Raw genomic sequence first — 133,836 nt, 5'->3', positions numbered from 1 at the left:
TGTAACACTAGTAACGCTAGTGAGATTTGTAACACTAGTGAGATGTGTAACACTAGTGAGATGTATAACGATATTGAGATGTGTAACACTAGTGAGATGTGTAACGCTAGTGAGATGTGTAACGCTAGTGAGATGTGTAACACTAGTAACGCTAGTGAGATTTGTAACACTAGTGAGATGTGTAACACTAGTGAGATGTGTAACGCTAGTGAGATGTGTAACGATATTGAGATGTGTAACGCTAGTGAGATGTGTAACACTAGTGAGATGTGTAACGCTAATGAGATGTGTAACCCTAGAGAGATGGGTAACGATAGGGAGATGGGTAACGCTAGGGAGATGTGTAACGCTAGTGAGATGTGTAACGCTAGTGAGATGTGTAACACTAGTGAGATGTGTAACTCTAATGAGATGTGTAACCCTAGAGAGATGGGTAACGATAGGGAGATGGGTAACGCTAGTGAGATGTGTAACGCTAGTGAGATGTGTAACTCTAATGAGATGTGTAACCCTAGAGAGATGGGTAACGATAGGGAGATGGGTAACGCTAGGGAGATGTGTAACGCTAGTGAGATGTGTAACGCTAGTGAGATGTGTAACGCTAGTGAGATGTGTAACACTAGTGAGATGTGTAACACTAGTAACGCTAGTGAGATTTGTAACACTAGTGAGATGTGTAACGCTAGTGAGATGTGTAACGATATTGAGATGTGTAACGCTAGTGAGATGTGTAACACTAGTGAGATGTGTAACACTAGTGAGATGTGTAACGAGACGTGTAACACTAGTGAGATGTGTAAGTGTAACCCTAGAGAGATGGGTAACGCTAGGGAGATGTGTAACGCTAGGGAGATGTGTAACGCTAGTGAGATGTGTAACGCTAGTTGAACGCTAGAAAGATGTGTAACACTAGTGAGATGTGTAACAGTAGTGAGATGTGTAACACTAGTGAGATGTGTAACGCTAATGAGATGTGTAACGCTAGTGAGATATGTAAGTGTAACCCTAGAGAGATGGGTAACGCTAGGGAGATGTGTAACGCTAGTGAGATGTGTAACGCTAGGGAGATGTGTAACACTAATGAGATGTGTAACACTAGTGAGATGTGTAACACTAGTGAATTGTGTAACGAGATGTGTAACACTAGTGAGATGTGTAACGCTAGTGAGATGTGTAAGTGTAACCATAGAGAGATGGGTAACGCTAGTGAGGTGTGTAACGCTAGTGAGATGTGTAACACTAGTGAGATGTGTAACACTAGTGAGATGTGTAAAACTAATGAGATGTGTAACGCTAGTGAGATGTGTAAGTGTAACCCTAGAGAGATGGGTAACGCTAGGGAGATGTGTAACGCTAGTGAGATGTGTAACGCTAGTGAGATGTGTAACGCTAGTTGAACGCTAGAAAGATGTGTAACACTAGTGAGATGTGTAACACTAGTGAGGTGTGTAACACTAGTGAGGTGTGTAACGCTAGTGAGATGTGTAACACTAGTGAGATGTGTAACGCTAGTGAGATGTGTAACGCTAGTGAGATGTGTAAGTGTAACCCTAGAGAGATGGGTAACGCTAGGGAGATGTGTAACGCTAGTGAGATGTGTAACGCTAGTTGAACGCTAGAAAGATGTGTAACACTAGTGAGATGTGTAACACTAGGGAGATGGGTAACGCCATACCTGCCAACCTTGAAATATTTTTTTGCGTACCGACGGGGGGGGGGGGGGGGTGTTCTGGTCGACGACGACACACATGCATTATATTGCATTGCATAAAATGTGTGCTGGTCAACTAGTCTAAAATTAAGAAACCCATATAAAACTGTAAAAAAAAAAAACATTGTACAATTAAGATAGGCTACTTAATGTATTATTCGAATATCAGAATATGACAATGATTAGACAGGAGTCCAATAATAGCAAAACGAATCACTTATTCTAAAAAGAATATCAAGTATACCGTTAAGTTAGATGAATCCGACATATAATCGAGGGCTGTGTTAACAGTAAAACGTTCGTCATTTAACGAATTTTAAAAACAAGGATGGATAATACAAAATGCTTTCTGGCATTTTCACAGAAAAAACAAAAAACAAAAACAAGCAAGAACAAAATTTAAACTTAGCCCGTCAAATTTAATTTTACAATTATCTTCTCTCTCTTTGTGCGCGCGTCCGTGTTTGTGAGAGAGAGCTCGCGCAGCACTGATACAACGGTACTTTTTAACCATTAACTAACGCGCTAGTTTTCATACAAAATAAATATGTAACATAATTAGGTACTTTAGCTATTATTAACACAATAATGTAACACATGAAGGCTACGTTTCTTAGCACTGAGAATTAATTAATAAACGCCTGTTTCTCCAGACTCGCGCTTATCCGTAATCCACAAATCACATCACTTTCATAATCACTAAACCATAGCGATTTCAAGTTTATTAAGATTTATTGTTCAGCATTTCATTATTTGCATGGCTGAATGATGTCTTCCTCTTTTCTGAGTGACCATGAAGAACGGAGTATTTTAAAATAATCCATGCAATCCGTGTGATCATCGAATCCATAGGATTAGGTTAACTCAGTACAATATTTCAACTTTCCACATCGAGCCCAGGCCGTTTACCTTCAGGAGTCAGATGTACCGTGACTACTGTACTGTCCTCGCTTATGAAATCAGACGGCGGCCGCGGGAGTGGAAGGCGGATCGAGCAGGATTCTTTATTGGTGTCGATTTTCAGTCTCTTTTTGATAGGCCTTACGCATCTGTCAATCATCCCCGCTTGCTATTTGGGGAATGAATCCAGCGCTATGATTGGTCGAACTCTTCTTCTTTTGCTGTCGCTTGATTTGAGGACTGCGCGTGCAGAGGCGTCACCAGGTTTTTGCGTAGTTTAGACTAACAAATCGTACCAGCGTACTTTGAAGTCAAAATGCGTATCCGCTACGCAAAATGCGTACAGGTTGGCAGGTCTGTAACGCTAGTGAGATGTGTAACGCTAGTTGAACGCTAGAAAGATGTGTAACACTAGTGAGATGTGTAACGCTAGTTGAACGCTAGAAAGATGTGTAACACTAGTGAGATGTGTAACACTAGGGAGATGGGTAACGCTAGTGAGATGTGTAACGCTAGTTGAACGCTAGAAAGATGTGTAACACTAGTGAGATGTGTAACACTAGGGAGATGGGTAGCGCTAGTGAGATGTGTAACGCTAGCGAACGCACCTGCAGGGACTCTCTGCTCCCCGTGAGTCGAGTGATGGGCCTCATGCTGCTCACCTTCGGGATGAACCGGATTCGGGATGTTACCGTGGTCTTCGGGAACTTCAAGGCCTGAGACGGAGACAGGGCCCTCCACTGGCCCTTAGACAGATGAACTCTGACAACAAACAATCAGATCAGGACCAGAACCAAACACTAGCACACTGATAAACATTGGAACCGAAACATATACTTTTTTTAATGTGTGCGTGAAAATGAATATATCTAAATATCAATTTTACATATACCTTTATATTAAATTTACATAATTTTCGATTAAAAGCATCTACAAAATAAATACATAAAAGTTTAAAAGAACTTATCTATATGCTGTCATACATTAATAGTATAAATGGTAAAGTAAAAACATTTTATTTACAATAATGAGAAGTGAGCAAAAATGTGCTTATTTATTTTACATAAAAATATAGCTCATTAAAAAGTTTTCAGAGGACAATAATATTAAACAAAACAGGTCATATTTCTCATTTAATAATTAGCATAAATTAGATTCAGTACAAACAATACTACCAGTAGTACAATAAGGTTTATTTTTCAATACAAATATATCCAGTAGTCAACATTCATGTATAACTTTGATGAAAGGTTTTGATCCACTTCAAATGTTGACTACTGTATATTTATAAAACTTTTCTAGTTGAATATATTCAAACTTAATATAAATATGCAAACATTTATATAAATATATATATATAAAAAAATTGTGTGAAAATGTATATATTTAAATATACATTTTACTTATAACTTTATTTAAAATTTACATAATTTAACTAAAAGCATCTACAAAATAAATAAAAAAAACGAAGTTTAAAAGAACTTATCTATATTACTGTAATAAATAAATAGTATAAATGGTAGTAAAAACTAATTTTATTTACAATAATGAGAAGTGAGCAAAAATGTGCTTATTTGTAATGAGAAAAAAACATAATCCTAAAAACGGACTTCATTTCGGGTTTCTACTCAAATATGATTTCCTATGTCTTTTGACGCGTGTCGTGAGTCACATGACTGTTGTTTCGCGCACCTGAAGGCCATGTCCTGTAGTTTGCTCCAGACTTCAGCCCTGTAGAAGCGCAGCGCATGTTTCTGCCCCATGCTCTCGGTGACGTAGAAGAGCGCCCGCACCAGACCCACCACGAACCCACTGAGCATCCAGGCCAGGAACTGAGCGCAGATCCACTCTCTGTAGCGATGCTCACTGGCGCAGTGACCTACAGCAACACATCAGCTCAGCCACTCAAGCTCTTCACTGCTCATTTACTGCCAGTGTGTCTCACAGTGGCCAACATTTGAAGTGGATCAAAAGACAAGAACGGGTATTGTTCAAAATTCATGTATAACTTGACGAAAGGCTTTGATTAAATTCAAATGTTGACTACTGTACTGTCTAAAGGTTGGGAATCGAATACTTGAGGTCAGGAATCGGATACTTGTTATAAAATAAATTTTTTGATTCTTCTTATCGATTCTTTTGTGAGCATTTCAATATGACTTTAAATCATTCAAGCGAGCGACTCACACTGTTTTCAGGTGTGTGTGTATCAGTATATTGGATCAGTGCAGCACTTAAAGTGACAGCAGCCTAATATTCCTGCTCTATAATAACACTAATATTCCTGCATTCTCTATAATAACACTAATATTCCTGCTGTGTCTCTATAATAACACTAATATTCCTGCATTCTCTATAATAACACTAATATTCCTGCATTCTCTATAATAACACTAATATTCCTGCATTCTCTATAATAACACTAATATTCCTGCTGTGTCTCTATAATAACACTAATATTCCTGCATTCTCTATAATAACACTAATATTCCTGCCGTCTCTATAATAACACTAATATTCCTGCATTCTCTATAATAACACTAATATTCCTGCATTCTCTATAATAACACTAATATTCCTGCATTCTCTATAATAACACTAATTAAAAGATAAAATTCACTTATTCTTGGCTGAATAACTTTTGTTACTATATTTGTAATATATTTAATTAATAAAGTGCAGTTTTATTTTACATTTGATCAGTTTCTGAACCTGAAAATCTTAAAACACTGTTTATGTCAGTCGTATCTCTGTTCAGTTGTGTCTATTTGTTGCGATTGCTAATTTTTTATTTGTTCTTTTTTAATTCCTGAGTGTTTACTTGTCTTTAATAATGCTTGAAATGTATAATTAGTTCGGCTAGTTGTTCTTCTATGGTGTTTATAAACCACAGGCAAACGCTGCTTGTGTAAGAGTTCTTCAGCCTGTTGATTTCTGCTCATGATATTCAACAATTAAATGTTTTGCAATAAGACTAAATGTGAATATCTAAGTTTTTTTTTTACCTTATTGGAATCGAAACCAGAATCGTTAAAAATCAAACGATACCCAACCCTAGATATACTATCATAGGTTTAATTAATATTATATTAATATTTTAATAATTAATAAAAAAAAAATAATTTGTAATTAGTTTGTTGAGTATTTTTGTAATCTTTAGTTTTTTTTAATATGCTCATATATTTTTATTTTAGTTAGTTTTAGTTATTTTAGTACTTCAAATAAATGAATGATGACCTTTGTCTCGGCAACTAGCTGAAATATAGTTTTTTTATTTTATTATTTCAAGTAATGAAAATGTTTTGTTTTAGTTTTAGTTAACGATAACTGTTTTTTTGGCGTCAAACAACCAAAGTTGTAATAAATAAGAGTTATGAATAAAGGTGTTAAAGACGCACGTTTCTTGTGTCCCAGCCAATGGCAGGCCTTAACCTTCATCTTCCACATCAGCTGGTCCAATGGGAGGCGCTCAAATTTCCCAAGACGCAGGAAGTTCTTCACATTGGACAGGAAGTGAAGTCGATTTTCCTGGGATCCCCAAAGTTCCTCAGGAACAACGTAAAGCAAACATTCCCTCACAAACAGATACACCCTGTACGCGGAGAAGTGTAATTTGAGCAACGACTCCATATCTTGCGCGTCTTGAGTCCCAGAGCACTTCCTGTGCAGGAACAAGGCGTACGGGCACTTCCTGTGCTGGCGTAAGAGTCGACTGAACAGGGGAACCATCGCGAAGAAACGCTTTGGAAGTTTCTTCGGTCTCGTCTGCGTGTTTAACTCTGATTGGAGGAATATCATCCGCACGAGATCCGCCCCCTGCAGACGTCTAGCCCCGCCCACATCTTTCAGTTTCCTGTTGAGCAGGAAGCTCTTCATGCCCCGCCCATTATACAGCATGCTAAGAACGCGTATCGAACAGTGTGACGGTCGGGGAGGGCGTTGCTCCGCGGGTTTCCAGCTCCGAGATCCGTGATTTGCGGTCGACGGCCCGTCGGATTCATCCGTAATCAGTTTTCGCTTCTTCATAACGGGATGTTTATCGTGCTTCTCGTCATCTCTCGCTCTCTTTCTTGAGACTGTTAACGTCTTAGCATCTGTTGAGAACGTCTTAGCGTCTCTTGCAAACTTCTTAGCGTCTCTTGCGATCTTCTTAACGTCTCTTGGGATCGTCTTAACATCTCTTGCGTTTGTCTTCCACGGGACACCAGGATTTTTCCACGTTTGACTCGAGACGTGGCTGAGGGAAAACCCGGACCATGCGCGCGGGATTAGCCGGTCGTACACGGGCTCTCCGCACACCTGTAGCAAACACGAGGGTGGGACGGTAGCGAACACGGTGCAGTCCTGTAGCAGGTGCCGCGTGACCTCGGTGCCCAGACGCTGGTTGATCCGCTTCCACAGCTCGCTCGTGCTGATGTACGCCGCCGTCTGGGAAACGTCTCCGTGGAACCGGAACGGATCCGAACAGGCCGTCACGTCATTGCACTGATAGCCGAATCCAAGGACGTTCCTCAGCTTCTTCCGTTTAATGTGGTTTAGGGTGAACGCCAGAACCTCCGGAAGCGTGCTGAGCTGAAGTAAGACACATAATACATCATTTAACAATGATTATAGTTTATAAAGTTACAGTCAAACCAAATTTTATTTTACTAATGTGATCAGGACACTATAGTTCATTTCTGTAAGTGAGGAGAGCAAAATAAAGTAAACTGTGACATATTATACCAAATATTCTTCATACAGCGACTACCAGTAACATTTATAAAAATTTGAGACCATAAATGATTCGGACACTTTGAGCTGATCATGTTCTGCTGAAGTGTGTTTTCTTTAATTGCTAATGCTCTTTTTACACACAGACTGAACAAAATGAAGCATTGCTTGGTGATTGGTTGAGCTAAACTGGTATTATCTAATTGTGTAGTTAAATTTAACAGCTGACAGATATTCAACATAATTCATGTGTGAGACAGTCTAACAGAAGGACGGACAAAACCAGTCAAATATCAGTTCTTGTCATGTTTCTGACATAGGTTTCTATATCAAAGTACATTTCTGAATATGCTGAGTCTGGGATTTAGTGAGTTTGAAGTGAAAGTATTATTATTACTCAATATTATTATCTAATTTTTGACATAGGTGGCTTTGTTAGAGGCTTTTGCTTCTTCATACAAACTAATCAATCCTCCAAAAAACATAATTACTTACAAACGTTACACTTTTACTATAATAAAACCATGGTTCATTTTCGTAAGGGACTGAAATGTAATCAACCCAATAAAGCCTACTGAATCATATTTAATACATGACATTCTAAGGCCTCTAAATGATCAAAACTTTGCTGAAAGCCCAGTTTGTTTTGATGTGTAAACAAACGAACTGTCAGAAAGCGCTGAGGTACCTGAGCGGGCACGCGCTGCTGCTGTGGCGGCGTGAACGAGCATATCATCAGTCCTCTGACAAGATTTTTAAAACGCGCTCCGTCTCTCTCCTCCAGCAGAGCCGGCTTCCGTCCATCAGAGAACACAAGCCCATCTGTGAACTCCTCCAGAGTCTGCACGACGGGATATAACGATCGCAAAATGCCAAATACATATTTGAACCCGCCATCTGTCGCGTCGCGTCGAGACATGAGTGTGTGTGTGATGGGTTTCCCGCCTCCGGCGTTTCGGGCGTCGCGCGCCGCCTCTCCACCAATCAATCATCTGTCACATGACCCTGATGTTAGACGAATTAAAACGTAAATTAAAGCTACGTATCTTTTTTTTTTCTTCGAAATTACCAGAATTTAAATAATTAGCGAGTACATAAACAAAAAAAATCAAACGTTTTTTTGACTTACCCTAAAATTACGTTTGATTTTAGAGCTGTCGGGGCGGATTTCCCGGGAAACTGCTTATTTCCATCTTTCTTCCGTGCTAAAAGTCATATCCGTGCAATCTTATGTGTTAATTAATTGTAATAAATTAATTTATAAGCATGTTAAAACACTAAATTGCAAGCAGATTATCAAAACAATATTATAACTAAATTATGACTTTACAACCACATAAACAAAATAAATGAGAACAATGATAAATAAAAACGGTATTTAACAAATATTTGTAACATTTTATAATTGCATTTCATAATTTCTGAATACACTGTGTATATAGTAAATACATTTAAGTTTATTTTTAATTACATTTTTTGTTTATTATTTTATGCTCATTTTGAGCACAAAGCACTTGCTTTTTGCAAATGTACTAGAACATAATGGTTTTTGGACATGGTATTCACATAATATCTTGCAAATGCACCATAGTATCCTTTAAAGTGTTATGTAAATACTTTTGTATATAAATAAGAGAATCATTCAGTACCATGGTTTTGATACCATCACTGTACTACGGCACAGCAATAAGGGATTGTATGCAGCAAATGCTATTCATATGCACTTTTTCATAGTTTGATAGATACAATTGTATTTGTTAAAGGGTTAGTTCACCCAAAAATGAAAATTCTGTCAGTAATTACTCACCCTCATGTTGTTCCAACCCCGTCAGACCTTCGTTCATCTTCGGAACACAAATGAAGATTTTTTGATTAAATCTGAGAGCTGATCACTCAATAGAGTCGTTATTTTTTTGCGCACAAAAAGTATTCTCGTCGCTTGATAAACTTAAGATTGAGCCACTGGAGTCACTTGGACTATATTAAACGATCTCTTTAATAACTTTTCTGGGCCAGCAAGTTTCAATCCCTTAGAAGCCTATGGAGGAGTGATCCAGCTCTCAGATTTAATCAAAAATATCTTAATTTGTGTTCTGAAGAGGAACGAAGGTTTTACGGGGTTGGAACAACATGAGGGTGAGTAATTACTGACAGAATTTTCATTTTTGGGTGAACTATCCCTTTAATATTACTTCATATGCAATATCATTGACCATGATTTACCATAATACCAGGTATTTTTAAAGGATTACCCACAATGCAATTTCAGTAAAGTTTAACTAAAACACAAAAACTCACTGTCTTAGTCCACAAACATGTTTATTAATATTGCATTAAAAAGATGAGTCCGTTCTCAGCCCCCCAGAGTCAGTGTCAGACCATGAGGAGGTCAGCAGGAGGAGGTTTGAGAGGGATCTGACCCAGAGTAAAGCGCTTGGCGGTGAACTCCTTCAGTTCTTCGGCTGTCAGGTCGCTCTGGGCCGTGAACAGACTGTCTCTTGAACCCCCAGCAGAATCTGCAGCTCCACTGAACACACCGCTGCTCTGACCGAAGCCACTGCTCGCGACCGGTGCCGAGGACCCGAACCCGGAGCCCAATCCTCCCGCAGACGTCTTGAAGCTGAACCCGGCTGCTGAGCTGGGCTTATTTTCTGCAGCTGGCGGGGCAAAAGAAAAGGAGGTCGCGGACGGAGCGGGACTGCCGAAACCTGGTGCCGTCTGAGCAGTGGTGAACACAGCGTCTCCAAACCCAGGTGCATTCTGGGTAGTATGTGAAGCTCCGAAGTCAGTTTTGGACGAGGCAAAGCTGAAGCTGCTGCTGCTGCTCTGAGGGCCGGAACCAAACCCTGAGAAAACAATTTAGCTGTTTACTTATTTTTTTTTTAAAGATTTCCCATTTTAAAAGAGCTTATAGATTTCATTTAAATTTACCGGCATATCAGCTCCAAACAACACAAAACATTTGATTCAGTTTTAACTAGTGCTGGGCAACGATTAATCTCATCCAAAATAAAAGTTTGTGTTTACATAATATATGTGTGTGTGCTGTGTATAATTATTTTGTATATATAAATACACAAACACACACTCATGCATGTATATATTTAAGAATTTTTTTTTATTTATCGCGATTTATCGCAAAACTCTTATTTTGTTTTTTAACCTCTAGAGGGCCAAAGTCAGAGTGTACCTTTAACACTGTTATTTTCCTGTTTATTACTGTGAAGAAATCCAGAACAAACCTCCTGCTCCAAAGCCAGATGTTGTCGTTGATGATGATGATGAAGTGATCCCAAACCCTGATGGTGTCGAACCGAACCCCTGTGATGGCGTCTGGGAACTGGCGTTATTCAGCTCTGAGATCTGAGGACATCAACAACACGATTTATTACACGACTCTGTGGGATAGTCAAGTCACCTTCATTTATACAGCGCTTTTAACAATATGGATTGTTTCAAAGCAGCTTTACAGTGATAATAGGATATTACAGTAACAGAGATTGTTTTGGCTTTACATTTGAATACTTGATTCTGATTGGTCACTCGCTCCATCCAGCGGTATATTATTCCCGGATAACAACAGAATCACAGGCTCATCTGGGTCACTGACCTATACACTCGCTAGGAACGGGTTTTCTTCGTGGAAGTTTTGCATTTGGTGAGCTAATAAAATATTAATACTCAGTCAAATCAATATTTTGTGTAGAGTTGTTTAATTATGCCATTCAATATCATGGACTCGCTCTCTCTCGTTTCATACAAACGCAGCGGCGGCCATTTTGTGACTATTGATTGGCACACTGTTGGATTATAGGATACAAACATGTACGATTTTAAAACAGTTTAATCTGAAATCAGTATCTCTTATTGCCATAATTATTTGTGTGGTGAAATGCTGTGTAAGAAGTGTTTTGACTGTATACCGTATCTCTTAAATGTCCGTCTAGTTTGAACTTGCCGCTGAAACTGCTCTCTCCGCGGAAGCTTTGTGTTTAAAAAGCTAATAAAATATATAAACTCAGATCAATATTTCTTGTATAATTATTTACTTATGTGGCAAGTAGACGTGTAATACGTGTGATAATGCACATTAAGCCGGTTGTTATCTCAGAATAAACCCCTTCAGGCTGATGAAGACCTGATCCTGATCACCCAGTTGGGTTTATTCTGAGATAACAACTGGCTGGATGTACATTATCTCTTACACAAACTCCTTCCGTCCATCAAGTGTGAAACATCATCTTACCACACTGATCTGAGTGGAGCTGCTCATGGTGCGCAGCTCCTGAACTCTGCTACTCCATTGGTTGGCCAGCAGTTGGACTGAGTTCACCTGAAACACCACACAGGATTACATGAAATGCTCAGATGCAGCATCATGGGAAATACAGTCTCTTGAATCTGCTCATTCACTGAAGAAGTGGCTGTCTTACATAAGGCTGTATATCGCCAGACGCTCGGCAGGAGTAATATTCCTGTCTCAGCTCCTCTGGAGACAAGTCAACAAACCCTGAAAAATATCAAGAAAAGATTAACAGATATAAAGATAAAAACCTCCCGCTGTCTAATGCAGCAGCTCAGAGCCAGCAGGTCATGTTTGTCAGACATGCATGTGTTTTTTCACCCGTGCAAAACTTAGCAGCTCGTGTTTGCTTGAAAGGCAAAAGACTGACAGCTAAACTGACCTGACATCGGTGCGGTGAGGACCGAATAGCATGAAAACGGCCACTGGCCAGAAGTCTGCCAGACCTCCATGTCTGTCTGGATTGTATCTCTGAAATACAAATATGCAATAAAACCACAATGTGCATCAATGTATTCACAGTGCTTCACTTTTTCCACATTTTGTTTTGTTCCAGCCTTATTAAAAAATGGATTCAATTAATTAATTATTTCCCTCAAAATTCTACAAACAATACTCCATAATGACAACGTGAAAGAAGTTTGAAATCTTTGCAAATTTATAAAAAAATTTAAAACTAGGGCTGCACGATACTGAAGAAAAATGCGACATTAAATAATGCGCTGTTCGATATGCGATACGATAATGCTTAAAGTGTGTAAAATAAACTTAAATTATCTTTGAAATATATTTAAAATGATATAACCTACATACGTGTTTCACATTCTTTTTGTGACAAGAAAACATCCCTACATCTTCTGAAAGTGAACAGCAGTGTTTTACTGTAGCATAAGAAGTGTTATTTTAACATCAGTGTAAACCACGGGGTTCAGGGTTTCAGGTTATCCTACATTAGGGTTATTTAACAACACAAACTGAATAATCAAATGTACAAATAAAAAACTGCTTAGTTTTCACTGCATGAATTAAATATATACTGATTCTTATTTAAAGGGTTGGTATAATGCCCTTTTCACAAGATGTAAAATAAGTCTCTGATGTCCCCAGAGTGTGTGTGTGAAGTTTTAGCTCAAAATACCCCACAGATATTTTTAAATAGCATGTTAAAGTTGTCACTTTTTGAGGGTGAGCAAAAACGCACCGTTTTTGTGCCTGTCCCTTTAAATGCAAATGAGCTGCTGCTCCCGGCACAGGGGGAGGAGCTTCAACAGCTCGTGTCCTTTTACTTCACACAGACATGCACTGAACATTTCAAAAACGTTTAGCCTTTTATGTTCATACCGAAGTCAGAAAGATGGAGAGACTCAAGAAGAAGTGCCAACATGTAGAAGCAACAGGACATTTCTGAATGGTTAGTTGATGAATTTATGTTGCTTATGTGTAGTTATCTTCTAGTCATTGATTAGCATATTCTGTCTTGATAATCTATAAATCATGTTCAGGGGGCGGGGTTTATGTAAATTTTAGGGTTCATGATGTCAGTAACCAGGGAGGAATGTCGTGTAGTCCCTACCAGCCGTTTGTTGTAGTCCTTAAAAAGCAATTTCTTTAAAAGAAAATATCTCTCTTAGTTTTGAACTTTGAGCGTTGTAACTTTGCAGATGTTGTTTATGCTCAAACAGCAACATTACACACTAACTAAAGTTAAAAAAGTGAAATCATAATCAACCACTCCTTTAAAGCTACTAAAGTTATTCAGCCAAGAGCAGTGCGTGATTTTCTCTTTGTCTTTTGTTCATTACCCCAGTTATTGCAAGCCATTGCGATATGCATATTGCGATATATACATTTCGATATATTGTGCAGCCCTATGAGAAAAAAAAAAAAAGAAGAAAAAAAAAGAAAAATTCACATGTGCATGTGTATTCACAGCCTTTGCTCAATACTTTGTTGAAGCACCTTTGGCACCAATTACAGCCTCATGTCTTTTTGAGTATGATGCTACAAGCTTGGCACAACTATTTTTGGGCAGTTTCTCCCATTCTTCTTTACAGAACCTCTCAAGCTCCATCAGGTTGGTTGGGGAGCGTCGATGCACAGCCATTTTCAGATCTCTCCAGAGATGTTCAACCGGGTTCGAGTCTGGGCTCTGGCTGGGCCACTCAAGGACATTCCCAGAGTTTTCCCATAGCCACTCCTTTGTTATCTTGGCTGTGTGCTCAGGGTCGTTGTCCTGTTGGAAGATGAACCGTCGGCCCAGTCTGAGGTCCAGCAGGTTTTCATCACGGATGTCTCTGTTCATTGCTGCATTCATCTTTCCCTCGATCCTGATTAGTCTCCCAGTTCCTGCCGCTGAAAACATACCCACAGCTGATGCTGCTGCCACCACCAGGCTTCACTGTAGGGATGGTATTGGCCAGGTGATGAGCGGAGCCAGGTTTCAACCAGACATGACGCTTGCCATTCAGGCCAAAGAGTTCAACCTTTGTTTCATCAGACCAGAGAATTTTGTTTCCGTGTGAATGTGCCGTGTTTTCACCGAAATTACCCAGAACAATTTGTCCCAGGATTTTTTTTCCTCCCAGACCTGTTGCTAGCCGTGTTTCCACCGCGGTTTAAAGTACCGTGAATATTAGGCAAATTACTCCGGTGACATAGGACTGCGCTCTACTTTACAGTTCCCGCTGGATTTCTTCCTTTGAATTTAAGATTAATAAAACCTCAACCTCGTCGTTGGTCCATCGGTCGTATTTTTTAGACTCCATTGTTGATTCGAATAGCAAACAACTGTTACTGCACACTCTGAGTCAAGCAATCAAAATGTGGCATGAACTCAACCAATCAGCATGTTCAGCGCCCAAGTCCCAACCATGAAAGTTCTTGAACTTTGAAAAAGTACTACCTCGCAAGCAGGGACTTTCGGAGGGGGAAATATTTGCCCGGAACTTCATTTAGACCCTGGTTCCTGCGATGGAAACACACGAGTACCAGCCCAAAGTCCCAAAGTTCCTGCGGTGGAAACACACGAATACCAGCCCAAAGTCCCAAAGTTCCTTTGGTGGAAACACACGAATACCAGCCCAAAGTCCCAAAGTTCCTTTGGTGGAAACACACGAGTACCAGCCCAAAGTCCCAAAGTTCCTGCGGTGGAAACACACGAGTACCAGCCCAAAGTCCCAAAGTTCCTGCGGTGGAAACACACGAGTACCAGCCCAAAGTTCCTTCGGTGGAAACACAGGAGTACCAGCCCAAAGTCCCAAAGTTCCTGCGGTGGAAACACACGAGTACCAGCCCAAAGTCCCAAAGTTCCTGAGGTGGAAACACACGAGTACCAGCCCAAAGTCCCAAAGTTCCTGCGGCGGAAACACACGAGTACCAGCCCAAAGTCCCAAAGTTCCTTCGGTGGAACCACACGAGTACCAGCCCAAAGTCCCAAAGTTCCTGAGGTGGAAACACACGAGTACCAGCCCAAAGTCCCAAAGTTCCTGCGGTGGAAACACACGAGTACCAGCCCAAAGTCCCAAAGTTCCTTCGGTGGAACCACACGAGTACCAGCCCAAAGTCCCAAAGTTCCTGCGGTGGAACCACACGAGTACCAGCCCAAAGTCCCAAAGTTCCTGCGGTGGAAACACACGAGTACCAGCCCAAAGTCCCAAAGTTCCTGCGGTGGAAACACACGAGTACCAGCCCAAAGTCCCAAAGTTCCTGCGGTGGAAACACACGAGTACCAGCCCAAAGTCCCAAAGTTCCTGCGGTGGAAACACACGAGTACCAGCCCAAAGTCCCAAAGTTCCTGAGGTGGAAACACACGAGTACCAGCCCAAAGTCCCAAAGTTCCTGCGGCGGAAACACACGAGTACCAGCCCAAAGTCCCAAAGTTCCTGAGGTGGAACCACACGAGTACCAGCCCAAAGTCCCAAAGTTCCTGAGGTGGAAACACACGAGTACCAGCCCAAAGTCCCAAAGTTCCTGCGGTGGAAACACACGAGTACCAGCCCAAAGTCCCAAAGTTCCTTCGGTGGAACCACACGAGTACCAGCCCAAAGTCCCAAAGTTCCTGCGGTGGAACCACACGAGTACCAGCCCAAAGTCCCAAAGTTCCTGCGGTGGAAACACACGAGTACCAGCCCAAAGTCCCAAAGTTCCTGCGGTGGAAACACACGAGTACCAGCCCAAAGTCCCAAAGTTCCTGCGGTGGAAACACACGAGTACCAGCCCAAAGTCCCAAAGTTCCTGCGGTGGAAACTAGAGATGCACCGATTGATCGGCTGGTGACCGGAATTGGCCGATTTTCACGTGATCGGCCATGACCGGCGACCGGCCGGTCAGTCTGACATATGCCGATTTTATGCCGGTCAAATGCACTTGAGCGCCGCATGATTAACCTTTTGAGCGGTACGGTCTCATATATGAGATTTGTATGTCTGTGCCCATGAGAGTACGGTGCGGTGCCACATTTAGATGTTCAGTGACGTCGCATAACTGCCAGATTCAAACTGTGCTTTCGCGCGTTGGCTGCCTGGCGCTGAGCCAGAGTCGGACGCGTTCAGCGCTGTTATGGCACAACGAACTAAGCAGTGTTTTCAACCTCATAATGTTTATTTTAGGTTTCAGATATTTAAATACACATAAGCACGATTAAAACAATACATTTGGAGTTTGTAAAACACACACTGATGTCTGTGGAAGCAGCAATAACAATCTATTCAAATATAATTTGCCGACATGTGTATTATTCATATCAGACAAACATAGGGGAAGTAACTATAAAGTTTACTCTATTCTTCTCAGTTCACCGGCCACTTTCTTGCATTTATTTCGGAGAAACTGATGAATTCACGTGCTGTAAATCCGACTGACAGGACAACATTGCGGCGCCCATCTCATTATAGATCAAGATTAAAGGTTTTTAAACGACCACTCACTTACACGTATTTGAGAATCGGAATATCAGATAGGCTAGTTGATGACATGGTAAGCAAGTTTGTGAATATTTTGAATAAAACAGGAAAAGTGAAATAAAAGCGACACATCTGTCATACAGTTTTATTGTGGCTGCGTGACGCGTCGCCATGGAAACATTAAAGGGAACGTTCGCGAAAAAACTCACTCGGGGGGTGGGGGTGTCAGTTAGAATATTTTAAACTTACGCGTGAAAGGGTTAAAGAAAAGATGGAAAATAAATATTTGTGTGTGCTGTAAAGTGGTTAGAAAAAAATTAAATCGGAATCGGCTAAAATCGGTATCGGCAGGTCAAACTCAGTGAAAAATCGGAAATCGGAATCGGCCTAGAAAATTGTAATCGGTGCATCTCTAGTGGAAACACACGAGTACCAGCCCAAAGTTCCTGCGGTGGAAACGCGGCTATGGTCTGAGAGTCCTTCAGGTGCCTTTTGGCAAACTCCAGGCGGGCTGTCATGTACCTTTAACCGAGGCTTCCGTCTGACCACTCTACCATACAGGCCTAAATTTGGTGGAGAGCTGCAGAGATGGTTGTTCTTCTGGAAGGTTCTCCTCTCTCCACAACGAAACGCTGGAACTCTGTCAGAGTGATCATCGGGTTCTTGGTCTCCTCCATGATTAAGGCCCTTCTCCCCCGATGGCTCAGTTTGGCCGGGCAGCCAGGCTAGGGTCTAGGAAGAGTCCTGGTGGTTCCAAACTTCTTCCATTTAAGGACGATGGCCTCCACTGTGCTCACTGGGACCTTCAATGCTGCAGAAATGTTTCTGTAATCTTCCCCAGATCTGTGCATCGGTACAATCCTGTCTCAAAGGTCTACAGACAACTCCTTGGGCTTCATGGCTTGGTTTGTGTTCTGACGTGCACTTTTAACTGTGAGACCTTATATTGACGGGTGTGTGCAAATCATGTCCAATCAACTGAATTTACCACAGGTGGACTTCAATCCAGTTGTAGAAACATCTCAAGGATGATCAGTGGAAACAGGATATCACCTGAGCTCAATTTTGAGTGTCATGGCAAAGGCTGTGAACACTTATGTACATGTGATTTTTTCTATTTTTATTTTTAATAAATTTGCAAAGATTTCAAACAAACTTCGTTCACATTGTCCTTATGGGATATTGTTTGTAGAATTATTAGGAAAATAATGAATTTAATCTATTTTGGAATAAGGCTGTATCATTACAAAATGTGGAAAAGGTGAAGTGCTGTGTATACAAGCAGTCCTCCCCAAAAATGCATAAGCGTAAACTGCACTTACACATGTTTTGCATTGTCATTCGTTGAGTTTTGTCCAGCTTTATCAAAGTTGCTCGGAGAGTCAAGCGCTGAGAATCTGTTCTGGTTGCTGAAGCTGAAGTCAGAGCTCTTGATGTCTCTGGACGTCCCGCCACTTCTGTTCCAATCATTACCGCCACTTCTGTTCCAGTCATTACCACCGCCTCTGTTCCAATCATTACCGCCGCCTCTGTGCGAATCATTACCGCCACCTCTGTTCCAGTCATTACCGCCACCTCTGTTCCAGTCATTACCACCACGGGAGGGCTGGGTGAACTCGCCACCAGTCCGTTGAGATGGGTTTATCCACACGCGGTTCCCATAGCCTGCAACAACACATCACTTTGGTCACTGTCGTTAACATTCAAAAATAGTTTTTTAAAAATGGTATAAGTTATACTGGGTGTTAAAATACACTATATTGCCAAAAGTTTATGGACCTTCTCTGTGCACTGGTGCGCAGTCATGTTGGAACAGGAACATCCCCAAACTGTTCCCACAAAGTTGGGAGCATGAAATCGCCCAAAATGTCTTGGTATGCTGAAGCATTAAGAGTTCCTTTCACTAGAACTAAGGGGCCAACCCCTGAAGAACAACCCCACACCATAACCCCCCTTCCCCCAAACAACCCCACACCATTACCCCCCCTCCACCAAGCAACCCCACACCATTACCCCCCCCACCAAACAACCCCACACCATAACCCACCCCCCCTCCACCAAACAACCCCACACCATAACCCACCCCCCCTCCACCAAACAACCCCACACCATTACTTTTACTTTTGGCAATATAGTGTACTTATGGCATTAATTTACATTTTAATACACTACCAGTGAAAAGTTTGGACACACTTTTAAGATCACCTTCTGATCTCAAGGTATATATAAGATTTTTGTTGACAACCATAATTACTGCTTATGTCATGTAGACATATACATATAAGTTAGGGCTGCAACTAACGATTATTTTGATAATCGATTAATCGGTCGATTATTTTTACGATTAATCGGTGTATGTACTTATATTTTAGTTTTGCCCATTTTTTCCCCAAGTAAATTATTAACAAAGGGTCAAATACATAGACCATAGTATTTACACAGAATATCCCTTGTGAAAACACTCTTTTTTTAAAAGAGTACTTATTATACATGATTTAAATGTTAAAGAATATACGTAAATGTGAACTGAATGTAATGTAAAGTGCATGACATTTGCAAATCTAATGAAAATGTATGTATTATTGAATCCAGTTATTTGAACTTTAAGACTCACTTAAGTACATCGTTATACGCAAATAATAAGTTGATAATAATCGCTTAGTTATATCAAAAAACACTACAGTTCAAATTATAAATAAGTAGCCTGCTTTACATGTTATTTACTATGTTAGTCAACACTTTAAAATGAGTACTTATTTGCACTTTAAAAACACGAAAAAATATTTTTAAAGTAAAACATTTAGTTTTACATTAAGTGTACTTACGTGTGTTAAGAAACAGTTATGAAAGCACAGTTAAGCTGCCTTTCATTTCCTTAATATTAGGCCTATATTATATAAGTACACATTCAAAGTTTTAACAGCATTATAGTGTCCAAAAGCGATATAATCTCGATGGTAATATATAGTTGTTAAGTAAGAGACTATATCTGGATGCTATCTTGCTCATGAAAGCCCCAATCCTGTGAACTGAGAGTGTGTTCATGTCTGACCTCCTCTGCTGGGCTGTTGTTGCTGTTGGTTTCCTCGATTATCTCCTCCTCCTCTTCCTCCTCCTCCTCTCGGATGCTCATTCCAGCATTTTTCTCCATATCTACAGCGACCTTGAAGAAAGAAGCTGCACACTGTCATCTTTAAACTCTATAGACAGAAATCATGTGCTGTTGTGGGACAGAGCTTGAAGCGGCCCCTCAAACGACGCGCACCAGCATGACGCAAGACGCACATTTTGGACGTAAACAAACCGTTTCAAAATAAAAGTCTTGATGCGGCGCTTCAAACAGTAGCATAGACGAAGTCCCCCTGTAGTCAATAACTGTATCCCTTTAAACTCATCTTTGATCACCAAAATGACATATTTTAAAGTTTTTTCCCTGAAAAAAATTCGTCATGCCTTAAAATAGCTTGAATGTAACTCTACTCTACAGTCTACACCCTTGCCTCATTTAGTATACGCCGATTCAAGAATATGCAAATTAGCCCCGCCTCCACTCACTCACGGCAGCTCAAATATCGACTCATTGATTTGGTTATTAGTTTATGACGTGTTTTTGAGACTGTCTTTGGTTCACTGCAGTTTTAAGGAGAAAATACTCAGCAATGGTGTCGACTTATGAATTTACACATGGTTTGTCTTAAAGCATATTAAAAACACCACATAGAACACATAAACAACATTAAAAGCTGGATTTTCACCACAGGGGGACTTTAAAACATTTTTTTCACATGAAATAAGGATCTAAACAAGGCTTTGATCAGTAGTATTTAAGAGGATTCATTTAATTTTAGTGTAATGACAGTTTTCTGTTTTTGAAAACACACTAGTTAGAAACTTTAAAGGTAATAATAATAATAAAAAATACCTTTCTGAGAATAACTCAATTGTTCTCTAAAATGTCTGGCATGATGGCAATGACAGCAGAACTGAGGACAGGTTTTGTTTTTTAGAAAGGGACTAAATGTACAGAAATATAAAATGAACGCAAACGCACTAAATGGATGCAAAGTATTTTTTTCTTTTTATACCTTTATTAAAGAGGTCAAGTTAAAAAGTCATGGTGAGGTGCATGATACATAAAACATTGGATATTATTTAAAAAAAATAAAAGTATTTAAAAAAAACTGTAAACGTGGCACATTATTGATATAGAAGATTTGTTGATTCAATGTTATTTTTTAAAGTTATAGTGTGATTGAGATTATACTACAATTATATAATAAACAAACACTAATACATTTGTTATACAGTATTCGAGTTATACAGAGTTGCATTAATTATAAATTACTCAATTTATGAATTGCACACTTTTTGAAACAAGTCCAAGCTATAAAAATGTTCTCCCTTGCATTTTGGGACTCAATTTAGGGGTATTTCCATTTAACTTCAGCCATAAACACATTTGTAATGCTTGCAAATGTAACATTTTCTCTTAAATGACATTTAAACACATTTGGTCTGCAATCATCTATTCAGATCAGATGTTTTACATGGTATATAAACGCACTTCCCGGTTAATAAAGGTGTGCGTGAGACTCGTGCCGTTAGACGCACAAACTGGACCAACAGCGGCGCTGGTGACATCATATAAGCAGACATCAGTTCAGGAGGCGTCCGCCAATCAGACATCAGTTCAGGCGGCATCCGCCAATCAGCGTGCGAGGCGACGCACGCGGAGCATGGAGTTACTTGATAGACACACCAAATTGACCAATGAGCGGGCTGTCCACATCAGGCGGGGGCGGAACCTTGTGAACGGAGACGGGCAGGTGTCAAAGTTTATCGGGACAGTATCAGTGAGATACCAGTGGAGCTCAGCGGTCTGTCAGCTCTGTACCTTTCGGCAATACCTTTCTCTAGCCTTCATTAAAGCAGTCAGTGAGATGACGATCCTGGAGATGAGCAGTGTGCTGATCGAGAAGACCGTGGAGAAGATGAGTGTGACGTCACTCCTGCTGGCCGCATCGGTGTTCACGCTCACACTGGCGTACCTGAGCAAACTCATGTTCAGAAAGCAGCTCGAGGGACATGAAGTAAGTGCATATTAATATAATAACAAGCAATTCGGGAACTGATTGACTGACAGCATGAAAATATGTCTGTGTGGTGCAGTGCTGTCTCCACAAGAGTGTTGTCTATTGTGTCCTCTATAATGTAGATGTTCCCGAATTTTCATTTTATTGTTGTATTTCATATGGAATTTTGCGCCTCGTGTGAGCTGGTATGTTTTTTTATTTCTGATTTATTTTCCTGTAGGCCTACAGCACTTTGGTCAACTTTGGTTGTTTTAAAGTGCTTAACAAATAAAGTTGGATTGGATTGGATCTATAAAGTGAATACAATTTGTCACGTGTCATCTATCTTTCTAATGTTCTTTTTATACATCCATCATTCACTATTAATTTGTTTATCTATCCATCCTTCTGAATATATATCAATTGATCATTCAATCTATCTGTCTATCTATCCATCCATCGCCCATCTATCCTTCTTCTGTCCATCTATCCATGCATCATCCATTGATTTATATATCTAACCTTCCATCATTCCATCTATCTATCCTTCCACCTGTCTATCCTTCCATCATTCCATCATTCCATCTATCTATCCTTCCACCTGCCTATCCTTCTACCGTTCCATCTATCATTGATCGTTCCATTGTTCTGTTTATCTATCGTTCCACCCTTCCATCATTCTATCTATCGTTCCATCTATCCATTCTTCTATCTATCTGTCTATCCACCCTTCCATCATTCTATCTATCATTCCATCTATCTGTCTATCCACCCTTCCATCATTCTATCTATCATTCCATCTATCTGTCTATCCTTCATTCGTCCATCTATCCTTCTGTCTGTCTATTTTCCATCTATCTATCCTTGCATCATCCATTGATTTATATATCTATCTATCCTTCTGCCGTTCCATCTGTCTATCATTGATAGTTCCATTGTTCCATCTATCTATTTATCCTTCCATCATTCCATGTATCTATCTATCTATCTATCTATCTATCTATCTATCTATCTATCTATCTATCTATCTATCTATCTATCTATCCCACATATAAAGGTTCATGTCAGTTTCTCTCTTCCCTCAGAAACTTCCTCCTCATATCCCGTCCAGTATTCCTTTCCTGGGTCACGCTGTGGCTTTCGGCAAGAGTCCCATAGAGTTCCTGGAGCAGGCGTACGAGAAGGTGAGCGTGACACTCAGACTTGAGTGGAGCCCAGGCTGTTCTCTGATCTGATGATGATGATGATGATGATGATGATGATGGTGGTGTTGTCTCCCAGTACGGGCCCGTGGTCAGCTTCACCATGGTGGGGAAGACCTTCACGTATCTCCTGGGCAGCGACGCGGCCGCGCTCATGTTCAACAGCAAGAACGAGGATCTGAACGCCGAGGACGTTTACGCGCGCCTCACCACACCCGTGTTCGGCAAGGGCGTCGCCTACGACGTGCCCAATGTGGTAAGATCCCTCAGCAAAACCTGGAAATATCACAGAATATTAGATATAATATTAGATATAATAATATATCTGCCAAACCTGGAGAATTTTAATATAGATTGACAAGCTTATTTATATTTGTATATTCATTATAAAAATATATTTGTTTCACCAGCTAGAAATGACTCTTTGTTGGTACAATCTAAATCAAATATTTTTAAATCCTTAAAAATGATCATGATTTTAACAGTAAAAGACTGTAGAAATGCTTTCCGTTTCTGTACTGTATACGGCAGGGTGGGAATTATGTAATTTTAGGGGCAAGGCCATTTGGCCTCCACCTTTTTTTTTTTTTTAGGGGCACCAAGGCCATATGACAGGGCACAAAGGCCATCGTACAATTCGATGGTTTTCCCATTCAGATTGATACCATAACATCCTAATTTGGAATAAGACATGGATTATGACTTTTTTAATTAAAAAAAAACAACATTTTTTAATGAGAGAGAGAGAGAGAATTCCATCCAGAAGTTATACACCCTCACACAACAATAGAAACAACACAAATGCCAATAAAAGCATTCAGAAACAACACAAATGCCAATAAATTAATAATTTCCTGCATTGTCGAACGCTCTTCTTCATGTGTTTCAAATATGGACTATAATGTTCAGTAGAGCGCCCTCAGGCTGCTGGTATGAATTGAAAACACAGCACATCAGTATACAGCGCTCATAATGATTACATCGACGCATTTGGCTATAAATTCAATAAAATATTATTCCTGTCAATAGAAATCTGATGTAAACTGAGAATATATCAACATTTCTCCAAATCTGCACACTTTTGAGCTAAAAGCCGTGAGGGACGTTGTTTTGTGAATCGCTTTCATGACGACAGCACAGGAGTTTTTTATGAATGGGAGCGTCTGACGCTCATAATTCATATTAAAGGTATCGACTCATTTTTGCATTTCATAACTCCTGACACAAATTAAGACATAACTGTCAATATAAATTTCTCAGAATACAATAGTGTTCAAATACTGAAACGTGAGTCTTATATATTTTTAATGATGTAAGTTATAGTTTGTCAAGGTAATAGCATTAAATCTTATAGTAACTTTGAACTATAAAAAAAAAAAAAAAAAAAACGCTTCAGTGCGCCGACGCCGTTACCTCTGGAACCTTGCATAGGGCCCTTTTCTGAAAAGGGCACTTATCTACTAGCAAATAGATTTTGATATTTTTAGGTCAAACTGTTCTTGTCTGTTAGTCATATAATGCAGGTCTATGGTCACGGTCTCAAAGAGCAGCCATCCACAGAGTCCAAATTAAAACAATTCCCCATCGTAAGTACACATTGATGGCCTAAGACACGAAACGAGCGGTTTGTGTGAGAAAACGAACAGTATTTATATCGTTTTTACCTCTTGTTGTAACACAGCGACGTCCAAGTGATCTGAGGGCGCCCGCGCTTCCTGCTGTGTGACGTCTGCGCAGACTGGTGCATAGATAGACATATAGATTTCGCCTTGGCTACGGCAGTTCATGAACGAATGCCGTAGCCAAGGCGAAATCTAGTGTATATATCTATGCCCCAGTTTCGACAACAGAGTGTCGTTCTTCTGTTGGTGCTGACGTTACACGCTTCTTGCACTGCTGCTGTTTTGATGCGTGAGATCATCGATGTGATTATGACACTGCACCTGCGCGAATCCACAAACTAATTTAAGTTCAGAGACTACTTGGGTGGAACTTGGACAGGGCCAGGGCACACAGGCCACTGTGGCCGTACAACGATTTTTTTTTCACGGGGCATGAAGGCCAAAGTGTAGGGCAACGGCGGCCATGGCCGTGTGGCCGCGGTATAATTCCCACCCTGGTATACGGTGAATAACTGTGATCTAATCGTACATTTAATATACTGTATATATGTAATTAAATGTACAGTTTTTGGAAGTGAAAAGTAATAATTTATATTACTTTATAGTGAAAATGTATTGTGTAATTTATAGTGAAAAAACGTCAATTGATATTCCCACAATTCCCTGCGTGACACACTTCACATTTGATGTATTTTTGTTGAATCAACTGTTTTTTCATTTTTTTGTCTACTCAGTTGTGTACATTAGGGTTTTATGTTACATTTAATGTTTATTGCATTTTAACATTTCCTTTGTGTTACCATGATGGTGTTTAGTGTGTGTGTGAATGACACTGTGCAGCTTCTATATATTAGAATTAACTTTCTCAGTTTGTGTTAAAGCTGCTTGTGATGATTCATCATGTGACTCTCATCTCCACTGTGATTGGTGGTTGTCAGTGTATTACAATGATACAAAACATATCAGTACTTCAATAGATCAGTAAATTAACATTATATCAGATAGTGAAATACAGTTTTTGTTATTATAAATTTAAGTTAAGTCTGTGAAACCTAAGATGTTGCCAGAAATTTAGTTTTGAGAAAACATTGGAGTTGTGCAGTTCTGTAGTCGCTTTGAGCTCCAAACGGCTGCTTTTCTCTTTCATTCGTTGTTGATGTGATTTGCGTTTGTTTCTCAGTTATTTCTGGAGCAGAAGAAGATGCTGAAGACGGGACTGAACATCGCACAGTTCAAACAACACATCGAAATAATCGAAGAAGAAACCAAAGAGTATTTCAAACGATGGGGAGACAGTGGAGAGAGAAGTAAGGAGACGGAAACATCATGCACTCATGAATCTTTCACATTAGACCAGGAACATCTATTGAACAGCATCTGTGTTCAGTGTGTAATGTCTGATCATGAAGAAGCTCCAGCTCTTCTCTATATCAGTGTCAGCGTTTCTGAACTCCTGAAACGCCTCCATTGTATCTTTAGTTTCTTCCGGAACGAACACGTCACAATATTCCTCATTATAATAATTAATGCGCAGAATAAAGGGACGGGGCCTGGTTGAGTTAGTTAGTTAGTGTGTTAAACTGGTGGTTATGGGAAGGGGCGGGACATTTCCCAAACACGCTCGAAGCGCTCGACCAATCACAACACACTGATCCAGCCGACCAATCAGAGCACAGTGTGCTTTTCAGGAGGAGGGGCTTCATAGAGACAGGAAGTAAACAGAGCGTTACTGACAGACTGGGAAGAGAGGAGCCGCAACAATGGAGAATATGAGGAGAATAATCAACATTACAGCAGGAAAACCTGTTCTAGTAGAGCCTGAGACATCAGACTTTGTAAAGAGCAGAATAGATCCTCTTTAAGAAAACTAAACAGCTAAACAGGAATAGGAGACAGTATTTATGAAGTGTTAAACGCTGTCTTCAGATCTGTTCGAGGCGCTGTCCGAGCTGATCATCCTGACGGCCAGCCGCTGTCTTCACGGCCGTGAGATCCGGGACATGCTGGACGAGAGAGTCGCTCAACTCTACGCAGATCTGGACGGAGGATTCACACACGAGGCCTGGCTTCTGCCCGGCTGGCTGCCTCTGCCCAGCTTCAGGTGCACACACACACACACACACACACACACACACACACACACACACACACACACACAAGGCCTGGCTTCTGCCCGGCTGGCTGCCTCTGCCCAGCTTCAGGTGCACACACACACACACACACACACACACACACACACACACACACACACACACACACACAAACACAAACACACACACACATACTCACACACGAGGAACAGCTTCAGGCGTTCATGTGACGTTGTGTTCCTGCTCTGCGTTCTCAGACGGAGGGATCGGGCGCACTTAGAGATCAAGAAAATCTTCTACAACGTCATCAAGAAGCGGAGAGAAGCCCAAGAGAAAAACAACGACATCCTGCAGACGCTCATAGACGCCACATACAAGTATGTCACCATCTCTCACACACACACACACACACACACACACACACACACACACACACACACAAACAAACAAACAAACAAACAAACAAACAAACACACACACACACACTGAGAAATTACTGACTGCACACAACTGGATCATTTAAACCCAAATGACACCGTTTACAGCAGAGTTTGGGCCAGTTCATCCATGACTAACCTCGGATTTGCAACCAGTTAAATGTTTATTTTATGAAATAATAATAATTATATATATATATATATATATATATATATATATATAATTTATTACATTTATTCAAATTTAAATGTTAAAATAATTAGAAAAGATTAAATCATTAATAGTAATGTTTTATATATATATATATATATATATATATATATATATATATATATATATAAAATAATAATATAAAGTAATATCAAATGATATATTATAAAATTATATACAATTACTTATAGTTAATTATTTTTCTAAAATAAAAAACAACTAATTTCCATGTTGTGCACACACATACTTGTTTATACTGTAAAGGAACTAATATGATGTTATATACAGTATATAATATTATATATATGTTTTATGTATAAAAAATGTTATACATATTTTTATATAAATTATACAAATATAATTAAACTTAAAAATAATTATAAAAATTATGAAATTATAATAATAATGTATTATATTATGATATTTTATAATATAATTCTAAAGACTATTATAATTATTTTTTTATTATAAAAATAACTACTATTTATCCTACTATTCATAAAGATATAAATATTTAATTTACATAACACTCATTTCCATGTTGCACACTCCATCTTTGAGTTAAGGTGAGCAGTTTTGGGTTCGGGTCTTAAACTCCACCAGCGCTGCTTCCGGTCAGGACTCAAAACTCTTTAGGAGGCGCATGTGTGCTAAACATCATGAAGACACTGCCCCCCTGTGGACAACCTGTCAACACAAGCAAATGATTACAAGACTTCAAGTGTGAATGTAATGTGTCCCTGTAGAGACGGGCGTCCCCTGAACGATGACGAGATAGCCGGGATGCTGATTGGCCTGTTGTTGGCGGGTCAGCACACGTCCTCCACCACCAGTGCATGGATGGGCTTCTTCCTGGCGCGGGACAGAGCACTGCAGGAGCGCTGCTATAATGAACAGAAGACCGTGTGTGGAGAAGACCTTCCTCCTCTACACTACGACCAGGTGATGTTCTGCTTTACTGCTGTCAAACCATCGAGTGCGTTCGTTCACCCAAAAATGAAAATTCTTCTCTGTAATTGAAACTTGATTCAGTGGCTCACTCATAAAGACTTCACTTGTTTCACTTGTTATGAATCTGTGTTTTTGAACAAGTCTATTGAGTGAATGATTCAATGACAAATACACATTATTATAACATTATTACATTATTATGTCACTTGTCGCCACCTACTGGTGTATCAGTGTAATCGATACAATATTTATTTGAGGCATCAAGTTGCTTTCAAAAGGTGATTAACTCTATTCTGATCACTACCATAGACATCAGTGTTTATCAATGTTTTACCATTTATCCGAACTATTAACTTTTACTGATCATGTGTTTCGGAGCGTTTCCGAGAACTTTGGACAACTATTTAGATTTTTAATTCCCGAATTTAAAAACATGCTCATCATCATCATAAAAGAGAAGTATTCAAGCAGCTGTACAGTGTGTGTGAATTTTATTTTGAATGTACTTTTGAATAAAGTGACCCAGATGCTAAAGAACTGTTCTGGTGTCTCGCAGCTGAAAGACTTGAGTTTGCTGGACCGCTGTCTGAAGGAGACGCTGCGCCTGCGACCCCCTATAATGACCATGATGAGGATGGCCAGGACGCCTCAGGTACGAGCATTACTGAGATTCAGCGTCTGAAACTAAGAATCACCAGTGGCGGGTTATGCTGTCAAATCACGAGCCAGTCAGTGAAGTTCGTGTAAGACAAATCTGTGCAAATACTTGTGAGTCATCATGATATATTAAATACAGTGTATTGCACAGAATCTGCTCATATCTGGCTTACATGAACACACACGTCACTACACTACACATACACGCTTGTTCATTTGCATTGAAGCAATAGCGAAGATTAAAAAGCATTTGGTGAACAGAAAAGACATTGTTATTTTCCAACATCCTACAGTTTCTGATGTTCTGTGTACAGTATTGATCTGTCTAAAACACATTTATGGTGATGAGGATGAAAGAGGAAGAGAGGAGATGCTGGAAGACACGATTTTGTTTGAATGCGAAATTAATGTATGAAATCCAAATTTTATAAAAAAAAATGTGATGCAGTAAATGTAGTTTTTTGGCTAGTAGAAGCTCTGATTGGCCGGTAACTTAATTTCACAGCCAAATTGGCCGGTGAGTGAAAAGTTAATTTGAAGGCCTGCTGGCATTAAAGCCATGAGATGCTTTGGACTGACCTGCGTGTTTCTGCTTCCTCAACAGAGAGTCGGTGAATACATCATCCCGCCGGGACACCAGGTGTGTGTGTCTCCGACAGTGAACCACCGTCTTCGGGACACCTGGGAAGAGCGAGAGGAGTTTAACCCGGACCGATACTTACACGACAACCCTGCAGCCGGAGAGAAGTTCGCTTACATCCCGTTTGGAGCAGGTGAGATCACGTGCTTTCCAATGAGCGGCTCGTTTAAAAGTGTTCAGACCTGGAAACACAAGCGCTCGCACAGAAAGCTGCCTGTAATTCAGCCAGATTGAGGTCTTTTCGTGGTTTATTGTGCATATATGGTAAAATGCATACAATATGTCAAAATGCACCTTCAAAAACATCCCATTTGGAGCAGGTGAGAAAAAGTGATTTTATCGCGGGTCAAAATGACCCGAAGCCCTAAAATTATACTTTTATATTATATATTTTATTTCATTTTTATCATATTTTTTCTATTTAATGCAATTTTTATGGAGAATTTTTGTTATTTTTTATTTTATTTACCTTTAAGTTACTAGGTTTGATCAATAAATAATACATAAATAGTAATTTAAGCACATTCTTTAAACTTAAATTCAAAATAACTCACTATTTCATGCAAAACCCTTTTAATTCAGCTCTAAATATCTTACATTGGGAGTCTTTGCTGACCTCCTGTGGAAAAATAATAATATAAGATGAATTTCATGACATGATATTTTATGTATAAATGGTAAAGTGCATACAATATGTCAAAATGCCTATCTTGGTGAGTATTTAGATAACACACAGTCAGTTTTGTCTTAACCTTCTGGTGCTGTTCAGTCATTTTTGCCTGAAAATATTTACGTTTTGTCTTTTTGGATTTTTTACTTTATCAGAATGTTACAAAACTTGGTAAAGGTTTCGGCAATTACTGTGTAAACACACAAAAAAAAATCATGGACATCATTCGAAAAGGTTAAATGGTCCTGAAAAAAAAACAGTCATACTTGTGTAGTTTGCGTTGTATGAGCGCGTTGGAATTAAATGTGATGCGAATTTCCCCTAGTGGAAGCGTTTGGTACTGCGGCCGAACAACATCTCACTGAACGCAAATCTTTTGAGATATCACGATCAAACTTGGAACACAACTTGTTTAGATTTATGGCTTTAATTTTTCTCACAAATTTATAATATTATATATAAAATTTGTATTAGTGGTATATTTGTGCTTTTTTTTTTTTTTTTCAAGTTCATTTTTATCAACTTTTTTTTAACTTCAGCAATAAATCTGCCAAGCGTCGTCTTTAAAAAGAGACCAAACTGAAGTCTGTGCTCCAAAGCATTCGAGATTTATGACAGTTTAAGTTGGAAATTTTAATTTCAGGCTCAAAAAAAGAATAAATGAAGCATAACTACTGAACAAATATAATTTAGTGCTATAAAATCCCTTAAAAATACTATATATTAAATAAAAAACATTATCGAATGAAAATATAATACAGTCATTTAATTGATATAAGGAAAACGTCAATAATTTTTGACCGACACGCGAACAGGGTTTGCGCATCGTGATTTTTGTAACCGCATGCGCACTGAATTTGTTTTGCACTAATTAGATGGCTACTGTACACGTAAAAAACTATATATAGTTTATGCTTTAAGTGAATGTAAACAGAAAAATAAGATATTTCATCTGTACCGTAGGTTTTTAAGGTGACAGCAGTGTTGTTAATGTTCAGGTTAATGTTAATATTAATCAAACAAGAGAATGTTAACACAGTGCTTGTGGCGTTTGCTGGTTGATCTTCCACAGGTCGTCATCGTTGCATTGGAGAAAACTTCGCCTACGTGCAGATTAAAACAATCTGGTCGACGATGCTGAGACTGTACGACTTTGCTCTGGTTGACGGACACTTTCCCGCTGTGAACTACACCACCATGATCCACACACCGTACAACCCCGTCATAAGATACACACGGAGGAACACACAACCACAGCAGTGACGACACACCCTCAGTGCTTCAGTTTCACAAATGTTGAGTTAACATTCATCAGATTCTGCAGGTTGACGGATTTAGTTTCATTTCATCTTAAACATTTTGTGTGTTTTTTTTATTTAATAAAACAAGATTAAAATAAAAACTCTTGATTTTACCCAAACTGAACTGCATTGCCCAGATACTCAATGACGCACTTTCAGAAAGCACCCATAATTTGGTTTTACATTGTGTGTGTAAATGAATAGTCTTGGACTTGGTGCTGAAACCCAAAGCACAGGACAATAGAGACGCCAGAATCATATTCATGATTTTGAAGATGAAAATACTGAATTATTGTAGATGAATATGCTTGAACTCTGACTAGATATATTTAAAATAATGTAAGCCACTTTTTACTGTGGTAACAAGACATTTGGCTTTATCAGGACACACACATATTCCCTCACTGCATTATTATACATTATATTCAACATTATATAGTAGTTTAATGTAGTTCTGACTCTAAAACTCTGAAAACTTGAATTTTTCTCACACAGAAATGTATATTTTGGGTGAATTATGTCACTATCCACGATACGTATTGTTGCATTTTTTGTATTGCGCTACATTGTGACACCGCTAACAATAACCATGCAAAATCTCATGCATCTGTGCATTCATCAATGTTCTTTCCTATTACTCAAAAACACATAAACCAACTCAAGACAGCCTTGTTTCTGTTAATGCATTAATTATTCAGCGCAACAATAGTTTATATACAAAAAAATCATTTGATGACATATTAAAAGACTCAAGGATTACAGTTTTTAATTGTTATATCTTGCTAATATCCTTAGATCTGCTGTGTTTTACCCTTTTGTCAGCAAGAAGTTTTTTGTAAGGAAGTGAAATGAAAATTTTATCCAGGTTGTGAGATCCAGGCAATCACCGGGCGCTCGGCGCTCATGTACCCCGTCTGGATTAGACGCCCCGTTAGACTAGAGCGCTGATTTTGTATGTTTGACTGAATTGTTTGCTTTATTTCTTATTGTATAGCTTCTTGTACTTTTTACTTATACTTTTATAATGGCTATTATTGATAAAACTGAAATTTACCAAAAAGAGACAGGGTTTAGTTTTTGTAATTTTTTTTATTTTATTACAGTGAAGATGATCAGAGTACAAATGCACATATTGCCTGAACCATATTAATAAGTTTAATATTTTGAAAATTTTAAAAGAAAGGAGGCAGGGTTGTGTTAATTAAATATATATTTTTGTTGTTATAAATAGTCTAACGTTACATACGTTGCAGTTAATATAATCAATACGCGTTGCCTGAACCACATTTGTGTGGCTATAATGTTTAAGATTTCTTTAAATGAAAACGTAAAGAGGCAGTGTGGTGTTTTATAACATATTTCCTTTTATTGTTGCCTAAAATGTACATACAGAGATAACCGGAGTAACGTTAGCAGAGTGAGCTAACTGACGCTTTCAAGAACGCGCTGTTCCATCAGCAGAATTACCGGACTCGCATCCTCGGGAGTCATTCTCCTGAGCTGGGCTCGGCTAGTCCGAACTTTGCGTACTTGCTATTGGGAAACGGCTAATGTTGGCGGGGGCGCTTGGCTTCTTGTGACAAACATGCCGAGAAGCAAGAACCAGATCTGCTGCATGTCATCCATTGTTTTTTATGTCGTTTTCTTCTTCGCGCGAAAATGACGTCGATCGCTTCTTTCCGGCATAGGCTACACCATGCCCAAGTAAGGGTACTGTTGGCAGTGGAAACACTAGCCGATTCAGGGTTTACCGACCCGAACCGTACCGTACCGGACCGTACCACTCAGTGGAAACAAGCCAAAAGTGACTGAAGGATTGCCGTAAAGCAGTATCTCTGGTCGTACGATGTGTATGACGTCATTGACACTTTAAAAGACTTTTTAAAGAAAATAAGTGACTCTTAGAAAATCTAACACCCAGCAATGTGTAATTTCTTTGCATCTCCTTTCGAATACAACATTCAAATTACTAGACAAAAAATTATATCCTAAGAAAAGTGGATTTTGAGGGGTATAGCGACATAGACCTCCATTCATTCTGCACTCGTCCTGTGAGCGCCCTCATGTGGAGCCAGAGTGGAACTGCACTCATCCTGTGAGCGCCCCCATGTGGAGCCAGAGTGGAACTGCACTCGTCCTGTGAGCGCCCTCATGTGGAGCCAGAGTGGAACTGCACTCGTCCTGTGAGCGCCCTCATGTGGAGCCAGAGTGGAACTGCACTCGTCCTGTGAGCGCCCTCATGTGGAGCCAGAGTGGAACTGCACTCGTCCTGTGAGCGCCCTCATGTGGAGCCAGAGTGGAACTGCACTCGTCCTGTGAGCGCCCTCATGTGGAGCCAGAGTGGAACTGCAACCAGTTCAGAAGCCGGAAGTTTACTGAGAGGAGAACTTCTCCCCGTATTAGATATTCTCTGGCTTTTCTCATAAATAAAGTAATTCCTCAATATGAAGATGATTCAATTCTATTATAACCTATTAATTTAAAATGAAACAGGTTTCAATTTAGGCTATTATAATGGTGTGTTATATGTAAACAGCATTGTTAGTGTACAGTTTATTTATTTAGTCTTTACCTCAGATTACATGTATAACCAAATTATCATCTGAAAGTGTATGTTCTGCTCTTTCAATGGGTTGTCTCAGTTCATTTTTAGCACTAACGATCGCGGAGATATTCAAGCAGTTTAGCACAACGGAAAGCTGGAGATGTCCATCAATGGCGGGGAAAGAGTTAATAGAGAGTCATGAACAAAATATTACAATAACAGATTACCACATATTAAAGATGTAAAAGTAATGTGAGTTGGTATAAGTAATAGAACAGAGATAATAGATGTGGCGAGCACGACGAGGTCGAGGGCCGTGGGAGGACGGCGCGAGGCCGGTGGCGCGATTGATAATGAGCGACACGTGCGCGACGCACCGGTCTCGCATCTCTCACGGAGGAGCGGAAGCATAAAGGGGGAGCGACGACAGTGAAGAGCGAGAGACCGGTGCGTCGCGCACGTGTCGCTCATTATCAATCGCGCCACCGGCCTCGCGCCGTCCTCCCACGGCCCTCGACCTCGTCGTGCTCGCCACAATAGAATTGAGACAAGCATTAATATAGTTAATTAGACAGATAAACCTCACATAGAAAGATCTAGTTAGTTCTTTCTATCTCTCCATCCAGACATAAATGCTGTACCTCAGATCAGTTGATTTCACTGGTTTGTCCAGAACGGTCACTCTTCATGGACACACAGCTGGACTCTGAGTTTCATCTCTGACGGCTGAATCGACTTATAATAGAATACAGTTAATCATTCATATACAAGATTTGGAGTTGGCAATAGATTAAAGACAGCATATGGAATGTATATTCTGCCATTATAAATGAAAATGAAAACATGATTAAACATTTTATTACTGAAAGGTGTCCATAGATTATAAATTTTCATTTAATATTTAAAAGTGGCGATGCATCATTGCTTTTAAATAAAAAAGAAATAAAAGACAATAGATGATTTAATTGTGAATGTTACTATAATCAAAGGCATTTGAATATGTTTGGTGGGCTGAATTACTCACATTAAATCATTAAATAAATATTATATATGGAGATGTTTGTAGTAGAGCGTTTGCAGTATAAATGTCACTTCTGTAGAAACAAAAGTCAAGTCACCTTTATTTATATAGCGCTTTATGCAATACAGATGTTTTCAAAGCAGCTTTACAGTGAAAACAGGAAAATAATGCAACAAAGTTTGTTCCTGCTGTACAACAGATCTAGAAGAAAATACTGTCATAGTCCAGCTTAAAGGGTTAGTTCACCCAAAAATGAAAATTCTGTCAGTAATTACTCACCCTCATGTTGTTCCAACCCCGTAAGACCTTCGTTCATCTTCGGAACACAAATTAAGATATTTTTGATTAAATCTTAAAGTTGTCTAACTCCTCCATAGGCTTCTAAGGAACCGAAACTTGCTGGCCCAAAAAATGTATTAAAGACATCGTTAATATAGTCCAAGTGACTCCAGTGGCTCAATCTTAAGTTTATAAAGCGACGAGAATACTTTTTGTGTGCAAAAACAAACAAAAATAACGACTTTATTCCACTTTTCATTTCCTTCTCTCTGGGCCTCGGGTCTTTTTGCGTAGTGTTTAAGCGCAGCGCGTCTGTGTTGCACGACACCACGTATCACACATGACCAGCGTCGGCCAATAGTGAGCCTACGTGGTGACGTGCAACACAGACGCGCTACGCTTAAACACTACGCAAAAAGACCCGAGGCCCAGAGAGAAGGAAATGAAAAGTGGAATAAAGTCGTTATTTTTGTTTGTTTTTGCACACAAAAAGTATTCTCGTCGCTTTATAAACTTAAGATTGAGCCACTGGAGTCACTTGGACTATATTAACGATGTCTTTAATACATTTTCTGGGCCAGCAAGTTTCGGTTCCTTATAAGCCTATGGAGGAGTGATCCAGCTCTCAGATTTAATCAAAAATATCTTAATTTGTGTTCCGAAGATGAACGAAGGTCTTACGGGGTTGGAACAACATGAGGGTGAGTAATTACTGACAGAATTTTAATTTTTGGGTGAACTAACCCTTTAAGAAAGTTCAGTGTTGATTAATTTCTGTTGTAAAATAGTTATTACTTTAGTTCATTTATCTATACAGCCGCTCTGGAGAAAACCGTGATGTCATCGTCCAGCTCAGTTCAGTTCTCATATAATGGTGTCAATGCAGATCAATAATTTTGTTGAATATTAAGTGTCCTCAACTAAGCAAGCCAGAGGCGACAGTGCAGGAACTCAAACTCCATCAGTGACAGAATGGAGAAGAAAACCTTGGCAGAAACCAGACTCAGTCGCTCAGTTCTCCTCTGGCCAACGAGCGAACAGTGTATGATTATGATTCAGGCATTACAGGTCAGAGGTCAGATTGGATCTGAACATTCAGAATATTTATCCAGTTCATCTGGTTGAAGGTTTCCTTGTTTGACTTTGGATGAAGGATTGGATCATTCTGTAAGTTACACACACGTGTGTGATGATCACTGTGGGTTTGTGTCTGTTGATTCTGTTGAATGTGATTGTGTCTGTAGAGGCTCTTTATTCTCCATCAGCTGATCCAGAGAAGGTCAGACTAACATCTAAACCTGTAAGTAAAACACAGACAGTCAAATGTGTGCGACATTATTGCATTATCAACTTTAGAACAACTAAAAGAAACTACTTGGATGATTAAGTGAGAGATTATAATATAATACTGCGATACACGATTGTTAAAGCTGTTTTTAAACATTCAGATTTTGATTTTGCTTCTAAGTCACCATGAATGGTGATGACCCTTGACCCTTATCTATAACCCTGTATGACTGTCCTCTTTCTGTGTCACCGGGTCAGGTTTATTTATGATAAAGAAACTAGTGATACATATTTACCATTATTTTTTATTGCAATTGACATTGACAATGATAAAAGCAAAATACTGAATTGTTTGAAATAAAAAGAAACTTGAAAATATTTAATTATTGCTATAAAAACTATTAAAGAGTATTAAGAATTAAACTCTTATTAACCCTCTGGGCTTCTTCGACCGAAAACGGGCGAAAACTTGAACATTTCGAATTGTTTAATTTTTTTGCTTCATCGGATGGGGGTGAAACTTGGCGACTTTTGTTTTATTACCTATATGAACACACAAAAAAATCAAGGAGATGATTCTGATATGTTAAAGGGTCGTAAAAAAAAAAGTCACACTTAGCTTCCTCCCGCCCGAAAACGGGCGACATAGGAAATGAATGGGAAATACGAAAAAATAGGAAAACTCAGAGAAACTTTTGGTGGTACAAGCTACAGATCAGCCACTGTGCTGAAAAAAAGTGTACAGCAATGAAGGGGTGACACTCTAGAACATCAAGAGTGCAAATAAGACACCCTCCCCCCCACACACACACACAAACACACACACACACACACAGAGAAATGAACTGGTAAGACTGAAACAGCAGGGGGGTGTGGGCAATGGATAAGACACATGCCTTTGGTGTGAGAGACCCGGGTTCGAATCCACTGTGAGACACCAATGTGTCCCTGAGCAAGACACTTAACCCCTAGTTGCTCCAGAGGCGTGCGACCTCTGACATATATAGCAATTGTAAGTCGCTTTGGATAAAAGCGTCAGCTAAATGAATAAATGTAAATGTAAATGTAACAGCAAATTTTGCCCCAAACTATATAAAAATTATATAATCATAATAACTCCAAAACTATAGCAAGGAGAGTCAAAAGGTCGGTATCGTTTGAAAGAACTCTTTTTAAATTTTTTGAAAATATAAATTACATTACATTTGGACATTGTCCTGCCATGAAACGGCGGATAAAAGACAATATATATATATAATTTTTATTATGATTTTGCATATCTTTCTTATTTGTCATGGAATAACTCAGGAAGGAAATAAGGTAGGAGGAAAATTCTTTTTTAGTGAAGTCCCCCTACATGTTAGCTGCATCTGGATAAAAAAATAATAATTTTTGGATAAAGGAATCAAAAGTTACAGCATTTGGAAAAGAGACAGCCTTTTTGTACAGTCTTTGACACCCCCTCATGGGCAATTGTTTCTCCATGAAGAATATATTGTCATAAAAGCAATAGATTATGTTAATTTTGGGCTCATTTTAATTGTAATAATATGCTGTAAAAAACGAAGTGCCATTTTCAATTATCTGAGAATGTTTCATGAGCTGTATGATGTTTTTGACACATTGCAGTACATTATTTTATAGATTATGAAAAAAAAAGAAATTCTATTTATCAGCAAATAACTCAGCAATACTTAAGAGTTTTTCAAAGTGGATACATTCACTGTAAAGTTCAGACTCTAAGCTTTCAAATGACATCAACTTTGTGTTAATCAAGGCAAGATTTTTGAAAAATATGGTAAAGAATATTTTCGCAGCTAGGTGGCGCCTGCTGGCGGTACACTCGGTTTTAGAGGGATTACTCGGCACTCGTTAGGAGTTAATAAATGTAATTAGATGCATGAAAAAGCTGAGATCCTAAGCTTTAAAATGATATATAATTTGTGTTGTTCCATTCAGTGGTTGCTTAGTAATAATTTTTTTTCTTTCCGAATGGGAATAAATCAAATAAATAAATAAAAAAGCTATAGGCCGCCTATGGGCGGTTATAGGACATGACACAAATTAATACATTTTGAAGCCACTAGATGGCGCTCTTCTCACTTGAAAATTTTTTTTTTTTAGGCCTGCACTCTATTTTGATGTGAAATGTTGCATTTATTGAAAAATAAAATAAAATAAAAATATATATATTAATTCTAATGGAAAAAATAGCTCAAACAAATTATATAATTAATGCAAAGTATCATAAAAAATTCTAAAAATTCTAAATAATAATCAGAAAACATTATAGAACAAAAATATATTTGATTGGTTATCCTGGGAAAAAGTAAAGTAAAATTTTAAGGCTTCGCTCGTTTTCGGGCGGGAGGAAGCTAAGTGTGACCATTTTACGAAGAAGCCCAGAGGGTTAAACATGTTTATAGTGAGTAATTCACCATCACAATGAAAGAAAACTAAGAAACTAAATTAACTTTCAATTAAAATATGAACAGTTTTAATCATCACTACTCACCAAAGCGTCTCCAGTTTATAATGTGGATCCTCCTTCAGATCAGAGAGCATCTTGACTCCAGAATCTCCTACTTTATTCCTTGACAGATCCAGTTCTCTCAGGTGTGAGGGGTTTGATCTCAGAGCTGAAGTCAGAGCAGCACAACCTTCATCTGTAACACCACAATCCCTCAACCTGTAGAGAACAATGACACTCTTCAGTCTCTCAGTTCAGCAAACACTGATATAAATGATAAGATATATATGAATTTCTCCTTTCTTCTCAACAGATTTGTATATGAAAGCACTTGTCACCTCTTCACATCATCCAATCTTATAACTATCAAAAACATTCAAAAGTAAAATGACTTCAGAAGCTTTGGAAAGAATCCACTGAAGATTAAACATCCTTTTCAGTTACTTGATGGTAAACCTTTTTTGTATACATTATTGTTGTATATCATTCATTATTCACCACAGGAGAGAAACAGATGACATTGAGACTTATTAAATCTTACTTGAGTATCTCCAGTTTACAGTGAGGATCCTGCAGTAGATCAGAAAGCTGCTTGACTCCTGCATCTCCTACTTTATTCCCTGACAGACTCAGTTCTCTCAGGTGTGAGGGGTTTGATCTCAGAGCTGATGTCAGAGCAGCACAACCTTCATCTGTAACACCACATTCCCTCAACCTGTGGAGAACAATGACACTCTTCAGTCTCTCAGTTCAGGATCTACAGCTCAGATATGCAGAACTTCATAATCAGAGACTTAATCCACGGCACCATTAACAGGTCCAGTCTAAGGTCCAGACCCGCTTCTACAAACTGCTTGATTAGTTTGTTTCCATATCATAAAAATTACAAGAATATTCTATAACACTTTATTTAACAGTGTCCTTGTTACATCTGTTACATGAACTTACCAAAGTAATAACAGTAAATTATGCATAATTACATGCAACTAACCCTCAACCAAATCCTAATCCTACCCTAACCCTATAGTGAGTACATGTAGTTGCTTAATATTACTCAGTACTGAAATATATAATTACACTGTAACAATGACACCTTAAAATAAAGTGTAACCAAATAATATTTTTTATGCAAGTACCCAAAAATCATCAACATATCTGTATATGAACACGGTTGTCACATCTTTACATCATCCAGTCATGTTTATACTATCATTAATATTGTAAAATTATGTCAGACACATTGGAAAGAATCTAATGAAAATAAAAATCAACATTTCCATTAGTAATTTCACAGTAGATTATTATAATTTTTTTTTTTTTGTATGGCAATCATTATTTACCATTAAAATAGAGGACTATGTTGTAGGGATGGGCGATATCTTATCGTTTGCGATATACCACTGAAAATTCTCCCTACGATAAAAATTTGTCTCCTTGCGATAATAACGATAAGTCTAGTTGATGACGTAGTTTTGTGCGCGCCCGATTCACTGTTCACGTGCGGAGTGAAAACAAGCATGGCAGAAGGTGGACGTGAGGCTGAGGAGAAGCTTGTTGTTAAGCGAGGAGCTACCTCCACAATTTGGAACTGGTTTGGTTACAGAAAATCAGATGAGCAGCAAACTACCGTAATATGCAAAGTTTGCAGAAACTACAGAACAGCGCGAGCGGGAAGCGGGCACACCTCACGCGAGCAGGGCTTATATGCTCCGAGAACAGACACTGCACTAGTGATATAAAAACACACACACACACACACACAGGTCTGTTAACTTAAGCAATACTTTTAATAAGGTATTCTAATATTTTTCTGACTAACAAATTACTGACACAGTAAAGGGTAGATTTAAATAAATAAAAACGAAATTTAAATAAATAAAAAAACGAAATTTAAATAAATAACAAAAACGAAAAAAAAGAAAAAAAAAAAAAGAAATTTAAATAAAGAAAAATGAAATTTAAATAAAGAAAAACTAAATATAAATAAAGGAAAAAAACGAAATTTAAATAAAGAAAAAACCCTGAAATTTAAATAAAGAAAAACGAAATTTAAATAAAGAAAAAATAAAATTTAAATAAAGAAAAATGGAATTAAACAAAACACAACACAACTTAAACATAACATAATCTGATATTTTACAGAAGAAAATAATTTATCGTCATGTGTATCGTTATCGCAATAAATACCTGAAAATACCGTGATACATTTTTTAGGCCATATCGCCCATCCTACTATGTTGAGACTTTTATAAATCTTACCACAGTATCTCCAGTTTACAGTGAGGCAGTAGATCAGAGAGCATCTTAACTCCTGAATCTCCTACTTTATTCTCAGACAGACTCAGTTCTCTCAGGTGTGAGGGGTTTGATCTCAGAGCTGAAGTCAGAGCAGCACAACCTTCATCTGTAACACCACACTTCCACAACCTGTAGAGAACAATGACACTCTTCAGTCTCTCAGTTCAGCAAACACTGATATAAATGATAAGATATATATGAATTTCTCCTTTCTTCTCAACAGATTTGTATATGAAAGCACTTGTCACCTCTTCACATCATCCAATCATGCTTATAACTATCAAAAACATTCAAAAGTAAAATGAGCTCAGAAGCTTTGGAAAGAATCTACTGAAGATTAAACATCCTTTTCAGTTACTTGATGGTAAACCTTTTTTGTATACATTATTGTTGTATATCATTCATTATTCACCACAGGAAAGAAACAGATGACATTGAGACTTTTATAAAATCTTACTTGAGTATCTCCAGTTTACAGTGAGGATCCTGCAGTAGATCAGAGAGCTTCTTGACTCCAGAATCTCCTACTTTATTCTCAGTCAGATGCAGTTCTCTCAGGTGTGAGGGGTTTGATCTCAGAGCTGAAGTCAGAGCAGCACAACCTTCTTCTGTAACACCACAATCCTTCAACCTGTAGAGAACAATGACACTCTTCAGTCTCTCAGTTCAGGATCTACAGCTCAGATCAGCAGGAACTTCACAATCAGACACTTAATCCACGGCACCATTAACAGGTCCAGTCTAAGGTTCAGACCCGCTTCTACAAACTGCTTGATTAGTTTGTTTCCATATCATAAAAATTACAAGAATATTCTATAACACTTTATTTAACAGTGTCCTTGTTACATCTGTTACATGAACTTACCAAAGTAATAACAGTAAATTATGCATAATTACATGCAACTAACCCTCAACCAAATCCTAATCCTACCCTAACCCTATAGTAAGTACATGTAGTTGCTTAATATTACTCAGTACTGAAATATATAATTACACTGTAACAATGACACCTTAAAATAAAGTGTAACCAAATAATATTTTTTATGCAAGTACCCAAAAATCATCAACATATCTGTATATGAACACGGTTGTCACATCTTTACATCATCCAGTCATGTTTAATCTATCATTAATATTGTAAAATTATGTCAGACACATTGGAAAGAATCTAATGAAAATAAAAATCAACATTTCCATTAGTAATTTCACAGTAGATTATTATTATTATTATTTTTTTGTATGGCAATCATTATTTACCATTAAAATAGAGGACTATGTTGTAAGGATGGGCGATATCTTATCGTTTGCGATATACCACTGAAAATTCTCCCTACGATAAAAATTTGTCTCCTTGCGATAATAACGATAAGTCTAGTTGATGACGTAGTTTTGTGCGCGCCCGATTCACTGTTCACGTGCGGAGTGAAAACAAGCATGGCAGAAGGCGGACGTGAGGCTGAGGAGAAGCTTGTTGTTAAGCGAGGAGCTACCTCCACAATTTGGAACTGGTTTGGTTACAGAAAATCAGATGAGCAGCAAACTACCGTAATATGCAAAGTTTGCAGAAACTACAGAACAGCGCGAGCGGGAAGCGGGCACACCTCACGCGAGCAGGGCTTATATGCTCAGAGAACAGACACTGCACTAGTGATATAAAAACACACACACACACACACACACACACACACACACACACACACACACACACAGGTCTGTTAACTTAAGCAATACTTTTAATAAGGTATTCTAATATTTTTCTGACTAACAAATTACTGACACAGTAAAGGGTAGATTTAAATAAATAAAAACGAAATTTAAATAAATAATAAAAAAAAAAGAAAAAAAAGAAAGAAATTTAAATAAATAAAAAAATTTAATTTAAATAAATAAAAATTTAATTTAAATAAATAAAAACTAAATATAAATAAAGAAAAAAACGAAATTTAAATAAAGAAAAAACCCCGAAATTTAAATAAAGAAAAACGAAATTTAAATAAATAATAAAAAAAAAAATTTAAATAAAGAAAAATGGAATTAAAGGTCCCATTCCATGGATTATTTATATTATTTTATGTTTCCAGGGGTGCCCTTATAATGTTAGTATGTTTTTTAGATCAATTTTTTTTTATAATTTAGAAATAAAAGGCATATTTCCTAGCCTGATTTCATTCCCTGGTTTGAACACTCTGTTTGAAGGGGCGTGTCTGCTGTGAGACTTCAGTGTAAACGCCCTCTACTGTGATTGGCTGACATGCTTGCATATGAAATATCTGGCATTACATGTGGAACTATCTGGAAAACTTTTACTATTACAGCTATTATACGTTTTTACTATTACAGCTATCTGGATTAACGAATCGTGAGAAGTTTTTTAAGTATTTAGATCTATTACCATCACATAAAAGGTTGCAGTGATGAGCACTGAGCAGATGACAGTCTGTTGATCGCGTGAAAGATCTTATCATTGCAACGCAGTTTCTGCACTCACTAATGATTTCACCAATGCAAACATGAGGCATATAAATACAGTAAGAGCTTCGTTGTGCAGTGTAACAGCGTCATTGATTTCATAACGAGTTTTGGCAAGTGTCCAGATAAACTCGCGCTGTGTGATTGATAGCTTGGGCGATTGGAAAGGGATTGTTCTTTGATCGCTTTCTGTATATTAATCACAGTTTAAGTAAGATTATTTTCATCCTACTAAGAGAAACGAACGATGTGAAGTTGATCGCTACTTCCATATTAAATCACTACTTACCGCTTGCTGGAATATAGTTGAAATAGTCCCCTTCGTCAGTATGAGACGCTGAGAGAAGCCTGCTTGATATTATTCCAGGTTAGAAAAACAGTCCGTGGTGAAATGGACAGAGCAAACTAACAACTTCGAATTAAACTTTTGCGGTATCCGATTATAGATAAACATCAACCACGTCTGTTGACATTTCGCCATCAATACGCCTGTGTTCCTGTGGGCGGAGGTTACGGTTCTAGTGACATCATTAAAGCAGGATGTAGAGGGGTGTAGTCCAATCCAGCCGTTTTTTGTAGTCAACTTCTGTTAAATAAAATATCTCGCTTGGCATTGAACTTTGAGCTTTATAATTTTACAGATATTATTTATACTCTAACAACAACATTACACACTAACTAAAGTTTGAAACATGGGATCACATAGAACGGGACCTTTAAACAAAACACAACACAACTTAAACATAACATAATCTGATATTTTACAGAAGAAAATAATTTATCGTCATGTGTATCGTTATCGCAATAAATACCTGAAAATACCGTGATACATTTTTTAGGCCATATCGCCCATCCTACTATGTTGAGACTTTTATAAATCTTACCACAGTATCTCCAGTTTACAGTGAGGCAGTAGATCAGAGAGCATCTTGACTCCTGAATCTCCTACTTTATTCTCAGACAGATTCAGTTCTCTCAGGTGTGAGGGGTTTGATCTCAGAGCTGAAGTCAGAGCAGCACAACCTTCATCTGTAACACCACACTTCCACAACCTGTAGAGAACAATGACACTCTTCAGTCTCTCAGTTCAGCAAACACTGATATAAATGATAAGATATATATGAATTTCTCCTTTCTTCTCAACAGATTTGTATATGAAAGCACTTGTCACCTCTTCACATCATCCAATCATGCTTATAACTATCAAAAACATTCAAAAGTAAAATGAGCTCAGAAGCTTTGGAAAGAATCTAATGAAGATTAAACATCCTTTTCAGTTACTTGATGGTAAACCTTTTTTGTATACATTATTGTTGTATATCATTCATTATTCACCACAGGAGAGAAACAGATGACATTGAGACTTTTATTAAATCTTACTTGAGTATCTCCAGTTTACAGTGAGGATCCTGCAGTAGATCAGAGAGCTTCTTGACTCCAGAACCTCCTACTTTATTCTCAGACAGATCCAGTTCTCTCATGTGTGAGGGGTTTGATCTCAGAGCTGAAGTCAGAGCAGCACAACCTTCATCTGTAACACCACACTTCCACAACCTGTAGAGAACAATGACACTCTTCAGTCTCTCAGTTCAGCAAACACTGATATAAATGATAAGATATATATGAATTTCTCCTTTCTTCTCAACAGATTTGTATATGAAAGCACTTGTCACCTCTTCACATCATCCAATCATGCTTATAACTATCAAAAACATTCAAAAGTAAAATGAGCTCAGAAGCTTTGGAAAGAATCTAATGAAGATTAAACATCCTTTTCAGTTACTTGATGGTAAACCTTTTTTGTATACATTATTGTTGTATATCATTCATTATTCACCACAGGAGAGAAACAGATGACATTGAGACTTTTATAAAATCTTACTTGAGTTTCTCCAGTTTACAGTGAGGATCCTGCAGTAGATCAGAAAGCTGCTTGACTCCTGCATCTCCTACTTTATTCACTGACAGAGTCAGTTCTCTCAGGTGTGAGGGGTTTGATCTCAGAGCTGAAGTCAGAGCAGCACAACCTTCATCTGTAACACCACAATCCCACAACCTGTGGAGAACAATGACACTCTTCAGTCTCTCAGTTCAGGATCTACAGCTCAGATCAGCAGAACTTCATAATCAGAGACTTAATCCACGGCACCATTAACAGGTCCAGTCTAGGGTTCAGACCCGCTTCTACAAACTGCTTGATTAGTTTGTTTCCATATCATAAAAATTACAAGAATATTCTATAACACTTTATTTAACAGTGTCCTTGTTACATCTGTTACATGAACTTACCAAAGTAATAACAGTAAATTATGCATAATTACATGCAACTAACCCTCAACCAAATCCTAATCCTACCCTAACCCTATAGTGAGTACATGTAGTTGCTTAATATTACTCAGTACTGAAATATATAATTACACTGTAACAATGACACCTTAAAATAAAGTGTAACCAAATTTTTTTTATGCAAGTACCCAAAAATCATCAACATATCTGTATATGAACACGGCTGTCACATCTTTACATCATCCAGTCATGTTTAATCTATCATTAATATTGTAAAATTATGTCAGATACATTGGAAAGAATCTAATGAAAATAAAAATCAACATTTCCATTAGTAATTTCACAGTAGATTATTATTATTATTATTTTTTGTATGGCAATCATTATTTACCATTAAAATAGAGGACTATGTTGTACGGATGGGCAATATCTTATCGTTTGCGATATACCACTGAAAATTCTCCCTACGATAAAAATTTGTCTCCTTGCGATAATAACGATAAGTCTAGTTGATGACGTAGTTTTGTGCGCGCCCGATTCACTGTTCACGTGCGGAGTGAAAACAAGCATGGCAGAAGGTGGACGTGAGGCTGAGGAGAAGCTTGTTGTTAAGCGAGGAGCTACCTCCACAATTTGGAACTGGTTTGGTTACAGAAAATCAGATGAGCAGCAAACTACCGTAATATGCAAAGTTTGCAGAAACTACAGAACAGCGCGAGCGGGAAGCGGGCACACCTCACGCGAGCAGGGCTTATATGCTCCGAGAACAGACACTGCACTAGTGATATAAAAACACACACACACACACACACAGGTCTGTTAACTTAAGCAATACTTTTAATAAGGTATTCTAATATTTTTCTGACTAACAAATTACTGACACAGTAAAGGGTAGATTTAAATAAATAAAAACGAAATTTAAATAAATAAAAAAACGAAATTTAAATAAATAACAAAAACGAAATTTAAATAAATTAAAAAATGAAATTTAAATAAAGAAAAATGAAATTTAAATAAAGAAAAACTAAATATAAATAAAGGAAAAAAACGAAATTTAAATAAAGAAAAAACCCTGAAATTTAAATAAAGAAAAACGAAATTTAAATAAAGAAAAAAAAAAATTTAAATAAAGAAAAATGGAATTAAACAAAACACAACACAACTTAAACACAACATAATCTGATATTTTACAGAAGAAAATAATTTATCGTCATGTGTATCGTTATCGCAATAAATACCTGAAAATACCGTGATACATTTTTTAGGCCATATCGCCCATCCTACTATGTTGAGACTTTTATAAATCTTACCACAGTATCTCCAGTTTACAGTGAGGCAGTAGATCAGAGAGCATCTTGACTCCTGAATCTCCTACTTTATTCTCAGACAGACTCAGTTCTCTCAGGTGTGAGGGGTTTGATCTCAGAGCTGAAGTCAGAGCAGCACAACCTTCATCTGTAACACCACACTTCCACAACCTGTAGAGAACAATGACACTCTTCAGTCTCTCAGTTCAGCAAACACTGATATAAATGATAAGATATATATGAATTTCTCCTTTCTTCTCAACAGATTTGTATATGAAAGCACTTGTCACCTATTCACATCATCCAATCATGCTTATAACTATCAAAAACATTCAAAAGTAAAATGAGCTCAGAAGCTTTGGAAAGAATCTAATGAAGATTAAACATCCTTTTCAGTTACTTGATGGTAAACCTTTTTTGTATACATTATTGTTGTATATCATTCATTATTCACCACAGGAGAGAAACAGATGACATTGAGACTTTTATAAAATCTTACTTGAGTATCTCCAGTTTACAGTGAGGATCCTGCAGTAGATCAGAGAGCTTCTTGACTCCAGAATCTCCTACTTTATTCTCAGTCAGATGCAGTTCTCTCAGGTGTGAGGGGTTTGATCTCAGAGCTGAAGTCAGAGCAGCACAACCTTCATCTGTAACATCACAATCCCTCAACCTGTAGAGAACAATGACACTCTTCAGTCTCTCAGTTCAGCAAACACTGATATAAATGATATGATATATATGAATTTCTCCTTTCTTCTCAACAGATTTGTATGAAAGCAGTTGTCACCTCTTCACATCATCCAATCATGCTTATAACTATTGTCGTGGAAAATATGCAATTGTCCTGTTACAAGTATGCCTTTTTGTAATCTAGTTAACCTGTAAATAATAAAACTATATTTAATTGAAACTAAGAAGCTTGCCAGCTAAAAGTCTTTGATTTCTTAAAAACTGAACTGAACAGACCACGAAGAAGTCTTCTGACCTATAGATTGTGAGTATGAACATTCAGATGCTTGTGATTTAGGACAGATTTGACGTACTTTACCTAACCTGAGAATAATCATAAGGATAAAAGTGTCTTGAAATACGCACCATAAAACACTATCAAAAACTATCAAAAGTAAAATGACCTCAGAAGCTTTGGAGAGAATCTGATGAAGATTAAACATCCTTTTCAGTGACTTGATGGTAAACTTTATTTGTATATATCAGTGTTTCCCACAGGTTGAGAATGTGCTTGTGGTGGGCAGGGCGAAGCGGCGCTTATTGAGCGGGTTCAGAATAAACTAGTCAAACAGAGGTTTATGATCTCTATTTATTACAGACAATACTCAATATCCTTGACAAATAATTTAGAAATAATGTACAAATTCATATTATGCATAAATTCATAAAATTTTACTACAAGCATTAACAAATATTTCCATAATGAAAACTATTTACAAAGTTGACAGTTTCTGTCTGAGCAATTCATTTTTCTCTGCTTTGAAAACAACTTTCTAAGGCCTGCCTGTACGGATCGGCTTCAGGGGCAGGTGCGTTTACTAATGCTTAAGCGTGCAGCAAGGTGCTCTCCTTGAAGTTTATTTCACATGTCAGTTTTGATCTGAAATAGAAACAAACTTAACCATTTTGGAAGATAGCACAAGAGAAGATTAACTGACAATTTTCAAATTGTGCTTTCTTGCATTATGGTTTAAAATCACTTGCCCTGTTCATTGCTGAGAAGTCTCGCTCACAATTTAATATTGTTTAAGGCCATTTCGCGATTTCAGTCTATATATTGTTTAGTTTATGTTGTTTAAATGGATATCATATAGACCAGTGGTTCTCAAACTTTTTAGAGTGGCATGCCTAAGGCTTTTAACATCCTTTTGCGTACATCTCTGCAGTCACACCTTTTTCAGAAAGGGACAATATTTTTTAGGGCTGGGAGAAAAAAAATCGATTCACCTAACGATTTCACATTTAAACGATTTTAAAAGCGATTTTTTTTTTACAGAATCAATATTAATTCAAATGAAATTGCTTTATATTTGCCCTTGCTTGTAGATGAGGTTGACTGAAGTTAGCCACTTTCGTTTCGACAGAGGATGAAATGTGTCGTTATCTTTGAGTGTTGAGTGACGTAATATAAGTGGACGCGTGAAAGCGAATTGAGACTGAATGCATTGAAAAGCCCTCGCAAGACGCGCAGCGCTACTCATATGCTGAGAGAGAGATAAGACAGTAGAGCTGCACGATTCATCTTTAAAAGACTGTGATCTCGATTCAAACACCCACGTGATCTTCTTCCATTTTGTCTGTCTATTAAACCTTTGACAAAATCATATCGCAACATTCAGATCTGTGTTGCCGCTGACCCAGAGAGAGTCGTCATGAAACAGCAGTCTTTTCCTCAGAGTAGCCTATCATTATTTCTGTGATACAATAGTTCAAATTATCATAGAAGTACTGGGATAAAAATTTAAAGTTCAAATATAAACACTGATGTCTATGATAGCGATCAAAATAGAGTAAATCAGCTTTTGATTTTGGCGCTTAAAACAACGCATTTATCGATTACATTGTTTCGCCACAAGATGGCGACAAGTGACTGTTAAAAAATGAATTTGTTATTGAATCATTTATTAAAGAGAATGTAGTACTGTATGTTTCTAAAATAAGTCAGAAAAATATGATGAATTGTTTTTGTAAATATGTCTCATACATCATGTTCAGTCTGTATAAGTGTATGATTTAACTTTCCTCCATGGTCTAGTGTTAAAAAAACAAAACAAAAAAAAAACACAATATCAAATCACAATACTTGTAGATTCACAGTTCTTAAAAATATCGCAATACATATCGTATCGGCACCCAAGTATTGTGATAATATCGACTCGGGAGATAGGTGTATCGTCCCAGCCCTAATATTTTTCCAGTGCACTTTCTACTTTTACAGATACCTTTAGAAAATAAATAATGCTTTAATTAAATAAAAATTTCAATAGAGAAGTATGCAATGATGGAAACAACAAAGTGATGCTTTTAAATTTTAAATTAAAACCGCCAGTAGGTGGCAGTAAGTCACTGTCTTTATGAGTGAGTCATTGTCAAGTTCTCAGGGTTTCTGTGCCTCAATGTCTGCCCAAACTTGAAAAGGATTCAATCAACTTTAAGAGGAGGGTGCATGGAATATCTCAAAGCATTGAATTCTTCTTCATCGAATCAATTTATTGAAAATCGTTGTTGAACTGTTGTATAAAATCAATGTCACATTTGCAATCGTTTGGATATTCGTAATGTGATCACAGGAATCTTAAATCGATCTCTATGCACAGTCTGTGTCTATATTTGTTCTTCATGCTAGTAAGTGCTAAATACCCACTTTTACAAAGGTACATGGTCGACAACGGCAGTAAAGCGCGATTTGGCAAGGCAACATAATCTGAACGCTCCTATCATACCAGACACGCTGCTTGTGTGAATGCAAAAAACTTTTGACCACAAAAGATGAGGTAATTTGATCGGATGTCATGTCGGAATACTCAGAATTCCATTTTACTTCCATTTCGTTCTGTGTATTCAATGGCATCGCTCTCGAGGAGTAATTAACTGGTGAAGTGGATTTATTTATTGTAAAGTTAAGAAAAGTTATCATGAACATTATAATGTTTGAATCAGATGTCTTAACAAATGTCAGTAGACCAGGAAGATTTTGAAACGAGCCGTTTATTCATAAATACGTTAGATTGCAGTCAGGGGCGGCTGGCCAATAGAGGGCGCTAGGCCCCCAGGCTGATTGCTGATTTAAGATACAAATGTTTGACATAAACTAGCCAATCTAGTCAGCTATGGGCGATTCTTGTAGCGCCCCGCACCCATCTCTAATATGCAGGATAACAATAAAGGGAATCAGTGCGTGCGAGGCTTCTCTCAGAGCTGGTACTCTAGAAAGGTCTGGCTAGCTGGATGTTCGAGTTCAATTCCAAATGCAAATGGAAAGTTTGTGCAGTATGTTTGTTTTTGTGTAAGAATATGAATACCTCAACCTTTTAATATTGGCATTAAATAATTACTGAGTTTCTCACAGAGCATTGGTATCCTGCAATGTGTGTTAAATTGTGTTTGGGTGGTTATTAATAATAATAATAATAATTTGTATTTGTATAGCGCCTTTCCAACACCCAAGGTCGCTTTACAAAGATAGGTGAGGTGACAGAAGGGAGTACGCGGACAAAATGCTGAATTTTGCCATTGATTTAATTCTACCCCACCTTAAAATAACATTTAAACTGAGTATGTATTTCTGTCAGGTAAAATGCCATAAATGCATGACATCCGATCAAATTACCTCATCTTTTGCTGTCAAAACTGACTGCATTCACACAAGCAGCGTGGATGACCAACTTTGTGAGTTTAGATTATGTTGCCTTGGCAAATCGCGCTTTACTGCCGTTGTCGACCATGTACCTTTGTAAAAGTGGGGATTTAGCACTTTTTTTTAATGTTAATCACATTATACGAATATCCACATGAATGCAAATGTGACATTTATTTTATACAACAGTTCAACAAACGAAAGGTATTAATATTAAGTGGTGGTCATTTTAAACAGTTTTGTCAGTATTTTTTTTTTTCAACAAAATAACAGCTCCAACGAAAGCCACAGCAGAACAGCAGCATTCATTCATAAATACAGCTATTTAATTCGTTACTGTATGAATTAATGACTCGATGACTCACTCATAAAGACAGTGACTTACTGCCACCTACTGGCGGTTTTAATTTAATATTTAAAAGCATCACTTCGTTTTAACCATCATTGCATATTTCTCTATTTATTTTTATTTAAAGCATTATTTAATTTATAAAGGTATTTGTAAAAGTAAAAAATGAAAAAGGTGTGACTGCAGAGAAGGGGATAGCCTACGTAGAAGGATGTTAAAAGCAATACACATACCAAGGGCAGAAAGTAATATACAGAGGTCACTTGCAAAGTTGGTTTAAAGATACAAACAAAGATCTATAGTGACACGACAATTGAACGTTCGCAAAGACCCGCCCCCTTTAGTTACTGTTGCTATGTCCAACAAGCCACGCCTCTCTCACGCAGAGCAGAGAAAACACATGGCGGAGCAGAGAGTCCACCGACAACACACTGACAACACGCTGACAGACAGGAAAGACCAGGCTACTTTTGATATGAAACACAAAGTCTCATCCTTCAAATTTGGTCATTTTTTAAAGAAATTTAAATGATAAATACCGTTTTGTGGCTCTTTAATGTGTCTGACAGATCGCTCTAGCCTCAGTTAAAGCTGCTCGTGAACCGATCATCTCTTCCTTCTAGTTAAAGCTGCTCTAAGCGATGTTGGGTGACGTCACTTCTAATTGACGTTCGAAGTATTGTCAAACAAAACGGAGGCTAGCTCAACCCCCCCTCCTCCTCATCCTGTCCCCTGTCCTTATGACTCTCTATTACTCTCTATAGCTCTACATTGGTTTATGATTAGTTCATATCTTTGCTGATCATGAGTTCATGTAGAAATAACTATTAATTCAGGGATTAGTACATTATTATTCATGTACTGTTATTGTAAAGGGTTACCTAAGATATATATGAATTTCTCATTTTACAGTATTGCTTTGGTACGAAAGCACATGCTAAACTCATAAATATGATCATGTTTTATCAGTGTAATGATTGTTGTCAGAGTGACTTACTGAACTGATCTGGACTCTTTAACCACAGGCATCAGCTTCTGAAGAACTTCATCTGCTGTATTTTGTGATCCAATAAACTGTTTTAGCTCAAAAACATCCATCTTCTGCTCTGATGTCAGCAACACATAAACCAGAGCTGACCACTGTGAAGAGGAGAGTTTGGTTTCTCCTATTTCTCCAGATGTCAGATAATCTTGGATCTCCTGCATCAGAGAATCATCACCCAGTTCATTCAGACAGTGGAACAGATTGATGGATCTCTCTGGAGAGCAATTCTCCCTGATCTTCTGTTTGATGTACTGAACTGTTTCCTCTTTGTTGTAGGAGCAGCTTCCAGTCTGTGTCAGTAGTTCTCGTAAGAGAGTCTGATTGGACTCCAATGAGAGACCCAGAAGGAAACGCAGGAAAAGGTCCAGATGTCCATTCTTACTCTGTAAAGCCTCATCCACAGCTCTCTGATGCAGCTTAGATAATGAAGGATATTTCATCTGGTTTAAGATTTTAGTAAAGAAACTTTGTTTGGTTGTGTCAAACACATTTCTGTTCTCGTTTGTAAAGTGAATGTGTGCATATAGAGTTGCTAGATGTTCCTGGATGCTCAGATGAACAAAGCAGAAGACTTTCCCCTGATACAAGCCCAACTCCTCTCTGAAGATCTGAGTGCACAATCCTGAGTACACTGATGCTTCTGTCACATCAATGCCACACTCTCTCAGGTCTTCCTCATAGAAGATCAGGTTGCCCTTAACAAGCTGCTGGAAAGCCAGTTTCCCCAGTTTGAGAATCATGTCTTCATCTTTCACTCTGTTCTCATAGTCCTTCCCATGTTTGATGTTGGTCTGAATGATCAGGAAGTGTGTGTACATCTGAGTGAGAGTCTTGGGAATCTCTCCTCTCTCTGCTTCACTCAACATCTCCTCTAGAACAGTGGCTGAGATCCAGCAGAACACTGGGATGTGGCACATGATGTGGAGGCTCCTCGAGGACTTCAGGTGTGTGATGATTGTATTGGCCAGACTCTGATCACTGATTCTCTTCCTGAAGTATTCCTCCTTCTGTGGCTCATTGAAGCCTCGTACCTCTGTCACTCGATGGACACACTCAGAGGGGACGAGATCTGCTGCTGCTGGTCTGGAGGTGATCCAGATGAGAGATGAGGGAAGCAGATTCCCCTTAATGAGGTTCATCAGCAGCTCGTCCACTGAGGCTGATTCAGATATATCACACAGTTTCACTTTTCTCTTAAAGTTCAGAGACAGACGACACTCATCCAGACCATCAAAGATGAACAACACTTTATATTCAGCACTGGATATTTCCATTTCTGTTGTTTCAGGGAAAAAGACATGAAGAAGATCTGAAAGAGTGAGTGTTTTGTCCTTCATCAAGTTGATCTCTCTGAAAGGAAGTGGAAATATGAGCTGGACGTCCTGATTCTCTTTCTCTTCAGCCCAGTCCACAATGAGCTTCTGCACAGAGACTGTTTTCCCAATGCCAGCGACTCCCTTTGTCAGCACAGTTCTGATGGGTTTGTCTTGTCCAGGTAAAGGTCTAAAGATGTCATTGCATTTGATCGGTGTGTCCTCTGTTTCTGCTCTCCTGGATTGTGTCTCAATCTGTCTCACCTCATGCTCATTATTGATCTCTCCACTTCCACTCTCTGTGATGTAGAGCTCTGTGTAGATCTCATTCAGGAGTGTTGGGTTTCCCTGCTTTGCTGTTCCTTCATACAGACACTGAAACTTCTTCAGCAGATCTGATTTGAATCTGCTTTGGACCAGTGAAAGAATGACAGATTACAACATAAAGAGAAAAGTTTTAAAGTTTTAGTAAAATAACAACACTCTCTAATTAAATAATTACAAGCAACAGTGCTGTTGGTCTATATATCAGTAAAACTGTTATTTGGCCGTTTGCACAAGCCTCTAGGAATTGGATATTGATATGAATTTCATTATTTGATTCTGTTCTCAATTCAAATAAATCTGGAAATATCTGAGATACATGTACATTTTGTAGGGAAAAAACTCTCATCTAATGCAGTAAACTATACAGTGGACCTGCTTCACTTGATCATTACTATAATATTAAAGGTAAAAATGAGCAAGAATTGAGTCCAAATTATTGAATTCAATAAATCAACATTCAATTTAATCTGAAAATCTGAAGGCCGGTTTAATGAACTTCCATAACCTGCAGCTCCTGAACTTCCTGAAAGAGTTGAGAGGCTCTGAAAGTCTTTGAAATACTGATGGTAACAAAAATCAACTCTTTTTAATAGAAAAAGAAATGTGACCTGACTCAGTTTGAGTTTCTAATTTTTCTAATTATTTGCAATTAGTTAACATATTTTAATTAACAATATAACTGACACAGATTTAGATATACATTAAATAACGAATACATCCCTAACAGGTTAAGATCATAACTCTCTAGTGTTCTTTCTAGCTTACTAATGAACTACTGTACGACCACTGTATAACTTTTCTGAGTTAAATGTAATGTTACTTAATTCACAAGCTGTTTTATCTCTCCAAGGTTGAAACACATGTCAGTAAGTTGTACCGTATACCTCAACATATATTCTTGTGTTCATGGTTCATTCATGTTTATTTCATGCTATAACTAGCAATAAAGATATGATTGGTTCTTGCTGCCGTTTAAAGGAAGAGTTGATAAAGCGTCTGATAAATAATCTGTCATGCCACATTAAAGAGCGACAAACCGTACGTCTGCATCTGTTCTTGTTAGTCCCTGATTAGTTAACCTTCATCCACCTGTGTCTAGTTACAGTAGTTCCCTCGTTTACCCTGTGTATATATTCTCCCGTTCAGTTCTGTCCTCGATTATTGTTCGTGTCTATGTTAAAACATGCTGTTGCTTGTGTACATTATCTTTGTTTACTATCTATTTACTTTATCTATTATTAATAATGGATAGTCTGAGTACAGTGAGTTACTATCAGGATGAGTCTGTCTAGATAGAAATGTTGTACCTCATTTGAGTTGATGTTTGTCTCCTCTTAGATGTCATGTTGTCCATAGACTGGTCGCTCCTCATGGACACACAGCTGGACTCTGGAGCCTGTGATCTCTGCTGGGGGAATCCACTTCAATAGAATACAGACAAGAATATATACAGTTCATTTTACATGGATAGATTGGTTCTCTATATGAGGTTTATCTACATTTATCCATCCATCTGTCTATTCAGGTCTTGCAGTCTCTACTAATGAGCTGATGAGCTGAAACAGGTGTTTCATATGAGGGAGACATAAGTAAATGTGTAGTGGTTGTGTTAGGGGCTCCAGAGAAGATCAGGGAAGAACTGATCTAGTCTCTCTAGACAAAAAATGTTGTACCTCAGATCAGTTGATGTGTGTTTTCCTTTAAATGTTATTGGCTCTCCCATAGACGCTTCACTCCTCATGGACACACAGCTGGACTCCGGTGGGTTTGATTTTTGTCTGCAACTTTGGCTTCAATAGAAAACAGACAAGAGTTCATTTTGGCAAGGTTTTTTTTTTTTTTTACATCCAGATGCAGAAAAGCTTCAGAAAATGTTGAAGAGAGATTACAGTGTACAAGGATCATTTCACCTGTTTATTGACATAGATGTGTGCTCTTTTAATAGGAAAGTGTATAAAGACCCTGTGTGAGACGAGACCCTCAGGGCACCAACTATATCTAGAGGTGGAAAGTAACTAATTACAAATACAGTTACTTAATCAAGCTCAGCGCTTTTCAAAGTTCTCTGTCTGTCCGTCAAACATCAGGACTGAAGCTCTGGATCAGCTGTGAGAGGAGACCTGATCCTGTGCTCGACTCCTGCTATTGCAGCGCTTTATAATAGTGTGAGTTTTGATAATAAGTGGATGTTTGCCAAATTATGCCATACATGCATTATTTGTGTGTGTCTGTGGTCTCTGTCTGTCTAAACAAAAATGTTGTACCTCAGATCAGCTGATGTGTGTTTTCCCTTAAAGTTCATTGGACTGGTCACTCCTCATGGACACACAGCTGGACTCCGGTGAGATTGATCTGTCACCCTTAAAGCAGGGCTCAGTAGCTTCGGGATTTCTTCGCTGTATTCTCGCTTTTTGCTCGCAGGTTTCTCTCTAGAGCTCCCCCACAGCTTCGGAATAGATATTTGACAACACTGTTGTAAAAACTCGTTGGCGATTCTCAGACACCAGAGGCTAGTAGATCAACGACATCAAAGCAGATGGGACATTCTTTAAAACGTCTTCTTCATTCGGGTTCGGACAGCGTGAGGGAGCGCAATAATGACAGCATTTTAGCAGATTTCTTTTGGCCGTAAAGCAAATGTTTACATCGCGAGACCTGATATCACGCGATACTTCCTGACGCGGCGGCCCGCCGGCTCAAAGTTGCATGTGCGTATTTTCCGCTCACGGGCACCAGGGGGGTGCGAAACGACCACCATTCAACCCGAAATAAGTAATATAACCATTCCAATGACTCCGAAGCTGTTCAGTTAAGGTAAAAAAGTTACTTAGTTCACCTTTAAACTGACTTTAATAGAGATAACAGAATAGAGACAAGAATCAACTTGGCTGATTTAACATGAAAATAAATCTCACATGAGAAGGTTGTCTATTAAGACAGTGTGTTGAAGAGTGATGAGACTGTCTAAGGATAATGTCATATATCATCTAGCTGTCTACTGTATCTGTGTGTCTTTGGACAGTGTTTAAAGACCCTGAGTGGCTCCAACTACTGTATATCCCGGCACCAGAATATGATAGAGACAACAGATCACTATTTGAAAATATTTCCATATGTGGATGTGGCTCTTTCCTCCTTTCTTGTCAACAAGTGGATTCAGAGCCACCACATTAGCAGCGCCGCCGGTTGTCATATCTCAGTGTTTTTAGGTGTGTAAGTGAATGAAGTTAATGTCGTGTCTGTGCTCGACTCCTGCTATTGCAGCGCTTTATAATAGTGTGAGTCACTGAGTTATACATGCTTACACACTAGTATCATCACCTATTTCTGTATTTTGATAATAAGTGGATATTTGCCAAATTATGCCATACATGCATTATTTGTGTGTGTCTGTGGTCTCTCTGTCTGTCTAAACAAAGATGTTGTACCTCAGATCAGTTGATGTGTGTTTTCCCTTAAATCTCATTGGCTCTGCCATAGAGGCGTCACTCTTCATGGACACACAGCTGGGCTCCGGAGAGATTGATCTGTCACCCTTAAACTGGCTTTAATAGAACAACAGAATAGAAATAATAGAGTTATTCTCTACCAGAACCAATATGGCTGATTTTACATGAAAATAAATTCCACATGAGAACGTTGTCTTTTAACTCTTTCCCCGCCAGCCTTTTCTGTTTAAAGTTACCAGCCACCGCCAGCGTTTTAGACCATTTTCACAACATTTTCATGGTCCCCAGAATATATTTTTTAATGAATATCTGAACATTCAATATATCAAAAGAAAGAACAGACCCTCTCCCTTAAAAAAAAAAAGTTTTATTTACATACTAGTTTTGATTTATATGCTGTTTAATGTTGATGATCGTGTTATTTTGCATAAGTATATGATTACATATGATGTTTGTACGTTTTTTTCCAGCACCAGAATGAAATTAACACAAACTAATGAAATGAATACTCTTGCTAGTCAACTGGAGATGTTTCGTGTGTATTAGGGACATCCGTGCTGCGAGATGTTTCAAAAAGTGGTGGGGACAATATCGACCCCGGCAAAGAGTGGTGGGCACATGTCCAACTCGCAAATTACGCTTATCTTTGTTGCACTATCTGCCAAACGGTGACAGTTTAAAATTGGGACTCTGAAGCAAAACTGTCATGTGTATTTTTCCAAAGTTTGCATGTCTGTAACTCAAGAAGTTCTAAAGATATCCTTTTAGATTTCAGTTCTTAGCAAAATTGTCTTTTGATATCTTTTTTGATATTTTTCAGGGCCTATGTGGTTCAGTTCAATAAATGTATTTTGTTTTCCTCTATTAAAATAAATGCATAGAACAAACCTGTCTGAGAGCCAAAAAAATGGTCTTTTTCCAGAGTGTGCATGCATGTAACTCGAGAAGATCTATCTATCTATGAAATGTTGTACCTCAGATCAGTTGATGTGTGTTTTCCCTCAAATCTCATTGGCTCCTTCATAGACGCATCACTCTTCATGGACACACAGCTGGGCTCCGGTGAGATTGATTTCTCCCTGTGGTTTTGACTTCAATAGAATAGAAACAAAAGAACAGAGACAAGAATTCTTAATTATATTACAGTACATGTAGAGAAACCGCACATAGAGAATCAATCCATTCATCTTTTACCATTGCTTTTTAATCTGTTGTTGTGTTTGTGTTTCCCAATAAGTGACAGTGTTTTCCCTTGATATTTTTCCAGCAGCGGTGCGGTTACGTTTTGTTACGAGGGCATGCACCTCTGGAAGATATATATTTTTTTAAATAACCCCTTAAACCATGAGTTCTGGGGGGGCATTAATGCTGACACGCATACACGTGGCCAGATGCTGTCATATCTCAGTGTTTTTAGGTGTGTAAGTGAAGTTAATGTCGTGATATTACTGATCATGTGAAGATTTTGCAGCGCCGCTGCTGAATACATTGTAGGGGAAACACTGAGTGATGTAGTTGTGTTTAGTTTGGTTGAGTTTGTCAGTGTTGTTCTGGTCCAGATTATCAGTGTTTTGTGTGTCAGTAGATGTTAGTGAAACATCAGGACTGAAGCTCTGGATCAGCTGTGAGAGGAGACCTGATCCTGTGCTCGACTCCTGCTATTGCAGAGCTTTATAATAGTGTGAGTCTCTGAGTTATACATGCTTACACAATATCATCACCTATTTCTGTATTTTGATAATAAGTGGATATTTGCAGAATTATGCCATACATGCATTATTTGTGTGTGTCTGTGGTCTCTCTGTCGGTCTAAACAAAGATGTTGTACCTCAGATCAGTTGATGTGTGTTTTCCCTTAAATCTCATTGGCTCTGCCATAGAGGCGTCACTCTTCATGGACACACAGCTGGACTCCGGTGAGATTGATCTTTCACCCTCACATTGACTTTAATACAACAACAGAATAGAAATAATAGAGTTATTCTCTACCAGAACCAATATGATTGATTTTACATTAAAATAAATTCCACATGAGAACGTTGTCTTTTAACTCTTTCCCCGCCAGCCTTTTCTGTTTAAAGTTACCAGCCACTGCCAGCGTTTTAGACCATTTTCACAACATTTTCATGGTCCCCAGAATATATTTTTGAATGAATATCTGAACATTCAATATATCAAAAGAAAGAACAGACCCTCTCCCTTAAAAAAAAGAAGTTTTATTTACATACTAGTTTTGATTTATATGCTGTTTAATGTTGATGATCGTGTTATTTTACATAAGCATATGATTATATAAGAGATCGCTTGTTTTTTCACCTTCGTGCCTGTGCTTTGATCAGGAGATAATACTCTTTTAGGAGATGTGTAATAGCGCCCCCTACCGTATAACAGTCAAAACATGGAAAGCCAAAACATTCCCTCAGTGGCGTGTAAAGAGTTAAAGATATAATATAATAATGCTATAATGCAAAACTCACCTTTACATGGTGTTTGAACATAAATGTGTGTCGGCAGTGTGTGTACACACAGAGGAGTCATAATAACGTACATGAAAATGTAGAAAGATTGGACACAGCTGTGCATCAGCAAGCATCATAACAGAGAGAGGAACCTCAAGGATTATCCAGGTAAATGTGTGCAATTGCTGGGTTTCAGTCACGGCGATTCTAGACGGAGGAAGTAAACATGGAGAATACGTCTATGGAGAAAACCATTGCGGGGAGTCCGTATCGTACGGATTTAGATCCAGTTCAAGACATATATACAAGGAGTTAATTAACAGATATGTTGGACGTGACCCGTTCCTCATGAAGATGAGTGAGTTTTCGGTAGAACTTCAGGATTTGCCGACAGTGGAGGCTGTTGACATCACCAACTATCTGGTCCTGCAATGTAGCCTCTGCACATTCAGACCGTCGTTGTTGGTCTTCCTTGAGCTTCATCAGGGTTTTTCCTGGCTCAAAATGAGGCGGAGGTGGTAAAATCCTAATAATGCATTTTAATAATAAGGTAATTAAATTAGTATTTTTCGTTGATCATCATATAGCCTAATGAGTTTCCCACATTATTTTTGTGGGTGGAGCCTGGTACCCCTAGGTACACAACCACCCTATAATGGTACAAATCCATCCACTCTTTTTTGAATCTCCATAAATCATAATCTGTGCCTCAGAAAAGGCCATTTGCAGATGCTACTTTTTGTGACGTTACAAAATGCCTAGGCCCCGCCCACTAATGCTGATAGACCCCGCCCTCAGTGATCCGAACACAGTAATTTTCCACGTGCTGGAGCAGCTGTAGTGATGAGAAAAATGTCCCAGTTCCCTACTAAGAAAGCCAGGTGTGTTGTTGGATGTAAGAGTGAGCATCAGACTCTTCATTTACTCCGGGCAACTGAGCCACTGAAGACACAGTGGATTCATTTTGATTATGATGGGAATCTGCTGCTCAAGTTACCTAAAATCCTTCATGTCTGCGCTAATCATATTACACCAGACTGCTTTGTGAACAAGGGTTAATACAAAGCAGTTTTTTTCTTAATTTTTTAGGGCCAATGTGATTCAGTTCAATAAATGTATCTTGTTTTCCTCTATTGAAATAAATGGATAGAACAAACCTGTCTGAGAGACAAAAAATAGTCTTTTTCCAAAGTCTGCATGCATGTAACTCGAGAAGATCTATCTATCTATGAAATGTTGTACCTCAGATCTGTTGATGTGAGTTTTCCTTTAAATCTCATTGGCTCCTTCATAGACGCATCACTCTTCATGGACACACAGCTGGGCTCCGGTGAGATTGATCTGTCACCCTTAAACTGACTTTAACAGAATAGAGACAATAATCAACTTGGCTGATTTAACATGAAAATAAATCCCACATGAGAAGGTTGTCTATTAAGACAGTGTGTTGAAGAGTGATGAAACTGTCCAAGGATAATGTCATATATCATCTAGCTGTCTACTGTATCTGTGTGTCTTTGGACAGTGTTTAAAGACCCTGAGTGTCTCCAACTACTGTATATCCCGGCACCAGAATATGATAGAGACAACAGATCACTATACCAACCCTGGCAAACACACACAACACCCTGTTATGTGCAGAGTCTTCTATAACATTAAGATCATATGAAGATTGAAGTACCTGAATCCTGGAGAAGAATCTCCATGTCTGAATGTGTGTGTGTCGTCCATGATTCATTCAGTCTTCATGGAGCTGCTCGAGTAAGAGATCAGAAACACTCATTCACACACACTCAAACACAATACATTTCATTTGACATTTTCTTCAGTGTGTTTATGGTGACAAAACTAATCAGATTTCTGATTTCTAATCAAATAATTATCAACATTTAATGTGATTTTATCAATCATGTAAATTAATGTTCAGAACTGGTATCATCAGAATCAGCAGATTCTCTTCTTCAGTCAGATCTGTAGCGTTTGCTCCAGTATTTCATCTGTGTGTTTAAAACAGAAATATCTGTTCAATAGCCTATTTGTTCAAGATCTTTTCCAACTATTTTAAAATAAAATGTTTCCTATTGATTTAGTTTAATTAAATTTTCAATAAAAATTACATCATATATAAAGGGAGATTGTGACAACAGCACTCTTTATAATTGACATTCATTTACACAGAAAGTACAGTTTAAGAAACAGAAAACAACAACAACAACAACAAAGTTTAAAACAAACACTACAGATGTTAAAGAGAAAAGTGTTACAACACTGTGGTTTCAAGAAAGTTTGGCTTTTAGTAATGAAACAAAAAAATTAGACCTACATAAAGTGTATTTTAACATATAGGGTCTCTAGGCTATATGTCTATGTCCGATTATTGATAAGTAAAAAAGAATAGTATAAAAATGAAATGCATATTAAGAATTTCATGTATAATGTACTTTAATATTTCATAGTTACTTACGTTAGTGAGGAAGTAAGTTAATTTCCATGCGCCACACAGAAAACTTGCTCTGAATATAAAGTTATTAAACACCTCGAGGCTCGAGTTTTCCATCAACAACGCGTTAAATCAAACTTAATACAAACATCACTTGATAACGTTAACTTACTTGGATGATTCGTTGTTCTTATTTAAAGATTCTTAAACCCGGGTGTAAAATGGCGCTTGTAAATAAGGCTATGTTTACACGTGGATAGCTATTTTCATAAATGGACATTTCACCCCTCTTCGTTTTCAAAAATAACATTGTGCACACGAACCTGTATGCTGTCAAGAGCATGCCAAACCTGTAGGTGGCAGTGTAACGAGAAGCTCAAGCCCACCTTAGCCAATCAGAATCGCGAAAATAGTCACATTCTGTGACGTCGCTGCCTAAATCTCCGTTTTTCTCAGTTTTACAGGCAATAAATATATTATTACAAATAAGGTCAAGGAAATTTAATTTAAGATATTGCATACATTTTACCCTGCTAAACATTTTCTATCCAAATTTAACAAAGACATAGATGTAAATTGTTCATTTTATTTTTTGCAACCAGAAACTGTAACGTTACCTCATATTTTTTGGCACTGTCAATACACCAAAAGGTTGTGGTGGGAAGTTTCTAAATTTATAAATAACAAATTAGGATGTAATTTTCTTTTGCTATACGAACATGTAATATTTGGGTTTTTCCCATATGAAAAGAGTTTGGAAAAGGAAGAGTATATTATTAATATTTTGATTATTTTAGTTAAGTTTCATATTCATCGGTGTAAATTTACTAATCAGAAACCTTTTTTTCTGTGCTGTTTAAAGAATTAGAAAACTATATGGTTTCCATTAAGGACAGTACAAACAAAAAAGCTGTTAAAACCATGTATTTGTTGAATTCTTTTCAGATTTTGTGAAATGTCAAAGCCTTTTATTGTTTGTTTGGTCTATTTAGTTTTGTTTTCATTCAAATTTTGTATTGTGTATTTGTGTATTTTTAACCCTGGCATTTTTATTTATGTAATTTTTTGTATTTTTTTGTATTTTTGTTTTTGTTCATGTTCTGTAAATGTTGTTAATGCAATAAAAATAAATAAAAATAAAAAAAGCCGCTCTTGAAAAAAAAAAGGTTTTACATGCAAACGTGCAAACGAAGATTTTCAAAATCTCCACTCTGGACGGAGTTTTTAGAAAGAATCGGTTTCATTGGCGAATCCTCCATTTGCGTGTAAACGAAGGGCGCAAACAAAGGGAAATGTCTCCGTTTTTCAAAATAACCATGTACGTGTAAATGGGGCCTAAAACACACTTGAATGTACTTTCACTTTCACTAAGCCCTGCCCAAATCATAATAATTATTATAAATATTATAATAAATAGCAATACACTTATACACATTGCCACTAATACAAAAAATATTATTTAAAAAATGTTTTTGGCGGAAGCATTTGGCGGAGCTGAAGTGGTAGGCGGAGTTTCAGCAGTTCGCCGCGAGTCTTCAAACTACACGAGCATCAGTAACGTCCCAGATAGCACACGCCTATTTGATGTGATTTTGTGTTTCCTGCAGATGTCAAATAGACGTTTAGAAGATGTCTTTAATGATTTAGAATGTATGTTAAACTGACATCTTCTAAACGTCTATTTGACATCTGCAGGAAACGTCCTATAGATGTATTGCAGATGAGCAAACACTCTTAAAAATACATCTTCCAGATGTAAAAATCACATCAAATAGGCGTGTGCTATCTATGGAAAAGTTACATTATCCTACCATGCTACTGTAAACGTTGCGGCAGCATGCGAGTTATGCTTTAGCAAGTGTTATCTTGGGAAATACATCTAGTGAAAGGGAATGTTAAGTCCATGTCCAACTCTAAATTGTAAGGAATTTATATATTTGATTTCATAGTAACACTTTAAAATAAGGTTAATTTGTTTATTATTCATATTAAATAACATGAACTAATGAGCAAAACATTTGTTACTGTATTTGTTAATCTTAGTTAATAATAATACAACTGTTAATTGTTTGTTCATGTAATGTAACAGTCAGTGCATTAACTAATGTTAACAAATACAACTTTTGATGTTAATAATGTTTTAGTAAATGCTGAAATTAATAGGCTATTAACTAAGATTAATAAATGCTGTAGAAGCATTCACACACATCATCAACTCATCCCTCCATACTGGCACTTTCCCTACTGCATTCAAGCAGGCTCGGGTCACTCCACTGCTTAAAAAACCAACGCTAAACACATCATTTGTAGGGAATTACAGACCTATCTCTCTCCTACCGTTCATTGGGAAAACACTTGAAAGAGCTGCTTTCAACCAAGTAACATCCTTCTTGTCTCTGAACAACCAGCTGGATGTCAACCAATCCGGCTTCAAGAAAGGGCATTCGACTGAGACTGCATTGCTGTCCGTCACAGAAGCCCTACGGATCGCAAAAGCTGCTTCCAAATCTTCACTCCACATTCTCCTGGATCTGTCTGCTGCCTTCGACACTGTGAATCATCAGATCCTTCTGTCCAGCCTCTCATCATTGGGCATCACAGGAACTCATCTCCACTGGTTTGAGTCCTATCTCACAAGTAGGTCCTTCAGGGTCGCATGGAGAGGTGAGGTATCCAGAGCACATCAGCTGACCACAGGGGTTCCCCAGGGTTCAGTTCTTGGTCCCCTCCTCTTCTCCATCTACACCACATCACTGGGACACATCATACAGGCTCATGGTTTCTCCTACCACTGCTATGCTGATGACACACAGCTCTTCCTCTCACTTAACCACATAAAAAAAAAAATATATATAAACCTTTCCTTTTTCCTTTTCCCTTAAACCCTCGCTTATCGGGCCTATGCTACTCTGATCAATACCTGAACTTCGTATTTTGAGCACTTCTTGCGTTCTTTTTGCCTCTTCACGATGACTCGCTTAATGTAGTCCTAATTTGTAAGTCGCTTTGGACAAAAGCGTCTGCTAAATGACTAAATGTAAATGTAAATAAATAAATAAAAACATCCGCCCCTGCCCTGAGGAGGTCTGTGCACACCACTGATATGTTCGATCAACTTTACTAAACCGACGTTTGGCATTTGTATAACTCTTTAAAGAAAAAAGTGCTGTATGTCAGTAGATATATAGTCGAAACGCATTTGTTCAGGGTTCTCAAGTCTCACGCATTGGCCGTGAGACACACGCAATTCAACCAGTTCACACGCTCACACGCCACATCGTGTATTTCTCACGCTGAAAAGGCAATGCCAACCAAGTTGTCCTGCAAGCTTTATATATAACGTATCACGTATCTCGGCCAGATTGCGTTCGTTAATAGGCAACATAGATGCGCGAACACACGGAACATTCTTGGCCACCGTACGTTCGTAACTAGGTAACCAACAACATCGCGCGAACACACGTCGTGAATGATGGAGAAGGTAAGTTGGAAGAAAGCTCGTCTAACATTTTTAGGCTAGAACATTTAATATATAACCCATCGTATACATTATTATTGATGCAGTCAAAAACTCTACAACTACTTTGCAACCAGGCCAGAAGCTTTGGCTCAGTTTGGCTTACGTTATCTGAAAATAAGGGAAATGTTAGTGGGTATGGGAACTTGGGAAGGAATTTATTTTAAATAAATGTAAATTTATTTATTTTATTTTAAATTATATATTATACTGTATTAATAGTCTTTCTAGTTACATTAAGGCTACATGTATTAAAGCAGAGTGCTCTGGGTAATATTTTATATCATGTCAAAACATAATCATTGCCATTGCATTTGTATTTTTCAAACACTTACAACACAAAACACATTTCATAAGCTGGAGTGTGTACTCTTGTGTACACACACACACACACACACACACACACACACACACACACACACACACACACACACACACACATACATTAATAATACTTTAATATGTCATTTGTTCACAATGTCCCACCACACAATAAATCATTATACCATTTCAACTAGACGCATTCAAAATGCAAAAAGATTTGTTTTTCCAAACTGTTTGGAGCAATTTGTTATATTTTTGTAATTTTTGTATAACTTATTTGTAATTTTGAAATATAACATTAAAGAGTATATTTGATGTGATGAATTGCTCTGTCATTTATCAGATTTACCAATTGTTATAATTTCAGTTTGTGCTGGTTAATTATGAATAATGGGTAAATTGGGGGGCGGGGACAGGTGGGGGCGGGGCTCCATTAGGGCTCCTCCCCCAACCGCATGTGATCTCACTCCAAGCTTTTGATAAAACTTGAGAACCCTGTTTGTTTATACTTTTTGTTATTTCACTATAACGGAAAAAGCGGTAGAGTGGTGTGTATGCGCAGTGCGCGAGAGAACTCACTGGTAACCACAGCAACCGTTCAGCGCAATATTGAAAATATTTGCAGCGCAATTGCAATTATCATTGTTATACAAAGTGATAATTGCAATTGCGCTGCACACTTTGTGTTGAAACCTGTGCAATTACTTGGAAAAAAGCGACATAGAAACTCCTAATGTCAGAAATGTGTTGGACAGAAAACAGTAATCCAGACTCATAGCAGAGAATGACAGATGTCTATCCTAGAGCGCTTTTCATTTATAATGATGGATTTATGTTTCCAGATGAGAACTCATGGGAATATTATATATATATTACACTACACTACATTATTGTGTTTGTCACTTGTACCTGTTAACAGCAAATTAACAGCACTTGCCAAAACCATCAACAACAATTCAAAGGTCTCTTTTAATGTCATTTCAAACATCAAAAGTGTAAAGATAATCTTTCCTTTAGATTTGGCACAGCAGGTTTTAGCTCATATCGGTCTCAGATGGTGATGGATTCATCATCTAGTGTCAAAGATGCTCAGATCCTGGAGAAAATATTAGCAGAGCCCTTTTCTGCTCTTCTTTACTGGAAAGATCTGCAGATGAAAAACACACACATTTGTGAAGAAGTCTTTTTTAATCACTGGATATAGTTTTCATGCTAGCTCAAGAAAAATAGTTTATCTAACATCTAATATTTATCACATGAGATTGTAGGTAACGGGAGAATATGTGTGTAAAGTGTGTAATATCAGCTCTTTTCTCATGTGAAACTGTGAGGTGTTCTGAACACGACATAGAGACAGTGCAGTCGAGCGATAGTGTCCCCCTGAACCATGTCATCCAGGCATATCGAGCCCCGGGACAAAACATCATCTACAGAAAGAGAAAACATCCCAACATCACTATCAGCATCAGAGAAGCTCAGAGCCGCAGTATCAGCTGATGTCACATGGTGTTCAATAATAACCAACTGCAGAACCGCAGAACCATACGTCATAACAGTGTGAGGACGACCGTGCCAGCTGATGCCGGAAGTGTACGGAGTTCATGTTTAGACAGTAAAAGGACAGTAAAAGGTTTAGACAGTAAAAGACAGTAAAAGATAGACAGTAAAAGGTTTAACTATGGCGGAGCACACGGTAGAACAAGGAAAAGAAGAAGAGAAAAAGGTAAAAAGAAGTTCTATCTTTGATGGATGCAACATACTTAACGTTATACGCTTATACAAAACGGCTCTGTACTGAACTGTTTTTTGAAACAAAGTATTTTGTAAGTTAATATTTAACAATATCACAGTATCACTTTGTTGGGTTACATATTCATGGTTTGTGATTTAATTTGTTGTTGGCGTTGTATTTTACAGCATTTGTTAATTTTCTGACCATGAGAATTGCATTAATTGTATTTTATTTCACCTATAGAAGCACATGACGATTCAGAGAGGGTCAGCGCTAACACCTTTGGACCAATGCACAACATGCTGCAGACATTTTGCACACTGAAACTTGAGCTAACAAAACACAATTATATATTTGTGTATTTGTATTTTGTTATAATTTCATATCTATGAATGCATCCCATTAAACATTTAAACCCACAACAGGGATAAGTTGAACTTTTATAAAATTTATTTTCTTTGGTTTGATTTTGTGTTATATAATTTATTTTAGTTTGATTTTGTATTTTTATTTAATTAGAAAACAGCTAGTGTGTGATTTATTTTTATATTTCAAAGGGAAAAACTCATTTTATTTAAATTAATATTTTTTGTGTTTTCAGTCCATCATATTATTGTGTATGGTCTATGTTGGTTGACTATTTAAAATTATTTTCAATTAAATAAAATGTTCAAACTCTCAAGCTTTGTTTTCATTATATTATTTATTTTTTTGTTTTAAGCTTTGATCAATTTATAATATTGTTAATCAATCTTAATTATATCTTTTCAATTAAATCATTTAAAACAAAGTCTTTATTATAACGTTGTTTTAAACTTTAAAACGTTCCAAAACACGGAAGTAGCGCAATGCCTTGCCCCGCCCACTTCCAGCACCAGACACCAGCCTCTGCCCAGCTTCAGGTACACACTCACACACACACACACACACACACACACACACACACACGAGGCCTGGCTTCTGCCCGCCTGGCTGCCTCTGCCCAGCTTCAGGTACACACTCACACACACACACACACACACACACACACACACACACACATAAGGCCTGGCTTCTGCCCGCCTGGCTGCCTCTGCCCAGCTTCAGGTACACACACACACACACACACACACACACACACACACACACACACACACACACACACACACACACACACAAGGCCTGGCTTCTGCCCGCCTGGCTGCCTCTGCCCAGCTTCAGGTACACACTCACACACACACACACACACACACACACACACACACACACACACACACACACACACACACGAGGCCTGGCTTCTGCCCGCCTGGCTGCCTCTGCCCAGCTTCAGGTACACACACACACACACACACACACACACACACACACACACACACACACACACACACACACACACACACACACACACACGAGGCCTGGCTTCTGCCCGCCTGGCTGCCTCTGCCCAGCTTCAGGTACACACACACACACACACACACACGAGGCCTGGCTTCTGCCCGCCTGGCTGCCTCTGCCCAGCTTCAGGTACACACTCACACACACACACACACACACACACACACACACACACACACACACACAAGGCCTGGCTTCTGCCCGCCTGGCTGCCTCTGCCCAGCTTCAGGTACACACTCACACACACACACACACACACACACACACACAAGGCCTGGCTTCTGCCCGCCTGGCTGCCTCTGCACAGCTTCAGGTACACACACACACACACACACACACACACACACACACACACACACACGAGGCCTGGCTTCTGCCCGCCTGGCTGCCTCTGCCCAGCTTCAGGTACACACTCACACACACACACACACACACACACACACACACACACACACACACACACACACACACACACACACACACACACACACACACACACACAAGGCCTGGCTTCTGCCCGCCTGGCTGCCTCTGCCCAGCTTCAGGTACACACTCACACACACACACACACACACACACACACACACACACACACACACACACGAGGCCTGGCTTCTGCCCGCCTGGCTGCCTCTGCCCAGCTTCAGGTACACACACACACACACACACACACACACACACAAGGAAGAGCTTCAGGCGTTCACGTGACGTTGTGTTCCTAAAAAGTGACATAAGTATTGATAATTGTGTCCTAGCGACTGTAAAAAACTGTAAGTCACTTTTTCAAAACTCTTCACACAGTTCTCCTAACCAATTTTCAGCTCGGCACAGCAGTTCATTTCACATTCAGAATGCACTAAAACTACCAAATCACTTCATACATGTCTCAAATCAACACATTCTTCCACAACATGTAGCATAAGCATTATACGATGTTTTCTTGTGTAAAACAAGGACACATCTCTGTTTATTATTCACTGCAATATATGTTACTGGAATTACAGTAATCAGACATGATGCAGAATGCTTCAATATATTTTATGTCTTTTATTTTTTTTATTTTTTTTTGCAGTGAGTAATTCCAAAATACAAGAAGTTGTATAGCCTACACACCATCCACTGATACATCCAGCATTCATTGCGTCCAGGAGGGACATTTGATCATGTGGATGGTGGTCATAAACCTTCCAGCTCCATGAGGAAAAGAATTCCTCAATGGCGTTGAGGAATGGAGAGTAAGGTGGGAGGAAAAGTGACACCATTCTGGGATGGGCTGCAAACCACTCAGTGACAGTGGCCCCCTCCCAGCCACTCTTCTTCCTCTTTCAGCCACTTCTCTATCTCTGGCTGGGTCCATGTTTACATCACAATACAAAACTATTCAGCAGCTGTCTCCTTTTGTAATGAAACTGAAAGAGTAACACCTGTGTAGATGTTCATCTACAATACTGTAAGAATCAGCTGTGGTTGGTCCAATTGTTTTTATAGCATTTACAGTAATTTTAAGATTTAAAATATATTTCATTAAAATATTACTGTAGAAATGGAGCAAATTGCTGTCTTATTCAGTTTTGTATTATGTTATTGGTCTCAAACTCAATTCCTGGAGGGCCACAGCTCTGCACAGTTTACCTCCAACTAGTCTCAGCCTCAGACGTCACGCCCACGGAACGTTGGCTAAACGTCTGATGCATATGGTCAGAGAATATGGAAACACTTCAGGAATGTCGAAGTCGTCATCTGATTGGTTGAATTTTATCGGATTTCCGGGGGGCGCGAGTGTCGCGTTTATTTTCGGTCCGCCGGGAAACAAAGCGCAGACGTGTGATTGCGGAAGAAAAACTGTTGTGTTTACATGAGTGACAATGAGCATTTATCAAGATCAGTTAAACGTAGGATTCTCAAAAGTATGCGAGGTTCACGGCATAGACTCTTTAAGAGATGTCCAGGAGTTTTGTTTGAGGCACTTAGTGGAGACAAAAAGAGATATTTTAGCCTGTTTGCCAACAGGATTTGGGAAGAGTATTATTTTCCAAGCCTGGCCGACCCTTTGTCAGCATTTAGAAGGATTCCCAGCAGACCCAATTTTACTAGTTGTGTGTCCCCTCCTATCTATCTTGTTTTCTTCTCCTTCTTTGATTTTCTATGCTGACTGACTTGTTGCACGCCGGTCTGTTGTTGTGGGGACATTTCCACGCCCCGAAACGTGACGCTGAACGAAACGAACTGTAATTGGTTGTTTGACATGTCGGTCAAACGGCCTTATGGGCGGGCCTTGGCCAAAGAAAGCTGCTATGAATTCCAGACCTTCAGCCGTCAGTCTGAAGGTCTGGCTACGCGAGACTAAAGCCCCGTTCACACCGCCAGCGATTTTGTCGCTGCATGTCGCTAGTCTATGTACAGTGAAGTCGCTTGTGGGCGTTCCTAGTGTTGTCGCTCTAATGTTATTGGTAGACTGCACGTCTGAGCATATACCATCACAAGTGTTATACAACTGAGATATAATTCTAATTTGACTAGGAATTGGTCTTAAAAGATTTAAAATCAATATTATGCTGTTGGGAGAGTGTTGTTATATTAACCACAGCAGTGCAGTGCATTAAATATTTAACTACATTAACGATCGATCAATCAACAAATTAAACTCACTCATACTGTCAATAGTTACTAAAACGTCATTCGAATTTGACAAATAATCCATTTCTTGTCCCTTATAATCCACATAATGCAGGGGAAACTGTAAAATGATCTGTCTGCAGCAGTGCTAAACTTGCATCATGAAATTACAACACTCGAACTAAATGTGTGAATTAAACTCACTGAGAATGTCGACAGTTTCTTTTCCATGCATCATTTTATTACATCCATACAGTCAAATCATATAAAGCAGTGAAATCGCCCTCGAACTCTTCTTGCCTGCACTCGAGACGGTGACGTGAGCTGAACTCCACTGAAAGTCTTCCTATTGGTTGTCGCTCGCGAAAATCGCTTCTCATTTGCATAAAGTTGAAATTTCTGAACTTTTGTCGCGCGTCTCGTGTCGCTTGACACGCCCACATTCTGTCGCCAACGGTCACTGTCGCTCGTGTCGCCGGATGTCGCCAGCGCTCCATTGAAATGAATGGGATCATGTCGCTTTGTCGCTGCGTGTCGCTGGCGGTGTGAACGGGGCTTAAGGGTGCTTCTCAATATCCCTCCTCGTCTCCTCTCTCCTCCGTCCTCCATCCTATGACCCGGAAACCGATCGAGCTCAGCCATCTTGAAGGACATCTCAATTCTCTAATTGCACCGCGAGGAGTCGAGGATCGAGGAGTGAGGAGGCTTCCAGAGGAGTTATGAGCGAGGATACACAGGGGTATCCTATGCGGAAGAGTTTTATCGACTAAAACGTGACGCACGTATAAATTCTCCTCCCCCTTCACATCGGTCACAATAATTTTGATTTATAATTTACTTTTGCAGTTTATATAAACCACACACCTCACATATTTCAACAGGGTATCTTTCTTTATTAATATTTATTATGAATTTCTTAAATAAACAAATTTCAACAACATGAGGGCAGATCCTCTGAGCGCTGCTGATGACGCGATGAAGTGACGCTCGAGTGATCAAGGATTCCAATGTATAAAAAAAGCTTTCATTCGATCCCTCCGTCCTCGCGTCTTTTCCTTGCAGCCTTCCCTCGCATCCTACAGGGGGCGGAGCTGAGACGTGAGGAAAGAGCGAGGAGAGGAAACGAGGATGCACAAATAAGAATTGAGAAGCACCCTAACCTCCAACCAGCTCCAACTCACACCTGCAAGGAAGTTTCTAGTAATCCTGAAGACCTTGATTAGCTGGATCAGGTGTGTTTGATTAGGGTTGGAGCAAAACTGTGCAGAGCTGTGGCCCTCCAGGAATTGAGTTTGAGATCACTGGTTTTGAACATAAGTTTAACAGTTTTGAAAACAGTATGTAAACGTGCAAATTGGCCTGTAGATACACAGAGTTTTGGCGGTTGTTGTGTCGAAGTGAGAAAAGAGTTAATGTAATTTGAAAGATGTAGTCATTGAATGCATTTTGTGCCAAAGCAATGATAAATGATCCACAGTTTAGCCCACATATACTTCTGTTGTGTTCACTGTGTGAAGAGTTTTGAAAAAGTGACCTAAGTGTTGATAAATACGTCCTAGCGACTGTAAAAAACTGTAATATAATGTATTATATTATGATATTTTTTAATATAATCCTAAAGATTATTACAATTATTTTTTATTATAAAAAATCTACTATTCATAAAGATATAAATATTTAATTTACATAACACTCATTTCCATGTTGCACACTCCATCTTTGAGTTAAGGTGAGCAGTTTTGGGTTCGGGTCTTAAACTCCACCAGCGCTGCTCCGGTCAGGACTCAAAACACTTTAGGAGGCGCATGTGTGCTAAACATCATGAAGACACTGAGACACTGCCCCCCTGTGGAGATCCTGTGAACACAAGCAAATGATTACAAGACTTCAAGTGTGAATGTACTGTGTCCCTGTAGAGATGGGCGTCCCCTGAGCGATGACGAGATCGCCGGGATGCTGATTGGCCTGTTGTTGGCGGGTCAGCACACGTCCTCCACCACCAGTGCATGGATGGGCTTCTTCCTGGCGCGGGACAGAGCACTGCAGGAACGCTGCTATAGCGAACAGAAGACCGTGTGTGGAGAAGACCTTCCTCCTCTGCACTACGACCAGGTGATGTTCTGCTTTAGTCAGTCAGTCATCAATACTCAAACCATTGAAGGGTTAGTTCACCCAAAAATGAAGATTCTGTCAGTAATTACTCTCCCTCATGTTGTTCCAACCACGCAAGACTTTCGTTCATCTTCAGAACACAAATTAAGATATTTCTGATGAAATCTGAGAGCTGTCTCACTCCTTCATAGGCTGATGGGTAATTGAGATCTGCCATCCCAGAAAAGTTAGTAAAGACACTTGGAGAAACACAGAAGAAAATGAAGAGTTGAACAAAGTCGTTATTTTTGTTTTTATTCTCGTCGCTTGATAAACTTAAGGTTGAGCCACTGTAGACTCTTGGACTATTTTAAACATTGTCTTTACTAACTCTCTGGGCCGGCAAGTTTCGATCCAATCAAAGTCTATGGAGGAGTGAGACAGCTCTCAGATTCCATCAAACAACATGAGGGTGGGTAATTACCAACAGCATTTTCATTTTTGAGTGAACTAACCCTTTAAGTCATTCTCTGTGATAGTCATCGAGATAAATGGCCCAAGAAACACCGACATCACTGTGGTTAGCCTTGCACAGGCAGACCGCTCTAATCGTGTCACAATCTAGTATATATTTCACAATGGTTTGGTTGGAAAGTCTGACAGAAAAGACCGTACACGACTGATAGGAACAAAATGAGCATCAGAGAAGCACTGCATGTCCGTCCAAACTCAGGATTCTGTTCAGAATTATGCAACTAACAACTTAAAAACAAAAACCTAAACCTTAAAAAAAACTATTTAGATTTTTAATTCCGAATTTACAAACATGCTCATCCTCATAAAATAGAAGTATTCAAGCAGCTGTACAGTGTGCGTGAATTTTATTTTGAATGTATTTTTGAATAGCGTGACCCAGGTGCTAAAGAACTGTTCTGGTGTCACGCAGCTGAAAGACTTGAGTTTGCTGGACCGCTGTCTGAAGGAGACGCTGCGCCTGCGACCCCCTATAATGACCATGATGAGGATGGCCAGGACGCCTCAGGTACGAGCATTACTGATATTCAGGGTTTGAAACTAACACTAATGCGGGTAAGAATCACCAGTGGCGGGTTATGCTGTCAAATCACGAGCCAGTCAGGCGGGTTATTGTATTTACTCAGTTTGCTGGGGAAGTTCGTGTAAGACAAATCTGTGCAAATACTCGTGAGTCATCATGATATATTAAATACAGTGTATTGCACAGAATCTGCTCATATCTGGCTTACATGAACACACACGTCACTACACTACACATACACGCTTGTTCATTTGCATTGAAGCAATAACGAAGATTAAAAAGCATTTGATTAACAGAAAAGACATTGTTATTTTCCAACATCCTACAGTTTCTGATGTTCTGTGTACAGTATTGATCTGTCTAAAACACATTTATGGTGATGAGGGTGAAAGAGGAAGAGGAGATGCTGGATGACACGATTTTCTTTGAATGAGAAATTAATATATAAAATCCAAATTTTGTAATAAAATGTGACATAGTTAATCTTTTTTTTTTTTTTTTGGCTAGTAGAAGTTCTGAATGGCCGGTGAGTGAAAAAGTTAATTTGAAGCCCTGCTGGTGTTAAAGCCATGATATGCTTTGGTCTGACCTGCGTGTTTCTGCTTCCTCAACAGAGAGTCGGTGAATACATCATCCCGCCGGGACACCAGGTGTGTGTGTCTCCGACAGTGAACCACCGTCTTCGGGACACCTGGGAAGAGCGAGAGGAGTTTAACCCGGACCGATACTTACACGACAACCCTGCAGCCGGAGAGAAGTTCGCTTACATCCCGTTTGGAGCAGGTGAGATCACGTGCTTTCCAATGAGCGGCTCGTTTAAAAGTGTTCAGACCTGGAAACACAAGCGCTCGCACAGAAAGCTGCCTGTAATTCAGCCAGATTGAGGTCTTTTCGTGGTTTATTGTGCATAAATGGTAAAATGCATACAATATGTCAAAATGCACCTTCAAAAACATCCCATTTGGAGCAGTTGTGATAAAGTGATTTTAAATGGACAGACCGTTTAACCTTCATCTTTCCCTCGCGGGTCAAAATGACCCGAAGCCCTAAAATTATACTTTTATATTATATATTTTATTTCATTTTGATCATATTTTTTCTATTTAATGCAATTTTTATGGAGATTTTTTGTTATTTTTTATTTTATTTACCTTTAGGTTACTAGGTTTGATCAATAAATAATACATAAATAGTAATTTAAGCACATTCTTTAAACTTAAATTCAAAATAACTCATTATTTCATGCAAAACCCTTTTAATTCAGATCTAAATATCTTACATTGGGAGTCTTTGCTGACCTCCTGTGGAAAAATAATAATATAAGATGAATTTCATGACATGATATTTTATGTATAAATGGTAAAGTGCATACAATATGTCAAAATGCCCATCTTGGTGAGTATTCAGATAACACACAGTCAGTTTTGTCTTAACCTTCTGGTGCTGTTCAGTCATTTTTGCCTGAAAATATTTACGCGTTTTGTCTTTTTGGATTTTTTACTTTATCAGAATGTTACAAAACTTAGTAAAGGTTTCGGCACTTACTGTGTAAACACACAAAAAAAAATCATGGACATCATTCGAAAAGGTTAAATGGTCCTGAAAAAAAAAAAAACAGTCATACTTGTGTAGTTTGCGTTGTATGAGCGCATTGGAAATAAATGTGATGCGAATTTCCCCTAGTGGAAGCGTTTGGTACTGCGGCCGAACAACATCTCACTGAACGCAAATCTTTTGAGATATCACGATCAAACTTGGAACACAACTTGTTTAGATTTATGGCTTTAATTTTTCTCACAAATTTATAATATCATATATATATCTCATAGAAAATTTGTATTAGTGGTATATTTGTGCATTTTTTTTTTTTTCAAGTTCACTTTTTTCAACTTTTTTTTAACTTCAGCAATAAATCTGCCAAGCGTCGTCTTTAAAAAGAGACCAAACTGAAGTCTGTGCTCCAAAGCATTCGAGATTTATGACAGTTTAAGTTGGAAATTTTAATTTCAGGCTCAAAAAAAGAATAAATGAATCATAACTACTGAACAAATTTAATTTAGTGCCATAAAATCCCTTAAAAATACTATATATTAAATAAAAAACATTATCGAATGAAAATATAATACAGTCATTTAATTGATATAAGGAAAACGTCAATAATTTTTGACCGACACGCGAACAGGGTTTGCGCATCGTGATTTTTGTAACCGCATGCGCACTGAATTTGTTTTGCACTAATTAGATGGCTACTGTACACGTAAAAAACTATATATAGTTTATGCTTTAAGTGAATGTAAACAGAAAAATAAGATATTTCATCTGTACCGTAGGTTTTTAAGGTGACAGCAGTGTTGTTAATGTTCAGGTTAATGTTAATATTAATCAAACAAGAGAATGTTAACACAGTGCTTGTGGTGTTTGCTGGTTGATTTTCCACAGGTCGTCATCGTTGCATTGGAGAAAACTTCGCCTACGTGCAGATTAAAACAATCTGGTCGACGATGCTGAGACTGTACGACTTTGATCTGGTTGACGGACACTTTCCCGCTGTGAACTACACCACCATGATCCACACACCGTACAACCCCGTCATAAGATACACACGGAGGAACACACAACCACAGCAGTGACGACACACCCTCAGTGCTTCAGTTTCACAAATGTTGAGTTAACATTCATCAGATTCTGCAGGTTGACGGATTTAGTTTCATTTCATCTTAAACATTTTGTGTGTTTTTTTTATTTAATAAAACAAGATTAAAATAAAAACTCTTGATTTTACCCAAACTGAACTGCATTGCCCAGATACTCAATGACGCACTTTCAGAAAGCACCCATAATTTGGTTTTACATTGTGTGTGTAAATGAATAGTCTTGGACTTGGTGCTGAAACCCAAAGCACAGGACAGTAGAGACGCCAGAATAACAATATTCATGATTCTGAAGATGAAAATACTGAATTATTGTAGATGAATATGCTTGAACTCTGACTAGATATATTTAAAATAATGTAAGCCACTTTTTACTGTGGTAACAAGACATTTGGCTTTATCAGGACACACACATATTCCCTTATTGCATTAGTATACATTATATTCAACATTATATAGTAGTTTAATGTAGTTCTGACACTAAAACTCTGAAAACTTTAATTTTTCTCACACAGAAATGTTTATTTTGGGTGAATTATGTCACTATCCACGATACATATTGTTGCATTTTTTTGTATTGTGCTACATTGTGACACCGCTAACAATAACCATGCAAAATCTCATGCATCTTTATATTTCCAACTTTACTGTGCATTCATCAATGTTCTTTCCTATTACTCAAAAACACAAACCAACTCAAGACAGCCTTGTTTCAGTTAATGCATTAATTATTCAGCACAACAATAGTTTATATACAAAAAAATCATTTGATGACATATTAAAAGACTCAAGGATTACAGGTTTTAATTGTTATATTTTGCTAATATCCTTAGATCTGCTGGGTTTTACCCTTTTGTCAGCAAGAAGTTTTTTGTAAGGAAGTGAAAATCATTTAAAATATAATAAAACAAATAGTAGGATTACATAATTTTTTATACACTATAATACAGCTCAGAATAAGTATATTATTTCATTTTTACACATATGTGTTATGCCAAATGACCATGGTTTGTTACACTGAATGATGGTTTGTCAGAAAGGGAGAGATTATTGGTATTGTCATTATTCCCATTATTGCATAGTTTTAGTATTTTCATTAAATTTGTTTAATAATATTCCTGAGCAATAATACTAAGCCTTTTATTTATGAGGCATGTCAATTATTGTGCAAACTGAACATGCATATCAAACCCGTTATAATATACAGTGCAACAGTGGACGGTTTAAAAACGTATAGGTTGTGTAGCAAAAATGCTAATTGTTCATAAATCTTGACCAGTAGGTGGCGCTGTGCCAAAACTGCAGTACACTCAAGTCATGATTGTGAAGACTTGTGTTATGTGTTTGTCCCCTAATAATAGTAAACGGAAATGAGGGATTTAGTAATGAGGGAATCTTTAAACGAGTCGTTTTAGAGGCCTTGAGAAATTAGGTCATACTGCAACGTATAGCTATTCTGAGAAAATTAAAGATTAGACATTAGAAACCTTTAAAATAGCATAATGGGGCACTTTAAAGATGTAATGGTCAAATCAAAGTGCGGACCATTACAATTTTGCAACAGTATTTCACCCATACTTCACAAACGTTATTTGTAGGCTACACATTAAAGTAGACACTTTTACTTGCATGTAATATGTTTTCGGTGTATTTTAAATCACGTTTGTAAATTTTATTTGTTATAGAGAGTGTGGACACAAAAATGGGAACATCTCTCATCTTTTACCCAAAAGCATATTTATAGCTGGTGATGCACATGTCAACATTAAGGTATGTTTGAAAATGTGTATGCATTGGACAGTCTTTTTTTATACAGCTTAATAAAAGTCACTAATTTCGCAACACAAAAATAAATATTGGAATTTCTTTCTAGCCTTATATGTGTATTAAATTAAGCATAACCAGAGCCCGTCTACGGAGAGCCTGACCACTCCCTATTAAGTCCTATTGTACCGAATTGTGGTTGTAGTTCCAACAGAGTTCCACTGGGGGCGATCGCCCATGAGTGCAAAATGAATGGGAGTCTATGGGGCTAGATGGCTAAATGGGTCTCTGTCACCCGATTGCCGTTGAGAAATCTCATATTTGATTGTAGGTTTTGCAAGTTCAACATGGGTTATAGGTCGAAAGTTGAATGAACGAGTACTTATGTCCTTTCGGTTTCTTACAGGTTGAGTTGTTGTTGCCCATAACACGCTAGCATTCTGCTAATGAACGCTGATTGGTCAGTGAAGGACTGATTACAACAAGAGATACCGCTTGATGGTCTTTTAAAACAACAAAACAAAAGCTCTTCTAGCACGTGTGTTTCCCTGTGTCAGCTGTGTTGTCGATGCCTCGAGAGAAAAGAAAGTGCAGAGCTCGAAAGCACCTAATGGCTCGTTTCCACTGAGCGGTACGGTATGGTACAGTATGGAACGGTACGCATTTATTTGCGTTTCCACTGTAAAAAGTTGTGAATGGTACCAAAATGCCGAACCGTACCGTACCACTTTTTGGGTACCCTTCCGTTGTGGTACCTAGCACAGTGGTACGGTACTAAAGGGTGGAGCTAGACTCACTGCATGACGTTGATTGGTTGACAGAGAATCGTCACTTGCGTGCTACAAGGAGAATGACAACATAAGAAGCGCCATTTTTTAATATACAGTTTAATAATACTACTTACTGTGTCACGAAATGTAATTTTAAGAGTTTTTCAGGTGAGAATGTAGTTGTTTAAAGCTCAAATCTGTGGTTTATTTATAAAGATTTATGAAAATTTGATCCAGGTTGTGAGATCCAGGCAATCACCGGGCGCTCTGCGCTCATGTACCCCGCCTGGAACAGCCTTTCCTCGGCTGGTCCTTCTGACGTTTGCCGCTGACGTCTCTGTAGTGGTTAAACATGAGATATAATTCGTCTTGAGTAAATCTAACGGGCGATTTTTGGTCTTGTGAATCTATAATTTGTTCCCTGGCCAAACTGAGGGCTAAGTGAAATTTCATAACTTTATATTTAGGCTATTTAACTTTACCGTTGTAACATTAGACTAGAGCGCTGATTTTGTATGTTTGACTGAATTGTTTGCTTTATTTCTTATTTTATAGCTTCTTGTACTTTTTACTTATACTTTTATAATGGCTATTATTGATAATAACTAAAATTTAACAAAAAGCGACAGGGTTTAGTTTTGTAATTTTTTATTTTATTACACTGAAGATGATCAGAGTACAAATGCACATATTGCCTGAACCATATTAATAAGTTTAATATTTTTAAAATTTAAACGAAAAGAGGCAGGGTTGTGTTAAATATATATTTTTTTGTGTTATAAATAGTCTAACGTTACATGCAGTTAATATAATCAATACGCATTGCCTAAACCACATTTGTGTGGCTATAATGTTTAAGATTTCTTTAAATGAAAACGTAAAGAGGCAGTGTGGTGTTTTATAACATATTTAGTTTTATTGTTGCCTAAAATGTACATACAGAGATAACCGGAGTAACGTTAGCAGAGCGAGCTGAGTGACGCTTTCAAGAACGCGCTGTTCCATCAGCAGAACTACCGGACTCGCGTCCTCGGGAGTCATTCTCCTGAGCTGGGCTTGGCAAGTCCGAACTTTGCGTACTTGCTATTGAGAAACGCCTAATGTCGGCGGCGGCGCTTGGCTTCTTGTGACAAACATGCCGAGAAGCAAGAACCAGATCTGCTGCATGTCATCCATTATCCAAACCTGTAAGTAAAACACAGACAGTCAAATTTGTGTGACATTATTGCATTATCAACTTTAGAACAACTAAAAGAAACTACTTGGATGATTAAGTGAGAGATTATAATATAATACTGCGATACATGATTGTTAAAGCTGTTTTTAAACATTCAGATTTTGATTTTGCATCTAAGTCACCATGAATGATGACCCTTGACCCTTATCTATAATTCTGTATGACTTTCTCTGTCACCGGGTCAGGTTTATTTATGATAAAGAAACTAGTGATACATATTTACCATTATTTTTTATTGCAATTGACATTGACAATGATAAAAGCAAAATACTGAATTGTTTGAAATAAAAAGAAACTTGAAAAATATTTAATTATTGCTATAAACTATTAAAGAGAATTAAACTCTTATTAAACATGTTTATAGTGAGTAATTCACCATCACAATGAAAGAAAACTAAGAAACTAAATTAACTTTCAATTAAAATATGAACAGTTTTAATCATCACTACTCACAGAAGCGTCTCCAGTTTATAATGAGGATCCTCCTCCAGATCAGAGAGCAGCTTCACACCTGAGTCTCTTAGTTTATTCCCTGACAGATTCAGTTTTCTCAGGTGTGAGGGGTTTGATCTCAGAGCTGATCTCAGAGCAGCACAACTTTCATCTGTAACACCACAATACCTCAACCTGTAGAGAACAATGACACTCTTCGGTCTCTCAGTTCAGGAAACACTGATATAAATGATAAGATATATATGAATTTCTCCTGAACAGATTTGTGTATGAAAGCACTTGTCACCTCTTCCACATTATCCAATCTTATAACTATCAAAAACATTCAAAAGTAAAATGAGCTCAGAAGCTTTGGAAAGAATCCACTGAAGATTAAACATCCTTTTCAGTTACTTGATGGTAAACCTTTTTTGAATACATTATTGTTGTATATCATTCATTATTCACCACAGGGGAGAAACAGATGACGTTGAGACTTTTATAAAATCTTACCACAGTATCTCCAGTTTACAGTGAGGATCCTGCAGTAGATCAGAAAGCTGCTTGACTCCAGAATCTCCTACTTTATTCTCAGACAGATCCAGTTCTCTCAGGTGTGAGGGGTTTGATCTCAGAGCTGATCTCAGAGCAGCACAACCTTCATCTGTAACACCACAATCCCTCAACCTGTGGAGAACAATGACACTCTTCAGTGTCTCAGTTCAGGAAACACTGACATAAATGATAAGATAAATATGAATTTCTCCATTCTCCTCAACAAATTTGTATATGAAAGCAGTTGTCGCCTCTTCACATCATCCAATCTTATAACTATCAAAAACATTCAAAAGTAAAATGAGCTCAGAAGCTTTGGAAAGAATTCACTGAAGATTAAACATCCTTTTCAGTTACTTGATGGTAAACCTTTTTTGAATACATTATTGTTGTATATCATTCATTATTCACCACAGGGGAGAAACAGATGACGTTGAGACTTTTATAAAATCTTACCACAGTATCTCCAGTTTACAGTGAGGATCCTGCAGTAGATCAGAAAGCTGCTTGACTCCAGAATCTCCTACTTTATTCTCAGACAGATCCAGTTTTCTCAGGTGTGAGGGGTTTGATCTCAGAGCTGATCTCAGAGCAGCACAACCTTCATCTGTAACACCACAATCCCTCAACCTGTAGAGAACAATGACACTCTTCAGTCTCTCAGTTCAGGATCTACAGCTCAGATCAGCAGAACTTCATAATCAGACACTTAATCCACGGCATCATTAACAGGTCCAGTCTAGGGTTCAGACCCGCTTCTACAAACTGCTTGATTAGTTAGTTTCCATATCATAAAAAATACAAGAATATTCAATAACACTTTATTTAACAGTGTCCTTGTTACATATGTTACATGAACTTACCATAGTAATAACAGTAAATTATGCATAATTACATGCAACTAACCCTGAACCAAATCCTAATCCTACCCTAACCCTATAGTAAGTACATGTTGTTGCTTAATAGTACTTAACTCAGTACTTAAATATATAATTACACTGTAACAATGACACCTTAAAATAAAGTGTAACCAAATAATATTTTTTTTATGCAAGTACCCAAAAATCATCAACATATCTGTATATGAACACGGCTATCACATCTTTACATCATCCAGTCATGTTTAATCTATCATTAATATTGTAAAATTATGTCAGACACATTGGAAAGAATGTAATGAAAATAAAAATCAACATTTCCATTAGTAATTTCACAGTAGATTTTTTTTTTTTTTTTTGTATGGCAATCATTATTTACCTTTAAAATAGAGGACTATGTTGTAGGGATGGGTGATATCTTATCGTTTGCGATATACCGCTTAAAATTCTCCCCACAATAAAAATTTGTCTCCTCGCGATAATAACGATAAGTCTAATTGATGACGTAGTTTTGTGCGCGCCTGATTCACTGTTCACGTGCGGAGTGAAAACAAGCATGGCGGAAGGCGGACGTGAGGCTGAGGAGAAGCTTGTTAAGCGAGGAGCTACCTCCACAATTTGGAACTGGTTTGGTTACAGAAAATCAGATGAGCAGCAAACTACCGTAATATGCAAAGTTTGCAGAAACTATAGAACAGCGCGAGCGGGAAGCGGCACACCTCACGCGAGCAGGGCTTATATGCTCCGAGAACAGACACTGCACGGACACTGCACTAGTGATATAAAACACACACACACACACACACACACACACACACACACACACAGGTCTGTTAACTTAAGCAATACTTTTAAAAAGGTAGTCTAATATTTTTCTGACTAACAAATTACAGACACAGTAAAGGGTAGATTTAAATAAATAAAAACGAAATTTAAATAAATAAAAACGAAATTTCAATAAATAAAAAAACGAAATTTCAATAAATAAAAACGAAATTTAAATAAATAAAAATGAAATTTAAATAAAAAAAACGAAATTTAAATAAATAAAAATGAAATTTAAATAAAGAAAAACTAAATTTAAATAAAGAAAAAAACGAAATTTAAATAAAGAAAAAAACAATTTAAATAAAGAAAAACTAAATATAAATAAAGAAAAAACAAAATTTAAATAAAGGAAAAAAAATGAAATTTAAATAAAGAAAAACAAAATTTAAATAAAGAAAAAAAAGGAAATTTAAATAAAGAAAAATGGAATTAAACAAAACACAACACAACTTAAACATAACATAATCTGATATTTTACAAAAGAAAGTAATTTATCGTCATGTGTATCGTTATCGCAATAAATACCTGAAATTATCGTGATACATTTTTTAGCCATATCGCCCATCCCTAGTATGTTGAGACTTTTATAAATCTTACCACAGTTTCTCCAGTTTACAGTGAGGATCCTGCAGTAGATCAGAGAGCAGCTTGACTCCAGAATCTCCTACTTTATTCACAGACAGATCCAGTTTTCTCAGGTGTGAGGGGTTTGATCTCAGAGCTGAAGTCAGAGCAACACAACCTGCATCTGTAACACCACAATCCCAAAACCTGTAGAGAACAATGACACTCTTCAGTCTCTCAGTTCAGGAAAAACTGATATAAATGATAAGATATATATTAATTTCTCCATTCTCCTCAACAGCTTTGTATATGAAAGCAGTTGTCACCTCTTCACATCATCCAATCATGCTTATAACTATTGTTGTGGAAAATATGCAATTGTCCTGTTACAAGTATGCCTTTTTGTAATCTAGTTAACCTGTAATTAATAAAACTATATTTAACTGAAACTAAGAAGCTTGCCAGCCAAAAGTCTTTGATTTCTAAAAAACTGAACTGAACAGACCACGAAGAAGTCTTCTGACCTATAGATTGTGAGTATGAAAATTCAGATGCTTGTGATTTAGGACAGATTTGATGTACTTTACCTAACCTGAGAATAATCAACATAAGGATAAAAGTGTCTAGAAATACGCACCATAAAACACTATCAAAAACTATCAAAAGTAAAATGACCTCAGAATCAGAATCAGAATCAGAAAGAGCTTTATTGCCAAGTGTGCTTGCACCCACAAGGAATTTTTCTTGGTACTGAAGCTTCCAGTGCACATATACAAATACAAATACAACAAGAACATAGTAATACAAATTCTAAGAATGAAAATATATAAAAAATAAATAAAAATAGTATAAAAGTAAAAAAGTAGGGTCACAGTTGGGTTTAGTCTGAATAAACATTTACAGATTATGAACATATTTACAGTATTTTGAGTAGTATGAATAATATAAATATCACCTGAATTAGAGAATATTACACTAGACAGGGGAGTCTAGCGCATGTTACAGATTATAAACATATTTACAGTATTTTGAGTAGTATGAATAATATAGATATAAATATCACCTGAGTTTATTGCACTAGACAGTGGGAGTATTGCACTTACAGGCATATGCTTTGGGGGGCATGTTAAGTGTTCAGAAGGGAAATGGCCTGTGGAAAGAAACTGTGAAAGAAACTGTTCCAGAAGCTTTGGAGAGAATCTAATGAAGATTAAACATCCTTTTCAGTGACTTGATGTTAAACTTTTTTTTGTATATTCAGTGTTCCCCACAGGTTGAGAATGTGCTTGTGGTGGGCAGGGCGAAGCGGCGCTTATTGAGCGGGTTCAGAATAAACTAGTCAAACAAAGGTTTATGAACTCTATTTATTACAGACAATACTCAATATCCTTAACAAATAATTTAGAAATAATGTAGAAATTCATATTATGCATAAATTCATAAAATTTTACTACAAGCTTGAACAAATATTTTCATAATGAAAACTATTTACAAAGTTGACAGTTTCTGTCTGAGCAATTATTTTGTTATTTTAATTTTAATATATTAAAATTATTTTTCTCTGCTTTGAAAACAACTTTCTAAGGCATGCCTGTACGGATCGGTTTCAGGGGCAGGTGCGTTTACTAATGCTTAAGCGTGCAGCAAGGTGCTCTCCTTGAAGTTTATTTCACATGTCAGTTTTAAAAGGGACAATATTTTTTAGGGCTGGGAGAAAAAAAATCGATTGACCTAACGATTTCACCTTTAAACGATTTTAAAATCTTTTTTTTTATTACAGAATCAATATTAATTCAAATTAAATTGCTTTATATTTGCCCATGCTTGTAGATGAGGTTGACTGAAGTTAGCTACTTTCGTTTCAACAGAGGATGAAATGTGTCGTTATCTTTGAGTGTTGAGTGACGTAATATAAGTGGACACGTAAAAGCGTATTGAGTCTGAATGCATTGAAAAGCCATCGCAAGACGCGCAGCGCTACTCATATGCTGAGAGAGAGATAAGACAGTAGAGCTGCATGATTCTTTAAAAGACTCTGATCTCGATTCAAACACCCACGCAATCTTCTTCCATTTCATCTGTCTATTAAACCTTTGACAAAATCATATCGCAACATTCAGATCTGTGTTGCCGCTGACCCAGAGAGAGTCGTCATGAAACAGCAGTCTTTTCCTCATAGTAGCCTATCATTATTTCTGTGATACAATAGTTCAAATTATCATAAAAGTACTGGGATAAAAGTTCAAAGTTCAAATATAAACACTGATGTCTATGATAGCGATCAAAATAGAGTAAGTCAGCTTTTGATTTGGCGCTTAAAACAACGCATTTATCGATTACATAGTTTCGCCACGAGGTGGCGACAAGTGACTGTTAAAATTTTTATTTGTTATTGAATCATTTATTAAAGAGAATGTAGTACTGTATGTTTCTAAAATATGATAAAAATATGATGAATTGTTTTTGTAAATATGTCTCATCTTATACATCATGTACAGTCTGTCTAAGTGTATGATTTAACTTTTCCCCATGGTCTAGTCATCGAGTCATTCATTCATTCAGTAACAAAGCAAGTGACTGTAATTATGAATGAATCATTGATTCAAAGCCGCAGATTCGTTCACCAACACTGCTGCGGATTTCGTAGCTATTATTTTGTTGCAAAAAATACTGACAAGACTGTGTTTAAAACGAACGTCACTTAATATTAATACCTTTCATTTGTTGAACTGTTGTATAAAATCAATGTCACATTTGCAATCGTGTAGATATTCGTAATGTGATCACAGGAACTTTGAAACTTTGAAGAGTTTGAATCTTAAATCGATCTCTATGCACAGTCTGTGTCTATATTTGTTCTTCATGCTAGTAAGTGCTAAATACCCACTTTTACAAAGGTACATGGTCGAGAATGGCAGTATAGCGCGATTTGGCAAGGCAACATAATCTGAACGCTCCTATCATACCATACACGCTGCTTGTGTGAATGCAAAAAACTTTTGACCACAAAAGATGAGGTTATTTGATCGGCTGTCATGTATTTACGGCATTTTACCTGCTAGAAATACATGCTCAGTTTAAATGTTATTTGAAGGTGGGGTAGAATTAAATGAACGGGTTAGTATTCCGAATACTCAGAATTCCATTTTACTTCAGAATATTGTCTTTAAACTTCCGTTTATGCGGTCGCTCTGTGTATTTCAATGGCATCGCTCTCGAGGAGTAATTAACTGGCGAAGTGGATTTCGCCACAAAAGTTGTAAAGTTGTATTTATTGTAAAGTTAACAAAAGTTATCATGAGCATTATAATGTTTAAATCAGATGTCTTAACAAATGTCAGTAGACCAGGAAGATTTTGAAACGAGCCGTTTATTCATAAATACGTTAGATTGCAGTCAGGGGCGGCTGGCCAATAGAGGGCGCTAGGGCGACGCCCCCCATGAGCCAGACCACAGTTTATGAGCCACATGCAATAAATAAAGAAGTAAATACATCCATACATCCTCCACCCCCCACACCCCCCTTCATGTGCACGCGCACTAACCCCCCAAATCATTCTTGTCCGTGATTGGCAGGAACACTGTTTGTTATGTTTCGTGGCCAAGGCTGGGCCAGTTTTTGTTGTGGTCTGTGGAGCCTGGGCTGTCTACAGAGACCGCGTTTTTCTACAGTGTGTTCAGGGGACAGGCAGCGAGCGGATAGTGAGGAGATGTTTGCTGGATGTGACAAAAAATGATTTTGGCCTAAAAAATGTGTGACATCGCTTAGACCACCTTTAATTTATAGCATCAAATAAACATGAATGATCATAAGAAGGAATGTTGTTTTAACCGCGGAAAGATGTCAGTACACACCGTTTTTCAAGTTCAAATTCTCCAACGTTAATCTTCTAACTCTCCTGACCGCTTTGTCAGACAAAAATGGCAGATGGCGGATTATGATTGGTCAGATCGCCTGTCAATCAAACTCCCTGTGAAGGGTCAGTTCCCCACTGAAGAGAAAATGACTGAAATTTCACGACATCATTTTATGAGTAAAAATGTATCTTTGTTTGGTGTTTATTTTTCATGGACTTTCAGGACTCATAACTTGCCTGAATTAGGTTCTGAATTATACAGCGTTCAGCATGCAGTTGATGGTGTCCAGTTCGTCACTTTGTTCACAGTCATTTCACGATCAGTTCACACTCGACGCTGCATGCATCTCTCTCTCTCTCTCTCTCTCTCTCTCTCAAAACAAAATATTTTACGCATTTTACACGGGTCATCCAACTGAATTGGTACGAAAGCACATGCTAAACTCATAAATATGATCCTGTTTTATCAGTGTAATGATTGTTGTCAGAGTGACTTACTGAACTGATCTGGACTCTTTAACCACAGGCATCAGCTTCTGAAGAACTTCATCTGCTGTATTTTGTGCTCCAATAAACTGATTTAGATCAAAAACATCCATCTTCTGCTCTGATGTCAGCAACACATAAACCAGAGCTGACCACTGTGAAGAGGAGAGTTTGGTTCCTCCTATTTCTCCAGATTTCAGATAATCTTGGATCTCCTGCATCAGAGAATCGTCACCCAGTTCATTCAGACAGTGGAACAGATTGATGGATCTCTCTGGAGAGCGATTCTCCCTGATCTTCTGTTTGATGATCTGAACTGTTTCGTCTTTGTTGTAGGAGCAGCTTCCAGTCTGTGTCAGTAGTTCTCGTAAGAGAGTCTGATTGGACTCCAATGAGAGACCCAGAAGGAAACGCAGGAAAAGGTCCAGATGTCCATTCTTACTCTGTAAAGCCTCATCCACAGCTCTCTGATACAGGCCAAGCAATGGATTAAATGACACCCAAGCAAGGTCTTTAATGATATTTATGCAGTTGTTTGTTAAGGAGCGGTGCACAAAAACAGCTGCTAGATGTTCCTGGATGCTCAGATGAACAAAGCAGAAGACTTTCCCCTGACACAAGCCCAACTCCTCTCTGAAGATCTGAGTGCACAATCCTGAGTACACTGATGCTTCTGTCACATCAATGCCACACTCTCTCAGGTCTTCCTCATAGAAGATCAGGTGGCCTTTCACAAGCTGCTGGAAAGCCAGTTTCCCCAGTTTGAGAATCATGTCTTCATCTTTCACTTTCTTCTCATAGTCCTTCTCATGTCTGATGTTGGACTGAATGATCAGGAAGTGTGTGTACATCTGAGTGAGAGTCTTGGGAATCTCTCCTCTCTCTGCTTCACTCAACATCTCCTCTAGAACAGTGGCTGAGATCCAGCAGAACACTGGGATGTGGCACATGATGTGGAGACTCCTCGAGGACTTCAGGTGTCTGATGATCCTGTGGGCCAGACTCTGATCACTGATTCTCTTCCTGAAGTATTCCTCCTTCTGTGGCTCACTGAAGCCTCGTACCTCTGTCACTCGATGGACACACTCAGAGGGGACGAGATCCGCTGCTGCTGGTCTGGAGGTGATCCAGATGAGAGCAGAGGGAAGCAGATTCCCCTCAATGAGGTTCATCAGCAGCTCGTCCACTGAGGCTGATTCAGTTATATCACACAGTTTCACTTCACTCTTAAAGTTCAGAGACAGACGACACTCATCCAGACCATCAAAGATGAACAACACTTTATATTCACCACTGGATATTTCCATTTCTTTAGTTTCCGGGAAAAAGACATGAAGAAGATCTGAAAGACTGAGTGTTTCGTCCTTCATCAAGTTGATCTCTCTGAAAGGAAGTGGAAATATGAGCTGGACGTCCTGATTCTCTTTCCCTTCAGCCCAGTCCACAATGAACTTCTGCACAGAGACTGTTTTTCCAATGCCAGCGACTCCCTTTGTCAGCACAGTTCTGATGGGTTTGTCTTGTCCAGGTAAAGTTCTAAAGAATTTGCATTTGATCGGTGTGTCCTCTGTTTCTGCTCTCCTGGATTGTATCTCAATCTGTCTCACCTCATGCTCATTATTGATCTCTCCACTTTCACTCTCTGTGATGTAGAGCTCTGTGTAGATCTCATTCAGGAGTGTTGGTTTTCCCTGCTTTGCTGTTCCTTCATACAGACACTGAAACTTCTTCAGCAGGTTTGATTTGAATCTGCTTTTGACCAGTGAAAGATTGACAGATTACAGCTTAAAGAGAAAAGTTTTAGCAAAATAACAACACTCTCTAATTAAATAATTGGACAATATCACACAAGCAACAGTGCTGTTGGTCTACAGTATATATCAGTAAAACTGTTATTTGGCCGTTTGCACAAGTCTCTAGGAATTGGATATTGATATAAATTTCATTTTTTGATTCTGTTCTCAATTCAAATAAATCTGGAAATATCTGAGATACATGTACATTTTGTAGGGAAAAAAACTCTCATCTAATGCAGTAAACTATACAGTGGACTAGGGCTGGGACGGTATGGATTTTTTCTTACCGCGGTTGAAAAGCAAGAAATTCCTGTGGTATTGCGGTAAACCGCTTTAAACCTCAACCCCCCTCCCCAAGTTTTTTTCTGGAATGTCGCGGCTGGAACAACAAACAAAGTGTGGCGATGATAATCTCAGGTACTGTTTATGTGCTTTATTTAATGTTAAAAGCATGCAATGTGACTTTGAATATCGTTTAGTGCTCCAGCTTTGTAGCTGTAAAAGCAACAATGGATAATTCACCTCAGATCTTGATATTAAACAAATGGAAACAAGAACGTTCGAACTGTGAACATACAAGTGTATTCTTTGGCAAATATTGTTTTAGTAACTCAGTAGCCTATGTATTTTTAATAATGTTTAAATGGTGTAATATTTGTGAATTTAATTATGTAGCCTACTTATCCATTTTCTTGCAAGTGCCGTCAAGATTTCCTCTCTGGTGCTGTGAGTGTGCACTTGCCGCGACCGCGAGGGTTGACAAATGCGGTCTTCTGCGGAACTGTGTTAAATAAGCACGTGCTGAGGTCCTGCTTTTTACTTTTTTTTTATTTACGGTGCGGCTTGGACGCGGCGTCCTTCGAAAATAGACTAGGCGCCTATCTTTAGCGAAGCGGCGCGGAGAGACATTTCTGAAACGCGCCGCGTCATGGCTGTTGTAAACACAAGCATTGACTAGAGTGGGCGCGATCCGCTCCGGTAGCCGCGTCGCAGCCGTAACGCGCCACAGGGGTTATAGTCAATAGCCTACGAATGGAATGTTATTATGTGTCATCGACCAACTTGCGAACTTGCGAAAGGTCAGATTTGCTCCATCTTTTGATGATGTTTTGTTTAGAAAACCTTGAATCCATGTAAGACACAATGTTATTAGACACAATCCATGTCATTAGAATCAATGAATCCATGTCATTAGACACAACGTGAACACATGTGAAGGCCAGTGTTTTTTTTTTTTTTTTGCGGTGATGACGGTGACTAGCTCAGACGTCGGTAGGCGTCACGTGACCGCGGAATTGCGGTAATGCGGTAACCGTCCCAGCCCTACAGTGGACCTGCTTCACTTGGATCATTACTATAATATTAAAGGTAAAAATTAGCAACAATGTCCAAATTATTGCATTCAATAAATCAACATTCAATTTAATCTGAAAATCTGAAGGCCGGTTTAATGAACTTCCATAACCTGCAGCTCCTGAACTTCCTGAAAGAGTTGAGAGGCTCTGAAAGTCTGTGAAATACTGATGGTAACAATAATCAACTCTTTTTAATAGAACAAGAAATGTGACCTGATTCATAATTTTCACACTTTGACGCAAACACATTTTAGTTTGAGTTTCTCATTTTTCTTATTATTTGCAATTAGTTAACATATTTTAATTAACAATATAACTGAAACAGATTTGGATATACATTAAATAATGAATACATCCCTAACAGGTTAAGATCATAACTCTCTAGTGTTCTTTCTAGCTTACTAATGAACTTCTGTATGACCATTGTATAACTTTTCTGAGTTAAATGTAATGTTTCTTAATTCACAAGCTGTTTTATCTCTCCATGGTTGAAACATATTTCAGTAAGTTGTACTGTATATTTCAACATATATTCTTGTGTTCATGGTTCATTCATGTTTATTTCATGCTATAACTAGCAATAAAGATATGATTGGTTCTCGCTGCCGTTTAAAGGAAGGGTTGATAAAGCGTCTGATAAATAATCTGTCATGCCACATTAAAGAGCGACAAACCGTACGTCTGCATCTGTTCTTGTTAGTCCCTGATTAGTTAACCTTCATCCACCTGTGTCTAGTTACAGTAGTTCCCTCGTTTACCCTGTGTATATATTCTCCCGTTCAGTTCTGTCCTCGATTATTGTTCGTGTCTATGTTAAAACACGCTGTTGTGTCCTGTTCACCTGCTTGTGTACATTATCTGTGTTTACTATCTATTTACTTTATCTATTATTAATAATGGATAGTCTGAGTACAGTGAGTTACTATCAGGATGAGTCTGTCTAGACAGAAATGTTCTACCTCATTTGAGTTGATGTTTGTCTCCTCTTAAATGTCATGTTGTCCATAGACCGGTCACTCTTCATGGACACACAGCTGGACTCTGGTGCCTGTGATCTCTGCTGGGGGAATCCACTTCAATAGAATACAGACAAGAATGTATATAGTAGGGGTGACCACGAATAGTCGAAGATTCGATGCTTCGATAGGAGGAGCCTGATTCGACTACCGATCTCACGGTCGAATCTTCGCAGAGGTGTTATGAAACGAGGATCATGCCACTTTGGCTATATGAGGGCGCTCAATGTCTGATTTCACAGAACTACCGGTTTTCTGTCAATACGTTAATCTTCAGCCTATTATGATAATGCTGTATATAAAAATGTGCAAAGAAAGAAGCTTTTAATAAATATTTTTGAACGTGTGTGAATAAATCCAAACACCCCGTGACAGATTTAAGTTTCACTTTCAATCCGTGACCGACAGAGGAGCGTCTTCGCGGCAAGGATTTAAATCTTTAACAATGTCTGGGATAAGAAAATCTAAAGTGTGGATGTACACCATCAGAAAGGATATTCTCCAAGGCTGGATTTAGCATCAGGAAATCCATCACCATGATCGCACTTCTGCCGGCCAACGTTAACAAGTTGGTTTTCCACAGGACATTCTAAAATGCTTAACGTGAAAAAAGCTTTTAAAACGCTTAAAAGGCACTTTAACGTGGCTTAATGCATGTACACAGTACACACTTTATTAAGAAACCATACTATGTGCAGATAAGCAGATGAACCCAGAATATGAACGCAATGCGTTCCTCCTATAGTAAAGCGTTTTCTTTACGTAATTTGATATTTTAATTTAACTATTTTAGGAGATTAAGTCGTTAAACGTTTTTCATGTTAAGTGTTTTAGAATGTATTTTATCTGCGTGCACAAAAGACTCCAACGGACACAGACAGTGAAAGACTGGATTTGTTCTCTCGATCAGGTAACGTTAGGGTACAAGTGATTTCAAAACTTTTCAGCCGGTTCTAATTAGATTTTTGGATGCTGTGAACATTTTTAGCTAAAGACTGCCACTCCAGTTTAGCATTTATTGTTGTTTCTGCAGTTAAAAAGACAAAGTTGAAAATTCTGGCTACTATCGTTATTTGAATAATTTCTTTATTTTTATTTTATTTATTGATCTGTCAGGGTTATCTAATCTAACTATTTGTGGCTTGTGTTTTGAATATATGTTCCCCAGCACTTTAGGCATTTTGCACACATTTGCTCATCTTGTGACTTGATTCTGATTTATTTCGTTTTGTATTTTTATTTATTAGAAAGGTATATTCTGTTCTAATTTAATTTAGTAAATTAATTGTTAATTTTTTCGGTGCATCTATGTTGTGCTGTACTTAGAGCCTGCTCGCACAGGTAATTTAGCCGATTTAATTTGATTTGCATGTGAAATGCAAATCCTGTCTGCAGTGTGGCCTTTCTGGAGTTATGTTATTTCTTAGTTTCATTGATCCAAAATGTTTTTATACATTTACTTCTATATCTTTGTGTGATTTTCTGTACATCACGGCTTTGAAATGTTGAAGCCCCGCCCCCATACACATGATTCGACTATTAGTCGACTATAGGCAAAACTTTACGATTCTGATTCGACTATGAAAATCCATAGTCGGGGACACCCCTAATATATAGTTCATTTTACATGTATAGATTGGTTCTCTATATGAGGTTTATCTACATTTATCCATCCATCTGTCTATTCAGGTCTTGCAGTCTCTACTAATGAGCTGATGAGCTGAAACAGGTGTTTTATATGAGGGAGACATAAGAAAATGTGTAGTGGTTGTGTTAGGGGCTCCAGAGAAGATCTGGGAAGAGCTGATCTAGTCTCTCTAGACAAAAATGTTGTACCTCAGATCAGTTGATGTGTGTTTTCCCTTAAATGTTATTGGCTCTCCCATAGACGTGTCACTCCTCATGGACACACAGCTGGACTCCGGTGGGTTTGATTTCTGTCTGCAACTTTGGCTTCAATAGAAATCAGACAAGAGTTCATTTTGGCAATGCTTTTTTTTTTTTTTTTTTACATCCAGATGCAGAAAAGCTTCTGAAAATGTTGAAGAGTGATTACAGTGTACAAGGGTCATTCACCTGTTTATTGACATAGATGTGTGCTCTTTTAATAGGAAAGTGTATAAAGACCCTGTGTGAGACGAGACCCTCAGGGCACCAACTATATCTAGAGGCGGAAAGTAACTAATTACAAATACAGTTATTTAACCAAGCTCAGCGCTTTTCAAAGTTCTCTGTCTGTCCGTCAAACATCAGGACTGAAGCTCTGGATCAGCTGTGAGAGGAGACCTGATCCTGTGCTCGACTCCTGCTGTTGCAGCGCTTTATAATAGTGTGAGTTTTGATAATAAGTGGATATTTGCCAAATTATGACATACATGCATTATTTGTGTGTGTCTGTGGTCTTTCTGTCTGTCTAAACAAATATGTTGTACCTCAGATCAGTTGATGTGTGTTTTCCCTTAAATTTGATTGGCTCTCCCATAGACGCGTCACTCCTCATGGACACACAGCTGGACTCCGGTGAGATTGATCTTTCACCCTTAAACTGACTTTAATAGAACAGAGACAAGAATCAACTTGGCTGATTTAACATGAAAATAAATCCCACATGAGAAGGATGTCTATTAAGACAGTGTGTTGAAGAGTGATGAGACTGTCCAAGGATAATGTCATATATCATCTAGCTGTCTACTGTATCTGTGTGTCTTTGGACAGTGTTTAAAGACCCTGAGTGTCTCCAAATACTGTATATCCCGGCACCAGAATATGATAGAGACAACAGATCACTATACCAACCCTGGCAAACACACACACCACCCTGTTATGTGCAGAAAATGAGTCTTCTATAACATTAAGATCATATGAAGATTGAAGTACCTGAATCCTGGAGAAGAATCTCCATGTCTGAATGTGTGTGTGTCGTCCATGATTCATTCAGTCTTCATGGAGCTGCTCGAGTAAGAGACCAGAAACTCTCATTCACACACACTCAAATACAAAACATTTCATTGGACATTTTCTTCAGTGTGTTTATGGAGACACAACTAATCAGATTTCTGATATCTAATCAATAATTATCAACATATAATGTGATTTTTTCAATCATGTTAAAGGGTTACTTCACCCAAAAATGACAATTCTGTCAGTAATTACTCACCCTCATGTTGTTCCAACCCTGTAAGACTTTCGTTCATCTTCGGAACACAAATTAAGATATTTTTGATTAAAGGAGTCATAACCTAGTATTACCTTGGATACCCACGCTCTATTATAGTCTTTCAGGCCCTTCTAAAAAAGAAAAGTGGAAAAAAAATAAACACAGAGCTCCCCTGACCCTTATTTCTAAAGGCATTATTGTCTCGCGAGATCTGATGCGATATTTTGGCTATCGTGGACAGTCATTTTAATAATGCAAATGAGGGGCGCGTTGATAGGTGGCAGGAAGGAGGGGGGTTGACACCGCAGGTAACTTCAGCATATCATTCCAAAATGACATCATGGCGCAAGTTGTGAATGAACCCGACCTGGCCGCGACCTATGGAATTCAATGTCTGTGGTTCTCTGATTTCTCATTACTATGACTGCCATGCCCAGTTAGCGTAACTTTAAATGTAACTGCAATCTCAGTCATTTGTTGTTTGCAAAGTAGCAGCCATTCCCCATGTTTACCTCGAAGCTAATACTCCCGCTAGCATACAATAGCCGCATTAGCAGTTAGCTACTGTTTGTTACACACAGTAGAGCAATAAAAACAGTCTTACCGTTTCAATGCAGGCAAGTCTCTGATTGTTGGAATGGCCCCTTTTTCCAAACGGAGCTTCGATGCCAACTTCGCCTGATATTGCCCCAAATTTGTGAAGGATTCCGGCGTAAAATGTTTAGCACAGACACCGAACGTTAAGCCAGTGGGAAGGGTTGTAGGAACCGCGTCATTAAAAATGAATTTAATCCACTGGTCCCTGATAGCTAGGTCCGTTCTTGGGAGAGAAAACACATTTCCATGTTGATTCTTGCAATCAACAACAGAGCAACTCACGTGTGCACTACGTTTCTGCATCTTTCTCGACTGAATATGAGGCGGAGAGGGGCAGGGCGGGCTTCCTGCAGCATAGGTTTGCGGTGTCCATATATGGTATATCCTGCCCCGTCTTGACGTCAAGTCGGCGCAGAAATTAAAATCTCGTATTTGAGTGCGTGTGCACGTGGGCTGGTTTACAAACCCAGGGGTAAACAAACGCTTCACTTTTAAATATCGGCTTCCCGGCCAGTGTATAATCGTTAGGCAATCATAACATACATTGATTCTCGTGGAAAAGTGAAAATTACAGGTCATGACTCCTTTAAATCTGAGAGCTGGATCACTCCTCCATAGGCTTCTAAGGGATTGAAACTTGCTGGCCCAGAAAAGTTATTAAAGGCATCGTTAATATAGTCCAAGTGACTACAGTGGCTCAACCATATGTTTATCAAGCGACTAGAATACTTTTTGTGCGCAAAAAAAAAGTAAAAAAAAATAACGACTTTATTCCACTATTCATTATCTTCTCTCTGGGTCTGGGAGAGAGAGAGAGAGAGAGAGAGAGAGAGAGGGAGGGAGAGAGAGAGACATTCAACGTCGTAGAGACATTCAGTCTAACGTGGGCTCTCAAAATTAACTTCGCTAAAACAAAAATAATGATTTTTCAAAATAGATCCAGGTGTAGGGAAAATAAATACATCTTCAGAGCAGGAAACCAAGTCCTCCAACACACCAATGATTACACATATCTGGGACTAAAGCTGAGTTCAACAGGGAACTTTAATCTGGCTGTGAATGAACTGAAAGCAAAAGCAATGAGAGTCTTCTACATGATTAAAAACACTATTCGACATGAAATTCCAATTCAAACCTGGCTAAAAATCCTAAAAGCAATAATTGAACCCATTGCTCTGTATGGCAGCGAGATATGGGGACCTCTCAAAACCCAAGATTTCTCAAAATGGGAAAAAGAAGAAATCGAAACTCTGCAAACCCAAATTTGTAAAAGCATCCTAAAAGTAAACAGAGCGACACCAAACAACTCGTGCAGAGCTGAATTAGGACAATACCCCTTGCTGATCACTATCCAAAAAAGAGCTGTGAAATTCTACCAGCACCTGAAGAGCAGTGACCCGAGCTCATACCAGGCTGAGGCCCTGCGGTGTCAGGAGAAGAACCGGCACCGGAGCGCACTCTCACAGCTGATGCTGAAACTACAGCCAGACCAGCACAGCACTATCTGGCCCAACCAAATTATTAAATTACAAAAACAAAATTACATTACCTATTGGAAAGATGCTACTAAATCACAAAAGAAGATGGAACTCTATTTACACCTGAAAAGAGATTATAAACCAGCAGAATACCTGACCAAGTACAGGCTGAGTGACCACAGTCTGGCTGTAGAGAGAGGTGTGTGTGTGTGTGTGTGTGTGTGTGTGTGTGTGTGTGTGTGTGTGTGTGTGTGTGTGTGTGTGTGTGTGTGTGTGTGTGAGTGACCACAGTCTGGCTGTAGAGAGAGGCACAGGCAGAGATGGCAGCCGAGAGAGCAGAGACTGTGTTCACTGTGCTCTCCTCTCAGAGAGAGGTGGAGACAGAAGAACACTTCCTGATACACTGTGATCACTATCACAGCATTAGATCGGACTATTTCACTAGATTCCAACAACTAGAACCACATTTTATGGCACTACCAAATTCAGAAAAATTAAAGCATATTCTGGGAGAGAACTCCAGCACAATCACAACAGCAGCAAAATATGTGACAGCCTGCCACAAACTACGAGAGTCAGCCAGTGGACAAAACTACAGTCAGAATCATTCTTGTCTTGTCTGAATGTTGGTACAAATGTAAAAAGGTGTTTTTTTGTTGTTGTTGTTGTTGTTGTTTATATAAATGTATTCATGCATTTGTTTACTGATTGATTGATTGATTGATTGAATTTATTGATTATTTGTGTATGTAATGTCCATTTATGTAATGGCCAATGCTTTGGCAATACTGTACAAGTCATGCCAATAAAGCTCATTTGAATTTGAATTTGAATTTGAATTTGAATTTGAGAGAGAGAGAGAGAGAGAGAGAGAGAGAGAGAGAGAGGGAGAGAGAGAGAGTGTGAGAGAGAGAGTGAGAGAGAGAGTGAGAGAGAGAGAGTGAGAGAGAGAGAGTGAGAGAGAGAGAGAGAGTGAGAGAGAGAGAGTGAGAGAGAGTGAGAGAGTGAGAGAGAGTGAGTGAGAAAGAGAGAGAGAGAGTTCAACATTCAGACTTCAAAAAAGAAATTCATGATTCTGACATCATAATACTGCAAGAAACATGGAATGTTAGGGATTTGTCCACTGGCTGCCCAATTGGATTTAGGGAAGTAGTTCTACCATCAACGAAACTAACAGGGGTGACTCAGGGCAGAGAGTCAGGGGGGATGCTGATATGGTATAGAGCAAATCTCATAAACTCAATCAAAACTATACAAATCGGAAAATTTTACATTTGGTTAAAAATCCAAAAAGACATAGTCTCCACAGACCGTCACATATTATTGTGTGCTATATACCTCCCCCCAGCCGAATCTCCCTATTACAGTGAAGAAACCTTCTCCATCCTGCAAGATGAGATTGGCCATTTCCAGACCAAAGGGAATGTGTTAATGTGTGGCGATTTAAACGCCAGAACTGGAAATGAACCAGACTTTGTCAGCACACAGGGAGACAAGTATACAAACACCAGCCACCCTCTGCCCTCATACCAGCTCAGAAATAATTATGACCAATTCACAAACAGAAGTGGGGGGAGTCTACTTGAGCTCTGTCGATCACTGGGCCTGTATATAGTGAACGGTCGCATACGGGGAGACTCTTTTGGTTGTTATACCTTTAATTCTTTCCTGGGCAACAGTACTGTCGATTATTTCATCACAGACATTGACCCAGTGCATCTCAGAGCATTCACAGTCAGTCCTCAAACACCTCTGTCAGACCACTGTAAAATTACGCTATATTTAAAACGAACTCATACCAATGAATCACACAGACAGCCCTCTCATTTACTGAAGCTGCAACAGCCCTACAAGTGGACAAAAAAACAGCACAGAAAACTATCAAAATGCAATAGAAAGCCAAACGATCAAATTATTATTAGACAAATTTATAATTAACACATATTCACAAAATACATTAGGCATAAATCTGGCACTACATTACAAACATATTCCACCAAACAGCATCCATATGCAATTTGAAAAAGAAATCATCAAAAAGAAAACCAAAAAACACCAACGAAATGTGGTTTGACAGTGAGTGCAAACATATCCGAACAACAGTACGAAATCTGTCAAATCAAAAACACAGAGATCCTGACAATGAAGAACTCCGCCATCAATATCATGAAGTTCTTAGACTGTACAAACAAACTCTTAGAGTAAAAAAGGAAAAACACACAGAACAATAATTTCAAGAAATGGAGGAGTCAATAAATACCAGTAACTTCTGGAACAACTGGAACACTCTCTATAGACCACAGCAGGAGGAACTGGCCATTCAAAACGGGAACATATGGAGGACACACTTTGAAAATCTGTACAAAACGACTGAAACAAATCCTGCTCGAAATGAATTAAAAACCAAATTAGAAATCCTGAAAGAAAAAATTAAAGACAATCAGAACCCCCTAGATTTCCCAATCACAGTAAATGAGCTTACAGAAGCCCCTTTCACACAGAGATTCCGGAAAATACACGGATAAAGTGACCCGGGATTTGACCCGGGTTTGTTCGATTTTGGTTCATTCACACTGCCAGTGATTTTCCGCAATCAGAGAGTGCGTTCACACACAACCCGTAAAAATCCCGTAAAGACACGTGAAATCGATGTGACTTGTAATGTCTCAGCAGCATCTTAAGTTTGCTGATGAGCTGCGATTTCTCTCTCTCGAGAAACCACGCTTGTGCATTTTTTACTCTGATTCGATCATAAACTTGCACATTACGTACCGTTTCACAGCTGGCGAACGATCCCGCGCTTCAGCGTCATCACTACGACACGGCATTATTACGGCTTTTGTTCATACAGCACGTGTTCCGGGACTGAACACGGCAATGTTACTAGGTCCCCAACCCGGCATCGATCCCGGCATCAATCCCGGGTCGTGCTTGCATTCACACAGAAGGTTCTCTGGCAATTTGCCGGTAATTTCCCGGGTTCAAAGCGCTGTGTGAAAGGGGTTAGAGAGACTACATGCTTTAAAACCCAACAAGGCATGTGGCATTGATGGAATATTAAACGAAATGATCAAATACACCAACGACAAATTCAAAACCGCAATAATCAAATTATTCAACATTGTTTTGAGTGTAGGATATTTCCCCGACTCCTGGAACCAAGGCCTGATTACACCAATCTTTAAACAAGGAGACAAATATGAGCCAAACAATTACAGAGGGATATGTGTCAATAGCAACCTGGGGAAAATATTCTGTTCGATTATTAATGTAAGACTGCAGAACTTTCTCAAAACCCACGAAATTCTGGACAAAAGTCAGATTGGTTTTCTGCCCAAACACAGAACATCTGACCACATCTACACCCTCCACACCATCATCGATAAACATGTATACCAGAATAAATCCAAAGTCTTCGCTTGCTTTATTGACTTTGAGAAGGCTTTCGATTCGATCTGGCACGAAATACTCGTCCTAAAACTACTGGAAAATGGGATTGGAGGGAAAACATTTGATCTGATAAACACCATGTATAAAAACAATACATGTGCTGTAAAAATAGGGAATAAGTGAACAGAATTTTTCTCCCAACATCAAGGAGTCAGACAAGGTTGCCCATTGAGCCCTACTCTATTTAACATTTATATAAACGAATTAGCCAAAGCCTTAAATAACTCCACTGCCCCCGGCCCAACCCTGACGGACTCAGAGATCAGATGTGTCCTCTTTGCAGATGATTTAGTCATTCTGTCAAAAACAAAAGAGGGACTACAACAGCTCCTCGACATCGTAGAGACATTCAGTCTAACGTGGGCTCTCAAAATTAACTTTGCTAAAACAAAAATAATGATTTTTCAAAATAGATCCAGGTGTAGGGAAAATAAATACATCTTCAGAGCAGGAAACTAAGTCCTCCAACACACCCATGAATACACATATCTGGGACTAAAACTGAGTTCAACAGGGAACTTTAATCTGGCTGTGAATGAACTGAAAGCAAAAGCAATGAGAGTCTTCTACATGATTAAAAATACTATTCGACATGAAATTCCAATTCAAACCTGGCTAAAAATCCTAAAAGCAATAATCGAACCCATTGCTCTGTATGGCAGCGAGATATGGGGACCTCTGAAAATCCAAGACTTTTCAAAATGGGAAAAAGAGGAAATCGAAACTCTGCATACCCAAATTTGTAAAAGCATCCTAAAAGTAAACAGAGCGACACCAAACAACTCGTGCAGAGCAGAATTAGGACAATACCTCCTGCTGATCACTATCCAGAAAAGAGCTGTGAAATTCTACCAGCACCTGAAGAGCAGTGACCCGAGCTCATTCCAGGCTGAGGCCCTGCGGTGTCAGGAGCAGAACCGGCACCGGAGCGCAGTGACCCGAGCTCATTCCAGGCTGAAGCCCTGCGGTGTCAGGAGCAGAACCGGCACCGGAGCGCAGTGATCCGAGCTCATTCCAGGCTGAAGCCCTGCGGTGTCAGGAGCAGAAACGGCACCGGAGCACAGTGACCCGAGCTCATACCAGGCTGAGGCCCTGCGGTGTCAGGAGCAGAACCGGCACCGGAGCGCAGTGACCCGAGCTCATTCCAGGCTGAAGCCCTGCGGTGTCAGGAGCAGAAACGGCACCGGAGCGCAGTGACCCGAGCTCATACCAGGCTGAGGCCCTGCGGTGTCAGGAGCAGAACCGGCACCGGAGCGCAGTGACCCGAGCTCATACCAGGCTGAGGCCCTGCGGTGTCAGGAGCAGAACCGGCACCGGAGCGCAGTGACCCGAGCTCATTCCAGGCTGAGGCCCTGCGGTGTCAGGAGCAGAACCGGCACCGGAGCGCAGTGACCCGAGCTCATTCCAGGCTGAGGCCCTGCGGTGTCAGGAGCAGAACCGGCACCGGAGCGCACTCTCACAGCTGATGCTGAAACTACAGCCAGACCAGCACAGCACGATCTGGCCCAACCAAATTATAAAATTACAAAAACAAAATTACATTAACTATTGGAAAGATGCGACTAAATCACAAAAGAAGATGGAACTCTATTTACTCCTGAAAAGAGATTATAAACCAGCAGAATACCTGAGCTGTGTGAAAGAGCATAAAGTGAGAAAGACCCTGACCAAGTACAGGCTGTGAGACCACAGTCTGGCTGTAGAGAGAGGTGTGTGTGTGTGTGTGTGTGTGTGTGTGTGTGTGTGTGTGTGTGTGTGTGTGTGTGTGAGTGAGAGTGACCACTGTCTGGCTGTAGAGAGAGGACGGCACAGGCAGAGATGGCAGCCGAGAGAGCAGAGGCTGTGTTCACTGTGCTCTCAGAGAGAGGTGGAGACAGAAGAACACTTCCTGATACACTGTGATCACTATCACAGCATTAGATCGGACTATTTCACTAGATTCCAACAACTAGAACCACATTTTATGGAATTACCAAATTCAGAAAAATTAAATCATATTTTGGGAGAGAACTCCAGCTCAATCACAACAGCAGCAAAATATGTGACAGCCTGCCACAGACTCAGAGAGTCAGCCAGTGGACAAAACTACAGTCAGAATCATTCTTGTCTTGTCTGAATGTTACTAATGCGTTTTTTTCTTTCTTTTTTTCTTGTTCATATAAATGTATTCCTGCATTTGTTTACTGATTGATTTATTGAATTTATTGATTATTTGTGTATGTAATGTACATTTATGTAATGGCCAATGCTTTGGCAATACTGTACAAGTCATGCCAATAAAGCTCATTTGAATTTGAATTTGAATTTGAGAGGGAGAGAGAGAGAGAGAGAGAGAGAGGGAGAGAGAGGGAGGGAGAGAGAGAGAGAGAGAGAGAGAGAGAGAGAGAGAGAGAGAGAGAGAGAGATTTTTGATTTTTAAAAAAAAAAAAGATTTTATTCCATAAAATCAATTCCAAAAACACAATCATACATTATACAACTCAATTAAAAAAATAGAGAAAAAGATAGATCCCCTCCCATCACAGCACAGAAAATATTTTTATAACACCACTGCATTTCAAATGCTGTCATATCATTCATTATTTTATAATACTTAAAGTCAACAACAATTCTAGACTTAACATAGGCTTTAAATAAACACATAATCTCTTGGCCAAGTCTATTCTCTATTCTATTTTTCCTGCTTATATAAATTGCAAGCTTTGCTTGACCAATTACATAGTTGATCAGCTGCCATTTTACTCTTTGCTTTTGACTATACCCTGCCCCCAAAATAAAGGCATTATGCGTGAACTTCTCTCCAAATTTTGAAAACACTTGACTCAATAAAACAAAAAGTGATTTAAGTCTTACACAATCTAAAAAACAATGAAACACTGTTTCCCTTAGACCACAAAACACACACTTAATTTGTTACATTTATATAGCGCTTTTTCTGAGACCTCAAAGCGCTTTACATAGAAGGGGGAATCTCCTCAACCACCACCAATGTGCAGCATCCACTTGGATGATGCGACGGCAGCCATATTGCGCCAGAACGCCCACCACAAACCAGCTTACTGGTGGAGAGGAGACAGTGATGAAGCCAATCAGTATATGGAGATGATTAGGAGGCCATGATAGACAGAGGCCAAGGGGCAAATTTGGCCAGGATGCCGGGGTTACACCCCTACTCTTTTTCAAAGGACATCCTGGGATTTTTAATGACCAAAGAGAGTCAGGACCTCGGTTTAACGTCTCATCCGAAGGACGATGCTCTTTTGGCAGTATAGTGTCCACTATATAGCGTCACTATACTGGGGCATTAGGACCCACACAGACCACAGGGTGAGCACCCCCTGCTGGCCTCACTTAACACCTCTTCCAGCAGCAACCTGGTTTTCCCAGGAGGTTTCCCATCCAGGTACTAACCAGGCTCAGCCCTGCTTAGCTTCAGTGGGCAACCAGTCTTGGGCTACAGGGTGATATGGCTGCTTATCATTAACACTTGGATTAATAACAGAAATAATTGCATTAACTGCCACAGAACCGTGTACAATTCTCCATGGTAAATCTCCAGATTTCTTAATCAATGGTGGTTTATAAAACACTCTCCAAAACGGTTTCGTTTTTTCACCCATCCCAAGCTTTTCCTTCCAGACTGTATCAACTCTCCCATTTAAAGCAACTCTATTAAAAACCTTTACACAACACTGAAAAAGAACTTTGCCCTCTACTATATGTCCAAATCCAAATCTTTCAGCCCGTGAAGGTCTAGCAAAGGACCTGTCATATCCTTCAAATCCGGAGTAATTCTAATTTTCGGAACAAGATCTTCTTTATCCGGAAACTCCAAACCCTTCCCAAAATCCTTAAGTAGTGTGATTTCCACATCCGTGAGCTTCTTCCTCCATTTTTCTACTATTGTTCCTGTGTGGCGAATTGACCTTTGCCCCAGCATCAGGGCTACTGCTGTAACATCACTTAAATCAGGTCCAGCCACACTAACAATTTGCCTCAGCTTCACAGTTCCAGAGGCACACAACTTCTGAGTGAGGCCTGGTACCTCATCCGTTACATCTAGACGAGCCCCTTTGACTAGGGGCTCCTCCAACAGCCAAAATAAAGAGTCTGAATTGTCCATTCTCTTTAGAGAGTGAAGAGTCCCCACATTTTAAAAAGTCCACAATAAAAAGGAGATATGTTATTCAGATTCAACTTCCTGTAATCCATAAAAAAGAGGCCAACATCAAGTCCAAGTCCCTCCACCCTTTGTAGGATGACTTTGGTCAAGTTCCTCCACACCAGATCATCGGGGCCTGTTAAAAATCTCTGAATGAATTGTAAACGAAAAGTTGCCATTCTGCTTGGCAAATGGACCAAACCTTGTCCACCTTCATCTTTAGGAAGAAACAATACACTTTGTGGAATCCAGTGCAATCGATCCCAAAAAAAAAATCCACAAAAATTATTTGCAGCTGAGATAATAACCCTATGGGTGGATCCACACAAAACAGTTTATGCCAGAGTACCGAAGCTACCAAATTGTTCACTATTAACACTCTTCCCCTAAAAGATAATTGTGAATGAATCCACTTCCATTTAGCCAGTCTACCAACCATCTTCTCTACTACCCCATCCCAATTCTTTTGTTGTGTAATTGCATCTCCAAGATAAACTCCCAAATATTTGAGACCTCCCTTTTTCCAGGTTATTCTATCAGGTAAAACTGGTAGGCCCTGCTCCCATTTTCCTATAGCCAATGCCCCGCTCTTTTCCCAGTTTACTTTAGCAGCTGAGATAACTCCAAAATCTCTTATAATACCCTCCATATGGTTAATATCTCGCTGCCCATTAACCATGATTATGACATCATCAGCATAAGCTGAAACTTGAAATATATTACCATTGTGCAAAGAAAAACCTTCAATTTTTTATCGTAATTTATTCAACAAAGGCTCAATAGCCAAAGAATAAAACATTCCCGATATTGCATAACCCTGTCTAATGCCCCTAAAAACCTTAAAAGGGGCAGTCAAACCACCATTGATTTTCAAAACACTTTCAATGTCCTGGTACATAACTTTGATCATATTAATAAACTCCAATCCAAAATTAAAAGCATTTAAAGTTTTCCAAAGATATCTGTGCTTGACTCTGTCAAACGCCTTTTCTTGATCGATAGAAACAAGACCCAAATCAACACTAGAAAGATTGCAAATATTTAAAATATCCCGTATAAGGCAAACATTATCAAAAATAGATCGTCCGGGAATACAATAAGTCTGGTCAATATGGATGACTTCCCCCATCACCTTTTTCAGCCTATTAGCCAGGGCTTTAGAGAATATTTTCAGGTCAGAGCATAGCAAACTCACTGGTCTCCAGGTCTTTATATCTTGTAGATTACCTTTTTTAGGTAACAAGGTAATCATCGCTCTTCTGCAGCTTAAAGGCAACAACCCCTCAGTTAAGCTCTCATTGAGAACACCCAACAGGTCATTACCCAAAACCGCCCCGAACTCTCTGTAAAACTCCACAGGGAGCCCATCCATGCCAGGGGCTTTACCCCCCTCCATCGCTTTCAGAGCAGTGAACAGCTCCTGCTCACACAACGGCAGCTTCAGCTCCGCTTTAGAGCTCTCTGAAACACGGGGTAGACCTTCGTAGAAGTGAGCAGACAGATCATCATCCTCAACATACTCGCTGCTGTACAGCCCAGTATAGAACCGTACGGCCCTCTTTCTTATCTCAGAGGGTTCTGTTAGCTCACGCCCATCTTCAGAGCACAAACAGTGAATGCAACGACTCTGACCATTCTTTCTCTCAAGACTGAAAAAGAACTTAGATGGGGCATCCATTTGTGAAAGGTTAAAAGTGAGAAAAGCGTTTTGTATGAAATCCATACGTGCAGTTTCCCTCACAGGGCTCGCACGTAAAATCTGCGGGAAATGAGTCTCTAATGTAGGCTAGCTAGTGAGTTGTGAGTGAAAAGTCTGCTGGCGTAGTTTTAGAAATACTCGTCAGATGAAGTGACTGAGGTAGCCTAAGTTCCAGCACAGTCTGCGTGTGTCTTCTGTAATGTCTCGAACCATCGTTTCTGCCAAAAAAAGGCTTTCAAGAGCTTGATATAGCCTAGTTTTTTTAGTAAATGTATGACTACTTGCAATCTTTATATACAGCGACTGAGAAAAGGAGAAATAAATGGACAGGTTTTGAGAAGAAAATTATACCCGTTTAGTTGAACGAATGATCGTCAATATTTAAAACTTAAAAAAATGTAAATGCATGTCATCTTTCATTTTATTGTGTAACATCTAAACGAGGCGATCATCAGCGCTGCCAGTCAGGAGATTAACGAGCATCGTTGTGGGTTTGTGAGTTTTAATGTTAAAGACACTATCAACATTACAGTAATATTTTACTTTGAATAAAGTAATGTTTTATTTCAATGCCTTAATGTTGATAATATTTGTCCAAATTACTCTTTTATTACTATTAGTATAATTCAGTTTGCAAATACTGAATACACATTTTGTTTATTTTTCAAATTTAGTCATTTGGTAATGTTTGCAATAATTTTAATTGCATATTCAATAATAAATTGATACTTCCACAAAAAAAAGCTTAACTTGCATGTCAGTTTTATTGCAACACTCTTAAGTGATTGTCCGGGAAGCAGACACACTCTATCAGTTTAAATCTAGACTAAAACGCATCTCTTTTACCTGGCATTCATATAGAACATTATACATTTCTATTATTCAAATCAGTTAAATGATTATTAGGCTGCATAGGTCAGCCGGAACCGGGGACACTTTCCTATAACACCTGATGTACTCATATTTAATAAGAAGAATGGCATCTATGCTAATGTTTGTCTTTCTGTTCATTCTAAAGTTTACTGAAGTCAGCCGGATCCGGGCCGTATCCAGATCAGAAGGTGGACCTGCGCCTGGACCCATCCATGACGCATCCCTTAAGTGCCAGCCTCATCAGCCCTGTGAAGGCCTCATCGACATGACTGATCCTCAACAAACTCGTCTCCATACCGGTGTGATGACTCCGACTTCCAACCAGATGGAACTGGATAAATATTCTGAATGTTCTTATTCAATCTGACCTCTGACCTGTAATGCTGCCTGTTTGCTCGATGGCCAGAGGAGAACTGAATGACTGAGCCTTCTCCCAAGGTTTTGCCTTGGCTTTTGGCTTGTTTAGTTGGGGACATTTAATATTCAACAATATTATTGATTTGCCTTAAGGTGGACGATGACGCAATTTTCTTCTAGAAACAAACTTTGTTGTATTATTTTCATGTTACAGTATCACTGTGAAGCTGCTTTGATACAACCTGTATTGTAAAAAGCGCTATATAAATAAAGATTTTTTACTTTACTTGACTTGTGTAATCAACAGGTGAGGACCAACATGGCTGAATATTTACTAAATGAGATGACTGGAGAATTGCTGCACATTCTGTGCCTCAGGAATGAGACGAGGGGGACATGTCAGACCTTTGACATTGATTAACATTTGTATTCGATAAAGAAAAGTATTAAAGAAATGTATAAAATAAATACAAATAAAAATGAGATTGAAATCACATATACAGTGGCCTCTCTGGTTTATTGTATTACAGAGATAATAATTATTTTACATTCGTAATATAACAAATATTTGTTACTAATTTTATTAAGGCAATGAGACAAGAAATAACCCAGCACATGAGTAAGACTTAACCCAGCAAGAGGGTTAATTTCACCCACTGGTTGGGTCAAATGAATGACCCAGAAATATGGGTTAAATGGTAAAACCCAGCACTTGGGTCAAACCAACCCAGCGCGTGTTCTGTCCAATAGTGACCCAGCGGTGTGGTTAAGGTTGGGTTATTTTTTAACCCAGCAGTTTTTAGAGTGTGTGAACGATTGTTTTCACCCACTGTTTGTTATGAATTTGAATGTTCATTTATAGGCTATTGACAACTTTGACTAAATTTGTTTACGACGCCACCGTTGTTTATACTCACTGGGAAACGCGAAGCTAACGTTATCATGCTATTATTGCGTCCTTGTATGGGAGCTATAGTTATAACCTCATGTAGTGAAGTTGTGTGACGTCAGTACAATTTGGTAGGTGGCCAATGAGCATTTGCCCATTGGGGCATATAAACCGTTCATTCATGCCTCCTGGTATGCATCATGGTTGAAAGCCCGCCCCTTCCTGTCGCAACTACGGATTGAGTGTGCCACTGGGTGGCTGAGGGTTTGTGCGCGTGGGTTGCTGCTTACTCCCAGTACGGTGTGCCTTCTGGGCTTCCATCGGTGTGGCATCGCAGCTTAACTGATCGGAACACCACCTGTTGCAATCAACAAGGCTGTTATGTGATTCTCTTACGGTATATGTTGAAGTGTAACGATCGTATTCTCTGGTCTATACGGACACTAAAGTGGGTTAAGTGAGCAGTCGCATTAAACAGCGCGCACGCTCTCTCTCTCTCCGCCACTCGCTCTTTAAAGCCACGCTGCTGCTTTCTACACACCATTACGTTTAAGTTAAACATGTCTATGCGGGCTTGAAAGATTATTTTTTGTTTGTTTGCTTGCTACTAGTTGGCATTTCTTTACTTTTGTTTTTGGAAGATTTGTTTTTTTTTAGTTATTTGATTTTGAGTGATTGTGTCTGCTTGGAATGACTTTCAGGTGTAATGTTATTACTGTTAACTCTGTATTTGGTGTAAGTTTCTGCCGTGGTCACAGTAGATCTGTTTGTTTTTCTTGAATGTGAATGTGAGTGTTTAGAGTATTTATATTTTGTTTATTTTGGGGTGCATTGTAAATTGTTTATTTTTGCGTTGGTTTTCATCATGTTAGAGTCAAGAAATTGACTTTGAATGTTTGTTTGTTTTCTTTGTTTGGTTATTTAAATTGTTTAGTTTATTAATTATCTATATTTTTCTTTTTTTCTTTCCTTTAGGAGCTGAGGACTTCCCGGAGCGGGCTGGTTGTCGGTCTCACTGCAGGTTTTGCTTCACTAAGAGTGTTATTGCAGTTTCATTATTGCCGTGTCACTACCTTTGGTTATTTGCAGTGAATTTGGTGGGTGTACGTTGGGTTGGCGTGCTTCTTATGGTAGACCTGCTGCCAGCACACTAGCCTGCTCCTGACCGGAAGCCTCAGCCCCTGTGAAGATTTATTGTGAATCTGTGAAGGTTTATTGTGAATCTTGTGAAGGTTTATTATTTTTTTCACTTTGTCCAATTCAATTATGACCCAAGTGAATTACTGATTTTAAATCATTGATCAACTTTTAGCCTTAATAAAACATTTTTGTACGGAAGCCCATGCCTCTTGCCTTTTCTAGGTGGAACGTATTTGTGTGCTTTATTTGGGTTGTTTTCCCCGTTAACCTGGGGTGGCATAGTCGCTAAAATTGAGCCACTTGCTACACTCAGGTGGCGAAACGATTTTAAGATAATGTTTATCTTTTTCTGCATTCTGTTCTGCAATATATAAAAGCATTTATCTAACTTGGTGACATTACACATTGACTGAATATCAGTAAAACTTAACTTTGTTAGAGACTAGGCTTTCAGAAAAAAAAAAAAATAAAAAAAAATAAATCAATTTATTAAACCTAAAATTAAATAAATCATGTTATTGCATGGGTTTACCACTAGATGCCTGTAATAGCTCTAAATGGAGATGCTTGTGAATTCTAGTTGTTTTTGGACCAAATTACTTACTTTTAAGATGTGGATTGATTGTATTTTTTTAGAAATTGTCAAATAATACTTTTTGCCAAGGTTTATAACATTTTATTAATTATTATTTTAATAATTTTAATAATTATTATATTAATTATATATATATATATTAATTATAATTATTAATTATGTTATGTTTTTCACTCTTGATGTTTTAGAGTTTCACCCCTTCATTGCTGAGCACTTTTTTTTCTGCATCGTGGCGAATTTGTAGCGAATTTTTGTGTTTTTGTCAATTTCCCATTCATTTCTTATGGGGGTCATTTTTGACCGAAGACCATGAGTGTGACTATTTTTTTTACGACCACTTAGCATTCTCGGATCATGGCCTCATTTTTTTTCTGTGTTCACATACCTAATGCCAGAAAAGTCACCAAGTTTCGTAACATTCCAATGAAGCTGTGATTTTTAAAAATTCAAAACAGATTTTTTGTAATCTGAATTTATTGGTGTGTATGTGTATAAAAGTGTATTTCTATGTGTGTGTGTGTGGGTGGGTGTGAATTTTTTGCACTCTTGATGTTGTAGAGTGTCACCCCTTTACTGCGGTGTACTTTTTTTTAGAATCGTGGCCGATTTGTAGATTGTACAGACAAAAATTCAGAGAATTTTTGTGTTTTTGTAAATTTCCCATTCATTTCCTATGGGTCGGTCATTTTTGACCGAAGGCACTGAGTGTGACTATTTTTTTTACGACCACTTAGCATGCTCGGATCATGACCTCAATTTTTTTTTTGCATACACATACCTAATGCCATAAAAGTCACTAAGTATCATAACCTTCCGATGAAGCTGTGATTTTTTAAAATTCAAAACAGAATTTTTTTCGGTCAGAAGTGACCGAAGACTCTGAGGGTTAACCATCAGGAAGGCCTATTAGCCTTACAACATTATTTGTCACAAAGGTCGGATACGTCACCACCCAACCATTTTTTACTTTCTCTCACAGAATTGATTTTACACAATAATGTGTTCCTCTTCCAAGACAATTTCTTTAGATAGCTCAAGGGCACAGCGATGGGCGCATGTTTTGCTCCTAATTATGCCAATTTATTTTTAGGTCATTGGGAAGAGCAATACATATATAATCGATCTAGTAACAAATTCTGTGACAAGATAGAATTTTGGGGACGCTTTATCGATGATATCCTCTTTGTTTGGTCTGGGAATGAGGAAGAACTTTTGCAGTTTCATGAGTACATCAATACAACTAACCCAAATATAAAACTGTCAATTGAACATTCAAAAACATCTATACATTTTTGGGATTTGACTATCTCCATAGATGATAATAATCTCTTGTACACAACAATATATAGGAAAAGCACAGATAGAAACACTTTATTGAGGGCTGACAGCTTCCATCCAAGGAGCCTGAAAGATAACATTCCTTTTGGACAATTTCAGCGTCTTAGACGCATCTGCAACAATGACTCTGATTTCGAAATGCAGGCTCAAGATATGACATTAAGGTTCAGGGCTAGGGGCTACTCACCAATGATAATAGAAAAAGCAATAATAAAAGCACGCTCCACAACATGCTCTGACCTACTAAAGAAGAAAAAGAGGAGAAAAGACATGGCTAAAAACAACTCTAGACCTGTCTTTGTTTCCCAATATAGTAGTGCTTCTGAAATGAAACAAATAATTAAGTCCAATTGGGGGTTAATTCAAAGTGATCCTATTCTGAAAGACGTTTTTCCAGAGCCGCCTATGACTGTGTTCAAGAAGGCACCATCCATAAGGGACAAACTTGTAAGAAGTTACCTTCCAGGTCCTAAACAAAAAACATGGCTAGAAAAAGGGTTGTGGGGAACCTATAGGTGTGGATCTTGCAGTCATTGTGAGGGTGTCATTCAAAGTAAGACTTTTTGTGATCTGAGAACGCAGAGAGAATTTAAGATTAATGGTTTTATTAACTGTAACTCTGAATATGTGGTCTATCGCCTACAATGCCCATGTGGGTGTTTCTATGTGGGCAGAACTAAAAGAAAACTAAAAGAGCGGTTTTATGAACACAAATACGCAATCCGAGTCAACAACGAAGATTACCCTATGGCCAAACACTATAAAGAAATACACCATAGTGACCCATCATCTTTGAGAATTCAGGGCATTGAAATTATTAAAAAAATCAATGCGTGGAGGTGACATTTTAAAACAGTTATTGCAACGTGAAACCTTTTGGATATGGAGTTTTAAAACAATGGACTATCCAGGATTAAATGAGGAGATAGATTATAGACCTTTTCTGTGATTTTGTAACACTGTTTTTTCCTGTGATTATTCACTTTTCATATGTATTGTATATGTATAGGTGTATGCATGTGTATGCATGAATGTATATGCATGAATATATGCATGCTATCTGTTGCCTGTGTTTCTGCTTATTTTGTGACCAACAGCTTTTAGTGCTGAGAACCGTGTGAGAGGCGTGTCCTAGCAATGTATGCATGAATGTATATATGCATGCTATCTGCCTGTGTTTCTGTTTATTATTGTGACCTATAGCTTTAGTGCTGAGAACTGTGTGAGAGGCGTGCCTTAGCAATGTATGCATGAATGTATATGCATGCTATCTGCCTGTGTTTCTGTTTATTATTGTGACCTATAGCTTTAGTGCTGAGAACTGTGTGAGAGGCGTGTCTTAGCAATTACTTGCAGACCTTCAACACTGATTGTCAGCACCTGTGTGTTTGCTTACTTGTGTGTTTTTTGCCATTATAAGATCAGTTTTCTATCTGCTTCATTATGCCCTTAAGAAGGCCCCATGCCGCTACGCGTTGGTATTTTAAAGTTGTCCAGTTAGGACATTTTAATTAAGGAGTGCCTCGGCTATCAGAGAATTCCTTCTCTACACTGCCTCTTGTTTGTTGAACTGTCATATGAAATCAGTGACACATTGGTGATGGTAAATTAAGTGATGGTCAATTGTCAGCTCTCTTGGTCGTCAGGTCGTGTGATGTATGTTGCTGAACTGTATTCAAATGTTATAAATATAAAAACACCACACTTTGAAATTTAACTGCAGTATGTCAATTTAGTTTATTTGTGTGTGCTGCGCTCATTAGGGTTGGGCGGTATCAGGGTAATATTGTATACTGCGGGGTCTTAAAATAGCAACGGTATCAGTTTCAATACCGTCATTACCGGCACTTATATATAATATATAAATATAATTTATTTAATGCCTAAAAATGCTTATGTGTGGTTGTCATTAAGTGACAGTGTGGAGGAGAAAGAGAGAGAGAGAGAAGGGAGAGGCAGTAAATACTGACGAGGCAATTTGTAAATTGTGCAATAAAAAGGTGATCGCGAGAGATGGAAACACCTCTAACCTAATGTCGCATCACCGAAACAACCACCCACTCACTGCTGCGAGGATGCATTTTGTCCCGAGTTCATTAAATAAGAGCATTAGTTCATATTTTTTAAATATTATAATGTTATTTTTTTCATCTATGTTGATAATGAAAAGTGAACAGCGCGAGTAAGATGGGATGCATCGGGAGTCAGACATTTTGACCACTTAAGTTTCGTTTTGTAAAAGGCCTTTCTTTAAAGTGAATTTCGTTTTGTATAAATTGTATCTTAATTTTAATACATTTTTCATCAACCAATTGCCTGGATTTAATAAATAAGAATCAAATAGCAGACAATATAATCATGACATGATCGTGCGCTGGCGCACCGCGGTCACTTGCATTGAAATCTCATCATAAATTAACCGAAACTCAGTGTATGCCTCACAGACATGACAGATAGGCCTATATCTAAATAAAGCTTGAAATTTCATTAAACGAAACAATTCAAAACGAAAAGAAATAGGCCACTCACTGATTATTTAAAATATAGGCAGCATACTCTGATTAATCCATGATGTGCATTTCTCTCTATAGGCGCGTTCACTACGGAGATGCCGATCGTCTATTTCTTTAAACGAAACAATTCAAAACGAAAAGAAAAAGGCTAGCCTTTACCTTCTGATTATGTAATCCATGATTTGCATTTCTCTGCAGGTTCACTAGGTGATGGCAATCGTCAACTTAATCTTTGCAGCAGACGCTGACAGAAAAGTTTTATTAATAAAAATCAATTGGATGCGTGTCACCGGATTTACAAATGCACTTCTTGCTTGTTGCATGCACACATTTCAAAATAATGAGATATTATGTTGAAATTTTTTATTTTTTAATAATATTTGATTGAATGTTGAATGTTGTGCTTGTTTAATTTAATAAAAGTAATACTTTAATTGTAATAATTAAAATAATTAAATATTATATATTAAGTGTCCCATTTTAGCTCATTTATTAATAGTATTTATATCTAGCTCCCCCTCAAAAAAATTATTTGGCGCCGCCATATTATAACGGCCCACGTATTAAAAAAAGTCAAGTCTAAATCGGGCTTGGGCTCATAATTACATTTAATGCCGTCAGCCGGCTCGGACACAACGTGCACGTTTTTTTTTTGCCCAATCTGGTATTCAGTTTCTGAACGGTGTAGGAACAAGCCAACAGTTTGGTGACGCTGTCTGAGCCTTATGTCATAATTTTTAATTAGTCACAGTAATACCGTATACCCCGGTAAAATATGGAGGAGGTTTGACAGTATCAAAATTTGGATACCGCCCAAGCCTAGCGCTCATAGACTTTAGAAAACGGCGCTCATTTGTTTGATTTCTCCTCGAGAAGCTGCACAAGCCTCTAAAGTTTAAGGTCCTTGCCTGACTGAGCCCGAAACTGTTGTATTCGTTTTTTCATATTCGTCATTTGGTGGCTCTTAATTGTCAAAAACACCCCTCAAGATATTTGCTACGGATGCGAAAAGTGCAGAAAATCGAACCATCCGAATTAATTTTTATAAGTTTCAGAGGCTACAAACGTATAAAACGTGAGGTCGTATTTAGTTAAACGAATAAACGAATAAACTAGTCAGAATATAGGCTACAGTTAAAGCTACAGTTAAAGGGGTCATATAATGGTACATGCACTTTTACAAGTTGATTGTACTTAAATGTGTGTTGGCAGTGCCTGTACACAACCATCATAAAATTATAAAAATCCATCCAGTGCTTTTTATTTTTTATCTCCTTTTATGTTTGACCCTCTCTGAAATCAAGCCGTTCGATTTTGTGACGTCACAAAATCGACGCCCCTCCCACGATTGTGATTGACAGCCACGTTTCAACACAGACCCGCCCTCGCTCGCGAGCTGTCTGTCATCATAGTGCATTGATATGCTGGAGAAGAATGGCGTCTAAGCGATTGTGGCGTTCTGTTCTTGGGTGTAATAAGGAACACAGCAGTCATTTTGATGTTTTGATGGAATGTTCCCAAAGCATTGACGCGGAGATTCCCCACGATCAACGTCCATGCTTTCATGTTTGCGTGAATCATTTCACACCAGACAGCTTTACAAACGAGGGTCAGTAAAGCTGGTTTTGCTAAGAAGCTGTTCCTGAAAATAGGATCGGTACCAACTATTCGTGTTCCTGCTGCACCTCCAGAAGAAGAGGTGAGTGTAACGTTTTATTAACCTTTATATTAATATTTATATTAATCTTTGCAAATCGCTTGCTGCACGCTTCACGATGAATGCGGTTTACACTCAGGGTACATTACGGCATGTTTTCTATGTACGACGATCTCAATATAATTCATAATCCCACGTATATAATGAACACCGCATTATGGTTATTGTGTTATTGTGTTAGAAACAGTGTACGCACAGAACAGAGGGGCGGGGTGAGCAGAGCTCATTATCATTTAAAGACACATGCACTTAAACGGCGTGCTGAAAACAGAGCTGTTTTTGACCAGGTAAAATTAGTGTTTTCTTACAATACTAATGAGAATTTTTAATTAAAGTATATTACAGACTTTTCATTTAGACCCTAAAGAATCATATTAGCTTGTACAAAACAAAAATGGCATTATATGACCCCTTTAAAGCTTTCCTTTAGTTTTTGTGAAATGCTCACGCATGCACGCAGCCACGCACACACAAACATGTTTAAATACATTTATGTTGTTAATAAATAAATAACAATAAATAAATAACAATAAATTGTTGTAACAGCAATATCTCCAAGTTTTGTTTTTCACTGTAAAAATGTCATGGTTTGCCAATGCAAAGAGAGTACCGCCACCTTTTCCCACCACTTCAAGCACTGATTATAACACAAACAAATCATCCTCCTGTGCCTATTACACGTCAAACTAAGATTGCTGTGGGGACAAAAAGTAAGACTGTTAAGTTAGCACTTTTTAACATTCGCTCACTTAAAAATAAATCACTTCTAGTCACCGACTTAATGACCACAAGCAACCTGGATTTTATGCTTCTAAATGAAACCTGGCTAGAAGACAGCTGCAGTGCAACAATCCTCAATGAAACAGCCCCTCCTAACTTTACTTTTATGAGTGTCTGCAGAGCTGTTAGGAGAGGTGGGGGTCTAGCTGCTCTTTTTAAAGATATTTATCAATGTAAGCAAATATCATTTGGGAATTACCCGTCTTTTGAATATCTGGGTATTGTGTTAAAAGGTGCTCCACGCATTTTACTTATCATTATTTACAGGCCTCCAAAATACTCTCCAGCCTTTGTTGAGGACTTTACAGAACTGTTATCAACAATTACCTCAGAGTTTGACTGTTTTGCCATTGCTGGAGATTTTAACATCCACATAGATAGTGCAGAGAACAATATGGCAAAAGAAATCAAAACTGTTTAAAAAACTTTCGATCTGACTCAGCATGTACATGGACCCACACACAATCGTGGACACACTCTAGATTTACTTATCAGTAAGGGTCTAAATATTTCATCGATTGTTATTAAGGATGTAGCACTGTCTGATCATTTCTGTATTTTCTTTGATATATTGATCTCTCCTGCCACTGAAGCTAGATCTGTGTCTATCAAGAAGAGATGCTTAAATGAGAACACTAGTGTACTATTTATGAAGGCTATATCCTTAACACCAAGCATATCTGCTGACTCTGTTGATTTTCTCCTTGATTCTTTTAACTCAAAAGTTAAAAGTGTATTTGATGATATTGCTCCTGTTAAAGTCAGGAAGAAGAGTGGCAGACAAAAAGCACCTTGGAGAAACTCAACAGCAGTGCAAAATATGAAAAGACAATGCAGAAAAGCAGAGCGCATGTGGCGGAAGACAAAACTTGTAGTCCATTATAACATCTACAAAGACAGCCTTCATGCTTTCAATATGGAACTAGGCAAAGCTAGACAGACTTTCTTCTCAAATATTGTAAACAGCAATTTAAACAACACACGCACTCTTTTTGCTACTGTAGAGAGACTGACAAACCCCCCAAGCCAGATTCCCAGTGAAATGCTCTCAGACAGCAAGTGCAGTGAGTTTGCTTCTTTCTTCTCTGAGAAAATCAATAATATCAGAAAGGTGATCAGCACATCCTTGAGTTGCGCTGGGGTCAGACAGATCAGACCACCTGAGAAAGTAGTTACGATGTCTGATTTCAAAGAAATTGATGGCACAATTTTGGAAGAAACCGTACAGCACCTTAATACATCAACCTGCGCTCTTGACACACTTCCCACATCTTTCTTCAAAAGTGTGTTAAACAGTTTAGAAGCAGATCTTCTAGAAGTGGTAAATGCTTCACTTCTCTCTGGGAGTTTTCCAAACTCCCTGAAAACTGCATTTTTCAAGCCCCTCCTGAAAAAGAGCAATCTGGATAAGACCATATTAAGCAACTATAGGCCGATCTCAAATCTTCCTTTCATAGGCAAGATCATTGAAAAAGTTGTCTTCAATCAGCTGAACAAATTCTTGAGCTTGAATGGATCCTTTGACAATTTTCAATCTGTTTTCCGACCGCACCACAGCACAGAGACAGCGCTCATAAAGATAATAAACGATATTTGCTTAAATACTGATTCAGGCAAATTATCAGTGCTGGTACTACTCGACCTCAGTGCTGCATTTGACACTGTCGATCACAACATACTTCTGGACAGGCTGGAAAACTGGGTGGGGCTTTCTGGGATAGTCCTAAAATGGTTCAGGTCATACTTAGATGGGAGAGGTTATTATGTGAGTATAGGAGACCATAAGTCTGAGTGGACATCCATGACATGCGGAGTCCCTCAAGGCTCAATTCTTGCACCACTCCTGTTCAACCTGTATATGCTCCCAATGAGCCAAATAATGAGAAAGAACCAAATCTCTTACCACAGCTATGCAGACGACACACAGATTTACTTAGCCCTATCGATTACAGCCCCATTGACTCCCTGTGCCAATGCATTGATGAAGTCAACAGTTGGATGTGTCAAAACTTTCTTCAGTTAAACAAAGACAAAACTGAAGTCATTGTGTTTGGAAACAAAGATGAAGTTCTCAAGGTGAACGCATACCTTCCAGTGATGCGCGGGTCAATGTATAAACAACCAGCACCCGACCGACGTTTTCAACTAACCGGCCCGCAACTCGGACCGCAAAAAATAAAAAATAAAATATTGTACCCGACCCGCTTCCTGACCCGCATTTTTTAAAAGTAGTAAATGCTCATCGTAGCGTCATTGGATTTTTTTTTTAATATATATTCTAATTTATCAAAGTTTATTTATAAAGTCAATAAGCTCATAATTTGTACTAAAATAGTCTAAATTTTAGTTTTAAAAAGCTGGCTATGTCTATTTTGATGTTTCTGCGCAAGTTCAGCAGACAGTGAGGTTTGTCCGAGCTCGTGAGCAGAGAGCGCATTTCTGAATATTCCGCTCCGCTCGCTCATTCCGAGGGTCGCTCGCTCAACCCAGAATGGCCTGCTGCTGGTTCGAAAAAATGTGGAATAAGGGCTGCCTCCGACTCATTTTTTTTCTAGTCGACTAGTAGTTGTTGATTTAAGCCATTCGTGGACAACTCGCCCCTTTATATTAATTTAATTACTTAAATAGGCTATAGTCTACAGCAGGGTTCACCAATCTCGGTCCTGGAGGGCCGGTGTCCTGCAGAGTTTAGCTCCAACCCCAATTAAACACACCTGAACCAGCTAATCAAGGTCTCACTAGGCATACTAGAAACTTTCAAACAGGTGTGTTGGAGCTGGTTGGAGCTAAACTCTGCAGGGACAGCGACCCTCCAGGACCGAGATTGGTGAACCCTGGTCTACAGGATAATAAGCGTTATGACCGCACACATAAAGCTTGCCACAAAGAACCGGTTAAAGTAATGATTATGAATGTGTCTAAATTAGCAAGGAGACATTTAATTGTTTAGTAATAAACTGGTGTTTTCTGTGTCGCTGCAAAGATGAAGTTGACAATTCGGACTCGCCATGAACGCCAGAGAGAAATGCACATTTCATTTGGATTACATAATCAGAGAGTAGCCTATTTATTTTGGTTTGAATATTTTCGTTTAAAAGTAGACATTTCAAGCTTTCTGTAATATATAGCCTAAATTTCTCAAATATGTGAGGCACAAGCTGAGTTTCGGCGCCCTCCAGTTCACGTGCAATGCAAGTGATCGTGCCTGCATGCGCCTTATTACATTGCCTGCTATATATTTGCTTCTTATTCATTAAATACAGGCGATTGATTGATAAAACATTGATCAAAATTAAGATACAATTTATACAAAACGAAAATCTTTTTAAAAGAGTTTTCTATAAAACAAAACTTAATGAAGTCGTCAAAATCATGTTTTACCAAAAACAGCACCGTTGCTAGGAGGGCGCCAGCGCCTCTGCCTCGCGAGTGGATGATAGCCCTGAAGACGCCTAGCAATGATATACCTTTAGTGGAGTTTTACCTTAAGAGTCTTCGTAGCGCGCTAAGAGACAATGTTATCGGAAAACGCAGCCCAGGTATGATAACGGAGATTCCAAAGCGCTCTTCTTTGATCAGAACCATGGAGAGCGATCGCGGATAGGTCTGTCCTAAACTTTTAACAATGCAACAAAATATTTAAAGAGCATCAAGCTATTAAAATCTATATTATGTATACGCACAGATAATATAACATAGGCTATATTAGTCAATATTTTTTATTAGGTTAAGCAGTGATTGGATAAGGTTTTTTATTTTTTATTTAACGTTTTTAATTTTAGGCCCACCCACAATTGGTCTGGCTTATCCAAAACTGGAATCCTGGCGCCGTGCCTGGTTGGTTGTGCCAGTTTTGTGGCTATCAAATGTGTAAATAGCATCGCAAGAAGTACACATGACAAAGCCAGCACTTTGGTCATCATCTTTCATTATTTCGGCAAATGTCTCCCACACTCCAACAGCTTCCACTCCCCAGTCTTCACCTTTTCTCTTGCCGCCTCCATCTCTACATTTACATTTACATTTACATTTAGTCATTTAGCAGACGCTTTTATCCAAAGCGACTTACAAATCAGGACTAAATTAAGCGAGTCATCATGAAGAGGCAAAAGACAACAACAACGCAAGAAGTGTTCAGAATACGAAGTTCAGGCATTATTCAGAGTAGCATAAGCATGATAAGTGGGATTTTAAGGGAAAGGTTTTTTTTTTTTTTTTTTTTTTTTTTTTATGAGTTTAGGTGCTCATGGAAGAGATGGGTTTTCAGCTGTTTTTTGAATGTTGTCAGGGATTCAGCATTCCGGATGAGGGTGGGGAGAGTGTTCCACCAGCATGGAACTGTGAATGAGAATGATCTGGAAAGTGATCTTGTGGCTTTCTGTGATGGAACCACGAGACGTCGCTTGTTGATTGATCGTAGGCGTCTGGTGGGGATGTAGGCTCGTAGGAGTGAGTGAAGGTAGGAGGGAGCTGAGCCTGTGATAGATCTGTAAGCAAGCGTCAATGCCTTGAACTTGATGCGAGCAGCGAGAGGTAGCCAGTGCAGAGAGATTAACAGAGGAGTGACGTGGGCCCTCTTGGGCTCGTTGAAGACAAGACGAGCTGCAGCATTCTGGATCATCTGAAGAGGTTTGGTAGCACATGCTGGAAGTCCGGCCAGAAGAGCATTGCAGTAGTCAAGCCTAGAAATGACCAGGGCCTGGACGAGGAGTTGTGTTGCGTGCTCAGTTAGGAAAGGCCTGATCTTCCTGATGTTGTGCAGCGCAAACCTGCATGATCGAGCTGTCTTTGAAATGTGATCTGTGAAGGTCAGCTGGTCATCAAACGTTACTCCCAGATTTCTGACCGACCTTGATGGTGTGATTGATGATGAATCAAGCTGGATGGTGAAGTCGTGCTGTAGAGATGGATTGGCAGGGAGGATGAGAAGCTCAGTCTTTGCCAGGTTGAGCTGCAGGTGATGTTCCTTCATCCATGTGGAGATGTCTGCCAGACAGCTCGAGACCCGTGCAGCTACTGTGGGATCATCTGGTCGAAATGAGAGGAAGAGTTGTGTGTCATCAGCATAGCAGTGGTAGGAGAAACCATGTGCCTGTATGATGTGTCCCAGTGATGTAGTGTAGATGGAGAAGAGGAGGGGACCGAGAACTGAACCCTGGGGAACCCCTGTGGTCAGTTGATGTGCTCTGGATACCTCGCCTCTCCATGCGACTTTGAAGGACCTACCTGTGAGATAGGATTCAAACCAGTCGAGTGAAGTTCCTGTGATGCCCAGTGATGAGAGGCTGGACATAAGGATCTGATGGTTCACGGTGTCGAAGGCAGCAGACAGATCAAGGAGAATGAGGAGTGAAGATTTGGAAGCAGCTTTTGCAATCCGTAGGGCTTCTGTGACCGACAGTAATGCAGTCTCAGTTGAATGCCCTTTCTTGAAGCCAGATTGGTTGACATCCAGCTGGTTGTTTAGAGACAAGAAGGATGTTACTTGGTTGAAAACAGCTCTTTCAAGTGTTTTTGCAATGAATGGTAGGAGAGAGATGGGTCTGTAATTCTCTACAAAAGATGTGTTTAGCGTTGGTTTTTTAAGCAGTGGAGTGACCCGAGCCTGCTTGAATGCTGTAGGGAAGGTGCCAGTATGGAGGGATGAGTTGATGATGTGTGTGAGTGCTGGTAGAAGTGTGGGAGAGATGGCTTGTAGAAGGTGTGAGGGGATGGGGTCTAGAGGGCAGGTGGTAGGGTGACTGGAGAGGAGAAGTGTAGATACTTCTTCCTCTGTTAGCGGCGAAAAGGAGGACAGAGGGGTATTGGCTGTGGAAGGGGTCGGTCTGGGTTCCTGTGTGTGTGGAGCTGAGAATTGACTGCTGATAGTTGTTGTTTTGTTGGTGAAGAAGTTTGCAAAATCATCGGCAGTTAAGGAGGAGGAGGGTGGTGGTGGAGGTGGACAGAGGAGTGAGTTGAATGTCTTGAAGAGTAGTCGTGCGTTGGAGGAGCTGTTGATCTTGTTGTGGAAATAAGAAGATTTTGCAGCATGAACATCAGCAGAAAAGGACGAGAGGAGATATTTATACATACTCAGGTCAGATGAGTCTTTTGATTTGCGCCATTTCCTCTCCGCTGCCCTGAGTTCGGTCCGGTGTTCACGAAGAACCTCAGATAGCCAGGGGTTAGAAGGAGTAGCGCGTGCTGGCCTGGAGGAGAGAGGGCAGATTTTGTCTAGAGTAGAGGTTAGTGTGGAGCATAGGGTATCCGTTGCAGTATTCACATCCAGAGATGAGAATTGTGAGGGTGGGGGAAGAGAAGAAGACACGGCAGAGGAGAGGTGGGAGGGGGAAAGTGAGCGTAGGTTTCGCCTGAGGGTGACTGGTGGTGGGGTTGGTGGCGCAGGGGTAGCGAGTTGTAGACTGAAGGTGATGAGGAAATGATCTGAAACATGGAGAGGCCTCACCAAAATGTTGTCTGTGATGCAGTTGCGTGTGTAGACCAGGTCCAGTTGGTTGCCTGATTTGTGAGTACCTGTGGTGATGTGTCGTTTGAGATCGAAGGAGGCTAGTAGAGAGGTGAAGTCTGTTGCATGTGGTTTTTCGAGATGAATGTTGAAGTCACCGAAGACTAGAAGTGGGGTGCCGTCCTCAGGGAAAGAGGACAGCAGCACATCCAGCTCCTCTACGAAGTTACCCAGCTGACCTGGGGGGCGATAAATTACTACAATATGGATCTTACTGGGAGTTGTAAGTGTGATAGCATGATATTCAAATGAATTGTTGTTGCATAGAGAAGAGAGACTCTACCTGCAGACTGAGCTTGTGCGTCATCTCGCCAGTTATTCAGCCAAAAAAGTGTAGGCCTATGTATTTCATAGAAAATTGTGTCTAGTACTATATAAATTACAAAGGTTTAATTGGCATCTTTATTTCAAACGACCCGACCGACCGCGACCCGAATATCATTAAAAATATTTTTGGATGACTCGTAACCGCGGGTAACCGCGGGTGACCGCAGGCACCCGCTCATTTCGGATCAACCCGCGCATCACTGATACCTTCACTCTAGGGGTCAAACAACTAAACATCAAGTCAGGAATCTTGGTGTGACACTAGACTCAGACCTCAGTTTCAGTAGTCATGTCAAAGCAATAACTAAATCAGCATACTATCATCTGAAAAATATTGCAAGAATTAGATGCTTTGTTTCCAGACAAGACTTAGAGAAACTTGTGCATGCTTTCATCACCAGCAGGGTGGATTATTGTAATGGACTCCTCACTGGCCTTCCCAAAAAGACCAGAAGACAGTTGCAGCTCATACAGAACGCTGCCGCCAGGATTCTGAGCAGAACCAGAAAATATGAACACATCACACCAGTCCTCAGGTCTTTACACTGGCTCCCAGTTAAATTTAGGATTGATTTTAAAGTATTATTACTGGTATATAAATCATTCAATGGCCTAGGACCTCAATATATTGCAGATATGCTCATTGAATATAAACCCAACAGATCACTCATATCACTAGGATCATATCAGCTAGAAATACCAAGGGTTCACTCTAAACATGGCGAGTCCGCTTTTAGCTATTATGCCAGCCGCAGCTGGAACAGCTTCCAGAGGAGATCAGACGTGCTCCTACTGTAGTCACATTCAAATCCAGACTCAAAACACATCTGTTTAGCTGTGCATTTACTGAATGAGCACTGTGCCAATGCTCGTCCGACTGTTTGTACTGTACTGTATTTTATTTTATTTTTCTAAACTGTTTTAATTATTCTTATTTCTTTTTATTATTTTAATTTCTTCTATGTAAAGCACTTTGAATTGCCATTGTGTATGAAATGTGCTATATAAATAATCTTGCCTTGCCTTGCCTTGCCTAACATCACCTACCTGCAAGCTTCTGTAAAAAATGCAGATGATGCCTAGTAATAATAACAATAATAAAGCATAAATTAATATCAGAGGTCTGGTGCCAATTCCCAATTATAGCAATAGCCTAGTAATGATAATAGGCCTACTGATGATAATAATAACAACAACAACAACAACAACAACAACAAAGCATGTAACCTCATATAATTATATAGCAATAGCCTAGTAATGATGATAGGCCTACTACTACTACTACTACTCATAATAATAATAATAATAATAATAATAATAATAATAATAACAACAACAACAACAACAAGGCCCCAACTGCAATGAACCAGCTTTGGGGGGGCCCAGCTTGCAAAAGGTTGAGAACCCCTGCTGTAGGCTATGGTGCGTATTTTGAGGTGTTGGAAGGAAACACGGTGGCGGCAGAGCTGATATGAGTGTTAAATTCACTAGCAGATGAAGTGGAGCATGGACAGAGAATGGTAGTATTTCTGAAGATTATTACGCGTCTGCAGGTGATAGAACCAGTACGATGTTGGACCGTCTGGGTCTGGGAGAATGTTCTGCCTTATCAAGCATCGACACCCATGTCAACATTATGCTGAGCTGCTGTTGTCTGATGCTGGACTGTGTTGATGGTTTCGTTTTGTATAAAATATTATCACTGTCTGATACATGCTTATCTTTATTCTTATTAGCCTACTATTAACTGTAATACCCAATAATGTTGGAGATCCTATAGTTTTTCCTTACAAATGCATAGGCCTATTACTCTGAGATCACATAATATGACAAAGCTCCACTGGTATTCGGTATTAATAGCTACCAAAAAATGTGACCGCTCTTTTTTTATTTATAACTGACTGTAAAGTTCAATAAAGTGACGAATGCGATGTGTGACCATCTCTGTTTATAATCATAAATGAGGCATACATGCGAGTCCCTTTCCATTTTATAAAGCATAGCATATTGATAAGGTATTAAAGGGATAGTTCACTTTGAAATTAAAAGTTGGTATGTTTTAGCTTACCTCAAGGGCATCCAAGATGTAGGTGTCTTTTTTTTCCGCAGTAGTTTCAATTTTGATATTTTTAGGTCAAACCGTTCTTGTCTCTCAGTCATATAACGTGAGCGCAGACTGGTGCATAGATATATACAATAGATTCCGCCTTGGCTACGGCAGTTCATTGGAACAACGCGACATCTAGTGTGTATATATATGCACCAGTCTGCGCACACGTCACACAATACACTGTAAAAAATTTGTAACACTCCAAAATCAAAAATTTCAATTGACCGATAACATCTAAATTTTTCAATTGGCCCAAGTGAAATTCTGTAAATTCTAAAATTAAAGGGGTGGTTGATTATGATTTCACTTTTCTAACTTTAGTTAGTGTGTAATGTTGCTGTTTGAGCATTAACAACGTCTGCAAAGTTACAATACTCAAAGTTAAAAGCAAAGAAAGATATTTGCTTTTAAAGAAAAGGACTACAACAAACGGCTGGCTGGGACTACACGACATTCCTCCCGGGTTAGTGACATCACTAACCCTAGAATTTACATAAACTCCGCCCCCGGGAACACACAGTCCATGTTGAGAAGAGGAAAAGTTGTTGTATAAGAGAGTACATTTGTGAGTCAGCTCAAACTTTAGCATCCATCTTTTCACATGCAATAGAAAGTCACTCTGTGTGCATCTCACAACAGTTCCTATATGAGCGATTTATAGATTTATCATGACAGAATATCTTAATTGAAGATAGTTAACTCCACATCAGCAACATAAATTCATCAACTAACCATTCAGAGACGTTCTGTTGCATTCTATATGTTGTCACTTCTTCTTGAGTCTCTCCATCTTTGTCTGACTCCGTTTTAACATTAAAGGCAGAACAGTTTCTGTCATTTTAGTGTGTCTGCGTGAGGTAATAGCAGCTGCTAACACACAGGAGCTCTTGAAACCCCGCCCTCTGCAGCAGCTCATTTGCATTTAAAGGGCCAGGCACAAAACGGTGCGTTTTTGCAAACCCTCAAAAAGTGACAACTTTACCTTGCTATATAAAAATATCTGTGGGGTATTTTGCGCTAAACCTTCACACACACACTCTGGGGACATCATAGATATATTTTACATCTTGTGCAAAGGGCATTTTACCACCCCTTTAAATGTACAGATTTTCACTTGGGCCAATTGAAAAATTTAGATGTTATCGGTCAATTGAAATTTTTGATTTGGGAGTGTTACAAATTTTTTACAGTGTAGGAAGCGCCCGCGCCTTCAGATCACTTGGACATGGTTGTGTACAAAAGGTAAAAACGATATAAATACTGTTCGTTTTCTCACACAAACCGCTCGTTTCGTGTCTTAGGCCATCAATGTGTACTTACGATGGGGAATTGTTTAATTTGGACGATGGGGAATTGTTTTAATTTGGACTCTGTGCATGCTCTTTGAGACAGTGACCATAGACCTGCATTATATGACTGACAGCAGTGATGGAGTACTCGAGTCCTGGACTCGGACTCGAGTCCGACTCGAGTCCCTGTTCTCTGGACTCGAGTCCGACTCGAGATTCTATTCTATTAGAGGATATAAAATCGGACTTGAGCATTCATCAAATGAATGACGTTGGATGAAGTTTCTGACTAAATAGGTTTTAAAATTTGATATAAGATGTTACACTTTTCCTGTTTTGGGCTCCAAGACCGGACGGGATCTCTTTTTTTCCTGCATATAAGAACGAGCAGAGAGAACCAGCCGCGCGCGCTCTCACCGTCTTCAAACAACACGAGCTCCCTCCTCTAATATTAATCAAAATCAATTGACACGATAGTAAAAGGTCGGAAGACCGAAGTTTTACGTAGATCATTCAGAGATTTTTTCTCCTGAATTACCGCGAGGTGTGAATTGTGCTGAAACAATAATAAAAAAAAAAAAGTTTGCCTTATCTTCTCTGAAAAGCGTTCCGCACATTCAGCTGACATTAGCCACAATTTCAATAAACGAAAAGACCTATCTAGTGATGAAATGTTTTCTGTGTTGACACAAATCTTGTCCTGTCCTAAACTGCCGAGATAATCACACAAGGCGTGCCACGTAGGCTACACGTCCATTAATGACACGTCCGATTCGCGAACTAATGACTCCTTTGAACGATTCACTTTAATGAATGGTTAAAACAACTGTCCATCTGTCCAACAACGAACTCACGAGACGTCTGAATCGGTGTATAACAAATCGGTAACACTTAACAATAATGTTCCATTTATTAAACTCTAGTTAACTACATTAGTTAACATTTAGGCTACTATTAATAAACTGCACTTCTACAGCATTGTTAATGTTAATTTTAACATTTAGCCTACTAATAGCCTACATTATTGAAATCAAAAGTTTTTATTTATATTTATTTATATTGTATTTACTTATTTATTATTTATAATTGTCAACACAGTGGTGTCATTTCTGTTTAATGTAGACCCTCTTTTATAATTATATCAGCTCTTTAAAGGTGCCAGAGAAGAGAAATGTAGGCAGTCTTGAAATATAACAAAGACTCAACCTTGATGACTCATCTCGGACTCGAACACTGGGGACTCGAGACTCGACTCGGACTCGAACTCAGGTAATGGTGACTCGACTCGGACTCGACTCGGTCTCTTCTTTGGTGACTCGGACTTGGACTCGGACTCGAACACGGGGACTCGAGACTCGACTCGGACTCGACAGTTGGTGACTCGACTACAACACTGACTGACAGACAAGAACGGTTTGACCTAAAAATATAAAAATTGAAACTACTGCGGAAAAAAAGACACCTACATCTTGGATGCCCTTGAGGTAAGCTAAAACATACCAAAATTTAATTTCAAAGTGAACTATCCCTTTAATACATATGTACATGGTTACGGAATCTGACGGGTCAAATTCATCGACTTAGCCTTTTTTGGGTGAATGTGGAGCAGGTCGAGGGCTGGTGACGTCATCGTCAATAATTCAGTGTCTAATATTTTAAACAACGAAGCAGCACACGAAACTTTAACCGGCACAAACGATCGCACAAACAAACAAGACTATTTTGGGTGAATGTGGAGCAGGTAGGGGGTCTGAGTGACCTCAGAATGACCAATAAATATTATTTTAATATTTAAGAAACCGAAGCAGCACAAAATAAACCTTTATCGGCGCAAATTAGCACAAACATATGAGACTATTTTGCGTGAATGTGGTGCAGGTCGGGGGGCTGGTGACGTCATCGTCTATAATTCGGTCTAATATTTCAAAAACTGAAGCAGCACAAACAAAACCGGTACAAACCGAACGAGACTATTTTATTTGGAGCATGTGGCGGCTAGGTGATAGAATGACCTATAAATATTATTTTACTATCTAAAAAACAGAAGCAGCACAAACAAACAAAAATTACAGCACAAACGAAGTAAAAACGATTGAGCCTATTTTGCAGACATTTTGCATTGGGTTGGGGGCGGGGCCAGCTTCACGCAGTGATTGACAGGGCGGGACGGGCACGTGATCCGCTCAGAATGCATTTTCAAATTGCACATTGAATTTTGCTACATTCATTGCGGGACACTTAATGGAAATGCAATCGCAAGTGTCTTAACTGTGAGTGTAAATGCAATTAAGAAAAAAATACATTAAAATTACAATTTTGCTACAGTTTTTGCTTGAACATGTTAAACATATCTAATCATTTCTGTAATACATTTTAATTTTAATTTTGCAACTTATAAAGCGTTAAAAATAGTATTCAATTTACATATTAAAACCAATATTATATAACAGAATTTTCATTTTGCACCAAACGTTGCACAAATGTATTGGAAAATGAAAATTTAAATACAGAAATGCATTACCATTTTACATATTGCATTGTGATTTTGCATATTACATTTCAAATTGAAATTTGCTACCCATAAGCTTCCATAATTAACAAACCTAACTACGATTTTTCTGAAGGAAATATTCTTAAGAAAATCTGAATGTAAAACTTGCTGCCACAATGCTCAAGTGTTGTTGGTGGTTGCTAGGGTGTTCCGGGAGGTTGCTAAGACATTACTAGGTGGTTGCTAGGTGGGTACCAAAGCCCGTCTACAGAGAGCCTGTTCACTCCAACGCCCTATTAAGTCCTATTGGTTGTAGTTCCAATCAGAGTTCCACTGGGGGCGATCGCCATGAGTGCAAAATGAATGGGAGTCAATGGGGCTAGACGGCTAAATTTTGCTCCCTCCCTCGATTGCCGTTGAGAAATCTCAGATTTGATTGTAGATTTTGCAAGTTCAACATGGGTTATAGATCGAAAATTGAATGAACGAGTACTTATTTCTTTTCGATTTCTTACAGGTTGAGTTGTTGTTGCCCATAACACGCTAGCATTCTGCTAATGACGTCAGATTGACATTTTGAAAGACTTTTTAAAGCAAATAAGTGACTCTAAAAAATCGAACACCAAGCAATGTACTTTCTTTGCATCCCCTTTCGAAAACAACATTCAAATTACTAGACAAAAAATTATATCCTAAGAAAAGTGGATTTTGAGCGGTATAGCTCCATAGACCTCCATTCATTCTGCACTCGTCCTGTGAGCACCCTCCTATGGAACAAGAGTGGAACTGCAACCGGAAGTTTATTGAGTGGCACTTCTCCCCTCATTAGACTTTCTCTGTGGGTACTTAGTAAAAAGCCACCCCCGCATCTCTAGTTCCTAGATTGGCTCTCTCTAAAACCTGAAGAAACAGGAAAAATTGTGTGTTTTATGGCTTATAAGTGAAATAAACAAAAACAAAAATAAAAACAGAAATAATAAAACTAAATTTAATAAACAAATGAATAAATAATCAAGTAATTAAATAAGTAAATAAACAGATGGACGAACGGACAGACAGATGGAACATGGAAGAAAGGACGAACATTTTCGAATTCATTATTTCAACTGCTCCATCAAACATTCTCTTTATTCAACTAACTACCAAAGCACACGCTCAGGATTGTGGGATATCATAGACAACAAGGGTTACATCAATTCTGCCTTCCAAAGGCAACCAGATGAAGGCATATCTTACTAGACAAGATTCAGATGTTCATAGATGCATCTCTATCTCCGTATACTCTGGTTTTACACATAGCCAATAAAAGTTCCTGGATGCTTTAGTAAGAATCCCATTTCCACTGCCACCAGTTCCAAAGCAAGGTCAGACCACATTTGTTCTTAAAACAAACCCCAAATTTGAGCATTATTTGGTAAAGAAACTATGTAGCACCATCAGAAACAGAACATTCAACAGTTGTTGAAGATTCTGTCAAAATATAACTGTTGAGCTGTAAGAGGACGGACGCAGACGAGAATCTGCGTCCGTTCTCGTCTGCGTCCATTCTCCACATGCGTCCGTTCTCCACATGCTTCCCAACCTGTCCATTGTCCAGCAGGGAGCGGATCAGAGTGGGTTGGAGTCACAGGGGCATTATTACGCTATCATGGGGCTTAATAAAGCCGACTCAGCCTGAGGGCTTACGGCTGCTGCCGCCACACAGAGATGTAGACGGAGAAACAAAAAGGAGGAAGATGGAAATGGTACTTACTTGTTACTGCTTGGAAAAGCTTCCCAAGTTCATTTTAGAGTCCAAACACAACTATAGCAAATGCAACAGTCTCTAAAGAGAGTTTTGTATAAAGTGACCATCAGTTTGTGAATGATGAGAGGTGAAGAGATAGCAGACACCCATCATAGGGAAAAGGATATTTGGAAGGGGGGAAAGAAAAGGGAAAAACAGGATACGGAAGCCAATTAAAGAAAACAACACAACACAGAAAAAGAAAAAGAAAAGAAATTATAAAATTCATATGGCGTCCTAATCCAAAGAATATTCCAGGAGAAGTGGTCACTGAAAATCCGCAGGTGGCAATTCTCTGAATATCCTGTTCAGTTAACAACTCCAGAGTGACAGTCTATTTAGAGTCATGCTAGTGCACCTGCTCACACACTCAATCAGAGGTAACCTCAACCAGTGGACTCCATGTATGGCCTGAGAACTGAGTCCTACACGGGAATCTGCCATAAATAGACTGTGGGGTGTTGAGAGACCCAGGGATTGAATCAGCTGTTAGATCAACAACCTCACCAGACTACCAGAGATAGACACACACATGGACCAGACGGAACGCATAAGAGTAGGGATGGGTGAATTTAAATATCAATAC

General features: G+C 38.7%; 7 protein-coding genes across 17 annotated transcripts in view; 2 read left to right on the top strand and 5 right to left on the bottom strand.

Moving 5' to 3' along the window:
• tert (telomerase reverse transcriptase) overlaps nucleotides 1-8,261 on the bottom strand; it is a 20,198-nt gene extending 11,937 nt beyond the window's left edge. The window contains exons 1-4 of the mRNA XM_084424493.1: nucleotides 8,013-8,261; nucleotides 6,010-7,183; nucleotides 4,304-4,490; nucleotides 3,220-3,373 (exon numbers count right to left, since the gene is read on the bottom strand). Of these exons, the coding sequence (XP_084280619.1) occupies nucleotides 3,220-3,373; nucleotides 4,304-4,490; nucleotides 6,010-7,183; nucleotides 8,013-8,243 (1,746 nt within the window). The 5' untranslated portion in view covers nucleotides 8,244-8,261. The remainder of the gene's footprint in view (nucleotides 1-3,219; nucleotides 3,374-4,303; nucleotides 4,491-6,009; nucleotides 7,184-8,012) is intronic.
• Nucleotides 8,262-9,624: 1,363 nt separating this feature from the next.
• nup42 (nucleoporin 42) lies at nucleotides 9,625-19,809 on the bottom strand. The gene is made up of 7 exons (XM_084424534.1): nucleotides 19,581-19,809; nucleotides 17,851-18,193; nucleotides 12,010-12,098; nucleotides 11,758-11,834; nucleotides 11,571-11,657; nucleotides 10,567-10,687; nucleotides 9,625-10,170 (listed from the first exon to the last, which is right to left on the bottom strand). Exons 1-7 carry the CDS (start codon nucleotides 19,717-19,719, stop codon nucleotides 9,698-9,700), a joined length of 1,329 nt encoding a protein of 442 aa, XP_084280660.1. The 5' UTR covers nucleotides 19,720-19,809; the 3' UTR covers nucleotides 9,625-9,697.
• A 1,510-nt stretch (nucleotides 19,810-21,319) lies between these two features.
• cyp51 (cytochrome P450, family 51) lies at nucleotides 21,320-31,482 on the top strand. The gene is made up of 10 exons (XM_084424533.1): nucleotides 21,320-21,618; nucleotides 22,686-22,784; nucleotides 22,882-23,058; nucleotides 25,605-25,731; nucleotides 26,351-26,525; nucleotides 26,772-26,891; nucleotides 27,909-28,104; nucleotides 28,670-28,765; nucleotides 29,375-29,543; nucleotides 31,153-31,482. The coding sequence occupies exons 1-10, from the start codon at nucleotides 21,469-21,471 to the stop codon at nucleotides 31,341-31,343; spliced, it is 1,500 nt and encodes a 499-aa protein (XP_084280659.1). The 5' UTR covers nucleotides 21,320-21,468; the 3' UTR covers nucleotides 31,344-31,482.
• A 4,905-nt stretch (nucleotides 31,483-36,387) lies between these two features.
• LOC311300279 (NACHT, LRR and PYD domains-containing protein 3-like) lies at nucleotides 36,388-63,377 on the bottom strand. Of its 11 annotated transcripts, XM_084424469.1 has the most exons (20): nucleotides 63,267-63,373; nucleotides 63,119-63,167; nucleotides 62,336-62,407; nucleotides 61,897-62,013; nucleotides 60,024-60,140; nucleotides 59,170-59,286; nucleotides 58,175-58,291; nucleotides 56,420-56,536; nucleotides 56,054-56,167; nucleotides 53,059-54,828; nucleotides 47,843-48,016; nucleotides 47,347-47,514; nucleotides 45,633-45,806; nucleotides 45,131-45,304; nucleotides 44,635-44,802; nucleotides 41,739-41,912; nucleotides 41,243-41,410; nucleotides 39,525-39,698; nucleotides 39,029-39,202; nucleotides 36,388-36,524 (listed from the first exon to the last, which is right to left on the bottom strand). In XM_084424469.1, exons 3-20 carry the CDS (start codon nucleotides 62,383-62,385, stop codon nucleotides 36,512-36,514), a joined length of 4,080 nt encoding a protein of 1,359 aa, XP_084280595.1. In that variant the 5' UTR covers nucleotides 62,386-62,407; nucleotides 63,119-63,167; nucleotides 63,267-63,373; the 3' UTR covers nucleotides 36,388-36,511. The 11 variants fall into 11 exon arrangements, 10 of the variants coding, with proteins under 10 accessions (XP_084280595.1, XP_084280597.1, XP_084280593.1 ...); XM_084424471.1 differs by lacking the exon at nucleotides 63,119-63,167 and having other exon boundaries at nucleotides 62,336-62,410; nucleotides 63,267-63,377; XM_084424467.1 differs by having other exon boundaries at nucleotides 63,119-63,376.
• Nucleotides 63,378-74,506: 11,129 nt separating this feature from the next.
• Nucleotides 74,507-78,577, top strand: LOC311300342 (lanosterol 14-alpha demethylase-like). The gene is made up of 4 exons (XM_084424590.1): nucleotides 74,507-74,772; nucleotides 75,698-75,793; nucleotides 76,423-76,591; nucleotides 78,248-78,577. Exons 1-4 carry the CDS (start codon nucleotides 74,614-74,616, stop codon nucleotides 78,436-78,438), a joined length of 615 nt encoding a protein of 204 aa, XP_084280716.1. The 5' UTR covers nucleotides 74,507-74,613; the 3' UTR covers nucleotides 78,439-78,577.
• Nucleotides 78,578-81,885: 3,308 nt separating this feature from the next.
• Nucleotides 81,886-133,576, bottom strand: LOC311300292 (protein NLRC3-like). Its single transcript, XM_084424516.1, has 11 exons — nucleotides 133,218-133,576; nucleotides 96,875-96,946; nucleotides 96,430-96,546; nucleotides 95,834-95,950; nucleotides 93,941-94,054; nucleotides 89,843-91,579; nucleotides 85,521-85,694; nucleotides 83,674-83,847; nucleotides 83,176-83,349; nucleotides 82,684-82,857; nucleotides 81,886-82,178 (listed from the first exon to the last, which is right to left on the bottom strand). Exons 2-11 carry the CDS (start codon nucleotides 96,922-96,924, stop codon nucleotides 82,169-82,171), a joined length of 2,841 nt encoding a protein of 946 aa, XP_084280642.1. The 5' UTR covers nucleotides 96,925-96,946; nucleotides 133,218-133,576; the 3' UTR covers nucleotides 81,886-82,168.
• LOC311299352 (uncharacterized protein) lies at nucleotides 122,817-124,812 on the bottom strand (the record flags this gene model as incomplete). The annotated part of the gene is made up of 2 exons (XM_084422869.1): nucleotides 122,817-123,770; nucleotides 123,969-124,812. The coding sequence occupies 2 exons, from the start codon at nucleotides 124,810-124,812 to the stop codon at nucleotides 122,971-122,973; spliced, it is 1,644 nt and encodes a 547-aa protein (XP_084278995.1). The 3' UTR covers nucleotides 122,817-122,970.
• Nucleotides 133,577-133,836: the final 260 nt, after the last annotated feature.

The sequence above is a fragment of the Rutilus rutilus genome (genome assembly GCF_951802725.1).
Source record: "Rutilus rutilus genome assembly, chromosome: 11".
In the NCBI taxonomy this organism is placed as follows: domain Eukaryota; kingdom Metazoa; phylum Chordata; class Actinopteri; order Cypriniformes; family Leuciscidae; genus Rutilus; species Rutilus rutilus.
The sequence above is the reverse complement of the archived record's forward strand: the minus strand, read 5'-3'. Positions and strand labels throughout refer to the sequence as shown.

Bases quoted from the DNA above. Each gene is read 5' to 3' on its own strand.
- nup42 (XM_084424534.1), bottom strand. From the start codon at position 19,719: ATGACAGTGTGCAGCTTCTTTCTTCAAGGTCGCTGTAGATATGGAGAA. The intron at 12,099-17,850 runs GTAAGTGCAGTT...TTTGTATTTCAG, and splicing joins AATGACAATGCAAAACATGT to AGATACAATCCAGACAGACA. The intron at 10,171-10,566 runs GTTTGTTCTGGA...TTGTTTTCTCAG, and splicing joins ATCTGGCTTTGGAGCAGGAG to GGTTTGGTTCCGGCCCTCAG.
- LOC311300292 (XM_084424516.1), bottom strand. From the start codon at position 96,924: ATGGACGACACACACACATTCAGACATGGAGATTCTTCTCCAGGATTC. The intron at 83,848-85,520 runs GTAAGATTTATA...TGTTCTCTACAG, and splicing joins TGTAAACTGGAGAAACTGTG to GTTGAGGGATTGTGGTGTTA. The intron at 82,858-83,175 runs GTAAGATTTTAT...TGTTCTCTACAG, and splicing joins TGTAAACTGGAGATACTGTG to GTTGAGGTATTGTGGTGTTA.
- LOC311300279 (XM_084424471.1), bottom strand. From the start codon at position 62,385: ATGGACGACACACACACATTCAGACATGGAGATTCTTCTCCAGGATTC. The intron at 56,537-58,174 runs GTACAACATCTT...TTTCTATTGAAG, and splicing joins CACACATCAACTGATCTGAG to CCAAAGTTGCAGACAAAAAT. The intron at 48,017-53,058 runs GTAAGTCACTCT...TGTTCTCTACAG, and splicing joins AAAGAGTCCAGATCAGTTCA to GTTGAGGGATTGTGATGTTA.
- LOC311300342 (XM_084424590.1), top strand. From the start codon at position 74,614: ATGCTGATTGGCCTGTTGTTGGCGGGTCAGCACACGTCCTCCACCACC. The intron at 74,773-75,697 runs GTGATGTTCTGC...GGTGTCACGCAG, and splicing joins CTCCTCTGCACTACGACCAG to CTGAAAGACTTGAGTTTGCT. The intron at 75,794-76,422 runs GTACGAGCATTA...CTTCCTCAACAG, and splicing joins GGATGGCCAGGACGCCTCAG to AGAGTCGGTGAATACATCAT.
- cyp51 (XM_084424533.1), top strand. From the start codon at position 21,469: ATGACGATCCTGGAGATGAGCAGTGTGCTGATCGAGAAGACCGTGGAG. The intron at 22,785-22,881 runs GTGAGCGTGACA...GTTGTCTCCCAG, and splicing joins TGGAGCAGGCGTACGAGAAG to TACGGGCCCGTGGTCAGCTT. The intron at 25,732-26,350 runs GTAAGGAGACGG...CGCTGTCTTCAG, and splicing joins GGGAGACAGTGGAGAGAGAA to ATCTGTTCGAGGCGCTGTCC.